The following is a 132,793-nucleotide window of genomic DNA, read 5'->3' on the forward strand; positions in this document are numbered from 1 at the left end:
CCATGCCATCCTTTTCTCCTGAAAACCTGCTTTTGTGCTTCGATCAGGTAGTAGAGTTTCTGGGTTGCTGCTAAATAGAAAGGCTTAGAAATAACTCTCTAGCTGAAGCTGTGGTTTGCACTGGTCCAGTCCTCAGCTGAGCACATTAGACCAATTTAACTGACTAACTTGTAAAACTTCCCTGCCACCACATACACTTTTTTCCTCCCTCAGTTACTTAGGATGACCACCTTAGTATGCACATGGTGTGTATTCCATCCATGTATTATCTACTCACTACAGGTTCTATCATATGCCAACATTTGGGCACTGACCTAGAGGTATCTGAACATAAATGACAGCAAAATACTATTTAGTATCCAGCAAACACAATTCTGAGGTAACGATTAGATACTGGATAGTATAACTTAGTTTTAGCTGTGCTGCTATCAGCAGCTTTAACTGCTGGTTGCTCTCCTGACACACTATGCACGCTTGTCTGTATATGCCATATACTAAACTGAACCAGGGACTTGATTCCAGAAAACAAACAAACAAACAAACCAAACAAATAGCAATGGGGGAAAAAAAAAACCAAACAACAAAGAAAAACCCTTGCTTTTCTACTCCCAAGTCATTTCCATCAGGATCAGTTCTCTGATGTGATTCTTCACTTGCCCACACCAGCTTTCATGCCAACCTAATGCAGGCGCTGCAAGTTGCGAGGCACTGAATTGCATCAGACAAACTGAGGGTGCCTGTGAATGTGCTTCCAGCAGAGCCTCTGATCTCCTTCTGCCCCGCTGTGTCTGAGCAGAGCCAGATAGAGACCTGAGCCAGGTTAGTAAGAATGAGGGTGTGAAAGGGTAATTGGGGTGGGCTGCCCATTTCCCCACAGTCCCCTGGGCCACACAGGGCACTGATCCAGCCATGTCTCCTGCCTTTCAGCTCCTGTCCAGTACTGGGCAGACAGCTCTTCCAAAACCTCCAAAACATGAGAAACCCCCTTGGGCTCCCAAGTGACTCCCACAGCACAGCTGAGATAAGGTCCCAGCAGCTGCAGCTGATATAGGCAGTACTTTTGATCACCTTTGTGCTGCCCAGCTTTTGAGTCCCCCTGGTTCACCCCCAGCTTGCCTCGCTCTTTGCACCAGGGTGTCACCTTTAGTGGTTTAGCCTGAATTCTTGGCAAAGCCATTCTGATGTAAGTTACAGCTTCATGTGGCCCTTCAAACATCTAAGTATCCCCAAAGACATGTTGGGTGTGGGGGCATTTGCAGGATGAGTCTGTGTGCATGTGAGGGGGAGGAGGTGCTGGGAACATGCCTTGAAGGCTTCAAATCTGTTTATCTTCACACTCCTGAGAGGTGATCGCTCTCCCGTGACAGGGCAGCATGCTGGAGGGAGCTGTGCTGGCAGTGAGGAGATAAACCCATAAGACACAGGCCACTGTGGCCAAGTGGCCTCTCCCTGACTAACAATTCCTTATGTCTCTGTAAGATGAAATGGGACAAGAGCAGCAGGAAGTCTCTTCCAATCCTTCTTTTTAATAGTTCCTTAGGATAAACTGTAGATAAGAGGAGAAACCACATTGTTAGCAATCTGAGAACAAAGGGCTGCAATCTTCCACAGCAGCGAGGTATATTCAGCAGTGTGTCCAACTGCTAGTCAGCCTCTTACTCACCTTGTTTTTCATTTAATTCCAGTAATTGTTTTCTGATTGTAAACATATAGAGGAAAAGAGGCAGAAATTATTTGCCTATTTCCTGTTATAACAGCAGAATGAAGGTAACTTACACAGGGATGAAAGGAGACCATATTTCATGCCTGTTGCTAAACAAACAGCGGCAGAACAGTGGGCCATCATGATAAGCAAAAGAGACACTAACAAAAGTCTGAAAGGTTCAGGGGATTCCTCTGTAGATTCAAACATAGAAGAAACCTAGGAGACATTTTCTTTCTGTTCAGCTAATTCGTGGTCTGATACTTATGGTAGTGACTCAGTGTATTAACACTTTGATTTACAGACAATAATATCACAGTATGGTATTGCAGCATTTCCAAGATTATGTTTTGTTTTCTTATTGGGGAAAGGGCTGATAGAGGGGACTGTACTGAGCCAATTATATATAACATGCAGTTCATGGGGTGGCCCTTCTCCACCTGCTGGCCCTTCCTGCTCCTTCCTGTGATTTCACATATGCATAAACCCTTAATTGAGTTATTCCATGTGTTTCAGTGTGGGGATTCCAGCTGTGGCTGCCCATCTGCTGTCACTTTTGTCTCAAGCCAGTCAAGCGATGAGGGCTTACTTCCCAGGGGTGCTGAGCATCCCTGAGATCTGAGGAAGTAAACAGTGCTCAGCAGCTTGTGTGAGAGCCCAGTGAGGCAAGGTAGAGGTGTCCACCCTGGCCTGGCCTGGGAAACATTCATGGTGGTTTGGCTGATCTGAGTCGAGGCAGCTGCTGTCCCATGCTATTGCCATGCCTTCAGCTGCGTGTTGCAACCCTTGGTGTTTCACTGTTCATTTTACACTGTGAAGAAGCAGGTTAGGGGCATAAACCAGAATGAAACAAGCTCTGCTGGAAAAAATGGAAGTGTTTTCTGACAGGTTACATTGTTACTGATTATGGCAAGAAAACTCCCTAAGACCAAGGAGGTGTTCAGAAGCAGGCATTTCTTTATTCCGGTGATGGATACACGGGGGATCGCTCCACCTAAGTGTACCAAAGCCAGTCAAATTCAGAAACTATCTGCTTACATCTCATACATAACCATCATTTTTCTAAGACATGATTAGCATATTCATATTAGCCCAAGGAACTTGTTACATATGTAAATCTCCTGCATGCATGCTCATTATGTACTGTGGGGGTGCCCTAGTGGTCGTTTGGGGCATCCATCCTCTTCCTCCCTCTGGCTTTTAGCTAAACTTTGACCATGCTCTCTAGGATGTCTGATGCGGTTGATGAGTTAGACTGACCACAGAGTCAGTCTAAACCAATTTGCTCCTCTTCTTCTTTCTCAAGCCCACAGTTAAAATTATTTATTGTTTACACAGTTAGTAATTCTTAGTTTACACAATAGGTACATACAGCAAGGATTACATATTTCTAAACATTCCTAAGTTACTACCGTGTCAGCATGTCCAGAGGAGATACTGCAGGCAGAGGAGCATCAGCTGTGGCCTGAGGACCAGAAGAGCTGTGAGTAAACCCAAATGTCACATCAAAAGAGCCCTACGCTGTGTAGAAAGGAAAGAGTGCATCTGGGATTTGGTATGACCTCAGGTCTGTGCTCCCTCTTTCCATAGCTGTAGCCATGTGGTTTGTTAAAAGTATGGAGAGGACCTGATGACTAGTGTCTAGGAAACAGCAGTGACCCACCAAAAATGTTCAAGTATTTTTCATACCTTCCAGCAACAGTGAATAGGCATGGGAGAGCAAGGAAATGCAGTCTGCCATATCCCTGTAAGGTTACTCCTCCAAACTGCCTGTGGTTACCTCCAGCAACAGTGAAGGATGTTGGGGTGTCCTCTTCTGCTGAAATTCATAGTTGTGTCATTTATTCTGCTGTGATGAATCTTCAGGACTGGAGGTAAACAGCTAGAGGCTGCCTCTGGGGCATTGTGAAACGTGGTTGATCTGGGCTACTGGAGCACTTTTGTGGAAAGTGGCTGGCAGGTTCGTGGTTGTTTTTTGTTTGGTTTGTTTAAAGCCAACCAAACACCCAAAAACCAGCAGAAGTGCTAGTGTGGCAAATACTTACAATCCTTCCATTTCTGTGCTTGTTGGTTTATAACCAAATGAGATCTGTGTGAAAATCTCTTTCTCAAGGAGGTGTGCTTTTCCTGTATGGGAAGGCTCCCTGGAGCAAAAGTTCATTAGCATCCCAAAGGCTCAGCCCAAGATGTGCTTGCCCATCTGCTGGTGGAAGGAGCGAACCTCCTTTGAGAAGGCAAGGAGATGGTAACTATACATAGGTTCAAACTAAAGCAAGAATCCAGTAAGTTATCAAATGTGCCAAAAGTAAACATTGGTTTAGGGAGTCTTAATAGAATTAGTTTAACGTTGTAAATCTGTGAATACACATGTCATTGGTTTGGGAGTTTGGCATGAGAAACAAAGTGTCTAACTGTGGCTTTGGTGACAACAGACCAAAACCACTCAGCAAGAACTGAAAGAAAAAAGGGGCTTCCCTGAGAAGAGGGTTAATGATACCCTTTCAGGAGTGCAGTGTGGTGGTACTGGGCTTTGAGGACTCCATGAGCTGAAGGCAGAGCTGAGGGGTGCAAATTGCTGTAATTCCCCTGCAGTTAATGGAGCTCCAGCAATTACTACTGCTTTCAGCCTGCCCAAAAAGCAACCACAGTTCCAATACTGCTGCAGTCATGCTAAGCTTCTCCTGCTAATTGTACCCTGTCCTTGGCCCTCAGTGCCTTGGTCCTCATGATAGCAGTGACACCCAGCAGCTCCTGCAGTCACTTGCCAGCAGAGTCAGAGGATGATGGGCTGGGTGGGACCCGGCACTGGTAGCAGCAAAAGGTTGAGCCTGTGGAGCTGGGAAAAGTAGGGGAACCAGGATTATGATTATGTGTTAGTTTGAAAATAGATTTGGGCTCCAGGACCCTACTACCAACTCATAGGCTGCAGTTAATTAAGGATAGTATTGTGTTTGCATATGTGGCAATGGGGACAAACTCCTGTAAGCAGCTCTCTCCTCACTTCTCCCATTTGCATCCAATGGTGCTCATCTCTATTATGTTCTCTCCCACAGCATTATGGTGCTAGAGCAGAGCTGTGTGAAGCTGAACCAAGGGAATGGATCAGGGGGGCAAAGCCATTTTCCCATCACTGAGCTGGGATGTATCAGCATATTGGGCACACAGCTTGGGCAGTCTGTGACCATGCCAAACACCATCCATACTGCTGCTTTTCCCAGACCACAGGGATGAGGGCTCTAACATGATGCTATTCTGAAGTAGAGGTGAAATGCTCAGCACAAAACTGACCCCAGGCCAAACTGCACTATTTCTGGTTTAAGCTCAAAGAAATGTAAATGGTCTAACACACATAGAAAAAAAAATATTGTTACATGGAAGGAAGCTGCATTCTTCACCCTGGGCTTGTGCCTTGCAGAGATTTCATAAATACAGAGTTCACCTTGGGAAGCTCCAGTTAGAAGTGAATTTTCAGCTTCTTTACTTTTCCTAAGGCTGCTACATTCCACATCAGAAGAGAAGATTTGTGCCTATTAGTTCCTTTTCTAAAGATGTTGGCAGCACTTCAGACAAAGCATATGTGGCATCATGGTCATGAGCCTTCATTCAGCTTCGGAAAGTGTCTCTCTCTTTGCTGCTTCATAAATGGGACCAAAATGACACTGCTGGATGGATCAAAAGCTGCTCTCACACATAGGCAGAAGAGCAGGGGACCAAAACTCTGAGCCAGATCTGATTTTTAAAATAATTATTTTCAGGAAACATTTAACCTGGGCTTGACAGGGCTGAGGCTGAAGATTAAATGCAGTATAAGGTGAATCAGGTTATTTACAATCAGGAACCTGGACAGCATGCTGTTATTCCAGCTATTGGTAGCACTTCAAAGGGAGCTCTTACTACTGACTTGGGTTTTGAGGTGTTGATAAGCTGTCTGCTGAAGTATTACAAGTTATTATTTCCTTGAAAGAAGTGTGTGCTTATTTGCAGATCCCAAAATCTAAGAGAAAGCATAGAAAAGAACCACAAAACGTGGGGAAGATTGCAGTTTCCCAAATATGCAAAAAATACAGATTGAGTGAAACAAAAAAGTCTGTGTTGGTAGCAGAAGAAAAATTGCTGCCCTGCAGGAAAGTCAGCATAGCTTTGTTTATTTTGGCTGGCAAGATCTTGTACTTGTCTTGGACTGCTGGCTTTCTCAAGATAATGCTTCTATGAGATGGTTAGCCAAGTAGATAATTGTGTTTATTGGCTCTGTATTTACTAACATGGTGTATTTGACAAAGTTGTGGCTGGCAGTGCCTATAAACTGTGTAAAATGGGTTCGTTAGCCTGCAGTGAAGTATGAATTTAGGTATGTTATCACAAGTGTGCACTATCTCTAATCCAACTGATGACTGAAAAATGTGCTAAAATAATAACTTCTGAAAAAGTAAAGATGGAGAGTTTATGCTCATCTAGTTGTAGGACTGCTTAATTCTAGGAGGGAATTTCTTATTTGTTTTGCTCCACAGAAATGTGAAAATGGAAATATTGGTGTTCGCAGCTGCCCAGACCCAAGCACAAAGAGAGTTACAGTGGAAGCACTTCTCTTTGTTGAGCTGTTTAAGACAAATATTGCATTTGATCTCAGGAGTCAAAACCTCTTGTTTGTACTATGTAATCCAGGGAGACAGTAAAGCAGTTTCCCTCCTACAGCAGAATACAATAGTGAGTGCAGATGGCACACCTAATGGAAACCAGCCCACAAACAGGACTACAACTTGTTCTCTCTATTAATTTTATTTATTTATTAACCTAGTAGGGCCTAACTCCTGCTTCAAACAGGGCTGGTGAACTGGGCAAAGAGATGTCCCTCCTGGAATGAGTGGCACCAGGCAATACAGCACAGCCACCCCTCGTGCCTGCAGGAAGCAGCATTCTGCTGTGCAGAGTAAAGGGCTGCAGGGAAAACATTACATCTGACCAGAGACAGCTTCAGCCTCTTCACCAGCTGACCAAAGCACATGGAATAGACCATGTTACCAGGTGATACATTTCCTCTTGGCTTCTAGGTGTGCTGAGGCCATCTAAGAAATCTTAAATTCAGGTCTCTCTGATCCACCAGAGATTAGCAGAAGACACTACAGTACCAGCCTGAGCTGCAGATGGAAATGGTGAGTTTAGCACAAGAAGGAAATAACATTTAACCATTAATACTCACAAGCAATGTTTTTAGTATTAAGTGATTTTTTTCATAGCTCACACTTTTGTGACCGGATAAAGTAAAACACTGAGGAAAACTCAAGAATATTGAGTCAGGTGGATCCTGTTACTATATTTGCTCCTATTTGGACACTAAAGTGGTGCATGTGCAGTTCTGCTCTGCAAAGTTACTGTGAAACTGCCTCAATACATTTTGGATAACTAATTTGCATGTAAAGCAAATATTTCCTAATTACTTTTCCTGAAAACCCATGCTAAGATTTGAGCAGGCTGAACTCTTCTTGTGTACTTTTGATAAGTAAGAAAGGTGATGTAGGTCAAACTATGGCTTACCCTATGTTTAGCTAGCTCTGATTTTGTCCCAAAGGCTTTCTGAGGAGTCACTAAGGCTGTAGCCAGTCCTAGTGATGATGCAGCAGAAGGGACCAAGTTTAGCTGCCAGCTCCTGCCTCTGTAAGCTTTGCAGTGCTGTCAGGAACAAAAAGCAGTAAAAACTTGCCTGTCACTGAAGTCAGCAGCTCTCACAACAAATGCAAACAGGGGGCAAATCTGCTGAGCAAGAAGATGCCTTCCTACATGGTAACTTTAGAAACTAGAATTCTGAGCACACAAAAAAAGAGCTTAAAAAATCACTGGCTGCAAGCACAGAGTAAAATCAGGGGTGAAGCTAAAACCCAAAATGATAGTGGCAGAATTTGGTTTAACTTGATATCTCCCATACAGACAGTCTATAGGGTGCTGATAACATGATTTGTGAGCCACGTATTTGCAGTTTAGGTTGCGTTATGGCAAGCTACATAATGGACTTGAGGCAGATGTAAACTTACAGCAGCTTTCTGGTACAGGCAAGCAAAGGGTGGCTCGTCCACGGCAGCAGCACCCTACCTGACATGGCCATCTGGAAGTGCTTTTATCGGTGTTGTGTGAAGGGATCAGTGAGCACTACTGCCAAAATGGCACCCCTTTCTGATCACTTCCCATCCTCGCATTCGAAAATTAGTTTGCGTGGGAAAGTCAGTTTCAACTGGGCACGGGAGTGCTCTGCCCAGCCTGGGTATCACTGCACCTGCACTGCGTGCTCCAGGGTCCAACTACATCGGGCTCGGGCTGAGCACCTCCGCCACTTGGATGCCCCAGATGGGCATCTCTCCTTTCCGCACAGACCTTTGGGAAAGCTACGTCTGGCTAAGTTCACGTTTTGCAGATGCTCGTCGTGCCTGTAAGGAGAGTTCTGTAATGCGTAAAGTACGGGGGAGTCCCGCGTCCCGGGGGAAGGTACGGCCGGCAGCCTCTGCCCCGGCCGGAACGACTCCGCTTCTTGCGAAGCACCGGAGCGGGACTGTCCCGGTGGGTAGCTGCCGTCGGATCCCGGCGCTGTCTGGGGCTGGGAAAGGCTGCGTCAGCAGGGCAGCTGGGACTGGGCCCGCCCCCAGCCGTGCTGGGCCCAGATGGCGCCGGACCCTGTAGCCCCTCGTGCGCGGAGCCGGCGGGTCCTGCCGACCCCCACTCCCCGGGGTATTGTCCACCGCGGCCCGCCCCGTCCAGCGACGTCCCTCCCTCCTCCGCCCCCTGCCCGGCCCTGCCCCTCGCCCCTCTCCCCTCTCCTCTCCAAAGGCCAATGGAGACGAGATGCGGATAGTAGGGTCGGGAAGGGCTCGCCGGGGCCGCTCCATTCGTCCCCTGTCTCCTCCCCTCGCCCGCTGACCGGTGTCTCTGGCGGCGGCCGGTCGGGGCATGCCAGCAGCTTCCCGCTAAATGGCGCCGCTCCATCGCCGGGCGCTGCTGTGGGTGCTGCTGCTCCCGCTGCCAGGTGAGTCCGCCCGCCCCGCAGCCCATTGTGCGCTGCGGCCTCGCTCTGCCGCACGTGGTTTTATTTATCTGGCGTCGGCGGGGACCGGCGGGAACGGCAATCGGCCCCGCACTTTGTTCGCGCCGCGCCGGGACGGGCGGGCTCAGAGGGGCCCGCCCTGCCGGAAGGGGGCGCGCGCGTCTGGTGGCTGCCCCACAGCGGAGGCCGCTAACCGTTACCGGGGGGTGCACTGGCGGGCTGGGGCGGCGGGCGTGGAGGGTCGTCCGGGTCGGTTTGCCTTTCCTCAGTTCGCTGGTGCGGGGGTGTCGCTAACGATTTCTTGTAAAATTAGCCGTTTACGACTCGTCCCGCTCCGGCTCCTTTGGAGGGCTTGTAAAATCGCGGGCGCCCCGGCTCCCTGGGCCCGCTGTCCCGGCAGCGGACACGGTCGCACCTGTGTGGCAGCCCCAAACCGCTCTGGAGGGGTTGGCTACGGCAGTGGGTGCCTTGCCCATGCCCGCCGCCCGGTTGGTCCCGTGGGGGTCACCGGGGCGAGCCGTGACACTCAGCGCCTCCCGTGCTGAGCCGCGTTATGGCTGCGCGGGCGTTTGATGCTCCGGTGCTCCAACTCCTCGACATAACGCGTTTGAAAACTAGAAAGCAAATGTCTGGGTGTTTTACAGCCTGGCGTCTTCACTCCACTGAAGGCAGTATCCCAGTTTTCCCAGAGTTTTCTGCGTTTCGAGGTCTCAGAGACCTCGGGCGCTTGAAGCAGCGGTAGCTGTACCTCGTGCGGTGGGTTCAGCACGGTGACTCCGGCGGGCAAGTGCTCTTGGGAGCTTGCATTCTGCGCTCACAGACAAACTCTTTCTTTTCTCTCTCTTAGGAGTGTGGTGCTTTAGTGAACTGTTTTTTGTGAAGGAGCCTCAGGACGTAACTGTCTCAAGGAAGGATTCGGTGGTGTTAGACTGCCAGGCCCGTGGTGAAGCTCCAATAACTCTTACATGGCTGAAAAATGGAGGCAAAGTGTCTGAAAACGAACGGATCTACACTTTAACCAATGGCTCCTTATATATCAGTGAGGTGGAAGGGAAGAAAGGAGAGCTGTCTGATGAAGGATTTTACCAGTGCTTAGCTCTGAACAAATACGGGGCTATTCTCAGTCAAAAAAGCCATCTCACACTAGCAAGTAAGTTCCAGCTCTTTTTTATTAAAGTGCTCCTGAGTTTGGGACAGCAATTCCCTGAACAGAACACAAGCAGCCATCGTTTTGATTGTGTACCTGGAAAGACCAATTACAAATGCAAAGAAGTCAATTCCGCAGAACTTCTGTTTGTTTTTAAAGATCATGATCAAAGCTTGTGATGGCCCCTTTTTGAGTCCCTGATGTAGCAGGAGTGGAGCAGCCATCTGTGAGACTTCTTGGCCAGTGGTGCCTTGTCTTGGTGGCTCATGTGGGTCAGTGGTCTCCAGAGCAGGTGGTGATGCAGAGCTGTTCTGTCAGCCTTCAACAGAAGTTCTGATCTTGTGTCTTCTGCTGCTCAGGTAGCCTTAAAGGGTTATCTACAAATGAAAAACAAACAAACAAAAAAGTATTATTCTTTATTCAGCTGTGTTGTGCCACCTCAGTGCATGCCAGAATGGTGATAGAGATGGCTGTCTTTGGAAGGGGAAAGAAGGAAGTTGTTTTCTAGGCAACCGTGTGTGTTAAATTACAAAGCCCTGGCTTTTCTGACATGTTATGCGCGTGCTGTTCATTTTGGAACTGCTTCAGGGTCCTCTGGATCCAACTGCAATGGCCTATTCCATGTTTCCATTAGGAAGTGAGAATCATGTTTCTAGGGTGGCTTCTTACTACTGGATGGTGAAGGAAACAGTTGGAAGTGCCTTTATGGCTTTAACAGTCTGACCCTGTCTGTGTGTTGCCCTCTGTTTTCCTAACATACTGAGCAAGAGCTGTGTTAGGAACTGAATGCTGTGCCTTTTTCCATGCCAGCACAGAGCTTTGCCAGGAGGCTGTTGTGGTTTTGGTGTTTTGTTTTTTTTTTTTTTTCTTTCCAAAAGTACGTGGAGTCATTTCAAAGAAAGTATGACACAGACTACAGAGTTTATGTAGTCTTCTCGTGTTCCCTCTATAATAGGACTTAACTGATGAACTTAATCTAATAGGAGAAGGCTTCCTTTGGCCTCTTCAACCCTGTTCATAGTAGCAAGTCACACAAAACTGCGGTGCTGATACCTCTATGGAAAGTTGATGTTACTTGTAAATTGCAAGTTTTACCAAATTCAGTCTGAAACTAGTTAATACTAATGGTTTCTTATCCTACAGTAAAAACGTCTTAATGTTACCATTTCTTAGTTTCTTTCCTGTGTGCTTCTAAATTGTTTATAAAACCTGCCCAAAAGATACTCCAGGAAGGTGTGAAATACCTTACTCAGTGAGCCAGAACGTTGTGCAGTTGAAAACCAGCCTGGAAGCAGGTGGCTCCAAGTAAGTGGTGAGTTTTTCAAGTTCTATGAGAGGCTGATCTGTGAACTCTGGATTTTGAAAATCTGGCTACTTCTTACTTTGTATGATGGCATCTTACTCATGTGCAGGATTAATAGATCAAGAAGTTCTTGGATGCTTCTGATAGAATGTTGTAAAATAAGGTATTAATATTGTTGACATTTAAATCCACATCGTTAGGTTTCAGAATGTCAGCACCAGTCATAGACTGAAAAAATCTTTTCTTCAGAGGATAGGATTTTTTTTTTTTTGCTGTTGTTGATAAATACAAAGCATAGCAGCGTCTTATGTATTCTGTGCATAGGACTGTTGAAAATTCAGGGCCATTCTTACATTCAGTGTATGAATCATCAGCAGGATGAGCTCAAAGAACTTCCAGAACACTCTAATGCACTTGTAGAATCTGAACTCTTCTAAGTGTTTATTTCTCACATGCACCTTGCTTCACCAGAAAGATGGTTTAATGTGGGGTGGGTTTTTTTGGTTTATTTTTGTAATGAAGGATTTTTATCAAGGAAGAGTTGCGAACGAATAGATTGCATGCTGTGGAGTGAGACTCTTGGTTTACAGTCATCTTTCTATCCCCACCTCTCCCCCTCCCCCTAGAAGACTGACAAAAGGTTTCTTTTTCTTCTTTGAATACTTGAAAGGTTTCCTATGGCTGTTGGAGAAAACTGGAAGAGATAGTGGATCCATAATGATCACAGTAGGTGTTGTTGACATAGTGATTAAGTGGTTAATTAGTGGCCAAACATGAAGTTATCATCTCATGTAGTAGTCCCTTCATTTTTAGTCATATTCCAATCTGACCTGTTTCAGAATGTCATCCTTACTCTAAAGTTGTGAAATAAGGCAGTAATTTGTAGCACTAGATTCTGAAGCACGTAAAGCATGTGCAAAATCAGTTTTATATCTTACTTTTACAATATTCTGCCTGCTATTATGAATTGATTGAACTTTGCAGATGTTTTAAGTGAAATAAATTAAAGTCTTATGGAGGATTTTGTGGATTTATAATTTTGTTTAGAAGCAGTTGTTTGCTGCAAAGACAAATTACCTTGTGGTAAGGGTAAAGAAGGACTATACATATTAAACAGGTGGAGAATAGGCATTAAATGGGCATTCTTTCTTTGGAGGAGAAAAAGCTAATGCTCTCTTCAGTCACTGGTAGCAGCAGGGTGTGAGGATGTTCTTTTACTTTGCCTGTTCAGAGCTTTTGCCAGTAAGCTTATCTTTTGCTTCAGAATTGTAATGTTTAGTGTTGCATTTGGAAATCAAAAACTTTAATCTGTCCAAGAGTTTAAGATTTGAACACACAAGGAGATCAAGTCTTGGTTTCTAAAGTTAGGAACTGGAAGCTGAAGGTTGCACTCTTGGCAAGAATTCCATTATTCATGTGCAAATTAAGAATTCACAGGGTTAAAAGGTTAGAAACTGGCCAGGATGAGGTTTACCCTTGTGATAAAGAGCAGATGACCCTCATTCATTGGCCAAAGCTTTCATGTAGCTCCTCTGCAAAGTTAGTGATTGCCATGAATTGTTCTTGAGGAATGCAGAAATTCAAATGTGAGCAGGCCTTTCCTTAAGTGTCACTATGGAGCCTTATCTCCCGAGCACATCAGAGTAGGTCTGCAGGGACAGGGTTCCTCCCCAGAGGCCTCAAGGCTTTGCTTTCCTGTTGTTCATCCATGCACCAAAGAATTTGACTAATTTAGGGCTGTTTTTTTCGGTGAGATCGCCCTACTTTTTTTTAAGGAAACTGTGAGGCTGAGGTATTGCTTAGGTAAAAATAAATACTAGTTTAAGTACATGCTTGTCTTGCTTCCAAAGCAGGCTAATTGACGGGGGGAGGGGGAGAGGGAGGCGGGGAGGACAGAAGGAGGTTCCTGTGTGGTTCTTTGTGAGGCAGGCAACATGTGGGGCTAAAATGCTAATAGTGAAGAGCATGACTTACTGAAAATTCAACTTACTGCTGTTAGGAGAGGTCTCTTTCAATGGAGTATACCGGGAATATAATCTGTGGAGAAAGTCTAACACTTCTGGTACAAATTTGAATCAGCCGAAAATACACAAGCTGAGATTTTGGTATTCTTGCATTTTAAAATGTCGACTATTTAACAACAGTTAACTAAGATTCTGTCTAAAAATAAATGTAGACTTCAGTGAGAAAATATTAAGAAAACATGGGGAAGGTGGGTTGTGTCCTCAAGCTAGAAACATGGACTTTGGGCAGTGATTGGACAGGATACTCATTGTTTATTTCCTTTTCATAAAAAGTGGAAATTGAAGTCTTGAGATGCTTAGACGGGATATATACAGCAGGGTAGGTGCGTTCCTAGATAACTTTCTCCACTGGTAACTTGTCTGAATTGATTTTAATGTTTGTGAATTCCAAGAAATGTAAGCCCAATACTTTGTGTACAGGTTTTGGCATTTCACAAGACTGAAAGTTTATGCAAGCAGAAGCTTTCTGGGAACATGGTCCTGGAGGGAAACTGCACAGCAGTTTGTAAAACCTGGAGCCTTTTGCGTGTAGCAGACTATACTTTGTGGAGAATTTGTAATTTTGCATACCTGCTGTGGCAGTGGTGTGACTTCAAGTCCCACTGTTGTGCCAACAATTGGCAGTATTTATGTTTTTATATCTGAATAACACCTTTTCCTTTGCTTTAGATATTTTCAATTAAGAGTGCATCCAGCTGAGCCTTATTCTCTGCTGTGACAATGATGTTTTCTTAGCAATTCCAGCTGTTTGTTCCCACTTTTGCATTGTGCCCTTCCTTGTGTGGGCACAGCTGCATGTGTGGTTAACTGAAAAGAGAACTGATCTGGGTTAGAATAATAGAATTAAAACAAAAGATGGTGTCTGGCCCAAATGAGTTCCCTGATGTGGTTTGTCATGGAGCCACTCACAGTGATTGCACTGACGTAACTGAGAAGAATAATGTGGAAGTGGGAAGGCTTAGTGGGGACAGAGTAAGGCTAATGAAACTGAAGAGTGTCACAAAACTAAATGTTCATCTCGTGTTCAGCCTTTACGGAACGTGTAGGCAAAAAACTTTGCTTTTCTGATATTAATAAATATTTCTGATATTAATAAAATAAAAGAAATATTTAGTGTCTTTCTTTAAATGAAGGGATGAATAGCTGTGGTCTAACTATTGATTTCATTTTGTGTGGAATCTGTCATTTCAGTTATCTTCCAAATGTATATAGGTCTCAAAAGTATATTTAATTATGTTAATAGTAATGGATAGAGGGACACATTCTGAAATGGAAGGATAGGATTAGGAGACAGAAGTGGGTTTTGACTGAATTGGAAGTAAAATGCAAATGGTGGTTGTAGACATTGTTCTTGTATTACAAGAGATGTAGCAAAGTCTTAATGCTGTAGAACTGGTGAGGTTACAGACAGTTTGAGGAAGCTCTTGTTTTAGGTTTTTACAAGTGCTGCCTTACTGCTATTGCTTTGATTAGGTGATTTGAATGTCCAGAAAGGAGAATCAGTTTCTAAGTGACAGTGCACATGGCTGATCCTTAGTGCATTTAAATTCCACTGTTTAAAGGCAGCAGGAGTATGTTTAATATCGTAGTCAGCAATGTCAGTTGATAATGGTGAAGAGTTGCAAGATTTTTGTCCTTTAATTGAGATACACTGAAGAAACAATAAAACCAACATATGTATTCCTTTTTAACTTTTTCTTAAAGGATTTTCCTCTAGAACTCCTCCAAACATCTTTTGACCTGAGCTCCTACAACATCTTTGCAGAAGAAATTGTCAGCATCCTTTTAAGTGACAACCACTTACTTCGTTGTTGTTTCTTGGTGCTAGAGCATTCTCTACTTCAGCAATGACTGGACTGCACTAGTACAAGGTCTTTGCAGACCAAAACATGGACTTAATTATATTATTGTCATGTCAAAAAAACCCCAAACAAATAAACAAAAAACCCAGACAAAAAATAACACCAAAAAAACCTCACAAACAAACAAACAAAAAACCTACCACAACCCCACAACTGAGGCTTTACTTAGTGCACATGAACAGTGGTTGTTTCCATAGCCACATTACTAGAGAAGTGAGCTTTTATGGGTTTCCTTAACACCTCAGTTTCAGATTTGTGTCAAGCATAATACCAAACTGAGGTATTTCATGCCGTTATATTTATTCCTAGCTAGTAAGGGCAGAGCTGTTATGATTTTTACTAGTGTATATCACAGTAGCTTTATGATGTATAAAATTTTTACCAGCTTCTTTTTTAAAGGAATGTTCAGTCTTATTGGCAGTGTAATATGTAGACAGTAAAAATGGGAAATGTTCAAGTAAAATATTGCCTCGTGGTAGAAGTTGTTCAGAGCTGTGACTATAGGCACTCAGTTCTTACCTGGTGCAAGTTGTATGTGTGATATCCATGCTAAAATCTTATTTCTTTCCTACTTGCAAAGCGATGTATGTCAGCAAAGGATGCTGTTCTGTTCTTGCTGAGTGGTGCTCCCTCCTCCCCCCTCCCAACCCCCTCGGACCCCCTCCCCTCCCCGCTTCCTTTCTTCCCCTTCTCTCTGCATTTCTTGGTGTAGAAATTGTTGAAAGGGCATTCAGTAAGGCCCGCTTTTGTCAGCCAGCTCTGATTATCCTAAAGAAAAGGATCTCACTCTGAGCAGTTGTTTGCCTAGAGACTTGTTGTCACGTCTTCACAATTTAACAGCTGTGGCTATTGATGGTGTGCAGAACAATTTAAGACAATGACAAAAGAGAATCTTAGGGGAAGAATTTAAAAGTTACTAAGCATTTTCCTACAGAAATATGGTAATTTCCATTGTACAAATTTGTGCCTAGTTTTTGTGTTTTCCTCCAGGATTTCATATTTTTCCACATCTTATCTCCAAATTTGCAGACATAATCTTTTATTTAGTTTTGCATTGTTTTTTTTTGTTTCATCAATAGGCCTGGCTGTTAAATTGGGATTGATTACTTCCAGTCTTTATAACTGGTAATCACCACCTAAGTGAAAAAGCAATCAACAATGTCAAGCCTCCACGTTTTGTTGAGCAAGTGTGGGTTGTATGGTGAACATAAGTTACTAGGGTCAACCTCTATGTGGCTTTTAAGCAGTATCTGCGTTTTAAAGTTGATTGTCTCAGCAATTGAATAAGAGGAGAAAAAAAGTCATAGTAAATAATCAGTGCTGGAAGTTAGAAATCTGTCAGGCAGTCTTCCAAAACCTACATCTGTAGACCAAACATTTTCTGCTCATATGGAGGAGATTGTTTGTTGGTTGTTTGTTTTTAATAGATGAAAATAAACAGCAGACATAGGTAGGAGGTGTTTGTGAAAACACTGAAGTGTGGAGGTTTTGTTTATGATTTACTTCATGAAATTATTCTAATCTCCTCTTCTGTGGTGTGTTTTTTTTGTTAAAGGTTTTGGAGGGAGATGGCTTTCCTGTTGTGTTAGAGGAAAATGTAAATGACCAGTTCTAGGCATATTTTATTTACTGCTTTTGCTTTGCTTCATAACTCTTTAACAGTAATTCTGGTTAGTTTTTTGTGTTTTTTTTTTTTTTCTCAATGAAATGGAACTTGATCTCCTTAATTGAGTGGAAACATTTTTGTTTCTGACAGCATGATGCTCATGAAAGCAAAAGAAGCTAAGTGACATGTGGATAATACAGTTACCATCTCAAGACCATGTTCTAAAGTGCTTGTTTCTCAGCTGCTGATCTCTGTTGGGCTTCTAGTAGGAGGTTTCTGACACACAAGTGCAGACCATTGGTTCTGACACACCACCTAGGTATCACTGCCCCTCCATGTACATAGGTCTGCTGTGTTCTTATGAAGTTCAGTTAGACTCTTTTAATGCAGAAATTACAAAATGTGCAATCTTTGTTTTATGGGGTAAAGATTTCAGGGTTGTGGAGTCTATGCCACTGTTACACTAAACAATTTTTAAAACTCCTGCTGTGGTTAGGGTATTGCCCAGTGTTGGCTGACAGGAAAGCTCTTCATTTTTTCAGTAGTTAAGCTCAAGGAAGTTCTGTTTGCCTCTAGCCTGAACACTTTGTTTTAACAATTGTGGTAGCGTTCAGTTGGTAGTACCAACTGCTTTCTCGACAAAAGAGCAATTAGAATGAAATGTGAGAAATCAAATACAGGGAAAGATTTTGTTATAAAAGACATAGAAATGCTGGCAACAAGTTTTATATACAGAGCTATTATCAGAATGTAATCATTAATTTGAGGCAAAAGTTGCAATGTACTAAGATACTACTTCACCATCTCTGGAAATCACACTGGGGACTTAGCTACTGGGGAGGGAGAAAAATCAGCAAGGAATGCCTTAAAATGGAGAGGAAAAAGTATCAAGAAACTTTTCATTTATTTGTTGGTCTGTTCTAATAGTCAAAATTTTTTCATAATTTGTGTGTTTTCTTGTCTTTCCACTCTTTCTCGTGTCAGGTAAAGACTGGTTTTGCTGCTTGTATTAATTTTTTTTCTTTGTTTTTTTTTTTTCCTTTTCTCTTTATAAATTGACGTATATATGCTGTATCATTGTTTTGCATTTGCAGAACTGCTGCTGGTGACCCTTCTTTTCTTAGTCCTGTCTAATGACTGGAAAGAGGTACTGTTTTCCAGTGGAGCTTATTTTCACAGCTGTGGCAGAGGAGAGAAATGTCATAAGATCCTTTGAGGTCAGTTTTGACCCCAAATTTAGATGAGGTAAAAATGATTCAACAGAAGTGTAATATCTTTCTCAAGTGGTGTGGCTGTCACTTCAAAATGAAATAATGGTTACAGTAAGAAGAAGTTGTTCTGGCAGCCATTGCAACGTACAATAAAGCCAGCTTGGTGTTACATGGTATAAGTTGTTTTACAACTTGTTACAACTGGAAGCTATCAAAGAAACCATTATCTTTCCACGAAACTTTAAAATTAATCTTAAGGTCTTTGAACATGCAGAAGAGGAGTTTTTAAGTAACTTTTTTTTGCTTATTCTTACTTGTACAATTTTCAACATCCTAATAATTGTTTAGCTAACTTAACAGCAAATTAACTAGAGTAAGTTGTTAAATTGCCATCTCACTGTTCACATCAAGATCTCTAGTAAACCTCTAATAACAGTAGCATGTGCCTCAGGCAGAGCTGTGCATTATGTATGTTCTTTGTAACGAGAATACATTGACTTTATGAAGCCATTGACAGACATTTATCATTTTGTTCATTAAACTTGTCTGTGACATCCGGCAAATTGATGTTAACTGGAAATATTCTCTGGGAGTTCTGGCACAACTCTGTTTTGCCTGAGGAGGCAGAAACTTTGTACATAGTGTGCCCCAAATTACAAGGGTGAAACTTCCTCCCTCACCTTTTCCCCTTCTCAGAAGCATGAGCATATGACCAGCTCTTTTTTCATCTTGCTTTCAATGCTTATTTATGCAAACCACCCTGTGGCCCATAGTTTGGAAGCAGATTTATCATTGATCTTCAATGGAGGTTAAAAGTAGATCCTGCTTTTATTAGTTCATTCAGTCTGTGCCAGGAAGGCAGCTAAATTTTGTCACAAGCAAACCGCTGTAAAAATGATAACACAAATCCAGAGTGCTCTGTGCACACTGTTCATGGAACAGGTACATATGAGTTTGTATTCAGATGCATTAGCCAATGCTCTTAAGATCAGTATTTTACTTATTTATGGAGACAAAACTGGATGTGGGGATTTTTTTGTTTGGGTTTGGTTTCTTTTGTTTTTTTTGCTTCTCAATAGTAGAATTTTTTTTTTTATTCCAGTTAGTAAATTTTATCTTTTTTTTTTCTCCCCTTTTTTTTTCCTTTTCCCTTTTATGGGTTTGATCTTTATTTCTATCAGTAACTATGTTTTGTAGCATTTGGAATTTTTTACATACTGAACATTAGAAGAGGTAAATATCAATGCAGTATACCAGGAATTAACTATGGAATTCTTGGTAGTATTGATGGGGGTTCTATGACATTCCCAGCAGATGGCATTTGATACATGTTTTGAAAGGTCATCGTCTTTGCCTGCTGTCGCATATAGTTAATTCCCATAAACTATATGGTAGGTGACCAATGTTTTGTTGGAAGCCTTTATAATATATATTGTAAAGCAGTACTTCTTTTGGTCTTTGATGTTTGGAATGATGAACTATATCTCATTCATTCCGCTCTTGATCACCCAATATGGAAAAACCTGTGCACTTTTAACACCTGCCTGTATTTGATTCCTGTGGATAGCCATTTCTACTAACAGTAGAGGTTGTTAATAGATCTGCCCACCTGCTACTTGTGCTACCTGAATCTAACTGCATCAGGGATGTTTCAAACAGGAATGAATGTACGAAGAAATTGTAGCATAACTGGCAAAAATATTTATTATTGGGTCAGATAATGTTTCAATGGTTATATTTTCCAGAAATTGAATATGCAAAAATCCGTCACACAAAATTTTTCTCTTCTGAGAGAAAAAGTAGAGCAGTTGTCTCTTTAAAATATATTGTGTCTCACTACATAATAGTTCACTGGATTAAATGAATTTATTGATTTCTGCTTCTTTACTAACACACATTTATGAGCAGTTTCTTTGGCACCATCGCCACATGTCAAAGGTCATAACTTTCCTTCACTGTGGAAGAATAAAAGCTTTCAGATGGTGAATCCCAGAAATCCACACAGTGCTTTATTCTCCCCTCCCCCCTATAATTACTGTTTTTTCATTATTTAAATAAACAATAATAAAAAAAATATGCACACTAAAAAGCCCTCTATTTTATCTATCACAAAATAACTTTAGGAAACTATTTCTCTGCACAAAAGGCAACATACTTAATCTACTAAAAAGTATCAATACGACGTACATGGTTGTATATTAGGCTCTTTCGTGGTCAGAGATTTTATTAAAAATGGTCAATTTCAAGAATATAATAAATGTTTCTCATCAATAATTTTATTACGCTTCAGCTTGGAAATGATTTCTTTCCTTTTAGAGCTCTGTCAGAAGCATAGCACTTTGTGCACCAAAGGTGATACTGGAAGTAGATCCTACTGAGAGAATGAAGCACATTCAAAAGCTGTGCTTGGTGTTTAGATGAACATCTACAGTGATGACATTTTCTTTAATGCCCTTCATTAGTAGTAGGCGGTGGGGGTTTTTGTGTGTACTGGATAAGAAAGTCCACTGATGACAAAAATGCAGAGATATTAGAAAAGAAATTACAATGGAATATAAATAAGTTCAGTCATTCCACTACTTTGCAAAAATACCCCCGACAAATCATGCTTTAAACATAAAGTGGTTGAAGCTGGTTCTGAAATTTTGGAAATGTTGAAGGGGATGAAGTTAATACCTTGTACAGTCTGTGGTGGTCATCTGGTTGATAACCTGCAAGATATATATATTTTTTTTTAGCTAGATAGTTATCTAACTAGTGCTGTTGTTTGTATTGATGTGAACTGGCTTTCGGTGTTATCTGACATGCACTGTAGCTAGCTGGCTGGAGGTAAGTAGACAAGAGTAGTGGGGACTGGGCAGTGTATGGGAAGACTTTGTTTTCCCTTTTTAGCAGCTACTAACTTGTAGATCAGATGATAGACCATCTCAAGAAACAGCAGTGTGAAGTTGCTCAGGTGTTATTTTTAATTAAAATCATCAAAATAATTGTGCTAGATAAGGTGGAATAGGTTTGAATTTTTAATGAGGCCTGGCTATAGTTCTCCTAGCAGGACTGTTTCTGAAGGGATAGCAGAGCCTTAACATTGTGACAGTGGGAAAAAAAAAAAGAACCATGATTTTCTGAGAGGGTGTAAAAAAATATTGCCATCACCCACCCCAAAAAAAGACATGGGCTGCCAGACTTTATTTTTGTGTAGTAGAGATGAAGCTTTTAATCATGACTCTTGAAAAAAAAGCAGTTGTAGATTTCTGCTCTACTGTTTTGTGCAAATGATGATTGTATTCTAAGGGGGCTGGTGGCACTTTGCTGCTAAATTTACCAAATATTTATATTGCAGGGCTGTAGTTACTAAATTTCTGACATGTTCACCTTCTGGATAGAAGTTTGTTTTGTCAGTTTCCGTGTCTTTGCATTTAATGTATTTATAGATAGATACGCAATATAGTTTTGCAGGATTGTTTGTCCTGTTCACTAGATCAAATCTAAGATGAAACTACTACTTCTGGGGTTTTTTTGTTTGTTTTTTACTAAGGTGGCATGGGAGTGTCTTTTTACAGAATAGAGACGTGAGATTTGTTGAAAAAGTGGTCTTTGTGTCTGCAAGTAGCTTTTGCTGTTGCTGTGATTATATGAATGATGCCGTTTGTGCTGAGCATGTTGCTTGTGAACACTGAGCTGGGATTTCCCTCTAAGCAGTCCTAGGCAGCTGTGGCCTTGCGTTTTTTTCCCTTGTTCTGAATTAATGAGGAGCTGAAGTGTGATCTAACACTGCCTGGAGAAACCAGCTGGCATTGAAAGCTGAAGTAAGTGAAAACAATGGTCTAATTACCTGGAAAGGAAGTTTGGGAGGGGAAGTTAGTGAGGTGGAGGTGTGAGTAGTCTTATGCGTCTGAATGTCAGGAAGGGTAAGAGGAACGTATTGGTGGGAAGTGGCCAACACTAGGGAAAAGGTTGTGGAGTGAAGTCTGGGGTTGTCTTGGTTTGGAGATTGCCATGGGTACAAGCTGGAAGTGGGAGATGACAGAAGGGCTGGCAAAGACTGACTCAAGAGAGCGTGACCATTGGAGCAGTTGATCTTCAGGACATAGAATGTGGGTCCAGTTCTGGACTTCTCTTGGGAATTTCTGAAAGACAATAACCTCCAGTCAGGGGAACTTTGGAGGATTTAAATTGCTTTACTGCTTCAGCCAGAAGCTTCTACAATACGTGACACAAGTCAGCTTGTCTCTACTTTTCATGGGAAGTCTGTGAATACGTGTTTCTTGTGGTCTTGATGTTTGATATGAATTTCTGAAATTTGATCAGTTGGAGCTGCAACAACTTGGGGAAAGCTGTGGTTGCAGCATGTGGAGTGTTGTGGAGGGACAGTAGACACCTAAAGGATTTTGGACACCTAAATGCAGTGATGGGCTACCGTCTATTGTTTGTCCATATCAAACAGTAAAATGAAGATAACAGTAGGAGGTCATCTCAAATTGTTGTGAGAGTAGATGTATTAACATTTATGAAGAACTGTAGTGCAAAGCTTTGCAGAAAAGGCCACAGGGAAGTTAATAACTCTATCTGCAGGGTGGTACTTAATAGAGTGTAATCAATAAGAAGTGAGTCCACACCCTGAACAGAGAAGGGAAAACAAAATATTGGATAGATGCTCATTATGTTGGCAACATTCATTGGTGCTGTGAATAATGGGGGAGTGTGGTCATGCAGTTGGGTTGTTTCCTAGAGCATGTAAGAGTACATCAGTTACTAACTAGTTTAATTTCTTCAGTTTCCAAACTTATGAGCATTTGGATTTGGAAATTTTCATCTCCTGTGTGTATAGACACATGTAAGAGGCACATAAACTGAATGCTGTGTTAGTAGGAAAGTTTAGGGGTTAGCCTCATTTGTGTAATGATATATGTAATGCAGCAAAAATTGAAATAAATATGCTTGAAAGTGTTAGTGGTTTATGTTGGCACGGTATCAGGAAAAAAGGTTGGTAATAGAGGGCCCTATGACAACTTCTGAGACAAGTTACATCAGTTTATGAGAACTTTTGGATTCAACCAAAACATGGACTTGTGTCTAAGCATGTATTTAGCAATAGCTTTAGCTTGATAATTACAATCTTGAGACAATTTTTTTTCTTACCTATAAAGGTTTACTGATCAGTGAAGATACTGTGGAAGTCTGCAGCCACATTTAGAAATTCTGTTGGTAGAATTTTATATCAGAGCATAATCCAATTTAGGAAACCATTTGAGCACCATACTACAAACCCTACATTTGATTTATACTTTTGACTACACTTTAAACTAGTGTGTGGACAGGGATGTTAGGTGTGTGCTCACCTGTGCGCTCTCTCATGTTTCTCAGTGCAGTGTTTGCTCTCTCTGAGAGTAAATTTGGTTTATTATTTGTGTACTGGAGAAGAGCTTTTTTTGTGATGCATAGTATTAGGTAAGTGCTAGGGAGGACTGCAAGCTCCAGTGATGTGGAACAGCTAGCACCCATAGGTTTCACCTCCTCCTTCATCTGGTCTGTCTCTTTTCTCAGGTGTTTATTCCAGTACGTAGCTTAAAGTACCACCTATGTGTTAGGCTGCAGGTCTTATCTTGAGCCATAGGGCAGACTGCTGGAAGTACAGCCCAGCAGTCATGACTAGAGAAAAGCCCTGATTCTTTTTTTTGTGTTCTGTTTCCTGATGCATTTATGTAAAGAGTCTCAAAGCTAGTGAAGTATTCAATACCTTGTGCCTTCAGTGCAAGGTAAGCAGATGGATCCTGTTGGGGATCTGGCCCTTTCTTTGGGTGCCAGGACCTTCCTTCTCTGAGGATTTTTTTTCACAGGCATGTTTAGAAGTTGAAATTAGGAGGAAACATAAAGCATTATTTGTCCTTACTATAATTGTTCCTTTCTTCACTATTTAGTTGCTTCTGTGTTTGGCATTGTTTTACGTTTACCTAAATAATGGTTGTCAGGCCTTACACAAACTTGTGAAGAGGAAAGGTGGTGACCACCTGAAACAATAATATCTGCAGCAGAATAGCCTGAGAACTTTAAATAACCAAAGGGGACCGTTGCCAAGGCAGCTAAGCGACCTTTGGATCCCAGAAGCAAGCTATTCATAGAGGCAAAGCCTTTGTCCTGCTTTGCCCAGTGGTCAGTGAACTTTGGCAGGCCCCTCGGCTCACCATCTTGGCCCTGGTCTAGCAGCTGGTGATTGATTCATTTAACTGTCCAGATTCACATTCTTCTGTGAAGGACTTGTCAAGGAAGAAAAAGGTTCTATGGAGAGCTATTCATTTTACTAAAAGGAAGGCAATGCATTATATGATTGAGTGGATTACTTTTGGGTCAGAAGAGTTCCTGCATTGCTCTGTTTTAATTTGGCCTTCAATCAAAGAGAGATTTAGTTTATCAGCACAGTGTGGTGCTCATGAAGTGGGTTGGATCGTTTCAATTCCATCAGTGCAATAGAGCTGTTTGGTGTCCCTTCCCCCACTTCTATGATGTGTCCACTCCCTCTATTTTTTGCCAACAAATCTCTAGATTTTTGTGATTATTGATACCGCAGTGGGTTAAAAATACTAATTTCTGTTAATCTTACTCTTCGTTTTAATGTGTATGATACATGAATATTAATACACCTATTACCAAGTCCATTAAGGAGAGTCTTTTAAGCAATCCAGAAAAGCCTAGAGTAAGTGAAAGATTGTGTTACTTCTATTCTAGATCTGGAGAAAACTGAGAATAAATCTACAGGATCAAGCAAATTACTTTCCTATAGACAACACAGGCAGCTGTAAAACTGAGGGTAGACCCTAGTTTTTTATATCGGTTGCTGTTTTCATGATAGGAACAAAGGTTTGTTGTACAAACCCAGCATTTTCCAAGACTGCCTATTTGTTTGCTGGTTTACAATCTGTTTTTATAAAACAAGTGGAAGGTATTCCCATGCTTTATGAAACTTGAATCACGTTTTCAATTTTATAAATAATGCATTCAAAAACAACTTTTGAGTTGGACTAGGGAGGGACGTTTCTTCTCCATTGTGCTGTCTTCCCTTCAGCTGGGCTGTGTTCCGTTAGCGTTGCGATTTTTTGGCTGATCCTCGAAGTACTGAGAAAAGAACATTGTTGCTTATCTCCTTCCACTGGAAATGACAGGCATTAGCAGATCCAACCAGTTAACCTTCTGCCTCTGTTTGAATGAACATAATGAGCTCCAGCAGATGAAATATAACCTTCAATTTTCTTTACCCTACTCTCAAAAGCTATGTATTGTTTTGATTTGACTTACTGAATGCATTATGAGGGATTTCTGTTTGGCTTCAGGCCAAGGTGGAAGTGAAAGTGCATAATTTAGAAGAAAATACAGTGGGACTTGGTCTGTTGTATTCTTTTCTCTCGTTTTGAGGGAAAAGGGAGAATTTTGTACTGAGATACATGAGTGGTTCAACTATCTTAAGAGCACAAGACAGGAAGGAAGTCTGAAATGATCTAACCTTGCTTAACTCTTCACTGTTATACCTCTATGTATGTGTCAGAACCTTGGCATAACACCTGTTAAATAGGCCTCCTCCTTTCATGGAGGCCTGGTGGTATTCTTTTCAGGTCTACAGCTGCATTTCCTGACAATCAGCCCCATTCTTAGAACTTGCTTGTTTCGGGTTAGGGCATGGTGTCTGAGATGTGGGTACTGGCTTCTCTGTGCTCCAGATAACGCTTCCCTTGGTGTCTTCCTGATGGTTTTCATTCATGGCCATGGAGCTGGCAATACGAGCTTTTGAGAAACTGTGGGAAAGGAAAATGACTTGTCCTTCTATATTAGAGTATATAAATACTGTAATAATCAGAGATATTACCTACTTAGTAGAATGCAATTATTTGCTTTGACTGGGCTACTGCCTCCTATTGAAGCAGTCAACAGACAAAGCAAAGTGACTTCTCTAAAGACAAAATTCTTTGGTTTCTTCTGTGTGCTTTTCATATGGGGATGTTTATGATGCATTCAGAACAAATTTGAATTTGTTGTTTCGCAGACACGTAAAGGAGTGAGAGAAACGCACTTGAGGAAAAATATGTGGATTTTTATGACAACGAAAGCAATATTATCTTTGTCTGGAAGCCACATCTGTGATTTGTTTTGTGTGAAAATTGCAAGTATTGGAAACACTTCTCTCTCCTTTACCTCCAGAATTTTTCAAATACCTAACTAGAAGATTTAAGTAACTTCAATTAAAAAATGTTACTGTCAATGCCTTTGTTACTTGTTTGGGTTTTTTTGTGTGTGATGTTTGTTTCTGTTTTTCTTCCCACTGCTCTCAAACTTGAAGACATTCAGAATTTTGCTGTTAGTTACTACCCTCTGTAGAAAGATTGCTACTGGGGAGGGATCTCTGGCCTGTGTAATGCAGTAGGGGGGCATTTGGTGACAGGGAAATGAGCTGCAGGCATTTGGCCCTTGAGAGTGGAGGCATCTCTTCTTTCCTTTCCTCATGGGAATGCTGAACTGTTGACATTTGGACAGGGGGCTGGAGGGCTTGAATTCCCATTGTCTCTCCTCAGTGTTTTGCAGTGAAATTGCATCTTTCGTCCTAGGATGCAGGTTCTGAAACACTATAAACAAAAAAATGGAGGCTGCTCAGATATCTCAGGGATAGTGTTTCTGACCATCTGAAGACGTTGCAGCACTGCTGAATCAGATTACGTTCATTCATATGTGGATGGTGTCAGTTTGCTGCTATATGAAATGGAATCTTTTCCTCTGCCTCCCCCCAGATGTGAAGGAAGGCGCAGTGGTGGGTGGCAGGGCAGAGGAATGTGTGGGGCCCTGCTCCTGTCCTGGGATGTGCTCTGCAGTGCTTCCTCTGATTGATGAGCTGGGCAGGGTGAGATGAAGAGCGGGTACTGCATTTTACTTAGGGTCTTGTTTTATTTTAGCTAGGAATAGCATGCATTTATTTTTAAAGATACACGGTTGATAAATAAATGTCTTACTGTTCTGCTGGCATCTGCAGTGAAATCGGGGCAGCTTTAGCACTTACAGTGCTAGAGGCTCTTGTTTTTTCACAGTGCTGATTTTTTTTTCCCTATGTTGCACTGAGTGATTATTACATTTTTGTTGTCTTTTGGGGGTTGTTCTTTAAGGAATAATGAATTCTCTATTTCTGTTTTTTTGTTTTGTTTTGGGGGGTGTTGTTTGGTGTTTGGTTTGGGTTTTTTTGTTTGTTTGTTTAATGCCAAATTAGGATAGCTGTGAGGGGATTCATCTTTCCTTGCACAGTCCAGCTTGTGTTCTGATCCTTGTCTTTGTGTCATAAAGTGCAAAACTGTGCTGGATGTTCCTCATGTAACAGCTGGGCTATTAAGCAGAACTAATTCTTCACAGAATGGCAAAAACTCCAAAGAAAGGCATCTGTAGGATTAAGCATAGATGCTAGACAGCAATCACTTGGCAGACTGCTGAAGGAAAGCAGTCCTTGCAAGGGAGAAAGTGTTGTGTTCTTTCTCCTGAATGCATGCAGCCACACAAGTAGAACAGCTTTGAAGCTGCTTAATGTAGCTTACTGTGTGTGTTTTCTGTACTATTTCCTACGTTTCTTGTCTGCAGAAGAACAGAGGGGAATTCCTTGATAAGTGCATTAGCATTTATTGTGCATTTTTATGGCCACACACTGTTGCCTGGATGACAGATAGATTGAGAAGGGAAAACTCCAGCTGGGATGCCTTCAAAAGTGAAAAGATCAAATCTCTCATGCTTGTTTACGTGACTCAGTATGGTATGTCAGTTACACCATCAATAAACTGTTGATTATACAGAACCACATATTTGAGTCTCAGTCTTTTGTTTCCTTTAAAACAGTGTTAGTGATAACTCCTGAGGTGGTATGTATGCCTAGTTTCCTTGGGAAGGGTGGCAGTGGTATGTTTTTTGCTAATTAAATGATTGAGGTGTAGTAAAGCAGTGTATGTGGTTACAACAGCTTACATACACATAGCTGCAAGAAGTGGGAAACACTGTTGTTGCAATATCATTAGCTGCTTTGATTAAGGTAAAGAGAAAGATTTTGGGTGCATTATCCTGTTCTTCTTTCACAGACGGGAATTTTGATGCATGCCCCCACATTGCAGTTCTGAATCGTCATCTCAGTGGGGCTCTAAGAGCACCTGATGGACCGGAGAACAAACATTAGAATAAGGTGCTTATGGGCTGGTAGTATGTCAGTAAGGATCTTCCTGTTATTTTCTGTAGCACATGGATGCTTCCTAGGATCCCATCTGTTGTCACAGTTATGTTACTATCATGCATAACAAGCTGCGTGTCTGTTCCAATATCCTGAAGAAGCAAGGACAAAACAGTGCATTCTGATAGTCACCTTGTCAGATAGTACTTTTCTGTTTCTTCATGTATGTGTCTGTATTCAAGACAACTTTTTGATGAGTTTTGATGAGGAGCCAGTTTTCTTTAACTGTTAGGATGTTTTTTCTTCAAGTGTCACAGACATGCTAATTATGAACTCTTTCTGTTGTTAAAGATACTGTAGGAAAGAAAGAATAAATGACTACTTTTCCCTGACAACCTAGTCCAGAATAGACTACTTGACTTCCAAGTTTTTAGGAAAAGGAAATACTACACATTAAACTTCAGACTAGTCTTGACTTGGAGAAGCTGGTGGTGAAAACTTTGTCTGTGTGTGTGGCCAGAAATACTTGTCCCAACCCAAATGGTGGAGAGCTTAATGGTCTTCAGTGGACATATTCAGACTTGGTTATTCCTGTACAGACAGAGATTTTGAAAGTGATCATTTGTCAGCCACTGAATTAGGAGCTTTAAAGAAAGGAGCAGGGGGACCTGAAAGTGTTAGAGGAAACAAATGAGATTGCAGCTGACATCTCCAAGGGAACTTTTGTTCAAGGGTGCTCAGGCTGTTGACCTCTTTGCTTCTCCATTTCATTGCCTTTAGATTATAGCATTCATCAGTACCAAAAAAGTAGTGGCTAGTTTCTGTCTGAGCGAATGCTACCTTTTTCTTTTTTTCTTTTTTTTTTTTTGTTTTTTTTCCTATCTGTTGGGGAGGCAATAATGGACATGGCTGTGCAAAGATTTTAATGCAGAAAGAAACAGTTTTGCATTGTAGTTTACAAGTGTGGCTTTTATATATGAAGCTAGTGATTTATTTCCCTTCCTTCTTACAAGAGATTGGAGAGTAATTTCTTGTGATCTGCATTTTAGTTTGGAAATCGTTGGCTGAAAATTACACTTCTTACATATCTGTTAGCAGATTGTTGAGAATGTGGCAGAAGGAAGGAAAAATTAAAACATACTGTTGTCTCTTCTCTTTTCCCATTCTCTGCTGCAGCTCCCTCTCCTCCTTTGGTTTTAGTGGCAAAACTAACTGTATGGTAACCTAGGAATAAATGTTTGTGCAATAAGGTGACTTTAAGTTTTGCCAGAGCAGACGTTCCCAGATGTAACTGGCAGTTTGTTGTAGGCAAAACTGTAGTAGGGTCTGCGAAGGAGCTCACCCTTTAGAAGGCAGTTAGGGTCCTAGAGAAGATTTGTCCAGAGCAGAGGTAATGAATTGAGAGTATCAGAAAGGGCAGATGGTGCAAATCCTCACTCATTACCTCATCTGGGGTCGTCTTGGTATTTATCAGTGAAAGCTTTCTGTAATTACCCCCATATGCAGAGCAGTTTCTGGTCCCTCCAAAACTCAAAATGTGTTTTTAAGATGCCTCAGAAAGATTTGCTCCATACCTACAACCTGCCAATTCTACTCTGGACTGAAACGTAAGAAGCATGTGGCATTTTGTCTATAGGGAATGTCAGATTTCAGGGCCAAATCTGGCTCATTCTGTGTGCTTACTTGTTTTTCACACTGTAGAAATAGAGTTCCTAATCTTGTTAGGTTTTTGCAATATATGGACCTTTTTATATTTATTTTTTTATTGCTTAGGCTAGTGTTTTCAGATGAAGTATTGGCATATTTCTTATTCATCTAATTTTTTTTTTTTTTGGGTAAAGATTTGTAAAACAAACCAGAACAACTCCTTTCCCTTCCAATCTTCCTTATTCCCTCCTTGTAATCCAATCAAAGCAATATTTGCCTGAGTTTTGGAGTAATACATCATCTAGTGGACTGAGGGAACACAGTATTTTCTCAATAAAATGTCTCTTAGCTCTCTAAGGTAAGATCCTGACTCAGATGATATTGAAATCAAGGCTAAGACTTCCACTGATCAGCAAATTGGAAAATGTGTCAGCAGTCTTAAATACCTGGCTTTCAAACTTTGTGAACATCAAAGTGCGTGGATGCCCGTAAGCTGTGTCAGCAGCTCCCAAAACGTCATGCCACGTTGCTAAAATCTGTCTTTGGCTTAGGAAAAAAAATGGTAGGGAGAGAAGAGGAACCCAAGTTGTAGCACTAAACAAATGGGTCCTAAAAATACAGCTCTGTAATTTCCCACTCTGCAGGGTTTTCCAGAGCATCAGAATAATAACAATCTGAGTATGATAGCTTTCTCTATAAACTGTAATTCCAACTGACCTTCTTTGAAACATAGAAGTACCAGCTAGGAGATTGTAAATGGCAAATGGTTAACAAAAATCTTTGGGACAGACAGATTAATAGTCGTGCCCTATCAATTACTGATAATGTCAAATCAATGCAGCAGTTTCAGTCTCATTTAACCTCCCTATTATTTAATTGTAATACTCTAAGGTAATTGCTGAAGACTGGACTCCTTTTTCCATACAATTCTGAATTATCATCTTCAAAACTGCTGCTATGATATTCATACTGTCACAATCTAAGAATTTCTTCATATTTATAAAGTCGCAGAGAAACATTTGTCTTTTTGTTTTCATTCTAGGAAGAGAAAATGGATATATTAGGTTTATTCTGGAAATACATTTAATTCAAGAAATATCTGTGAAAATATATAGTGTAATCTGCCTCACAAATAGCATGGTGATAGGCTGAATTGTCCTGCTTGATGATATTTCTGGTGGGGTTTTTGTTCTCTATGTTCCTGAACAATGCAGAGAGTTTATTAAAAAAGGGAGCCTTGTTTGCACTCCTGTGACTACCTTCAATTTCAGTGTAGACCTGGATAATGTGGTGTAATAATCATGGTGGTGGTAGGTTGATGGTTGGACTTGATGATCTTAGAGGTCTTTTCCAGCCAAAATGGTTCTATGGTTCTGTTATTCTATGATTCATTACCATACCCAGATACGCATTTTGCCTCAAACTAGAATTTTTATGGAAGAAGTTTTGATGAATTTAAACTCAAGCGTTTTACTTGGTTGCTAATAGGAAGGTTTTTCTTCTTAAGATGTAATTTCAGTAAGCCAAAGTAGAAATACTTTTAAAGAAGTTTCACTGCCACTTGGAGTGATTATTAAAGCATCTTTCAAAACTGTTCTTGAGGAAATGATGGGATACTGTTCTTTTATGTATGTAACACTACTGTTTGTTTGATTCCATCTCTCCTTGTTTTCTTGTATTTTATTTATTTATTTGTTCCTTTCTTCCTTGAAATACTTATTTTTCTATTATGTAATATCTGGATTCCTCAGGAAAATATTTTTTTCTTCATGTTGGGAAATTAAATGTCATACTTGCTAATGGCAAACTACCACGTTTCTGTCATGTAATGATAGCTCTGTATCCTGTGTTCTTTCTAGGGCTGGGTTCTTAGTAACCAGCTTCAGAGAACAAAGGGTATACAGAAATTAAAGCTAAAATAGGAAGCTGGAAAGCAAAACTGTAAGGTAAAATGAATGCCCCTTAACAGGCATGACTGTATTTCCAGACAGTTTTATCCAGAGTTTTTTGTTGAGTTCTTAAGATCTTGGTGGTGATGTCAGCACCCTGTATGATTTATTTGTTGATTCTATTTAATTATTTTGTGATGAATGGAGAAACTTAGTTTGTTCCAACTGAGTTTAAATATTTGGCTTTTGGCGTTGTATACGTTTTCACTTATTAATTAAAATTAAATATAATAAACTAAAGTTTTAAGCAATAGTAGTACAAAATGATACCATTTCAGAATTGCTTTGGGTGGGGTTTTTTTTTGTTGTTTGTTTGTTTGTTTTTGCAAATGCAAGGATATAGGAAAAGTGTATTTCAGTTGAGCTTATTTTTCTGATCACTCTGGCAGAAATTAAAAACAACAGCTGGCTTTAGGGAGAAAGCCACACTTCCGCTTTACCAGAAGAGTCAAATCTCCAGGAATTTACACGAGTGCCATTACTAGTATGTTGTTTGAATTAAAATAATTTCTTCTTTATAACAGAATGAACTGACACTTCTCTGTGCCTAAAAGATACACGTGTTCTGCATGATATCACTTCCTGTTACAGATGCAACTCAGTTTGAATGTAGACCTCTCTGGTACACATACCAGTGTAGTTGGACAGCTGTCTTCCATACCTGTTGATCATCTTGTTACTTTTTTCTCTGAAATAAGTTTATTGACTGACTTGGCTTGAAAAATAAAACAGAGATGTGTAAGGATATTGATAAAGCTAATCATATGCATCAGCTGTTGAATGGCAATTGTACAAACCATGGTCCAGATGAGGTTGAATTGTTGCATGCCTCAGCTGTCTATGATGCCTTAGGGGATCATTTGCTGACTGACACTTGTGTTGGGCTGAGGGGGGCTCCTTTCTTAGATATCCCTTTGTTTATGTACTAGCTTCATTATCTTATCTTATCCACAGATTTTAGAGCCTAACCATGTAAAATGTACTACACTGATAAAGCTCTGAAGAGCAAAGATAAATGAAAGAGGGAGAGGGAAGCCAAAGGCTGGAAAACTGGAGTCTCTTCATACAAATCTACTATAAATTGTCTTTTTGCCTGGGGGAAAAGAAAATCAATAAAACATTAATAGATTCGGGGTGTTTCTGAAGGGCAAAATTATTTTCTTTGTGACAGCATCTTGACTTTAGTATTTGGTGTGAGGAAAGTGGCAGGGGCAAAGTTACTGCCCTCAGGTGGGTAGGTAAAAGCCCAGGCAATCCTTTTGCTATCAATTATATTCCCTTCCTTACTTGCCTGCTCCTTGCTAATACATTTCACTTTAGCAAGCTCACCTGAACTTCCCTGCTAGAGCTATAAAGCCTCTTCCTGCTTTTTCTGTTCTGATGAATGAGAGTCATGGCTCCCTGTCCTCTCTAATGTCTCCTTTGTATATTTGTAAGACTGTCACTTCCCTCTTCACCTTCCTTCTCCAGGGCTGATTGGGTCCCAGCTCTTCTAAAATCTTTCCTTACAGGCTGGGTTCTGAGTTATTCTGAAATCTCTTATTTTTATGCCTTACATTTAAAAAATAATTCTAGGTCAAACCACACTTGTTCAAAATTCTAAGGGTGAATGCAAGAAATCACCGTGCTTGTGGTAGCACATACAGAACTCCCTTTCACAGTAATCCCCTTTTACTTACTGAAAAACTTTACCATATTTTTCCATTTGTGTGACAATCATCTCTGAAATCTATGTGCTAAGCAGAATTTGAATTCCACAATACTTTATTTAATTTTTGCTAGCATCTCCTGGGAAACTCATCAAACATCTATCCATGAGATCACTTGACTGCTCCAGCTCTCTGTACTCCAACTGCTTCATCAGAAATGGGGAGAATAGCTGTGTTTGTGGTCTTGCCACATCTCTGGATCTGTCAGTAATCATGTAAGGGTTATTCCCAATCCAGATCCAGACTAAAGCATGCCTTTTGAGTAGCAAATAATTTGAAAATATGTGTCCACAGAGCCAAAAAGCATGGCAGAACTTGCTTTTCTGAGGATTAAGAAATCACGCTAAACTCCAGGAAAATTGGCTTCAGTACTAAAATCTAATAGACATTGTGTCGGTGTGAGCTGAAATTCCCCCCCCACCAACAATAACCAGGCTAGCTCAGTCTGGAAGCAAATGAAAAGCTGTATTTACAAGCAGAGTCTAAAATCTACAGTGAAATGCAATGAATATGTACAAATATACAAAATTCACAACATTCACAAATATATACAATCAACAGAAAAAGCACAATCGATCTCCCTTTGCTTCCCCCCAAGGGGACCCTCCCAAAGGGGCCTCTCTCTCCCAAGAGCTTCCCCCCCAGACCCCCCTGGACAGAGAAGCAGAGTTAGTTAAGCAGAAAGTTGTTAACTTAGCTGCCAAGGTCAGTGTGTTATCTTCAGCCAGAAGAGAAGAAGAAACAGCAGCCAGACAGCCCAGCAACTGCCCCCACTGCGAACGCAGAATGTGCAGAGTGCCTACTTTGTTTTGGGTAATAGTTCTTAAACATTTCTATCTATCCAATGGAAGTGTTTAGAACAATCGTTATTTTGCTTTCTTACACCCAATAGTGACTTATTTACATTCTTTCACTTTCTCTGTTCTGAACTTTGCAAGGAAAAATTAAAAAGACAGTTTCAAACCATCACAGTCCACCCCTTCTAAACAATTCCATTGGCTGCTACTATCATCTATCTAATCTAAAATAATATCTACAACAATAGGTGAATAAAGACCATAGTCCATTCCAGCTATCTCAGATGTAGATGATTCAAAAGAGTCAAATCACAGGAAAAACAGCAAACAGCTTGTTTCCTCGCAGATGGAGCGAAGGAAGGAACAGGGACTCTCAGGTGACTCAGGGCTCTCAGGGTTCGTGCACCGTAGATCTCATGAACTCTCCTCTTGGGCGCAATGCTGTATCTGCGCAACACTCTGAATTTAACCTCTTTCAGCCAAAGTTAGATTTCTTTGTGGAATACACTGAATTTCACCATTTTCTTGCATCACCCAATAGGTGTGACCAGGACCTTCAGCAGAAACCACCCCTCGGACAGGTTTGGCCTCTCCTGAAGGAGACAATACCCAAACAGTTTTGCCTAACAGATTCTTTTCTCTGATAACAGGAACTCTATCACCTTCTTCCTTTCGCAACAAATCTGATTGGGCAGGTCCAGCTCGATTCACTGAATCTCTACTATTCACCAACCAGGTTGCTTGTGCTAAATGTTTCTCCCATTTTTCAAAGATCCACCCCCCATGGCTTTGAGAGTGGTTTTCAGCAAACCGTTGTAGCGTTCGATCTTCCCTGCAGCTGGTGCATAGTAGGGAATGTGGAATATCCACTCGATGCCGTGCTCTTTGGCCCAGTTTTTTACAAGATTGTTCTTGAAATGAGTTCCATTGTCCGACTCAATCCTCTCTGGAGTTCCGTGTCTCCACAGGATTTGCCTTTCCAAACCAAGAATGGTGTTACGTGCAGTTGCATGAGGAACTGGATAAGTTTCCAGCCGTCCAGTGCTTGCCTCTACCATAGTCAGCACATACTGCTTACCAGATGGAGAACGAGGTAGAGTGATGTAGTCAATCTGCCAGGCTTCACCATACTTGTACTTGGACCATCGGTCACCGTACCACAAGGGCTTGATCCGCTTTGCCTGCTTAATAGCAGCACAAATGTCACAGTCATGGATGACTTGTGTGATAGCATCCATGGAAATGTCAATGGATCTGTCACGAGCCCATCGGTAGGTTGCATCTCTGCCTGGATGTCCTGAGGAGTCATGGGCCCACCGAGCTAAGAACAGCTCACCTCGGTGTTTCCAGTCAAGATCAGGATCAGGATCAGAGTTTGTGTCCACCTGGGAAACTCTTGCAGCTAGATCTGCCTGATGGTTGTGTTGTTGTTCTTCAGTAGCTTTGCTCTTAGGAATGTGAGCATCGATGTGTCTCACTTTCACTGGGATTCTCTCAATGTGAGCAGCAATGTCTTGCCACAGATCTGCAGCCCAGATTGGCTTTCCTTTCCTCTGCCAGCCATTCTTCTTCCAGTCTTTCAGCCAACCCCACAAGGCATTGGCAACCATCCACGAGTCGGTGTAGAGATAAAGCTTTGGCCATCTCTCACGTTCAGCTACGTTAAGAGCTAGCTGGACAGCTTTTACCTCTGCAAATTGACTGGATTCTCCTTCTCCATCTCTCGCTTCTGCAACTCTGCGCGTTGGGCTCCACACTGCAGATTTCCATCTCCGCTTGTTCCCAACAAGACGACAGGAACCGTCTGTGAACAAAGCATATCTCTTTTCATCATCAGACAGATCACTGAATGGAGGAGCTTCCTCTGCACGAGTTACTCTCTCCTCTGGAGGTTTAGCACAGCTTGTGCCTTCCGGCCAGTTTGTGATCACCTCCACCAAACCAGGCCTTTCGAGATTTCCCATTCGAGCTCTCTGTGTTATCAGAGCCATCCACTTAGACCAGGTAGCATCTGTTGCATGATGTGGTGAAGAACCTTTGCCTTTGAACATCCAATTCAGAACTGGCAATCTAGGAGCTAGAAGAAGTTGTGACTCAGTTCCAATCACTTCAGAAGCAGCTTTCACTCCTTCATAAGCAGCTAAAATCTCTTTCTCTGTTGGAGTGTAGTTTGCCTCTGAGCCTCTGTAGCCACGACCCCAGAAACCAAGAGGACGTCCTCGTGTCTCCCCTGGAGCTCTTTGCCATAAGCACCAGGTTGGACCATTGTCACTCGCGGCCGTGTACAGAATGTTCTTAATGTCTGGACCAATTCGGACAGGTCCCAGACCCATCGCTTGGACTACCTCTCGCTTGATCTGGTCAAAGGCTGCTTGTTGCTCAGGACCCCATTGGAAACTGTTTCTCTTTCGAGTCACATCATAGAGAGGTTTCACAATCTGACTGTATCCGGGAATGTGCAGTCTCCAAAATCCCACTATGCCTAGGAAGCGCAGAGTTTCTTTCTTGTTGATGGGATTTGCCATGGTGGAGACTCTGTTTATCACATCCATTGGGATGTGACGGCGACCGTCTTGCCACCGCACTCCCAGAAACTGGATTTCTCTGGCAGGTCCTTTCACCTTGTCTCGCTTGATAGCGAAACCAGCTTGCAAGAGAATGTCAAGGATTTTATTACCTTTCTCGAAGACTTCTTCAGCAGTCTCACCCCAGACGATGATGTCATCGATGAACTGAATGTGTTCTGGAGCTCCACCTTTCTTCAAAGCATCATGGATCACTGCATGGCAGATGGTTGAACTGTGAATCCACCCCTGGGGCAAACGATTGAATGTGTACTGAACGCCTCTCCAGGTGAAAGCAAACTGAGGCCTGCATTCCTCTGCTATGGGAATAGAGAAGAAAGCATTAGCAATGTCTGTGGTAGCATACCATTTGGCCTGCTTGGATTCCAGCTCATATTGGAGTTCCATCATGTCTGGCACAGCTGCACTCATGGGTGGAGTTACTTCATTCAAGGCACGGAAATCAACTGTCAGACGCCACTCTCCATTCTGCTTTCTCACAGGCCAGATGGACTGTGAAAGGTGAATGAGTTTTGCTGATGACCTTCTGACTCTCCAACTGACGAATCAAGTTTTGAATGGGCACCAAAGAGTCACGGTTGGTTCTGTATTGTCTGTGATGCACAGTTTGAGAAGCAACCGGCAGCTTTACATCCTCTATCTCATGTTGTCCCACAACTGCAGATTCATCTGAAAGCTCAGGTCTAATAGACAACTTCAATTTTCCTCCATCAATTTCTACAGTTGCTATTCCAAAAGCCCATTTGTAACCCTTAGGGTCTTTAAAACGCCCTTCTCTCAGAAAGTCAATTCCCAAAATACAAGGTGCATTAGGACCTGTTACAATAGTATGTTTCTTCCACTGCTTCCCAGTTAAACTTATATCAACCTCTATCTTAAACAACTCTTGAGATCCACCAGTGACTCCCTGAATAGTTATAGATTCTCCCCCTTGATAATTTGATGGTATTATGGTGCACTGAGCTCCTGTGTCAACCAAGGCCCTGTACTTCTGAAATTTTGAAGTGCCAGGCCACTGGATGTACACATCCCAATAGATTCTGTTATCTCCATTATCCCTTACCTCCCCCTGGCGGAAGGCAGGGCACCCCTAATGGTGGGGATTACCTCCACATGTACAGCTGGCACAATGTCCAGCACCAGAATTAGGATCACTGTTGGAGCTATCAGAGTTGTTCTGGGAAACTGAGGAAGCGACAGCTACCCTCCTGGTATTGCTACCTCGGGATCTGCCCCTCTGCAGCTCCCGTAACCTCTTGAAAAGATCAGAAGTTGGTTGACCATCCCATCTGTTCATGTTCTCACCAAACTGATCACGCAGAGTTATCCAGATACTGCCACATGATTGCCTCTGCTGTCTGTTTTGGTTTGACCTGTTCTGGAATGGCCTTCTTGGAGCACGTCTGTTCCTAACAGCTGAAACTTGTATCCATCTGGAGGAAGAGGAATCAGAATCATCCCCCTTCATCAAGTTGGATATGGAGGTTTTAAATTCCTCCTTCAGCTCTTTCATGCAATTCTTCATTTCTCCAGACAAAGTTTCAATGGCTGAAACCAAAGAAGTACGTGCAAGACTATCCTCCAACTGCCTCATTTGGTCAGTGAAATGGCCAACAGTAGGAGGTGCTCCACCATAATTTCTTGCCACAATCCTGCTTGCCAGAATAGTGGCATAATTAGGAGGAGCAAGCTTAATGAGCTTTTTGGCAAGGCCTGTTCCAACAGGAATTTCATCAGGATTCAGAGTCTTATGATCTCCATACATTACTTCTCTCACAGCAAACTCTCTCAGACGCTTGATTCCCTCAGCTATTGTGGTCCAAGGCTTAGGGTTCCATGGTAAATCATCTCTGCTGGGGTACCTCAGCGAGACTGCCAGTAGGAGGCGTGCCCACAGAGAAACTTTACCAATGCACTTGCCTAGATGCCTGTCTATGCCTGTATCCTTTGAGAGCATCCCCAACTGAGAGGCCGACTTGTCACCTACCACCAATGCTGGGGCTCCCATATCAAAACACCTGGCTAGCCAAGACAGGACTGGCTCATTATCTCCTCTGATGTAGTCCTTCCTCACATGTCTAATTTCCTGTCTGGGTGCATTAGCTGACTGTATGTCATCCTCATCATCACCATCATCATCATCATCCTGAGGTCGCTGTCCCCATAATCCTATTTTAATCCTCCGTTGAATTTCTTTGAGTTCAGAGGCACTACCAGCAGTTGCTAATCTACTAGGGTCTACATCCTGACCTACATCTCCATCATCCATGTGGGGTCTCAAGAGGTCTACCAGAGTTTTAAGGCTAACCCTCTCTTCCTCATCAGAAGGATCTTTCTTAACAGAGGGACCCTGAGTAGAAGGACCCTCATCTCCATCTGCACCATCTCCTGCAGCATCTGCATCTCCTTTACGCTTTCTGGTTACAGTGGCCACCAAATTTACTGGCTTGGTTTTCACATTCACAGCAGAGTTGGAAGAGCAAGTAGCCTTATGTCTTTCTTGACACAGTGCTATCAGTAGCCATATGATTATTCCAAGAAGCAACAAAATTAAGGCAAGCACAAGATATCTAGGGTACCACTGGTTCCAAAGACCCTCTGTAGTTGTAAGAGGAGTAACAAACTCATATGTGTCTGCTAGCAGATCCATAGTTGAGTTACCATAGCTTCTTAGCCCAATAAGACCACAACAGAATTCACCAACATTCAGTAACTTGTTCTTAACCCAAAGAAACGACTTATATGCCACATATCTCACAATCTTGTCTATCATGCAGGAAACAGCCCATCTGTAAACAATCACACCGATAATAGATGAAATAAAATTACTCAAAATCCAAAACAGCTTCATTTTGCTTCCTAATCTGAGCAGAAATAAATCACAAGCAATCGAGCCCCACGTTGGGCGCCAAAAATAAAAAGTGTGTCGGTGTGAGCTGAAATTCCCCCCCCACCAACAATAACCAGGCTAGCTCAGTCTGGAAGCAAATGAAAAGCTGTATTTACAAGCAGAGTCTAAAATCTACAGTGAAATGCAATGAATATGTACAAATATACAAAATTCACAACATTCACAAATATATACAATCAACAGAAAAAGCACAATCGATCTCCCTTTGCTTCCCCCCAAGGGGACCCTCCCAAAGGGGCCTCTCTCTCCCAAGAGCTTCCCCCCCAGACCCCCTGGACAGAGAAGCAGAGTTAGTTAAGCAGAAAGTTGTTAACTTAGCTGCCAAGGTCAGTGTGTTATCTTCAGCTAGAAGAGAAGAAGAAACAGCAGCCAGACAGCCCAGCAACTGCCCCCACTGCCGAACGCAGAATGTGCAGAGTGCCTACTTTGTTTTGGGTAATAGTTCTTAAACATTTCTATCTATCCAATGGAAGTGTTTAGAACAATCGTTATTTTGCTTTCTTACACCCAATAGTGACTTATTTACATTCTTTCACTTTCTCTGTTCTGAACTTTGCAAGGAAAAATTAAAAAGACAGTTTCAAACCATCACAGACATGTCTATTTGTTGCATTTTTAAACACTGTTTCAGAGAGAGAGAGCTTTACAAAAACTACCAGATTTGTCATTTAGCCATTTATATGAGAGAAGGCATAGCTTTTCTTTAACATGCAAGTTTATTTTTCTTAAGTGAAACCTCTTCACCTGAGAAAAGGAAAACACTCGTGGCCTTACTCGAAGGGTTAGGGCTCTTGTGTAATTCTGAATAGCATTAAAAAAGTAAGTTCTACAAATGGCATTATGCACTTTTGTTCTTTCCACCTGAGCAGTTCATATGAGTGGCCATTATCTCTTGAGAAACACTGAAGTGGTTGGTATCATGTGCTGGAGAGTTTCTCAATATTTTCTGCATTCTGATCAGATGAAACCTAATTATGTGCCAGTGTTTCAGTTCAGGGAGGAATTTCAGTTCAGGGGTTTTATCTTCCTTTCTTTCTGTTTCTTTAGTATACAGTTGCAGCCCAGTCTTGGGCTAGTGTCAGCTGTGAGGAGACCAGCAATCTTTAACAATAATAAACATGGACATTGTTGGGATTTCTTTTTCCTCTAAGAAAGCTCATTGAGAAATCAGTGTTACAAAGTGTGTGCATAGGAAGTGCAGCACGTAAGGGAGCAAGACACCTGGGCTTGTGTTTAAAGGAGCTTCAGGACTTCATTTCAGGAGTGAATGAAATGGGAGTGTTGTATTTCTTTCTTGTTTGTTTGTTTTTCTCTAATTTAAAGCGAGTGAAGGACTGCTGCTGTGTTTAAACAAATAAAGAGGTGAGGTTTCAGGTTTTTGTACCATATTAGTTAAATTGATGTAAACCTGGTTTAGTACGTAAAATCTTTCTGCAGAACAATATATTCATCTTGCACCATTCATTAATATGGAGCAGGAGACACCATCAGCATTTCTCTAATATTTAATAAATGTGTGACCGTAGGTAGTAATTTGGGGTTTGAATAGGTAATCATTTAAGAGAACTCATGCCAGAGCTGAACTATGATGACTCTCTGCATAGATGAGTATTGGACAGAACTTTGTGGTTTGTGTCATCAAAAATATACTGAAAAGTAACTATAGATATATGTTCCCATCACATAAATTGCAGGAATTTATAAAAGTAAATAGATACTAGCTTCTGCTTCTGTAAGCAGTGTTTGGTATCTTCTAAGTTAAAAAGGGTAGGAGCATAACTTCTTGGAGTAACATTAATTGTTTTCTTTTGGCTATAAATCTGGGAACAAAATGATTAAATAGACCAAAGAAGAGGGAGAGAACTCAAATAAAAAGGCACTTACATTTATTGCATTTTGCAGGGTTGTTTTCAGGAACAACCTATGTCTCTTGAGACTTTGTTTCTTATCCATTTTATAGAGCTCTGGCCTCTTAACAGCACAGCTTTAATGACTTGTTCTTGGGGTTCTGAGTTGGTATCGGCACTTGCCATGAAAACAAGCCTGTTACAAAGAGGTCAGGTTTCACAAGACACCAATAGACTTGTAAAAACAAATTTTACTGGAACAAATAAAGTCAGAATTAGGAAGAAATCAGAGATTTGCGTAAAGTAACAAGATACAGAAGGACCAAGTATTGAGCTGAACTGATAATGTATAAATTTACTTCTGTAAGCAGGGATTTTTTTTGTTTGTAAGACCATGTTTAGTGACATTAAGGAGTTTTTCTGAAGATTTTGTTCAGTTTGCTGTCTCTAAAGACTAATTTTCAAAGGAGAAGAGTTGTTTCTGCTGAGGTGGAAAATTTTTCTTTAAATATCAGCTTCAATTAACAACTTGATTTGCTTTCAATTGCAGCTGAATCTGTTCTTGCTTACTATCATGATGACATTTTGTGTTCTGTGAAATACTTACTTTCCTCAGGCTTTTTTGTGATTCTTGAGAGTCTCACTTCTGTATTTAATCTTCAGTTATAATGTACTGGATGCATCGAAATAAATAATTCTTTTTATATACAAAAGCAACCCCCAAATAATCGTGTTTCTGTTGTCTCACTCTGTCCCTTTAAATAATCATACTAATATAAGAAGATTCTGGGTGCGATTATGTAATTCCTATGGAGATTAAACTTTAAAAGGTGTGTAATAGCTTTGCTTTGGTAAGGATGGTATAATTACCCTTCTGCCTTGTTAAAATGGTCCTTTCTTATGCCAGTGGCTGGGTGGTGCAGCTGTGCTACATTAGAGCTCTGAAATTCATGTTACATTGATTTCTGTTCTTATTATTTATGCCTTTATTACTTCCTAGAGATTTAATTTTGAAAGCTAAGCAGGCTTGCTGAGTTTGTTGCATCACACTTTCAGTAAATAAATGAAGAATGTAAAGCAGTATGTTTTCTATTAGAAAATCTGTTAATGGCCATACTAGGAATATACTGCTTTGACTCAGGTGATCTCACCTTGTCTGTGTAGTGAGGAAGTAAGACGAGCTTGGATGCTTGCTTTTTCTTGCCCCTCTGTACTTCCTCTCACTGACCACTTGGACTTTTGGGATCATAGTGTTCTTACATGATCACACTTATTTTGACATTTTTTTGTTTGTTTATTTCTTTTTCATGTCAAACGTGAACGTGTACAACAGCAAGGGGTTTTGCTGAAGTGAATATTATTAAAGGACTAAAATAAGACTGTCAGAAACTAAATGTTGTTTTGGAAATTTTCTAGGGCAATAAAATAATTTTCTTTTTCCAAATGTAGTGGGGCTACTCCCAAAGCAGTTGAATTGAATGAACTTCATTAGCTTAATAACTGGTATGCTTTGCAGTTGCATACCAGTCAATTTATGTGCTTAATTTTATTAAAGAGTGTCATTTTCATTGAAACTTTTTTTACTGAATTAGGTTAAAGCAAAGTTAAATAAACCTTCAACTAATGAAACCATGCTGTTGAGCAAAGATGACCCATCCTTTTTTGCATATAGAGAAGAGGGTTATTTGAAGCATTTCTGAGTATTTTTGGAAGTTGATCAGTGATCTGGAGTCTAGTTTAGGCAGGATTTTTCCCTTGCTTTAGATCTTTAAATTTCATGTTCTCTTATTTTTAGCCATTTCTGCATTTGAAATCCAGCCACTTTCTACTGAAGTCCAAGAAGGTGGAGTAGCTCGATTTGCCTGTAAAATAACAGCAAACCCTCCTGCCATTGTGACATGGGAAGTGAATCGAACAACTTTACCTTTAGTCACAGACAGGTAGGTAGACTTACGTTTTAGAATGTAATTTCTTTTCAGAGATAATTTTCAGCCTGCTGCAAGAAGAAAGTCTCAATAATTGAATGCCATTACATAAAAAAGTAATGTACCTATGTTACTCATATGCTGTTAGGTACTTCAGAAGTGTCTAGTACAGCACCTACTAACATAGATAGCAATGATTATGTTGTTAACGAAGTTTAAACAAGTGTTATGAGTGCAGACCGGAATCACCTGCTACATAGAATGTGAGTTGCTGTGGGGTACAGCGTAGGTGGACTTCAGCTGTGAAGGTGGTTTGAACTAGCCAGGATGCTTTCAGAGAAAATTGATACTGAACCTGTTTGTCTTTAGAGGACCAATAAAGAATTATATGTAAAGAAAATTGAATCAAAACACTTGATGCTAGGGAAATTCTGCATTGGAGGCTTCTCATGAGTTAACTTGAAGCGCAGATCCTACTACCTGCTATATTCTTTTCCTGGCAAGACTGTATTTGTTGAACCTACTCCCATCCTTCTGGACATGTAACTTTCGTTGAATGTATTTAATATACTTAGGATGCAAAGGAAGGCAGAAAGAGAAACATAAAAGTCAAAAGCATAGATGAGTTTTCTTGAAACTGTATACCAGTTATGCCAGTATACCTGAAACTGCTGCCAAAAATCAGCCAGCCTGAACAGTAATGAAGTACCTGGATAAAAAAGTTGGGATGATTGCTCTGAGGGTGAGAAAGATCTGCTTTTTGAAAATAAGCTCTTCTGCTTTCATCATGATCCTGGAAAGAATCTCACCTATAGTTCAGAAATGCAGGGAGATGAGTCATGTATAGGAAATGGTTTTGAGTCTCCAGCCTGCTGTTCCCAGGTCAGTGTAGCAATGGCTGTATGTGAATCAAGTCATTAATTCAATGATAGTGTTCACTGGGTGAACATTTATCTACATTTCTTTTTTTTGTTTCTGTGACAGGATAACTGCTTTGCCTACAGGTGTTCTTCAGATCTATGGAGTTGAACAGAAGGATGCTGGGAATTATCGATGTGTTGCCACAACAGTAGCCAGTAGACGTAAAAGCACTGAGGCAGTGCTGAGTGTAATTCCAGGTATTCACCACATGAGATTTTTTTTCAATGGCATTACATTCCTTTTTACATTATAGCAAAAACACTTACATGTCTTAAAGATCTGTAACTGTCCTCTGAACCACCTGGCCAAATTAAATTTTGCTTGCTTGTATCTTGTGGCTAAAATACTATTCAGTGTAAATTTCTACAGTTACTGAAAGAAGGCTTTGGTGTAAATTTAAATTTAGGCATCATTAAAATGCTATTTTTTATTTGGTATTTAATTGAGTTTTTGTTTAATTGCTCTAATTTTATTTTATTTTCTTTAATTGTGTTTTTTTTTTTTTTTCCTTCCAAAGCCTCAGACTCGAAGCCTTTTCACAAGCCATCTATAATAGCTGGTCCTCAAAACATTACGGCATCTCTTCATCAAACTGTCATACTGGAGTGTGTAGCTACAGGGAATCCAAAGCCAATCATCTCATGGAGCCGGTTAGGTAGGTCTTAAAATTACAACATGCAGCCTTCAGCCTGTGGAGAGGAAATCAAACTGGAAGGAAAGGATTTCAGCAATTAAGTTACTGTTCTGAGACTTCATGTAGTCGGTATTGATGAGTAGGTTAGGGTGGGATAGGTGACACACTTTTAGCTGTATAATTCCCTAGTGCTGTTGAGTATCCTGTGGTTTTTGGAGGCTCTTGACTCCCTGTTTCTGCCTGTCAGTCTTGTGCTGCCCCCAGTGTATGCAAACTGCTGGGTAGAGTCGTGACCTCTAGGGATCTGTGACTCAGAGCATGATCAACAGTGAGTTAGGGCAGGTTGGAGTGGTTGCATCCCATGAAAAAAATCTTGTAAATGTTCTTCCTCTCTTCTTCTTAGAAGCACTATGTGAATTTGGACCCTGTGTTAATGGGCCATTTGGACTATGAATACATGTAGTCAAACCTTGAGCAGTCTCCCTGGAAGGCAAGAAGAAAAATGCAATGACAATAATGGCATTCATCAGTGCATCAATTTTTTCCAAGAAAACTACCTCTGGTTTTATTCTGATGTGTACTTGAAGGGAAAGTCAGGATTGTACCTTTAGGAGCAAGTCATGAAAAGTTTTCCTACATTTTTATTTCTAAAAGTTGGAAAAGTAAACGTATCTTTCCTGGTTGATTCAGTGGCTCTTACAGACAAATGAGTAAGAAAACATTCATAGAACATGACTGTGCAAATGGAAGGAGATGCATGGTAATCAAATATACTCATGTTATCTCCAGCATACTTCAGAAGGAGATCGATGATCCCTGTTTGTAAAGATGATGAGGATGTTGGTAGTGATGAACTGAGTCATAGTGCAAAGCACCTGGCGAGGTGAACTGGAAAATTATGGTTTTAGCTGTGATGGTGAATTTCAGATGTAAACTACCTACCATGTGGTGAGACCCAGCCATCTGAATGGTCAGATAACTAGAGTGAGGAACAAAGCAAATGTGAAATAGAAACTTCTGAAAACTCATCTGTGATTTCCATTTGTGTTCTTTGTAATGCATAGATTAGAGTTTAAAAGTCAGTCTAGGCAACCCTCTTCAGTGAAGTTATTTGGATACATTGAACAGCGTTCTAACCACACTTCTCCCACTCTCTCAAACAGACCATAGGTCCATTGATGTCTTCAATACTCGTGTCCTTGGAAATGGGAACCTCATGATCTCTGATGTAAAGGTGCAGCATGCAGGCGTGTATGCCTGTCGAGCCACAATTCCAGGCACACGAAACTTTACGGTAGCAATTGCAACTCTCACTGTGCTGGGTGAGCCTGCATTGACTTCCACAGCATTTTAACAGCTTGTGTCTCTCTTTAGCTTTGCTGTCTACTGGGCTGAGTTTTTATATCAAACATAGCAAGGGCTGTAAGGAGACTGCAAAGATGAAACATCACAAAACTGTGGCTGACCTCTTCTGTCTGTTGACTTAGATGAAAAGTGTCAGATACTCAGTGTTTGAGTTGGAAACTATCAGTTTATTTGCAGTTGGAGATACCTAGGTGCAATGTTTGCTCTGGGAAGACAGTCTTTCAGCATAGAAGAAAATCCCATAACAAAGAAGAAATATGTAAAATATAGGTATAGATATATATGCTTTGTGAGCAGTTTATCATAGGCTGGAGTTTGATTTGTTCATATTCATAAATGCATGAACTAAAATATGTAGAAATGTTGCTCTCTGTGAAGGTAGTATGTGTCTTTAACCAGCATGCATAATGGAACAGTGCTTTCTGCATGGATGTACCTGTATTTGAGTGATCTGAGAAGTTTGCATGTGGAAAACTGGAAAATTCATTATTAATCTGACTGTCTTTGCATTTGTGGGGACTTGAGTTTATTACATTTTTTCCCTTGTTACTTATCTGTAGCTCCACCTTCATTTGTGGAATCACCGGAAAGTTTAACGAGGCCTAGAGCTGGTACTGCTCGTTTTGCTTGTCAGGCAGAAGGAAATCCTGCCCCCAAAATTTCATGGTTAAAAAATGGAAGGAGAATACACTCCAATGGTAGAATAAAAATGTACAACAGGTAAGATTACACATGTTGTATGAGAGCTGTGCTGGTGATGTGCTACCAAAGGATGAAATTCCATTAACTAAATATAGCCAAGCAAGATATCTCAGGTAAACATGAAATTGGACAATAAACGTAGCACTGGACATTTCCTTGGCAGAAGGAATGCAGATTAGTCAATACCTAAAGTCTTCAGCAAAGATTTCGTAATTACTGCCTTATGTGGGGTGGGGGAAACTGAAGAGTTTCACCACAGAGTTGTTCTAGATCTACAGTAGTTTAGGAGAGACCAGAATCTTGCTAGTTGAGACTCCTCACTAGTACTGCAAGTGAGTATCTCATATTAAAGAGTTGGTTAAGAAATGACAGCCCTAAGGTTCTGCTGTTTTGCAGGCAGGAAATAGATTTATAGGTTCGCTTTCACTGTTCTGGGCTTTGAAGGCATAAACATGAGAGATTTTAAGTAACATTTCAAGTTGCTAAATTTCACAGCTGCATGTTCATTTCTAATAGAAGAATTTGTGTCACTTAAGTCAATTTTACTAATTTCATGAAGCAGAGGCAAATGTAACTGTTGTTGCATTATGTAGAGCTATGTGTATCCATGATGTGAGAGTTTTTCCACTTTTTTATTTCAGTAAATTGGTGATCAACCAGATAATTCCTGAAGATGATGCCATTTATCAGTGCATGGCTGAGAATAGCCAGGGTTCTATTCTCTCCAGGGCCAGGCTTACTGTAGTAATGTCAGAAGACAGACCTAGTGCACCTTACAATGTCCATGCTGAAACTATGTCAAGCTCAGCAATCCTGCTGGCATGGGAGAGGCCACTGTATAATTCAGACAAAGTCATTGCATACTCTGTACATTACATGAAAGCGGAAGGTAAGCAGTTTGATTTAAACACTGTTTAATTTGATTTAAATACTGCTTGTATGTGGTAAGACCCTGAATGTTCCTTGCAAAGACTGTTAAATTTGAATGGTTCATTGTCAGGACTCCATCAGAGCATATCAGCATATAAATGTATTGTAATAAATGTAACAGGCATGCTTGGGGAAAAATGCTTTTGCCATATCATCTCATTTATGGGACTGAGCGTTCTCCCAACTCACCCTTGTCTGATCATGCCAGTTAGCAGGTTTTGAAATAAAGATGGACTTTAAAACCTGTGGCCTCTATACTGCTCTTTTGAGTTTCCTTCTGTCCCCAGCAAGAGCTTTTGCTTACTCCCTTCTCTCTGTGTGCTTAACAGGGAAGGACAGAGTATACAACAGAATCTTGGAGGCTTAGAGTTGAGCTTTTCACCAGAGACAGTTTTTTTTTGTCTAGATCCTCAGATTCTTGTGACTTTACTGGGTTTTATATATTTTGGAGTAGAGCAATTGATACTTACCTGTGTTCTCTTGGAATGAATATTGGCTGAATGGTAAAATCCACTCTACTTTCACCCCTTGGGCTCCTGTAATGCTAAAAGTATACTCAAACTCTAAAATATGTTGAAACAGCCATGAATGGTTTATGCTAGTCTCTGAAATTATATATAAATTCCTGTATAAGAGGGAATGGACAGTTAAAATAAAAACGAGTAGCTAGACGTTTAAAAATCTTTTAGTATTGTGTAATTCAGGTAGAAGAAAGAAGGCATTTTTCATAAGTAGAAGTAATTGCCAAATGACTTTGAAAATTTGTCATGTGCGTGGCTTAAAGTAAGTTTCCTTGCAGCTCTGTTTTCTATGAATGATTTCTTCTTCCATTTCAACTCAGTAAGTAGTTTATTCAATGACAGGACTGCAGATGCTCAGCTCTGTGTGGAATACCAGTCTGCCATCTGCTAAGCAGAGGACAGGAAGGACAGCTTAATTACTCTAATACTGATGCAGGAATAGCTGCCTTTGCTTTTGCAAGTGGGATATTTCAGGACACAAGAGAATTTTGTTTGAAGGAAGGAAGGAAGGAAGGAAAGAGTTTTAAAAGATAATGAAGACAAGACGTTTGGGAAATTACCATCTACACTTGTAGTCACTGAGGTATTATGCTCACAGCCCCCTAGTAAAGCTAATATGAATAAAGTCACACTGAATAAGTCATCAGGGTAATTGTTATGTCCAGTGGCAGTGTAGGAAGCAGAGATCAGGTAAATTCAAAGAAAACTTCAAAACTGTCTTTAGGGAAGTGAGTATTTGAGCAGGAAATACTCCTGCACAGCAGTGAAAGGAGGTATCTTCTGAAATGTGTTTTTGCAAACCTTGCTTTATTTGCTTACCTGTTCAACGGTTATATCTTGTGAAATGAAATTGTGGCTTGTCTTGTTTTAAAAAAACAAAGTAAACTCCAAAGAAGAGCAAGCAAGCAAGCAAACTCCTCTGATTTATTTGAACTTGCTTTCTCAAATACCAAATTTTTCCCTTTCCAGACTATCTTGCGATATTTTATTTAGTATAACACTGTTGTGCATCCTTTTGCATTAGTAAAGAAATCCTCACAGGGAGAGTGGGGGAGGGCTATGTTAAGAGCAGTAAGGACAGTGGTGGGAACCATCATGTAAGTGATGCACATGCATTTGTAGTTCACTAACGTGGCTGGGTAGTACCTTGGAGCTTCAAAGGTTAGTAGATTGCAATTCTGTAAGATTTGCTTCTTAAGTGATAGTCTGTAAACTTTTTTGAGGATGTTACTCATTTATGTTCTTAGATGGCTCTCTTATTTTAGTTAGGAACCACATTTGTCAGTGTGAGTGAAGAACATTTTATTGCAGTAGAAAAACAGTGCTTGCTGAGTGTCTTAAGTTGTACTGATGCTTATAATTCCATAAATTTTAATGGAAAAGAAAACTGGATAATACACTACTTACGCACTTTTTTCTGTAGACCTTGCAATGTGGTAGGTGCTTGAATACAAGAGATACCATCACTCATTGTTTAATTTCACAAATCAAGTATTCTATTGTTTCACTGTAAAAACAGGTTCAGGTCCTTTTCTCTATTTAAAATAAAAAGTAAATGAGTGTTTTAATCAAGTCAGTTAAGAAACTAACAGGTGGGGGTTTTGTATTTTTGGTTTTTTGTTTCTTTAAGCAGAATATTTTGCATTCAAATCGGGGTCATAATAGCAAGGGTCTGATGAGTGTGCATGTTGGAGTGTGTTAATTCCTTCTTAGTGATTTAGAAAAGGCACAAAGGGAACACTGATTGTGGTGGAAGGCAAGCCTTGTTCTCTATTATGGCTGTTTCATTAGGGCCTCTGCATGAGGCCTAGCAATCCATTCAATGAGAGAACGAGTCCTTTTAATTTGAGCTCAAGGATCTTGTTTAGCAGGTCAGAAATCGTGTCTTGCAATTCCTAATTAACACGCCATTAACTAGTCTGTTGTGAGATGCTCGTAATCTTGTCTAATTAAAATGCTATCAAGTTAATTCATAAATGTGGGAAAACTTAATGGTGGAATTTTGCCTTTGGTTTTGTTTATAAATTCAGTTGTGAAGAGGAGGAGCTGGCTCTTACAGAGTTTTGATTAAGTTGACATGCACTTGGTGTGAATTGTTCTTTAACACAGCAGCTTTCACCACACCTATTCCACTTTACAGCTTTCCTGTATAGGAATAAAGCCCAACAAAGACAAGGGCTGCTGCATGCATTGCTATGCATGCTTTAATGGGAATTGCTAAGAATTTTTTTTTAACCAATTCACTAAGGAGACAAACATTTTTGAAGTTCATTCTGGTCTGTTCTTATTGGCTTTTCTCCAAATTAAAGAAAAAACCGTGTCAATCAAATGTAATAGAATTTGCAGGGCTAAAATGAGGTCCTTTTGCTGAATAAATTCTTTCTGTTTGTTTCTTTTTTTCTGGGGGGGTGGGGTGGTGTTTGTTTTGTTTCTAATGGAGTGGAGCCCTGGCATTCCTCGAAGTCTGCTATAGAAAGGCTCTGTAAATAGGTTTTGGAAAAAACCTCCCTGACTCTAAACAAATAGATTTAGAAGCTCAGTATGAATGATAAGGCTATTAGAGCTTGTCTGTTGTGTTACTGTACATTGGGCACAGTTTGTTGTGATTAATTCTAAATGGGGTTTAGAATTGCATTCAGCATCCCTTATTCAGGAAAATCGTGAATCACCATAACCTTCACCATAGCTAGATACAGTTACTCCTGTGCATAAAAGAGCTTTCACTTAGTAGGGTTGAAAAAACAGAGGTAGGCTGTGGAAGAACATGAAATAACTTCGTAAGACCTTAAAGCCAAGGTACTGTGATGTTTAGGGACTGGCAGGCATTTTTATTTGTCTAACCCTTGTTTTATGCCAGGTTTAAATAATGAGGAGTACCAAGTAGTGATTGGAAATGATACAACCCATTACATTATTGATGACTTGGAACCAGCCAGCAATTACACCTTCTATATTGTTGCTTATATGCCTCTGGGAGCCAGTCAGATGTCAGATCACGTGACTCAGCACACCCTTGAAGATGGTAAGATGTACCACTGATTTCATTAAACTTTTTTATTTGCACTGGATGTGCTAGCATTTCTCAAGCATCCCAGATTTCCACTGACATCAGTGAGATTTCTGGGTAGGTAGAGTGTGAGACTGAGCCAGCTAAAAAAAAGGAATGAAAATAAAATAATACTCTTACTGAGTAACTCTGTATGTAACACAGTGTCTTTTTCTATGCTGAAAGATGTTTCATTAAAGCAGGTGAATAACTGTTCCAGATCTTTAAAAACTCCATCAGTTTTGAGAACTTGATAATAGAGTAGGGTTTAGACCCTATGACTCTCTCATGGGCACCTGGCACCTGACACATGAATCAAATTGCATTCACTGTGTCTTTTGCAAATTTTGAAGGAAAATTTAGAATAAAAAATTGCTACACCAAAAAAACCCAAACTTTTTTTGTTTGCTTCTTTGTGTTTTTTTTCCATGTGCTTTATAGTTGAATCAGAATTTCATAAAAGACCCTACTGACTTCTGTGCAGTGATTTAACTAATCTGTACATCATAGCAACAATAAACTGTTTAGTATAGTTCATTAGAACTGATTAATAAATTCTGACAGGGTTAAGCTTTGGCAGCATGGAACATTGCCAGTTCCAGTTGTCTGCCTGTCTCCTTGCCAGGAGTTACTACTCATTACATGACTGGTGAAAGAAAACATGCACTTGGTCTTCAACAGAGCAGATTGTTGTCTAGGCTCTCTGTTTAAGCTGCTGCATCTAACCCTGACAGTCATTTTGTTAGAGTAGTAAGGTGCTGATTGCCTTTGATTACTGCTGGAAGCAGTAACAGAAGAAAATGTTTGGTGTTTTAAAGAAAGGAGCTTGCTAAGGCTATACTGCATGCAGAAGGTGAGAAATATGAACAGTGTCAAGTTAACCTTAAAATAATCAAGAATCTACAGAACATTTTGGATTATTTACTCTTACATTACTGGCACCTCATCATGAGCTTTTGTGTCAGACAAGAATTTCCCATCTCTTCACCTTGCTCAAAAGATTTGTCTTTTCCTTTTTAGTTCCTTTAAGAGCCCCTGAAATTAGTTTGACAAGCAGGAGTCCTACAGATATTCTCATCTCTTGGCTGCCAATTCCTGCAAAATACAGGAGAGGTCAGGTGGTCCTGTACCGTCTGTCTTTCCGCCTCAGCACAGAGACCAAAATCCAAGTCTTAGAGCTTCCAGGTACTTCAGATGAGTATCTCCTTGAGGGCCTGAGGCCTGACAGTGTGTACTTGGTTCGTATCACTGCTGCAACAAGGATTGGCTGGGGAGAGGCATCTTTGTGGACTTCCCATCGGACTCCCAAAGCTACAAGTGTGAAAGGTAATTCTTAATGTTACTAGCAACCTAGATCAGCTAGGCTGCATCTGAAGGCTACAATTTTCTTTTTTGACAGGTAGTGCACCAATGTGAAATAGGGTTTCTCATTACATGTTCTTGTTCCTGATGATCTAGAAAATAGTGTTCTGACCATGAATCTGTGCACAATCTGCAAAACCTTCCAATTCCTTTAATAAATTAAATGTAGTTAGTACATAATCTCAGGATCAAAAGTTGGAGAGGAACTAATAACTAAGTTATTAGAACATAGTTCTAATAAGAACTAAGGTCTTATGAAAGGCCTTTTATGTCACAGGAGGAGGAAAACCTGATATATTATTTTGGTGTCAGTCTTTGATTCTTTCCACGTGTTGATGTTTACATAGTTGATATGGTAGCAGGGAACTCTAATTAGTGTTTGTGAGCTGCTCAAATGTTTCAGCTTCTAGACTCCGTTTCAATGGTAGCACAGCTTTCTCCTATTAAACACCACTGTTGTTCAGTGTAAAATACCTTTCTGCAGATTGGGGCATTGCACATTATCAGTGTGTACAGGCACTTAAGGATATGAGTTGATGTATGTATGTCTGTATTACAAATAAAATGCACATATGTTTTGAATATGCAAATTGACTGGATATTTAAAGTCTAATTTAAGTTGTTATAATTTTGCTTTGGATTACATTGTTAGTAATGTCATGCAAAACAGCATTCAGTTTTGCATGAGTAGTTTGGAAAAGATACAGATTTGAATTTGTAACTTTATTTCTTAGCTGTAGTCCATATCCATCCACTCTGGGTTTCACTGAGTTTTCACTAGTCTAGCAAATTAGTAGCAGTTGATGCAGTGTAGTGTTACTGTTAATCACGTTTGCTCTGGCTCGCTTTAGAAGAGGAGATAATTTTATGACTGTCTTTGGAGTTTTATATTCTGATTTATCCCAAAATAAGTTGTTTGATTAGATAGGGAGTCAGGCATCTTAATATAGAAATAATTATATGAGTACGCACATGAGCTAGATTCAAAGTCTTGAGTGAACTTTGGGCTGATGGACACCCAGATTTTTGTGTGCAAATGAGAATAAAGCAAATTATATCTATTTCTCTAAAACCAGCACCAAAGTCTCCTGAGCTGCATTTGGAGCCAATGAACTGTACAACCATTACGGTGCAATGGCAGCAGGACTCCGAAGACACTGCAGCCATTCAAGGGTACAAGTTGTATTACAAGGAGGAAGGCCAGCAGGAGAATGGACCAATTCTGTTGGATGCCAGTGACCTTGAGTACACTGTCAGTGGTTTAGGTGAGTATAAAAAACATTTCTTAACTGTTTTGGAAGACAGCAAAGTCAGAGAGTGTCTTGGAGAGCTTAAATCATTAGACTTGTAAGGCAAGAACACTAGGTTTTGTCGTCTGCTTTCCCCCCCGTAATCTTCGCAAGCTTGAGTTAGGCTGCTGCTGAAATAATCCTCTCCCAAACCATACCAGATCTTTTAAATCCTTGTGTAAGTTGAAAGAAGGACACTCAGTTCCTTATCACAAGATACAGAACTTAGTAAATACTGCTAGTAAATGACATGTCTTCTTAAAATTCAGTTTAATATGCATTTTTTCAGATTCTCTCTCTATTTATGCCTACTGTTGTAACGGCGAAAGATTAATACAAAACATGAATAATTTTTCTCTAGTATTTCTAGCCTATTTCTCTTTGTAGCCCTGTCTAAGCTATACTGTACAACAAGCACTTCTTGCTCACTGTAGCAGCAAGTTGCCCTTGTGTGTGCTATTATCCTGGAATATTTTTAAGGAGTGCTGGTAAGTGTATGCTGGACAAAGATTAGGAAACAAAGCTTGCTGAGTCTTTCCATTGATCACCTGACTCTTTCCTCCTGTAGTTCTTGCAATATGCATTAGTAGAGGTGTGTTGGTATCTTCCCAAGGTAGAAGGTACTTGTGTTTAAATATAGAACAGAGAACTTCTTTCATAAAAAGAAGTGATCTACAATGTAATCAGCAAAAGTAATTTTAGGACCTGACACTTAGTGCTTGATAGTTAAAGGTAGTGTGGAGAATGAATGTTGACTAAATTATCAAAATTGACTTGCAGTTTTAACTAGGTCAAATGGCCTGTTGACCATGCTTAGACAGTCTCATCTGCTGCATACAGCAGAGATACTATTTTAAGGGAGATTTGAGGAAAGCATTATGGTCTGTTAAGTGGACAACTGACCATCTGTGACCATTTCTAGCCAGAGCATCTGGCAGCAGCTGACTGTTTAACAGAGTTGTGAGACAAAAGAGCAGTGGGTTAAAAGGATGCAGTGAATATGTGTTTTAGGACATAAATGCAATTTTTTTGTTTTCTCATTATGCAGTTACAAAGCAGTGATTTCAACCACATGCAAACTTATTGTGTGATCCACATCATATCACTCATTCTCCTCAGATTAAAATATTATTTTATATAATTATGTTAGAATGTATATTATCTGTGCGGGTTTTTAATTGTCTTTTCTTTCCAGTAAGCATGTAGGCAGAGGAGAAAACAAAAGCAAAGTGTGGTTGGGAATTACAACTTTCACACAGTCACATTGTTAACTGTGAATTAGAAGAAGTGAGGGCACGGAGGAATTCCTGTGTTTGAGTGAAACATTCAGTCATGGGGCATGTGATGTGTTGAGTGTTTATCCCTTAATATGATTCTCAGTATCAAAATAGGATGGAAACATGATGCATTCATACAATCTGATTGCCATTGCAGCTAACTTACCCAAACTCCTTATAAGAAACATGGCGCAGCTAACTTACCCAAACCCCCTAGAAGAAACACAGCGCAGCTAACTTACCCAAACCTCCTATAAGAAACACAGCGCAGCTAACTTACCCAAACCCCCTAGAAGAAACACAGCGCAGCTAACTTACCCAAACCCCCTAGAAGAAACACAGCGCAGCTAACTTACCCAAACCCCCTAGAAGAAACACAGTGCAGCTAACTTACCCAAACCCCCTAGAAGAAACACAGCGCAGCTAACTTAACCAAACCCCCTAGAAGAAACACAGCGCAGCTAACTTACCAAACCCCTGTAAGAAACACAGCGCAGCTAACTTACCCAAACCCCTAGAAGAAAACAGCACAGCTAACTTACCCAAACCCCTAGAAGAAACACAGTGCAGCTAACTTACCCAAACCCCCTGTAAGAAACACAGCGCAGCTAACTTACCCAAACCCCTAGAAGAAACACAGTGCAGCTAACTTACCCAAACCCCTAGAAGAAACACAGCGCAGCTAACTTACCCAAACCCCTAGAAGAAACACAGCGCAGCTAACTTACCCAAACCCCCTAGAAGAAACACAGCGCAGCTAACTTACCCAAACCCCCTAGAAGAAACACGGCACAGCTAACTTACCCAAACCCCCTAGAAGAAACACAGTGCAGCTAACTTACCCAAACCCCCTAGAAGAAACACAGCGCAGCTAACTTAACCAAACCCCCTAGAAGAAACACAGTGCAGCTAACTTAACCAAACCCCCTGTAAGAAACACAGCGCAGCTAACTTACCCAAACCCCCTAGAAGAAACACAGCACAGCTAACTTACCTAAACCCCCTAGAAGAAACACAGTGCAGCTAACTTACCCAAACCCCCTGTAAGAAACACAGCGCAGCTAACTTACCCAAACCCCCTGTAAGAAACACAGCGCAGCTAACTTACCCAAACCCCCTAGAAGAAACACAGTGCAGCTAACTTACCCAAACCCCCTAGAAGAAACACAGCGCAGCTAACTTACCCAAACCCCCTAGAAGAAACACAGCGCAGCTAACTTAACCAAACCCCCTAGAAGAAACACAGCGCAGCTAACTTACCCAAACCCCCTAGAAGAAACACAGCACAGCTAACTTACCCAAACCCCTGAAGAAACACAGCGCAGCTAACTTACCCAAACCCCCTAGAAGAAACACAGCGCAGCTAACTTACCCAAACCCCCTAGAAGAAACACAGCGCAGCTAACTTACCCAAACCCCCTAGAAGAAACACAGTGCAGCTAACTTACCCAAACCCCCTGTAAGAAACACAGCACAGCTAACTTACCCAAACCCCCTAGAAGAAACATGGCGGTACTGAAACCGTGAAACGGTGGAGATGACCGTCCCCCATCCAGACAGACGTCCCTGTGAGACCAGATCTTGTCTTGTTGGATCAGAGAAGCAGCAGAACCCTGCCAGTAGCGATCTTCTGTTTTTTTAAGGGTCCTGCGTTCTGTGATGTCTGGCCAGGACATCACAGGAGGCTGGGTCTTGGAGCCAAAGCCACCCCTGTATTTTGCAATCGTGTTATGTAACTTCTCACCCTACTGCTCATGTGCCCAGCCTACTCAGGGGGTCGCATGCCCCTGCCCAGCAATAGCCTTCCTCATCTTCTTCTTCCTCAGGTCCATTAGCAGTCAAATGAGAGCTTGAAGGTCTTTTTCGGTCAGCTCAGGACGTCAACAGAGTGAATACATTCCTCTCCCATGCTCAGTTCCATAAACAAAGGTGCCTACAGATACATGTTATCCATTATTCTTATCATGCCCCTGGGAGCTTCTGATCAAACACCAAGCGTTCCTAGACACCCCTGTGCACCTGGGCACAAACACCAATTATCCCCAGGCAGGCCTTGGCCGCTGGGTACTTCTAATCAAATTCCAATTAACTCTCCCCTGCTACAATGATGCCGTCGGTTAGGTCTACTGAAGAGTGCTTATTTCTAATAACTCTAGTAGAAGTCATCTTTTTTTTACTAAATTGGATGTATTGAGTTATTTGAAACGTGTATCACATATGAGAAGTTTTTCTGTGTAGGTTTCTTTGCCAGTTTTTTATTTTTGTTTGCTTTGTAGCAATTGCAGAAAAAGCCACTCATTGCTACAGCTTGGCATGGGAAAGTTGATTAGGTCCTGGATTTCCACTACTAAGATAATTACATATGTTAAGGCTTGGAAAGTTGAAGCTTGGGGGTTGGAACTAGATTATCTTTGAGGTCCCTTCCAACCCTAACAATTCCATGATTTTCTGATTCTAAGTTCAGGCAGGTTTCTCATAGTGACCGTACCTTTCTAACTGCTGTATTTGTCCATTGAGAAGCTGCCTGTTTGAAATAATTCTGCATGCTAAATGATTTCTTAGGAAGCAGCACACCAACTGCCCTTCTCTGCCTGTGGTGCCTGCACATGTGGAGAATATAGCATGTAAAATTATCTGCAGTATGTAAACCCACAAAGATTGTAGCAATATCCATGCAGTACGTTGGGACTGGTTTGATTTTCTTTTTATTGCTTGTGAATAATATAAATCATTTGGGCATAATTACTTTATTTGTGAATGTCAGGTTTAAAACACTGCTTATAAGAAAGTGGTCCTACTTAGTAGAATTTGATATAAAACAAGGGAAGCCACTGATCTGGCTTTTGTGTAAACTTGATCTTCATGAACTGAACAGTTCTGTCATCCATTTGCATCTTCTGAGGACACTATACTAGTGATTTATTGACAGCCTCCTTAAAATAAATGTCTTTATTATGAGCTACAGGAATTAGTTCAATACTGCAAATTGAAACCTGAGGGTGAAAGGTGTGTTTAAAGATTTTTGGTTTCATACATGATGGATAACATGGTCAACAAAAAAATTTAGTCCTAATTTGGAAGAACATGCTAATAATATTAGGTACTTCCCAGTGGCACAGATGGATTCGTTTCTCGTGCATTATCTGTTGCCACTGAGGTTGTGTGGCTTCCAACCGCTCCCTCTTCACGTCTTAGTTTGTCATGACCTAAGGCTGCTCTATCATTCCCGGTTCTCCTGCATAGTTAATAAACTGCAGGTAGACTTCTAATGACATTTGAAGCATGTCTTTGTGTGGAACCTTCTGCAGATGTTGGTACAACTGCCAGCTGTGCAAAATCTGTGTATTTAAATAAGACGGTTCACTTCATGGCAATTGAAGCGCATCACAAAATCATAATTCATAATATTCTGCAAGCAAAGAAAACATTATCATTGATACTATGAGCAGTGTTGATAGGGTTGACATAACTACTGTGAACGAGTTGCAAATGTCTTCAAGACGGTTGATGGAGGGACAAGTGTGATTGGTAAAGCAGAATCAGCAACAGTAGTATAAAACAGGTTACAATGATTGAACACAAAATCTAGCAATATTAATATATATGGTGTTTGTTTTAATGTCTTGTTGATTCCTACCATGTTTTTTGAGAAGTGACCTCTCCTGCTCCAGTGTAGGTCTACCCCGTTACTTCTGTATATTTTAAAACTGGAGTATTTAGCGTGATAGTCACCATGTAAATAAAATTAAATGATTTTATCACTCAGGGCTGCCATTGTCAAAATAAATATCCACAGTTTCACATACACATTTGTTTGTGTTGAAGGTCTTGACATTTATTTTTCAATAGCAGACCATTTCATTATTACATGAATTTGCCACAGGAGCAGACCCTTGGGTGCATACCATGCATTTTTTCCTCTATTTTTAATTTGTCCTTTGCTTCCTCCTGTTGTAGAAAGTTTTCTCTAACAGAAAGTCTTTCATTATGAGACTTGATGAGTCTGCTGGTACAGGTTCAGTTTCTGTAATGTTTCAGAATCTGTGTTCAGAAGCTGAAATGAGTTTTGTTCGTGGAAGATTGTTTGGGAACTTTTTCATTGTGCAGCAGAAGAGGGATTGGCAAAGCTTGAAAGCTGAAACGAGGAGTGTCCAAAGAAGCTCACCCACCTAGTTTAAATGTCTTCAAGTTATTTTCTTCAAAGTATTTTAAGCATGGGTGTATGTGTCTCTGCCCTCAATGTTGTTAGTACTCACTACCATGCTAGGTGGACTGCTTGCCTGTCACAACTCACTCGTTTCAGCTTTATGACTGGTGGAAAGGCAGAGCCTTTAAAAGAAAGGCAGTAACCTAGAAGAAGCTATTTTAAGCTTCTGTGGTTTGTTGGAGCTAGGAGCTCTTCATAACTAGGTAGTAATGCTGATACAAGTCTCATTCTGGAACCTGCATCTAGGGAGAATAAAATCAAATTCAACTTTTTTTGTTAATGAACTCAAAGAATGATCAGTTCTGATGCTGCAACAAAGAACACTAGTGGTTCTCCAAGCTGCCTGGAAGTTTCCTTCTCTGAACTTTTTTTAATTTTTCCATTCTTATTATGCTAATAATTAAATTAAATGAATGCCACTGGTGATGGGGAAATGCAACTTGTTCTTGTCCCACTAATGCCTTTTGTGCTTGGAGGGAGGGAGGAAAGCAAGTATTCACTCTGCTAACTTTTCTGCAGTCACTGTCTGGGATCTGTACCACCTTGAGTGATGTTAGTTACAGCGAGGATTTTGGAAAGTTGCACTTCAGTGATAAGGCTAACCTAGGGTCTCTCTAAATGCACATGAAACCCTGAGGCAAGCAGGTTGTGGGAGAGATGTGCTCACCTTAGATGCTCTTTTCTTTCTGCTGCATACAAGATGATATTGCAGTAAATAACTTTTCAGGTAGACACCTTAGGGGATGGAAAAACTGGTCTGTTAGCTTTGGCAAGCTTTAGGAGCCCACATACCTTGGCCTTTCCCTGGTGAAGGCCCCTCCCTGTGGAGTGGGGTGTCTTGTGTTGGGAGATGCAACCCTGAGGAGCACTGTGGGGCTCTCTAGGTCTTGGAGCACTTGTAGGCTGCAGGTGGCAGGGCAGAATCTGCCAAGTGATTTGGTGGCCATGAAGTAGGGTGTATCTGCTGCTTTGTTTAAAAAAAAAAAAAAGGAAAAGAAAAAGGTCTGGCAATTCCTCTGAGGCTCGTAAAGACAGCAAACTCTCTCTGGGAAAGCTTCACAGAATAGCGTTTCAGAACATTAGGGGTCGGAGGGGATCTAGTCCAACCCCCTTTCCAGGGCAGGATCACCTAGAGTAGGTCACAGAGGAATGCATCCAGGTGTGTTTTGAATATCTCCAGAGAAGGAGACTCCACAACCTCTCTGGGCAGCCCATTCCAGTGCTTTGTCATCCTCACAGTGAAGAAGTTTTTCCTTATGTTCACTTGGAACCTTCTGTGCTCCAGCTTGCACTTGTTGGTGTCAAAATGTAGTCTTGAATACACAATTTTTGGATATACCAGAATTTTCAGATACAAGTATGTGGGAATTCATATTGCTTTTGGTTATAAGTTAATTTGGAAATGTAACTGGGGATTCCCATACAAATTCAAGGAATGAGGCATTCCTAGGGTTTCATGAAATGATGTGAAAGAAACATAGATCTTCTCCCTCAACACTCGTTTTTTTCTTTATTTCATAGTAAACTGTTCCCAATAAAATATAAAGTAGTATTACAGATATACTTTATTTCTGCTTGGGGTATTTTACATCAGATCATACATTCACAGTTAATGACATATTGATTTGAACAAGCTGCCGCTCTGTTTATATAAAATAAAAGATCAGAATTACTTTAGGTCTCAAGAAAGATCAACTAAAAGCTCAGTTTTCTTGCTTGGAAAGCCAGATGATAGCACTGTATGCTATATGTACTGTAGCCATTTTATTTACATTATCACATATGAAAAGTGTCTAATAACTCAGTAGGTGACCAGGACAAATATTATCATTTATTTCCACTGTTTGCAGCAGGGTTGGTCTAGTGTTTACTCATGCTGATTACATCCTTTAACTAAACCTCTTATCTGTCAATTCTCCTGATTGTGTGTAACAAGCTTGCTACTACTACTTATCAGCTAAAACATAAGGGATTTGCTGAGAGAGGGGAGGAGGAATTGGTCATATTGCACAGTAATAAACCCAAAAGCCCTAAATGCAGACTGGGCATGTTTAAAAGCCATCTCTTTCTCAGCTGGCTGTGACCTCTTTCTCTTTCACAGACATGGCAGTTTATCTTTGTTTGTACTTAACAAACCTGAGCTCTTGCCTGGTCCTGGTATGACAGTGTGCTTCTACTGCACGTTGATAAACAAGAGACATGTTCCTTCCTTCATAGCCATGAAGGGCAAAGCTGTCACTACTTGGAAACAGCCTGTCTCCCAAATGCAGGCATGATATATCTGCATTTTTTCTTTCCTTTTTTTTTTCTTTTTCTTTTCTTTGAGAGTTTAAAAGGGGAGAGAGAGAAACCCTGAGAGACTGAGAGAAGGGGGGGGGGGGCTTTATTACACTGTAACTATTTTTGCCTGCAAAATATCAAAGCAAATGCTGCTTTGATAAGCTTTTACGTCTTTTATACAAGGAACCATATTGTGTTTTACAGGCTGCAAAGTGTAAACAGAGATCAAACTCACTTTTGTGTTGGTTTGTTTTGTTGTTGAAATTTACAAACTCGCATCATGTTCAGTTTCAAATGTTTTCTTTCAAATGTATGTCGGTGCTAGTAATTTCTCTGTTCATTGTAGAGAGCTTCTTTTAGATCCACATTTACTGTGCTTGCTCGTGCAGGAACTAGGTTGGGTGTCAGAGGCAAGAAATGAATCAAACCGTCTGCCTTGTGCAGTGTTGCATAAGGACTTGTTGGTCCATGTGCAGCTTGGTGTGTACTAGGACACGCAAGCAGGGATTATCAGGAGGTTGCACAGTGCAAATATACTAACACAAGATGACCAAACACACTGATACACAGACTCAGTGACTTGGTTCATGCCTCTGTTCTGGAAAGAAAATACTGGACTGCTCTGTTCAGATGAAAAATTGGTTCACTCAGGTTGTAAATTGAATTCTTACTGAGCAAAGCTGGAGCTCGTGTTTAACTGTGGCCCTTTGTTGTGCTTCTTGGCATGGCATCCCATTACAGCAACTGTATCTTTGGCTCAGCTTTATGTAAGTACTCTTACGACTGAGTGGGAATCTTAGATAAATATCAGCTTGTTCTGAGCAGATTTGCTGAGGAAAGGCCAGTTAACTATCAGCTGCTAATGCTGCATACTTACTATGCAGTTCAAGTGCCACATCTGTAAAAACGTAATGCCTTCCTTCCTGTGCAGATCTGCCATCATTTCTCTTGCTATGTGCAGTATTGCAGATTTGGAACATAATTACATATTTTCACTTTAATTTTTTATTTTGTCGTGTACTTTTTCTGACAGCATTTAAATTTACCTCTCTTAAACAAGTTCTGATTTTAATTTTTAAAAATTATATCAGCTACTTCACCCATGGTTTTGTTTGTTCAAAGTAAATGTTATTTTCATACAGTTTGTTTGTAATGGAAAGCTTTGTTAAATATTTGTCAAGTTTAAATTACATTGTCAAACCTCTCAACAGGTCACAGTTTTAGCCAATAACCAACTTCAGTATGCTCTGGAACACTGAAATCTGACAGCTGCATTACCAGCATAGCTGGTTTGGGTTTTGATAAAAATGTTACATATGACAGACACCTACTAAGAGTGATCTCTGGGATTGCTTTGAATTAACTGCAGTCATGAAATAGCTCTAAAGCTCATGGAAAATGTTTGTTTGTTTGTTTTCTACATGTTAAGAACTTAATCTTGGGTCAGAAATATGCATTCAGTTAAGACCTTTCAGAAACAGGCAGATTGTGTGTCAGAAGTATTGCCTAGTATATTTTTATGCAACCTTCTTGAACATGCCCTCTGAACTGTTCCAGTTCTGAGGAAAATAGTCCTGATGTCCTCATTTAAACATACTTTGACTCTGCAGTAATTCATTCTAACTTGCCAAGCTGGTGGCTCTGTAAGGGGGAAGGACACATTGAAGAGATACTTAAGAGAAGAAGGATGATTGAATGTACTGTACTTCAAAAACCAAAATAGATTGCTAAAACCAGTAGCTTGACTCTTTAAAGAGATGTTGGACCTATTGGGATGAGGGAAATAATGTTATTTCATGGGAAATGCCTTGTAGCAATCTTAAAAGTAAAAATGTAAAGATACAGGCTTTACTAAGGCAACAAAAGATTGTGTTTCATAGGCCCACAGATTTTCTGTCTCTTTATCAACTGTCCCTGTAACTTAATCCGGACACTGTTGCTTTTTCTCAGGACATCAGACTAGTTGTGTCATAACTCAAAAAAAATGGAATCAAGGGTGCTGCAAAGCCTTGGAAAATAGGAGGAGATTTTTTTGCACTCTGGTAAGATAGCTTTCCAGCCCAGTTATCTTCAAAATATTTAAAGGTAAAATTTTCAGTCGTGGGAAAAGGATTAGAATCTTACAGGAAATGCTCTCTGCCACACTCTGTTCTCAGGGTAGAAATTCCACCATTTAAAGCTAAACTTGTGTGGGAATTCAGCTGGGAAATTGTGTCACGTTAAGATTGAGTAACAGTTATGATGTATGCAAATAGTGTTTCATTGTTCATTTGCTGGAGCTGAAGGTTAAAATTTGCTTCATAAAAAGGACATATCGATCACTTCTTTCTTGATGTAAGTTGTAAATTATTTTACATAAAACCCCCTCAAAATGCTTTTGAAATGTTTCTAAGTATTACAGTGAATGTTTAATAGCATACATGGTAATAGCTCTAATGTAAAAAGGAGCAGTAAATACAGACTGTTTTCTGGGATGTGGAAATTAAATGCTAACGCCTGTTTGAAGAGTAAAAAGGACAAGGCGTTAACAGTGGCAGGAATGACCAGATAATTATTCTGGCTGCTTAAACAAAACAACAAAAAAACCCAAACCAAACAGCCCCCAACATCAACTATGTACCTTCCTGCTAGAGAAGCTTTTTGAAATTGAAGCAGTTTTCTGGTTTTGTGGGGGTTCATTTGTGGCTTTTCTTGTAGTTTTTGTTTTCTTTTTTGTTGGTTGGTTGGTTTTTGTTTTTTTCCTGAAATGAGAGGATTTGTCTCTGGGAGACAGCATTATTTAATTTGCTATTTATTGGACTTCATTAGTAAAATACTTAAGCTTTGGATTGCAAAGAAACTGCTCCTTGGAGAAAGCTTAGAGAAAACTCCTGTTATAGGAAATTAAATCAACATTGTTCATTAATCATACTGCATGTCAACCCCCAGACCTTTCTTGATTGTTCTTGGTGAATGTGAGGAACCATTAGATGTGTGAGGTCCTTAAAGGTCTGAGTAAGTCAAAGGGGAAGAGTTTAAAAAAATGCCACCATCAGCACATGAAAGAGACTTCAGAGTGGACAGAAGAAAACATTTGCTGTACAGGGCTAGTTAGATTTCTTCCTTTCCCCCTTCTTCCCTCTCCCCCTCCTTCCCCCCCCCTTTTTTTTTAACTTTAAATAATTTTCTTCCTTTGTTTAACAACTATCCAGACATTGTAATAAAATTTTAACTTAATTTCGCCTGATTTTTTTTAATTAACTTTTGAAGAAAGTCATCTTACCATGTTGTGATGGTTGTATGTGAAAGGTGATAGGAGGGGCCTCAGCAAATTGTCTGTTAGTGATAAATAAGTGCATTTCTAAAGCTAGGCTAGTATGTTCTCTGGAAGCTTTCCTACTTTGAGTAACACCTTGGTTATATATTTGCATAAAGGCTTTATTGCTAACAGAAGCATATTTTTATTTTGGGAAAGTATACAATTGTGGAAAAACCAATGTTCCTTTTTTTCCCAGACTGCCTTGACTTACACTTTTGTGGCAAATGAAGGGAAGCTATGTGAGAACTGGGGAAAAAAAACAGTTTTGTGTTGGAATGAAATGAAATGGCCTCAAGTTGCACCAGGGGAGGTTTAGCTTGGGTATTAAGAAAAAATTCTTTACTGAAAGAGTGGTCAGGTGTGTGAACAGGCTGCCCAGGGAGGTGGTAGAGTCATCATCCCTGGAGTTGTTAAAAAACGTGTGGATATGGCACTTTGGGACATGGCTTAATTGCCATTGTGGTGTTAGGTCAATGGTTGGACTCTATGATCTTAGAGGTCTTTTCCAACTATATCAATTCTATGGTTGCATGAATGAACAGCTCTTCCTGTGAAATTTCTCTTCCAAACCTGTGATTTTTTTTTTGCATCTTGGGGCAAAAAAAAAAGGAGACATAAAATATAGTATGCAAATGTATCTAGAAATTGTGGTCTGTGTACCAGACCCCAGGGCTTTCTTTGAAGCAGTGGAGCTGGCGATGTTTAGAAGCAAAGAGTAGGATGGTATATATAGAGGAAGAGGCAGATTAGTAGGTGTTGCATTACTACACCTTGTAGTAGTCCATCTACTCATCAACTGCCCACTTTCTCCTTTGTATATTTTAAGACACAAGGAGGCATGTGCTCATAGCCTGTTGCCTAGCTCTGTATCTGTGTATATAGAAACTCTTGGGAGAAAAATAGGCTATCTTCTGGCTTCCTGATCCTCTTTGTCTTAGTCTAGTTGAGCACTTCTCCGTTAGAAGCATACTTCTTACTATGATAATTAATTTTTGTTTTCATGATAATTTTTAATGTTGGCATAACCTAGCCTTTCTTCTCCACTAATGTCTTTTGGTCACCTTCTTACTGCTTCTCACCTGCCTTTAAATAAATTCTTAGTTTCCTGTCAGTCTTTGTTGCCTTGGTGACAACCACTTGCCTTGGAAACCCCATAGCTGTAGCACTCCCTGCCAGTTATTTACGCTGGAAAACTTTGCTTGGGGGTGGCTTGAATGTATTAAGTCTTTTGCATGTTATCCAAGCAGGGTAAACAGATATGCATGGGCTGTGATTGGAACAGCTCTGTCATATATGCAGTGATAATCATCCCTTTCCTTCAGAAATGACAGCTAGGTCATGTTTCAAGTCAATCCAGTAAAATACCTCAAGCAAAGCACCAAAACACAGTCAGGCTGTAGGACAGAAAAGTGAATTGCTTAGCACGTGTGCAGGCATAAATCTAGGATGCTCTGGCTGGGCAGCAGTGCCTGTACTTCCCTCTCTTGAGCCTCCCTGTTGGAAGATCTGCCTCTGAAGGGTCATCTTCTCTTTGTTACAGCCAGGAGGAGTCTCCCCCATGGACCTGTATTGTTCCTTATGCTCCTGAGCAAGGCAGCTGAAGCATGCTGCCTGGAGAGACATGACAAAAATCCACTTTAGGCAGTTATTTGTATTTCCACTCATATTTGTTATTTCTGCTAAGAGCACATGCAGTGTTCTTCCAGCACTTTGTAGCTATTCCAGGGAGTTTCACTGTCCCATCTTACGACCTGGGTACCTGAAACACGAGGAAGAGAGTGGCCATTTTCATGAAGTTGCTTGGGTACCTATGATTTAAACTGAGTGTGATACCACAGCCCTGAAATCGGTGCCACAAGTGGGCTGTCAGTTTCCAGCTTACAGCTTTGCAGTCTGTGAGATAACAGCTCCCCCTTGAGGGAAGCTTTGTTTATTAATAAACAAACTCCTAACACAGCTACCCTAGCATTGGAGTTTTGGTGTGGGTAGGTTTTAGATTCACGAATTCACCAGGCAGCATAGGATGAAACAGCCTCATGGTGGTTGTGCTGGGTCCTAACCAACTGGCCACAGCTGGGAACCACGAGGTGGTTCTGCCCATGGCTCACTCTGTTGCCTTGGGATGTCAGTTCCAAGTTCATCAAAGTAGAACTCAGAGGACAATAAAGTGGCAGAAGCTGGCAGTTTTGGAAGAAAACCCCACATCCCTTTTGCACCTGACTGTGCTAATTTGAGCTGCTTTTGTCAGTGCTTGCATGAGCACTTGTGTGGTTGCACAGGGACGGGATGGGAAGTTGACTTGAATGAGAACTCTGTAAAGCAAGGTTGTGGCAGGAGTTGAGTGGCTGAAAGGTGAGGGGAAGAAGGCTGGCTTCTTCCAGCAACGGTGCTGACCAGTGCTGGTTTAAAATAGTCATCAAACTGAGGGCTTAACCTAGCACTTGTAGAACTGAATTAATGATGGGAAACCCTTTTAATTGTACAAAGGAAGATAACTAGCTAAGAGTTAAGTAGCTGTAGGTTTATTTTACTTAAGTAATCAGTCAGAGTGCTTTCCATTTTCCAGGTGTTGTATAACTTCATATGCAGAAGAATTACATCAGGATAAAGTTGTTTTCCCTTTTCCAATCAAGACAGTAACATAGCTAGGGTTTAAGTCTTGAATGTGTTAGGAAAGATAACAAAAATAACCTTGATTATGAGCAGTCTCCTTGTGTTTGTACCTCTAAGTTTCTTTAATACAATGTTTTACATGCATTCAGTGCTTGTTCTTCACAAAACTAACTATTTAAAAAAAAACAGAGCTGATATGGTGAAAGATTTGAATTACAACTGGTGTGTGGCCAAATACTTTGATACAGCAACACTGCTTCCTGTCAGAAGGGATTTTGATTATTAATTAAAAAAAAAAAAAGTTGAAGGAAAAATTTAAGCCAGACCAAATTCCCATGTATATAATTATGGAAGATACACAGATAAAAAGCATTCTTGGAAAAAAGGACACAATCTGTGAAATTCTGTTCCAGGTTCTGCAAAGTTGTAGTTTATCTTTTTGTGGTGTTATTGCTATTCTGTGCATCCTTTAAAGTACAGTACTTATCTGTAGTAATTAGTACTTACATTGAACATGTTGAACATTTCCAAGTGGGAGAAAAAATATACTTTTCTCTTTACTAAAGCACACAAAGCGCAAAGGAAACAGTAAGTTCTGTCTTGCCAGCCAGAAAAACGAAAGATATCCAGAAGTGTTGGGAAGCCTGAAACCTTTCAAGCTCCTCCTCTTGTTGAGGTGCTTCTTTGCATGGGTGTTAAACAACACCTTTGGGGTGGTTATTACTACTCAGAACACACTCTGAGTAAAAGATGTGAGCTCCTGAGCATATTAGGTCCAAATTCAGATTGCACATGTTGACCCCTTTTACACAACTTGCAACATCCATCTATGGTGCTTTCAAGGATACTGTTCCAGAAATTTGATCTTAATTAAATAGTCTTCAAATAAACCATTAATGTCTATTTAACTAAAAGCAGTAACAACATTAACTTGCACAGCTGCTGCCACTAATATGGGCTGAGGGATACTTCTGCTGGATTATTTTAGAAGAGCAGAGTCCTGGCTGGAAAGAGATGAATACAATATGACTTTGAAATACAGCTTTAGGTGGAATCACTCTGCAGATTGAAAGTAGTGTAATTGTTACAGAAAAGCAAATTCTCCTGGTCTTCTAGATGGGCATTTGTATTAAATTTAAGATCACTGAAAGCATTCAAGAGGGAATATAAGGATGTAAGATTTCAGGTGCCAAACTGTCATTTACTGTGTTCTTTCAATAAACTTCTCTGTTCAAATTGCTTTCCCAAAACTCCTTGTGACTGGCCCATGCCAATGTGCCATTGAATATAACAGTGGTGCATATTAGAGCCAAGGACCTCGTGGGATCCTGGATACTATCATTACAAATGGAAATTTTCTTCAGTACATGTTTTAGCAGTCTGGGACGTGCTGTATAAAAATGTAAAGGCTGAAAATAACACTGTTCCACCAAACCACTGGGGAGGTAGCCTAACCTAAATGTAATTAAAATTAGTATCTTTGCTAAATGTCAGAGATGCAACCAGTCAAAAAGGCTGTAGAGAATGAGGCATCTAAGAAGATACCGAGGGAGAAGTAACAGATATGTTTATGTATGGAGATACTGCAATACCTTTGATGGCTGAGGAAGGAGAGACCTGTGTCCTCATTCTACCACACTTCAGGTGAAATCACCTGATGAGCTAAGGCTTTCAGGTTGAACTCTTCACAAGCCCTATTGGCTGTCTTCCCTGCTTCCCGGCTCAATAACCTGTGTAACTGGAAAATGTTTAGCATTATATGCTGAGTTTTCAATGAGTACTTTGCATTAAAAGTAGTGTACAAAGGAAGCTTGGTGCCAGCCTTTTATTTTAAGCTTTTTTAATGCATCTGGATTTAATTCAGCAAATGAAGTATGAGAGTTGTCATATTAGAAGCAGGAAATGTGTATCAGGCTAACTGGCAGCCTGTGACAAACGTGTTGGTTTAGCAAATGCACTATAAAACTTGTCAGCCTTCTAAGTTTACTTGCCCCTCCACCCTGCAGTCGACAAATGAGTGCCAAATTCTGAACTTCATTAAGCTGTTGTTTTATTTCCATCTGCAAAGTGACTATAATAATAGTTCAGGGTTCACACAACCATGCATGCCAGCAAGCCAGCAGTAACAGAGAGTGCAGATGAGGTATCTGTCTGCCTGGTAGATGCAACCGCTGACAAATAAAAGGGAGTGCTCTGTGAGCAGGAGCACACGTGGCCCTTGACACCCGCAATAACAGAATTCCCTCTGAAGTTTGGGCCCTAATTATAGATGCATCTGGATATAGGCCATGCAGCCAATACTTGCCTTAAGGAAAAATATAGTGGTGGTTTCTACTTATGTCTGTTTTGTTTTCCTATCGTGACTGTTTCACGTGTAGCAATTTCAATGTGTTTTGAATGTGCAGTCTTTCTTGCCCTCTCAAGGAGGAGAGAGCCAGACTGACTGACTGTTCATTGCCCTACCTGAAACTTTTGCATCTTGTAGTCATGCTTGCAACAGCACAACTTCTAAAGCATGAGATCTGAGAAGAGTCAAGAGACCACAGATGTTTTTGCAATGAAATTGTGCACCTCCTAGAAAGCCACTGCGGTGCAAATAATGATAGATAGTGTTTTCATTTTGTTGCACCAAAGGGTCAAAATGGCAGTCCATGACAGACCAGCAAAAAATGTTGGTTCTGAAAGAAAATTTATTTTGTAGCTTCAGGGGAAAGTTTAGGTGCTACGAACAGATTGTTTTGTCATTGTGTAAAATGTGCTGTTTGTAAGGTGATGCAAGATGTCAGTGTGTGTGGAGGATACAGCTTGGTACCTAAACAAATGTTAAACAAAACTTGGCAGAGTGCTTTCTTCACTGCATTTAGATGCCTTTTCTGGAAACTTTTCCTCTCAGCATGAAGGTCAGCAAAATTGTAATTTGCTTCCTCTCTGCAGTTCTGAAATGTTGGTCTTCACTGGGGATATAATCTTTCCAGTTTCTCCCATCTTACGGAATAGAACCTTTTATAGCACACTCCTGTTTTGAGGCATGCTTGGAGCAACATTTGTGTGTGGGTTTGGGGTTTTTTGGGGGTGTGTTGAGGGTTTGTTTGGTTGTTCTTTTGTTTGTTTGTCTTTTTATTTTTTACTTTCTTTTTCCTGGCCCTCTACTGTAATGTTTGAGTCACTAATTGTGGGGATTGAACCTTAATATGCCACAACTAATGGTCTTCTGTGACCCGTGTATGGGTCAGTTGCTGTATGTAAGGAAACCTGTTGTGTAGGGTGGTATGTCCTATTTGGACTACTGTATGAATTCTCAGTGGACATCTTTCTGCTAGTAACTGGGGGTAATTAAGGCTCTGCTGGCTCCTTGGACAATCTTTCCCTCCCCCCTCGCCTTCCCTTTCTTCTTCCAGAGATGGCCTCTCTACATAATTCCATTAAAGTGATTGTGCTCTGAGGGGTGGACTGAGGGGCACTGCTCTCATCTTTCAAAGCAGGACCAATGAGCTATGTGCTATCCACTGGGCAGCAACAAAAGAAAAGGTCTCTCAGAAGAAAAGACGAGTACAAAAGATCAAAATTAGGTGTTTGTCCGGGCCTCTAGTATTGCTTTCAAGTTAGTTTTTGAGGGCTCACTTTGCAAACGGTGAGCCAAGCTAGTTAACAGAAGGGTGTCTGCTTTTTTGCTTGTGCAATTTAAGTGTTCTCTGAAGCACAAGAGAAACACAGGGACTGACTGAAAATGTTGCAGGCATCCTGGTGATGAAATTGAGCAAACTTAAAATCCTTGAGATGGGCTTCACTTCTTTTAAAAAGACTGGAGACATTTAGATAGGTTTCTTGTTTCTGTAGTCTCCAAAAGACCCAAATGCTGCGTTTTGAGAATTCATCCTATCTCGCTGGCCCTCCCCCTTCCCTCCCACCTTTTTTTTTTTTTTTTTTTTTTGTATGAAACTGCTATTGCTGATGGTGGGCAGTAGGAGAGGTGATGTTTTTACTGCAAGGGGGTGTGAGATGTTGTTTGTCCTGGGGCCCTCTAAGGGGATAACTCAAAGCTACAAAAGGGATACAGACCCCTTTCAGATTTAGACAAATAAGCGAGAGCCATCCAAAGCCGTGGAAAGCCAGACCGTTTAGCTGGATCAACTCACGTATGTCGTATGTTATAGTTTCTACCAAAATAAACTTTTACAGTGTCGTACAATGAACAAGTTACTTAGTTTCTAGTTCAGTTATTTGGTTTGCAAAGGAAAACATAAGTATCACAGGCAGTCTTTGTTCCATCTAACTGTTTAAAGTTACCTTTAAATTGGAAAAGAAACCATGAGTTGTAAAATGTTGGGGAGCTGTAACCGTCCAGGTGATTTTAGTCTGATATTCAAAAGTTGTTTTTTAAAATGTGTGATCAGTTGAAATTCCAACTGCTTTAAAAGCAGAAGTAATTAAATATCATCTGAAGCTAGTAATAACGCTTAGAAATTATGTACTCAGAGCCTCCACAAGATTTAAAAAAACTAATAGAACAGGGTGACTAAACTGCATTTATTTGCTTAATGTTATGTACTTGAACAAGGTAAAAGGGCAATTTTTAGAGAGGAGAAATAAAATCTAGTGCTGAAATTTTGAAGGGAATACTTGCTTTTGAGGGGAACAGGCCTGAATCTGTATCATCCTTCTACTTCCTAGCTTTATGTTACTGTTTGGCTTGATGCACTTCTCTGTCCCTTTCCTCTGGATTATTTGAAGTGTATTTGCTTATTTTCCTAATAAGTTTCTGCTGTATTTACATTACTTAGCTTCAAAAGTACATTTTTAAGGATAGTATTTCTCAGTGCTCTTCCTTTCCCACCCTTCCCCCTTAATAATTCCCCTGGACCTCTGTTGCTTGGAGCAGACTTTGGCTAGCCCGAGATTTGATGTCAAAGGCCATGACCCGATGTCAGAGCAGCCCATGCTGCTGGCCTGTTCTTTGAATAATTATCTGGAGTTTATTGTGTTGAAGGGATGGGCTTGAGGGCAGTGCAGTCACCCTGGCAAACCACACCAATGAGCTATCCAGACAGACCACTACCCAACAATGGACCTGTAGGTTACACAAAAAATCCAGCAGCACAAAAGATTAAATTAAAAATGGACATTTGGCTCAGAAGTTTTGTCCTTAAAACAACCATTTTTTCAACTTTTGAGTGTAGTGTTGTTTTGATAACTTCAAGTGAAAAAAGTATTATTTAAATTTATGATGTAAGCTAGAATAAAACTGAACTATTTTTCTTATCCCCTTCCCCAGATGTTAAAGTCTCTGTATTGGATGTAGCTTGAGAAGTTATTTCTAGGTTTCTATTTGCTGAACTCCACTCAGAACATCAAGCCACTGAACTTTTTTGGGGGATTGTGTGTGTGTGTGTGTGTTTTTTGTTGTTGTTGGGTTTTGTTGGTTTTTTTTTCCTCTAGAAACTCTACACAATCCCAATTCTTTTAGAAATGTGAAGGAAGTCCCCAATGCTTTTATTTCTATCAATTCTTCTCTTTTAAAGTGCTAAGAATGGGGATGTTCAAAACAGGTATGAAAATATGTTCAGTATCCAGACTTCATGAGTCAACAGTAAATGATAATAAAGTGTCCCATTTTCTTTGGGCTTCCTTATCTTTTCCTTTCCCCAAAGAAGACTTAAAAAAATCTGAAATCCAGACTGTTGGGTGCTGTCTCCTCTTATCAGGACTGAATGGAATATTGCTGGAGGTGGACTTACTGTTCTGGAGGGGTGTAGGCAGGGGAAAAAGGTTCTTTCTTTGTCTGACCTCGGATTCTTTCTTAATTTTATGTATCTCTGACATGCTGGCTCTGCTCTGCCTCCTTTCAAGGCTTTCAGAGCTTCACAAACATGCAGCAGGTGAAGGAAACAAGGACAGGGCTGTTAGGGGTTGCAATATTACACTCTCTTGTAACCTTGGCTAAGTAGCCTGTAAACAAATGCTTTCCTTACAGCATTTGCCAGAAAGCCAGAATTTTGGTTATGTGGATATCAGTAAACATAGTTGTGTAACATTTGATTTAGGACTCCTCACTTCATATTCAATATAGGCTTCATCTGAATGAATAGTTACCCACAGAGTGTCTTGGATACAGTGTGGTCTTGTAAACTGCTGTCATAGGTTTTATACTTGAATTTAATGCTTTAAATTTACCTGGAATAGAAAAATTGTATGAAGGCAAGTCATTGTAATCTGACTAGCATAAATGCAGTTTAGTCTTTTGCAGAAAACTGATCTGAAGATAAAATATAGTTAAGGCATTTGCATTTCTGTGTGTTCTTTTGAGAAGGGAGAATGGAATTATATATGGATTAGGACTTTTCATTGGCTGTGTTTTCAATGTCATGCTGCTTTAAGCTTAGGGGGTTTTAATTATGTAATATAAGTATTGAGAATAAAATTTTTGTTCCATTGTGAATATGGAAGTGACTTTATTGTTCTTAGTAAATTTTTCTGAAAGTGCAGTCTGTGCAATCTGAGAATGAGATAGTTGCATTAAAAAGTACTTCCCCAGCTGCAAAGTGATTAGAAGCACATTTTTTGTTTCAGTTGTTCAACTGCTAATACAGGCATTTAATCTTTGATGTCTCTAGTTTTTCCAGCGGTGTTCACTGGAGGTGCATGAGGACACCATCTGGCCATAATGAGGTATAACTCTACCAGATGGACCAAACCCACGTGGGTAGGAGAGAGATGATCCTTCCTCTCCTCGTGTCACCTTTTAGGGAAATATTTTCAAAACAGAGGAACATTTTTTCCTCCCAGTAGTGGTAGCTGCTGCAGCAGACATCCCAGCAAAATCTGGGGTTTCAGTGGATACGTTTTAAAGGCCAGTAAGGATCAACAGAAGCACCATTTATTCTGTTATTAAACGATGCCGGAGTGGTTTATATGTTTTTGTGTATTTGTCTAAATGTCTCAGAAGAACTGAAGTGCTCAGTTTGTGATAGTAACTCAGCAGAACTCCATGGAAATACAGTAATATACACTAAAACTAGTTTCTGGCACAAGAAGATTCCAACTCTGGAGTTGGTTTTGCCTTCCATTGTATGTGTATTTTCTAGATAATTTGTATTTTATATCTTTGAAAGCTGGGCTTGATATGTTGAATCCATGTTTAACAAATAAATGTGCTATTTGAACATATTAAAATCTTAAGTTTTGGAAAAGAAAATGGAAACATCTGAACATCAGTATTTCTGACTGACAGCTGCTTTGTATTAGCAACTTCTCCCCTTATTGAAAGAGAATTGGAAAATGTATACAGAAGCGGGTCTGATGGCAGTACTAAGGAATAATGAATAACTTTGAGCAGGTGTAATGAAGTGTCCATGTTCCAATGAACTGTAAAGTGACAGAACTGCTCATAAATCTCAAGTCTCAATTCTTCATTATGTTTTTGAACTTGCACTCAGTTTCTTGTGTCCAGACAGATAAACAGCTGTCATTCTCCCTCCATGCTGGCAAAATAAATTGTTGTCACAAACCCAGGGTTGGAACATCTGAGAGTAATGTAGTATTTTTCTTGAACAATCTGTTTTTACAGCAGTAACACCACTAACTGCTGTGAACTGCCTATCTGCTTTCTGAGAAGCTGAACATAATCTCTAAGATTATATGTCAAAGATGTAGTGAGACAGTAAAATACACAAATCATTGTCATCCTGACTCTTACCAAGCTTCAGCTACTGCAATATTTAATTTTTTTTCAAGTAACAATCAAGTTACAATGTTTTAAATGATAGTTCATCTTAGTGTTTTTTTCTCATGCTTGTAGTGTTTAGCTTTCTCATCTCTTTACAATAAAGTGTAGAACTTATTCATAGACTTGCAAACCAGGAGAAGGCTCCCCCGTGTGCCTTGCTGCTGAAAGACCTAGTAGGGTTGGCTGCAGTTGGTTATGGGAGAGTGAATGACAGGATATGGAATTCCAGAGGAGTATCATCAGGGAGCAATGACCTACCTACACAAATTGCCACAGGAAAATGAGGCTGATCCTACATAAATTGTAAACTAGTGATTTTTTGGAAAGTATCTATTTCGATAATTTGGAATTAATCAGTGTTAGCTTTTTCATACTCTTTATTTTACAGAAGTCTTATTACCAGGGGCAAAATTTCTACCTTGGTTTTAAATGCTGACAGGTTGTGGTTATATAAAAGGTGTGTGAGGCAGATTGACTGTACTGCGTAAAGCTGTGCCAGCTTGTCACATCCAGCCTGTAACATCTTTTAAGACAGTCTCTGTACTCCAGGGGCACTCTGGTAATAAAATCTATGAATTGTCATGTTTATGTCAACATCAGTGCTGGCCTCTTGATTTCTACAAACTCTAGTTTTTGCATCCTTTCCACCAACTAATGTAAGTAATAGTAATAAAAAAGCCTATTAACAAGCTGTAGGTGTTATGACACTTAATTTTGCAATAACCTAATGTCAGCAGCACTAAAAGAACCAAACCAAAACATAGTCAGCAGAAACAAATTCAATCAGCTGATAAATAGGCTACAAAATTGTTCCTGTTCAACTTAGATCTGGGAGGGACTTTCAAGCACTACCCAAATGCTGGCAATTGCGAAAGAATTAACCGGAGTGACTTGATGTTACTTTCAGAGAACTGTTCAGAGAACTTTTTCAAATGCAGATTTGTAATCAGGATGTGATTTTTTTTTGTTTGTTTTTACTTAACCTGGATTTGCATTGAAGGAGTTGAGCAAATTAATGCACCTAATTTGTTTCTGAATAGCAGTCATCTTCGGAGAGATGTGTTACTTCTGAGTCTGTTCTGAGGGTGACTTATGGCCTCAGTAACTCCCCTGTTTACTGAGCCTCTCAAGCCTCCTGTTGCTGTGTAGGTACATGGATGGTGTACACTAAATGTAAGACTGCCATCACCCCAGGTTGCCATCCCTAGTCTCTTGTGAATGATTTATGTGTAAACTATAAAGGATACCTGTGCTGGGAAAGATAAGAAAGCTCCTGAAGTTTGTTTTCTCTCTAAGGATATGTCTGGCTTTGAATGTTTGATCCAGCTGATGAACTGCTAGATGAAAGTGTTTATGCCAAGTTTGTACTGAGATTGCCACTAAGGAACAAATCAGATCATAGGCCCTGTAAACAATACAAACAGTTCTTAAAAATATTCTAAACAGAGGCTACTTCAGATTAAAAAAGAATTCTAGCACTTCATAAAACAGTGTGCAAGTATCTGTTGGGACTGGAGGCAGGTCTTTGGTTATTGGTTGTCTTGTTTGGCATCTGGTGAAGCTGTGGTCAGCATGGATGAGCATTTCAGCAGGTTCTTTTCTTTGAATTTTCTTCACTAATGTTAGGCGTGTTATCTGTGAAGCAAGTTTCACATCGATTTATTTTGCTGCTCAGTATGCTGTCTTTAAAAATGTTTTATATTCTCCCTCTTAGATTACTTTTAAGTTTTTCTAGGCTAGTACATAATGTAGTCCTCCTCAGTTGCTGCTTCAATTAAAGATACCAGCAGATGGGTTTTCAAGCATAGAAGCAGTAATGTGCGACGGCTTCAAAATTCTGACATCATTTTCAGATTGAACTAGTTTTGCTACTAACTGAACCATGATGTCCTGAGCTGGAACTAAACTTGGGGTTTTTTTAGATGATAGAGACTAGTTGAGAGACTATTTTTAAACAGGTTCTTCTATATAAAGATAATTCTTTGCATTATACAAGAGTAAGATGAATGTTATTCAACATTGTGCTTTCTCTAAACATAGAGTGTTAAAGACACTTGAGATTTAATAAAATGTCTTTTTCTCAGAGACATTTGATTTAATTTTTTTTTGTGGGGGAGTTACACTTTCGCCTTTCTTCCACATCCCGGTATTCTTTCTTTCCCCTGTAGTGTAGTGTTAATGAAGAATTTGGGTTTAAAAAAAAAAAAAGGAAAAGAGAAAAAGCAGCGGGGATAAACAGACTTCACAGGCTCCTCATTCAGCTCAGCAGGGCATTAGACCTTAGCTGTTCTTCATTTCACAGTGAAGGTGATCAGTTCTGGGTGACCACTTTCAAAGGGCACAGAGTTTTTGAAGGTGCTCGGCAGGATGATAAATTGTCATGTCTGTCATCCTATGTCCTGCGGAAATGCAGCAGGGGTCTCTTCTGCAGGAACTGGTAAAGAAAAAGATTGACTGTGACACTTGGCGGGCTGGATGCTGCCTGTTTGTGTGGAACTTGTTCAAGAGTCTAAATAGTACCCAAACTCCCTTTTTTTTTTTCCTAAGAATGGGTGAAAGAATCAATAGCAACCTCCACAGCATAAACCTAATGACATCTTAAAGACATCTTGATGGTCTGTTCTTAAATTTTGGCTTTCTTTTCAGTTAAACACTAAATGGATGTAAATTCCTGTATACGTATGGATGTATTCCTATGCATGTATGCCTGTGAAGAAGCCTGGAAAGCTCTATTGCTCTGCTTTGCTGAGATATGTGCTGTGATTCGCCTCAGCCACCATAACATGACTTTGATGTATTCTAATCACTTGGTACTTTTGAAGTTATGTTATTGGTCGAGCTCAGTGTTTTTTCACCTCACTGTTTTTTCATGTGTCCTTTGTTTGTTACAAAGTTTAAAGAGATTGCCGTGCTTTACATATAATATCTTAGTACCTTTCTGAGTTTTCACCAAATTTTCCTTTATCACGTGCTTAAGATCATTCTGTGTGTTTATATCCATCACCTCCTTTCCTGTGATTGCAATTTGTTGTCAAGGAATAACTGATGTCACTTGTTGTTAAAGTGATACTGTAAAGTGAGAAAAACCTCCAAAGCAAAGAATTTAGCTTTAAAACCCCCAATTTTTGACATTTTGACATTTACATTGTCTACTTGTGATGTTGAAGTCTATCTGAAAAATGGGAATGGGGTTCTCTTCCTTATTGTACCATTAGTGTTAAACACATCAAAGAAATACTTTGATCCAAATTTAAGAGCCTCTTTTCTCTCACACCTTAATTTAGATTTTGGTAAAATAGTCTTTTAAAGATGAACATATATAGAGGTGTAAACTTTACCTAGCAACGTCTCATTGAAAACTGAAGTTGGTAGCTACAGCACAAAATGATTCTCTATTTCAAAATAAATATGAAAAGATATTACCAAATGCATTACTATGACATTACTCTGCCATTTTTATGGAAACAGTAAAAATTGTTAAGATTGTTTTGCTGGTGCAGAGACTGCAGAGGGAGCTAATGATCTGATATAAACTAAAGTCCTGTTTGTGGTGTCTGTCATCTATGTCCCTGTTTATTTTGTGAGAAAAGCCATGTTAAATCTCAGCGAAAATGAGTAAGAGGATAGGGATAATATGATATTTTAGGGCAGGGAATAAAAGAAACAAATAAGACCAGCACAGTCATATAATATCTGAACCTCTGCAAATCTTAATAGAAAGAAATAGGTTCATAACAACAGGAGAATGTCCTAATACCTACATCAGTACTGAGGTTAAGTTTAGCTGAACCCAGAAGAGCTTGTGTGTACTAGTAGCAAATGCCACCACCCTACAAATCATTGTGTGAAAGGGATCTGTTGCAAATACCGTCACAAGGGAGTAGACTGTAGGGAAGCAGTTCAGCCATCCTGGTAGTTTGCACTCCTAGCCACCTGTGGGTGCCCCATGCCATCTCCACCTACAGAAAACCCCTTTCTAACGCAATTTTCTGGAGTAAATTTTCACTTAGATCAAGGCCAGGTATCATTAGGAGAATGAGAGAAGCAGCAAACTGCAATATGGGTACCCAAAAACATGGTCAGAGAAAAGGAAATATGGGGACCCTCCAAGCTAGAAATTGTGACCAGAGGGTCATAGAAAACAATGCCAGAAACATCACTGTTGTTTCACAGTGTATCTCCTCTGGGAACCTGGAACCAAAACATTTCCTATTTCTGTGCTGCCTCCTCTCTTCCTGCCTTTGCTTTGATTGCCCTGTTTCATTACAGCCTGCTTTATCCAGAAATAAATGTTTTTTCTGGACCTCATGCTGTTTAACAAATTGTTATTATAGACTGAAAGCACTTCCATTACACGGAATCATACTATTAAAACTAGCTCTGTAGCTGTGAAGGTGTCATTTTGTTACAGACAGAAATGTGATAATTACTCTACTCCCACTGATTTCTTTTTGGGGGCATCAGAAGCAAGCCTGAGATACCAGACTGTGGTGGACAGGTTTTGAACCAGGTTTGCAGGAGAATCAATTACCTCACTAGCTGCAAAAGTCTGAAAATCCATATTTTTAAATTTGAGTCTAATTATTCCTTTCTCTTGGTGCAGATCCTAGAAGAAAGTATCATGTAAGGCTGCTGGCATATAACAGTATGGAAGAAGGTTATCAGGCTGACCAAACAGTCAGCACTCCAGGATGTGTCTGTAAGTGTTGTAGGTGCATGAAAGAATTTATTGAGAGCTGAGCTGTTTCAAGATCCCAGTAGCTCTGTGGTTTTAACCTATAAATAATCATTTTGGTGTAAACCAAAGAATCAGAAAGAGCCATATCTGTGATAAACACTGTCCTAGGCATCTGCTATGAGGCCGTCTCCTGTGTTCATGTCCTGCAGCCGAGGAAACAAGATAGCTACCAAGCACATTTTCCTCCTGTATTGGATTGTCTACATCATCTATCTAGTGATGTACTATGTATCTTAGGAGAGTTTTATCTCTCTTCCTCATCTCTGTTTGTAGTTTCGACTTTGTTTTTGATAAGTGGAACTACAGAAGTAATATGTGACATGTAAGGATGAGGAGGGATATTTAACAGCTTGAACCAGGTTCCTGGTAGTGCTGGGTAGGGGCAGATTTGATTCTAAAACTGTGGGCTCAGACCTGTGTCTTAATCTTAGTAATATCTGTATGGAGTTCACTAAATAATTCACATCTCTTTGTTGTTTTAAACAGCTGTCCGTGATCGCATGGTGCCACCACCACCACCTCCTCACCACCTCTATGCCAAAGCTAACACTTCATCTTCTATCTACCTTCACTGGGGAAAGCCTGCCTTCACATCTGCACAAGTGATTAACTACACAATCCGCTGCAACCCAGTGGGGCTGCAGAATGCTTCTCTGGTTCTTTACCTTCAAACGTAAGTGCAGAGCTACTAATGAGCCTTAGTTTCCCGTTCCCAGTTCCATCCCACTCAGTTTTTACTCTTCCTGTCCTCTCTTAGTAGCCTTTTTCTACACCTTCCATCTCCCTTTAGGGGATTGTGTGATTTGCCCGGTGGCTGCTTAGTTTGTTTCTTGGGTTACTTAAAATGTGTTCCTAGAACAGCTGAATACTCTAGCAGTGATCCTTGTGATGGCTTTTTAGCTGTCTAAGATGAATTTAATTTTAAGGTCATCTTCAACAAAGCAAAATTGAATACCTTTGTCTGGGAAAAGATGGGGCTTAGTCCCATCCCAGGGTTTAAAACTGGAAGCAATTTTGAGGGTTTTAGCATGTTACTGTGGCAATGTCATAGTCCTGAGTGTGTGGTACCCCTTTCAGGAGGAAGCCGACTATAAACAACAGCTTGCTTTCAGAGAAGAAATTCCTGAGCTACAGAATGGCAGAAGAGAGAAGAAATTCTGCCTAGGCTTAGTGTTCCCTGCCCAGGTGGCATGGGAGCAGAAGACTGCTCCATTGTGACTGTCTATGCTGCAGGCTATGGTGCTGTTGAGGGAACCAGTATATATGCAGCTCCTTCGATGCTTGGATTTACTCAGACTTTCTAAATAAGAAATATGCTGTCTTAAAGGATAGTTTCCATTCTAATATTGATGGTTTTCTCTTCAAAGAACACATCCCCTGCTGTATAACTTCTGACTTCATGATTAGACACAGTAAATCACCATGTAAAATTCTTAGCATGCAATGTGGAGCATAGCAGTGAATGCTGCTTTTTGTGATAGTATGAGACTGTTGCAAATATTGGTGACTGCCTTTGCAGTAAGAACGATGAAAATACTTAGGGAGATTAATAAAGCAATATCTGCAGAGGAACACCATTTTAAATTGAGGCTAATCTTGACTTCGGTATTATTAGCCAAAATTAACCCAGGCATATATGAAAGATTTTCCCCCACTCAGAGAGTCAAAATAAAGCAGAATGTCTACAACTGACTTTGTGATCAAATAGTAAACTGCAATGTTATAATTAATATAATGAATTTTACAATTAATAAATGACAAAATACCACTACAAGGTGAGCATAGCATATTCGTGTTCTACAGACATCCCCTAGAGGCCATAAGTGGAAGTTTCCTGCATAGCCTGTGTCTGTACTGTGAACAGAAAGGCAGGTACAGGAATAGCTGATGGAGCCAAAAGCAGGTGCCTTCCCAGGTGTGATGTTGGTTGTAGTTTAAGTTTTACTGCAACCTGAAGCATAGTGTCCAATGGCGAAAATTGGAAAGAGCTGAGCTGGGGATACACACTGGTGATCTAGGCAATAATATCCTTGGACTTGCTTGTGCATTAGATGTCCTAAGAGCCTTTATAAAAACTTGAGCTCAAGTCAACTGACAGCAGAGAGATCCAGGGTTTGCCCAACTACATCTTCAGGTAGACAGTGCAGATGGACCACGTGTCTGGACTTGAAATGGTTTGTCTTGAACAGAGAGAATCTACTCACAGTGCCTAAGAGATGTCATTTGAGTTTGGGATCTTGCAAGTCAACTGCTGCTGCTAAATTTATTTTATTCCTTCATCTACACAGGTCAGAGACTCACATGTTAGTTCAAGGTCTTGAGCCAAAAACCATGTATGAATTTGCAGTTCGGCTGCATGTAGACCAGCTCTCTAGTCCCTGGAGTCCAGTAGTCTACCATACCACCCTTCCAGAAGGTAAGGCACTAGGAGAGGACCACATGGCCCTAGAAAGAAAGCACTGTAAACCAAAAAGCCTGAAAAATTGCTTATTAATTTTAAGCTGTTTGTACAAGAGAAAAATACTTTCCTATGCTTTCTCAGAGAGAGATAGACAAATGCTGTCAGGAAAGTCCTTGTTTTGGAACTGTGAAATTATTTTTCAAAATCCACCAAAAATCAGCAATGTATAAGGTACTTAGACCATTAGCAACCACTGAATGAAAATAACTTGAATGAAAACTTAAAATATGTATTTGAAGAAGCATGGCTGATTCATAGGCATTGCAAAAACATATTTTAAACCCAAGAAGTTTTAGAAACTGAAAGAACATTACACATCTACTGCCCTTGATGCTGGTTTGCTTTTCTGCCATCTTGGTCAGTGAAAATCAAAAACTTCAGTTTTGTATTATCAGCACTGCAATATCTGGGACGTACCTGCTCACAGGGTAATGATGTGGGGGATTGTCAGTAACTGTTTCTTTCTGAAGTTGAAGGAAATCTACAAAATTTGGTTTTGCAAAATCTAAACTACTGACCAGATCAGAGTTAACAGGAGAGTCTCTCTTAAGGAGCAGTATGTGTTTGTTTACCTGTGATGTAGCAGTAGCCATTAGGTCTGCACAAGTTTCTGAGCAACTTAATTGTCTGTAAATCAGGTTAGTCTAATAGCATTGTCTTACCATTCTTGCAGCACCATCTGGCCCTCCAGTAGGAGTGAAGGTGACTTTGATAGAGGATGATACTGCTTTGGTTTCCTGGAAGCCACCTGATGGTCCTGAAACAGTTGTTACACGATATACTATCCTGTATGCATCCAGGAAGTCTTGGATTGCTGGGGAATGGCAAGTGCTGCACAGAGAAGGTAAACTAAAAACATGAACTGGACAATGATGCTACTTATAAGATGCTTTGTTACTTTCAGCTCCCTTGGACTAGAGTAAGCAAAATTCATATAAAGATTCACATAAAAGTCATAATTAGTTTAGAATTACTCCCATGGTTGTGACGATAATGTGTTAATATCCAAGTAATACTCAGATGTTGAGGGGAGAGGGGCTGCCGTTGTTGCTTTGGAGCTCAGTGTGTGCTTGTGAAGTGAAATATCTCATAAATCCAATTACGTACATTTTAGTTCTGTTGTAACCATGATTGTGATGGTTTATTTTGTAAATGTACTCTCTCAAATATGAAGTCTCTGAGATGCCTTGCTCTCCAGAAATAAATTTATAAATGTGGTGTTGTACAAACGTTTCTCTTCATCATTGCAAATCCAGTTAGCTCAGTTTGCTTAATGAACTTTACCTTACTCCAAATAAATTGCTCTGCAAACTTAATTTAACTCTCTGGATCTATTCTGCTGCTGAGCCCCAGCTAGCTAATCTACCAGGAGCTCAGGTATGGTGATATGATTTTCAGTCACATCTGCAATTAAATTAGATACAGATATGGTCTCAGTTTTTATAGGCACTTTACAGAATGGTCCTACAATTTGAAGAGCTGCAGCAAGAACAGAAAAAAGGAAAAGGTATTTACTGTGCAGTTGGTGTTCTAAACAGACAGAGGCAGTTCAGAATAGATAATGTTCTAATAACTATTAAATCAAAGAGGGAAGCTCAGTGTTACAGAGTAAAGCCATATGCTGGAGTAGCTTATTTAAGAGGATTGCCCAGGAAGAGTTGCTATCTTGTTATTCTGTGTTGTTTCATGGCTGAAAGCTTAGTTGGCAGCAGAGTGAGGCTTCCAATTTTCTGTGGAGAAAATTCATCAGACTTAATGAATGAGGATGCACTCAGAGGTGACAATTTGTTTTGCCATCAGTGAGAGTGAACTGTTCTAGTTCAAAGCTTGTGGCTGACCTTTGTGCTGCTTCTGAAGACAGGACGAGGGACTAGTAGCCCGTTGGAAAGGTGGTAGTGCTGCTTTGGCCTTGCTGGAGCAGAATGGTATTTGTTGGGCAGGCCTTAAATAGAATGGTCAGTTGTGAAGAGTAACACTAAAATGACTATGAATCTTAAGAAAAATTTGTGAAAAATAACTACTCTCTGAAATACCAGTGAGGTCTAACTATTGGGAGAAGATTGATCCTGTGATTTGTCACTATTAAATTTGTTCAAAGAAACAGTGATACAGTTACCCCATTAAGTTGTTGAAAGAAACAGAGATGTAAAGTTGCCATATTAAAGGACCAATTTAACGTTAATCTTTACTCAGTGAAAAAAACAGCAGATCTAAATTCACAGAGACCTGATATCTGAAGAATAAATCTTGTCATTCTGGTGATGATTACACTGTATTTGTTCTACACAGCAAAGTGGCTGAATTGCTTTCAGGGATGTACTTCAGCTCAGCCAGGCTGTGAAACTGAAAAGCATCTCAAAAAGTATTTTACCTTAGATACTTCGTAGAAGAGTATGGCAATAGCAGTAAACAGAATTACAGAATACATCCAGTGGGAAGAGACCATGAAGATCATCCAGTCCAACCCTCGACCCAGCACTGAAGGGTCAACACTAAACTGTGTTTCCATACTGAAAGTGCTGGAGAGAATGAGCAAATGGAGAGGTGTAAATCTCAGTGTATTATTTTGTCAGTCAATGTTGGAATCACTGATTTTGTATTTCGACAGATACGTTAGAATTTGACGCATGGTATGGAATTTAGGCAACCTGACGCATTAGGCCAATCTGCAATGCTCTTTGTCAAAGTACTGATCAAAAAGTCCATGAAAGAAAATTAGTATGTAGAAGTAAAATTGGGCAAACACTGCCATAGTCCCATGACAGTCCTTCCGTAGGTAATTGGAGGTGGAAGCAGAATTTGGTTTTCTTCATTCATTCTGGTCAGCTAGCCCCATGCAATGAATAGCATTTTTGTTGTCTTGACACTAAACTTGTTTTGCAGAAAATGTGTGAAACCTTTATCCCATTCTTTTTCCATACCTCCAAAGACACCCTCCCAAATAAAAAAAAAAAATAGTAATCCCACCAAACCAAATAAAAAACCACAAACAAGCCCTACCACCTATAAAAGTCCTAGCATAGGCTTTAGTTTATGTATGAACATTTTCACCAATCCACCAGCTCAAAACCCTCTGATTGAACTGAACTTGTAAGGCATGGCAGACTTAGAAACTAACTGCAGTTTGCAGCTGATTTGTGATGCAAGTTATCTTCCTGCTGCCTCTCCCCTTTTCCCTAGTTCTCTTCAAATGGATCAGAAGTTACAGCCTTTACACACTTGGAGTGCAGTAAATCAGGATATAGTCCTTGCTTGCTTTAGCAGTGCAGCAGATTTGAAAGGAGCTGGTGGGAAAGAGCCTGTAATACTGAAACGTGACCTTTCGCCCTTGCTGGTGCTAAATATTACAGCTCCTTTGGTTACAGATACCTTACATTTTACTTCAAATGCTTTCAGCTAATGGGTGCTTTTTATGGAAGAGCTGAAATAGCTTTTGAAGTAGCTTCCCTTTTGCCAAATGTATAATCTTTTCTGTTAACAAAACAACTTTGCATTTTATGCTCTTGTGATACTATAAATTCTGGCTTCTGAAACAGGTTTGAAAGGTTGAAATTTAGAGTTAAGTCTGAGAAAGTGAAAGAGAAAAAGGGATAGATTTCATCTTGTAACTGCTACTATTTAGGAAAAGAAAACAATGTATTTCTATGGGAGGAAGAAACATAGGCATTTTAGAAAGGAATTGCAATTTTTAGCAACAGTCTGCAGTCCCTGGATAGGCAAAGCTCTCTCTGGCTTTGACAGGAGTTTTGCCTGTCTAAGGACAATGCAAGTGAATCCTGTTTATGTTCATAATCTGTTTTTCCTGCCTTCAGGGAATTTAGGAAATGAATCCTTAGAGTATGTGAGAAAGACATTTTCTGTAATATTTTTAGTAGCACAGCTTAGATGCACAGTAATCAAGGAAGCCTACACAGGTCTGAATAGGGTTTAATTTTATTTTAAAAGTGTGGTAGAATGTACTCTTCCAAATCTGTCCTGTTCGTTTTATCAAGTAGACCTGAAATTTGGTAAACTGAACCTGAATCACATGAGAGAGATCTAATATCCTACTTTCTCTGCCTGAAAGTCTGTTTAATGCCTGGAGCTTCTCCTTACAGATATGATCACAACATAAATGCTATCACACTGAAATGCAGCTAGCACTAGGTTTATGATCGGTATGCTGTGTATCGTAGCCAGTACTTTACTCTTGGTTTTGAGCCATATTGATGCTTCACAGTGTGCTGTGTTCAAGCAGTTTGAGAAAGGACAGAAGGGACGAGCAGGTAACCACAATGTTCATTCTGTAACCTGCATGAAACGTACAAAAGTGATCAGTGATGTTGGAAAGAAAATGCACCTCCCAATGTCTGTTCCCACAGATTTTGTCTAAATGAAACTGTTTATCAAATCTGTTTATCTCAAGCTGCGCCAGGGGAGGTTTAGGCTGGAGGTGAGGAGAAAGTTCTTCACAGAGAGAGTGGTTGGCCATTGGAATGTGCTGCCCAGGGAGGTGGTGGAGTCACCATCCCTGGAGGTGTTCAAGAGGGGATTGGACGTGGCACTTGGTGCCATGGTTTAGATAGGCATGAGGTGTAGGGTGACAGGTTGGACTCGATGATCCTTGAGGTCTCTTCCAACCTTCTTGATTCTTGATTCTTGATTCTTTTCCTAGGAGCAATGACCATGGCTTTACTGGAAAACCTTGTAGCAGGAAATGTCTACTTGGTCAAAATAGCAGCCTCCAATGAAGTGGGAGAGGGACCTTTTTCAAATGCGGTAGAACTTGCTGTCTTGCCAAAGGAGACATCAGAGTCTAATCAGAGACCTAAACGCTTGGATTCAGGAGATTCCACAGGTCAGTAGCAATGTTTAGATTACTGCTGTCACAAGATCTCTGTTTGTTTTACCTTGTAAATGCTTTCTGAGTAGACCATTCTGTTACACAAGGCAGTCCCAACAGCATAGTGTTTTCTTATATATCTGTTCTGAAATCTGCTGGTTCATGGTATTCCAGCAACCCAAATCAACCTGTCAGTCAGTGATATACCAGCATACATTTTCACCAAAGAACGCCCACCTACAGTAGTTTGGGGAAACTATGTGTTACCTTGTGGAAATTAAGGTAACATCAGTACTTTCTTCACATAAGAATTGAAGAACACGTCATATTTAATGACTTGCTACAGATTTTAAAGCTATTTGAAAAGACAAGAGCCAGCAATTATTCAGGTACATGAACCTTGTAACTTTTCCTTGTTGCTACACATTGAATTGAGATTAAAACACAGGGATTTTTCTCACTCATATTTTCTCCCTTTCTGGAATGCAGTTATATTTTAGGCCTGAATAAGCACATCAAGTCATAGCCTCAGAATTAGGTTAATAGGCATATTGATGTCAAAGCATAAACCTAAGTGAACTGTCTTAGGTGACAATGGCTCGCTCAAGCCTTTTCCCTTTTTTGTCTAGTAGCACCCTTTAAGGAAGGGGTTGGAGAAAGATCCTTTACTCTGTGTTACAGGTAACCAAAGATGCTGTGGTGTGGGGCAGTCCCTTCTTCCCCTCCCACCCCAGGGCTGCACGCACTCCTTTGTTTGACGTACCAGTATTTGCAAAAGTGTCAAAATGTATGACAGAGGTCTGGAAATCTCATTGAAAGGAAGTATTTTTCTCTGTGGTTGGCACTCTAACCCTGTTACTTTCCTGACAGAGAGCAGGGGGTATGTCTTCTTATTTACCGAGCCTTTCTGTGTTCTTCTTTGCTGTAGCTTATGCTGACTATTACCATCTGGACCAGAAATCAATGACTGGCATTGTTGTTGGAGTTTGCATAGCCTTGACTTGCATCCTCATCTGTGTCCTGATCTTAATTTATCGCAGCAAAGCCAGGTATGTTTTTGTTCTCAAAGACTGAGCTTTCTCTGTGTGCCCTGACTCTTGGGACATGCTGCCTTCTCCAAAAGTGCTAAGTTCTCTGAAGTACTATCTTCTTCACCTATTCCTACCAGCAGTGGAGAAAAAGAACTTTGTTTTCTCTCCCTACTCTACCTGAGCCCCTTCTCCAATGAAAAGAAGGAAGAAGCCACAGAGTGAGTCAGTGGTGCTTTGGCAACCAAGTATGAGGCATGTTTTCAAATAAAACCCCCTTTTAGTCAGATAAGCATGCCGCTTTACATCATCTGCTCTTCCTGCTTAACCCTCCAGCCTGCACAGACCTAGTTTGCAAGGCTTTATCTCTCAGCAACTTGAGAATTACAAGAGTAACTCTGACATAAAGCAGTTCCATGATGCAGTTTCTTTGCAGCGGTGCAAGACTCCATCTGTCTTGTTATTATCTGCTATGGGGCATAAACTGGCCCAGTGACTCTGCCTGAAACTTTCAAATCAGAACAAATATAAGTTACTTAATAAATTAAAAACCTATCTGAAAGTATATTTTAGTAACAAGGGTTTTTCAGCATACATGAAGGAACAAATATGGATTGGGAAACAGTCTCTTTGTAGCATGGTATAAAGGTCTTAATATCATTACTTCCTCCAAGAAATATTACTAATCATGACAATTCCTATCTTCACATAAGCTTGTAGCCTACTGCATATAGTAAACTGGAAGCAGCTGTTATTTTTATCACAAGCAATAACATTTAAATTCTATGGTAGTTAGGAGTATCATGTAACAAAATGTAAATGCCAAGAACATGTCGATACTACTTGTTTAATAATAGCTTTGAAGTTTATCCTTGATTTTTTGTATTTCTTCTTGTGGGTCAATTTTCTTCCTGCTTAACACTGTGTAGGAAAGCATCTGCTCCTAAAACTGTTCAGCAAAGCACTGACCAGCTGTCACGGAACAGCATCTCATTACCCAGTGCTGATGAGGTGGAGAAGAGTATTGAAGGAATTGCAGAGAATGAAGAATCCTTATTGCCAATGATAATGGGAAACAGCTTCATCGATGCTAAGGTACTGTGAGTTTTAGTCACTCCCAAAACAGAAATCCTTTTTTTAGAATTCATTGCTGTAACATCAGAGTCTCTATCAACAGTAAAATAAGTACATTATGAATTCACAGGAGGTTTTTTTAATGAGTTGAGCACAAGTTTGGCAATCCAGGATCAAATTTTCGAAACTTATCTTAAAGTTCAGCTAAAGATCTGATTCAATGCGCTTATCTTACACTGGCTCTGCACGCTGCAGTCTGGCTCTGGCACAGCATCAAAGGATAAAGGTTCCATAGACTTAAGGTTGCTAAGTGGCCTCTGCTAGTCCAACGAGATAGGTGTGAATCCTTGTCAGCACCTAGTTCTGTAAGTGCCTGTTCATGATCTAGTCAAGAATGACACTAAGCAGGTATTAAAGAAATTACTATTTTTCTTTCTATTTACTGGTAAGACAATGTTACATTTTACAAACTTGTATTTGGTCAAATTGTAAATGAATCCAGATGGCAGGATGTGTCAGTGAATGTGTAGAACCTTACAGTCCAGGAGTCTAGAGTGACAGTGACACTGGCCTCACTTTCACATGCAGACATACTGAGTTAAGGCTTGTTCTGTGCACACTGCAAACATGAATGGAGCTGCTCCCTGAGGATGTACAGCAAGAGCTGGGGGATGGAAACAGACCCCAGTACAGGCACAGACACGATGTCTATGAATGGTCACATTGAAAGTAGTAAAGCAAATGCAGTGGCTGGAAAATTTTGCTGTGTATTTGCAGTATTATAGCTGTTGGTTCTCACCTGTCTGCTTGCCAGATTTAATGGATCTGGTCTTGACTTGTCTTGAGCAGTAGATGAATACCAGACCACAAAAATGTGACTGAGCACTAAGACTTCATTTGTCTTCCTTTTCAGTATGGAGCCAATAGGTAGGAGTAAAAAAATATTTTCAAATATCTTGGAGATGTAATTTGTTAAAATAAATGTCTGTGTTTCTCCCTCTGTTGTAGGGAGGATCTGATCTGATCATTAACAGCTATGGGCCTGTCACAAAAGCTAACTGCAAGAAAAGGTGGCTATTCTTCCAGGATACTAACAAGTTGAAGACTGAGGAGGTAATTGGTGTAATGGGCAGAGATGTGCAATCTTTACTGTGAGATGCAGTTTTCTATTTATAGAAAAGCATAGTGGTCTAAGTTTTAAGTGGATAGTTTCAGTTGTGTTAAGGTTGATGGTGTTCTACCTAGTAGTCAAGTCTTATGGAAGTTTCATTTCCTGTCCCAAGTTGTCAGATACTGCAATTCTTTACAGTTAACTGATGGCTTTCGTGCTTGGGCCCTTTTATTTGTGAGCAGGATTTCCATCTACTGGGTCTGTGCAATACCATCTGTAGTGCTACATCTGCAGAGACTTTGTATAACTATAAATACAAATTAAATTTACATTTATAAATAAAAATGTTAAAAATACAGAGAACCCCCTCCTACTCTGACAGCTAAAACTTTGTTTGCTAAAGAGAAACCCAAAAAGGGAAATTCATTTACCCACAGTAGTGAAGAAATTGAGAATCTGAGTAGAGTTGTCTGGCTTCTGAAATTGTTGCACTGGACACATTTGCTATTTAGATGAGAACAGTAAGAGTTTAAAACGGAAGTTTTAAACCAAATCCTGAACATTATCATATATATGCACACTTATGGGGCACCTCACTAATGTTTATTGGATTGTAACTTGTATTGTGCTCTTGTATGTTTGAGAAATAGGAAGTCTTGATATCTATGTTGTAAATTCATATTCCAAAATATTTCCAGGAGCAGCTGCATATTTTTGATGCTTCTAAGAAAAATAATTGATGCCATCCAAGGAGAAATGCTTAAAAGAGTGATGGGATAGAGCTCTACTGAGTATGTTTTTAAAATGCTATTCAGGTCTCTCCAGTGAAATCATTCTTGATTAGCCATGCTTAGCTAGAAGGGATTATTTCATCTATTGTGGAAAAGTATGAGCAAGACTTGAGATTGATTCTTTTTAACCTCCTGTAGGAAAGCTCAGATTGTTCCAAGCCAATGCTGTTAGAGTCACTCTGGCAGAATAGGAGATAGCAAATGCAGTAAAAATTCAAATTATGGCTCAGCTTTCTTGAGGCTGAACAACCTTTTTCTCTTTGCTTTTCATGTAGCCTCAGAGAAGATTTGTCCAGGCAGTGTGTCTGTATCAGCCAGGCACTACTGTACTGATGAGAAAGGATGACTCCCCCAGCTCTCCTGGGCAGCAGTCTAATTTCCAGGTGCCATTCAGTATTGTTGCTGATACAGAGTATTCGGCCAACAGTGAAGGAAGCCACGAGACTGGGGACTCTGGAAGATTTTCTCACGAGTCTAATGATGAGATACACCTTTCCTCTGTGACAAGTGCCACCCGTCCTGCTACCGGTCCTTTTGTGAGCAGTGGCTTGGGTACGAACACGATGAACCCTGCCATAAGTAACAGCACAGAGTCTCCTCTGCCGTTTGCTACTGACCAGACTCCTACCTCACCTCTTCAGATACACTCAGCAGTGCAAAACTGACATCCCTAGGGCCACGCCTGATGTTCTTGCAGTCTATGTCTGTTCGAAGGACAATGAACAGGGAGCCAAAGTTTTATTGTGGAAAACCTGACTAACCTAGGAGGTGATCCCGTATTTCTGTTGAATGTTTGGGGGTTTTTGTTTGGTTGGTTGGTTGGTTTTAAAAACTCACTCATTTTGAATGTTCAGTGGTCAACAAATGTGAAATGACAGTGAAAATTTCTGATTAAAGGAAAGTTCAAAATATGTCACTGGAGCAAAGGGAAGGCCGTTGGCCCTTTTGCTGACTATCTACCTCAGTTTGCCGAGAGGTGAACTCTGAATGACGACTGCTTTACCTCATTTGTGTTCTAGTTGGTCTCAGCTATGGAACTGAAACTTCCTAGTAGTTTTGGGCTTTTTTTTTTTCTTTTCCACTTATGTGTAGAATGTGTGTACATGTGTGTGCTCAGTGATCAGGGAGTTGTATAGGTAGGCGAACAAGATTGTTTGACTGAAGCTCTGTCTTTAAAAACAAGGAAACCTCAGAGTATAAAATGTGTTGATTTAATGTGGTTCACATAGAGGATGCTAAAACCTGGGAAAGCTGGAGTTGATGCTTCCCTGTATACAGCCACGATTTTTTTTTTAGCTCTTGATTCTCATAACCCCAGTAAACCTAGGACAGTGCCTTTTCCCCAGAAAACTGCTGACAGGATGTCTATAGCTATCCTTAGGGCTCTGGGACACACTGGGTTCTTCACAGTGACAAATGTTGCCCCTTTGTTGACAGTCAGTGCTAAAAAGCATGGCAAAAGGAAAAATAATTCAACTCTTCCAGTCTGGCTCTGTCTGAGTGTCATGGAATAGGTAATAATGCTGAGCATTCCAGTATCACAGTTACTTCTTAGCAATGGTGCCTTGCATTATATATTATGAAATTACTGGTTTGCCTTATGCCTTTTTGGTATTCATAAATTTGCTTTGGAGTACAAAAAGATGCCTTAAATGTCTCTGAGATGTTTTAAGTAAACTGTATCATGAGTTTATAGTTCATTTGTACCCAGCTTTGAGTGCTGATAAGCACTGCTATCATCATAGTATCATCAGAGCTGTTGTTAGGATGCAACCCTGCTCCTTGCCTTTGCCTAGTGTGCTGTTAGCCAGGAAGCTCAGTGAGTGACTCTACCCACATGCCAATTTAAAACTCTGGTTAGGCTGCCATGAGAAATAAAAAAGCCAGAGCTTTAGTTGAAGAGTCTGTTGAAAGAGATGAGTACTGTTACTGCCTTGAACTCATGCAATTCCTGTTTTATACTACCTCCTTTAAAAGTTATTCTAGTGTTTTTAGGGATTTGTTGTTATTGTTTCTTCCTGTACTCAGGGAACAGTTTTGAGCTGCCTCATGGAAACGTGGAGCAAACTGACAGGGTATGGTGTTTTGTTTTTTAATAGGAGAGAGGAAGAGAGGGGGAAGAGGTTGGAATCATCCAATGTTATAAACTTGCCTGTATCTATATCCAGTCCTCTTCTCCACTCCTCTTTCCCTATTTTACTTTAAAAAAATAATAAAAAAATCAGACATATGTTTTTACTTAAAAAAAAAAAAAAGTTTAAAACTTAATATTGTGAGAAAGCAACCACAGGAACTCCTGGCTCTATCTCAGTCTCTCAGACTCCCACTTTACTGGGGCCAAGATGTCACCCTTAAGGTAGGCCAGGCTGATTTTTGTATTGTTCCTCATTTATCAAAAGGTGGTCAGAAGTTGTCAATAAGCCCTACTGTTCTGTCTGGTTTGTGTTGATGAATTGGCCTGTAGTTGCTGTAGTTCTTGACCTTGTAACTGTTTGCTAGTTCTGAACCAGGCAGTACGCATTCACTATTTCATAATGGTGTTGATTCAAATGCTTTAAAAATAATCTTGTACCAAAGACTTTTCTGTAGAACACCACACATTGTCCAAAAATAATTGAAATAGTTAAAAGCTATAGGTTTGAAGAGCTGAATAAATTTTATTGTATGAATAGTTACTAATAAAAACCAATAGGGCTTCTTGATTGTAGTAGCTGATTGCATAGATGAGTTGCATGCTTCTACAATTTTAACTACCTTATTGTTACAAGAGCCTTTAAACAAAGTTATAATTACCAGCAGATATCTCCAAAGACTTCCAAGTGTAATTTTTTTCTCCAGCATGTAGCTGATCAACAATACAGTATTAAAAAAAATATTTTTGAACAGTTTTTTAATCTACTTGCTGAAGAAAAAGAAAACCTTTTCACCAAAGATTTATTTTTGGTCTGTCAGGCAGAATGTTTAGTGTACAGAAGAGTACTGTTTCTAGTTAGGTAAAGTGTGAATTAATCAAACCTAGATTAAGAATGTGTAACTGTAGTGTCAAGTTTCACATTTCATCTTTCAGAGTAGCCTCTTTTGTTAGTTTCATTCAGAAAGAGCTGCTATGCAGATGGTAACTGTTTGCTTCTCCAAAGACTTTTTTGCTGTAAGTACTGATAATCAGATATAATTTTATGACCTTCATTATAGGTAAATATTTTAAATCCTTAACTTTTTCTCAGGAGACCCACTCTGTAGTTTAACCCATGGATAATTTGAGAGAAACAGACTTAATCTAAAATTTCTCCATCTAATATAGATGCTTTAACTTCAATAGCCAAAGAGATGAAAATATTCTGTTAGAGAGCAGTGCACCCAGAACACTATTTATCATTTAGTGTTTTTATAAGGTACTTGTTATCAGCAAATAAAGAAAACCAAAGATATTTAAGGTTACCTCAGCATAAAGGCAAGCTTAGTTAGACATGAATTATTCTGTCATCTTTATTTTTATGTTAACCAAATCTAATACGTATCTCCAGAACCCAGTCTACATTCATATGCTTCCTTTTACTTTGTCACAGTCATGATTACTACAGAACAAAAAATGTGTGCTCAGAATTCATGTTTTGTTATCACAAGATTTTGCAAGAGAAAATTTGTCTTATGATTGAAAACTCCACCCGTGCAAACAAGGGAATCTCCAGAAAAATTGTGTAGAAAATACTTTCTCTATTGAACTCAACAGCTGAATCAATCCTTCACGATCTAACAGTGCAAAATTGGGCTCAAAGTTTAAATGATTCATATCCTTGAAGCCAACACATGTAATTATAGATATCATATTACAGATATTAATTTTCTTTAAAGTTTATACCTGTGGCTGTCCAAGGAAATCAGTTTTTCATATGTTAACTTTGTTTATTCTGTTTGTCTAGAAAGGGACGGCAGAACACAGCAGGCAGAATGGTTTCAGGTTTTCCAGTATTTTTTTCTTGGTTATGTCTGTGGAAAATGGGTCCTGGAGAGAAAAAAAAAAACAAACATTTTTTTAATTATGAATTTTACTAAGTATGTTCTGGAAGACAAAGATAAATGTGGAGTTAGTGTTACACTATGTGAATTGATTCTGTTTAAATGTACTAAGGACTAGGGAGCCATGGCTGGTGCAATGAGTGTATATACAACCCTGGTAGTTTAAAAAGAAAGCAAAAATGTTACAGTTGATATGACTTGAAAAGCATCAAAGTTTACAGAGGAAATCTTGAAACTGGCTTGCCATGCCAGTTGTGTTTCCAAGTGAGGACTCTGCCCTTCGACTGCAGCAGCAATGTTCTGCAGGAACTGGATCTAAACCAGAACGCTCAATTTCCCCACAGTTACACTTGTGTACTTTTTTCATATGTAACAAATTTGTATTCTTGTTTTTCAGGAGTTATCTAGGACTATCAGGAATGTGCATGCTGTGTAGGACAGGACCTATCAGTTGGGGGGGTTTTGTGTTTTTTTTTTTTAATCTGCTTTTGTAAGAAAAACTTGAAAAATAATTTCCTGTATTAGCTGAGCATTTATGCATTCCTGGACTAATTAATTTTTAATTTAGTTTGCATGGTCTGGACAGACAAAATCAGCTTGTTTGTTTGGTTTTTAAATCTTCACATTATTATTATTATTATTTTTAAAAGACAGAATCCTCATACAATTAAAACTCCCATTGAAAATGGATTTTTGTAAGATAACAAGTTACCATGGAGGACCTCTCAGAGCCTCCATGCATCCAGTCTGAGCCTCTAGTAAATGATAAGAATTTCAAGTCAGTTTACCTCATTGTCATTGCAAACTAAGTCAACTTGAATGACTTAGCATTTGCTGCAACCTGAGTGTACAGAGGCATAGTTACCATAGTTACTCTGAGAAAACTTGTAAGCCCTAAGCCCGGGAGCTCTTGCTCACTTTATTCATTACAGAATGAAGTTAACGCAGGGAAGTATCTATCTCCTAACACAGGGAATGTTGGCAGGTTTTGTAGGACAAAAATCTCATTCACACCATCTAAATTGAGAGCTGCACAGGTGTAACTGGTGGTATTTCATAGAAATCAATTTACTGAAGTTCTGGTAAAGTTGAAAGCAGAATTACACCTAGTAATCGCTAAAAAAGGTGAGTCTGAGCTTGAACAATTGTTACTAGTTGCTGCAACTGCAGCTCTGCTAATAACAAGCAATTTCTAAAGTGGAGGAATTTGACCATCTTGCAGGAAATATCGAGTGACTTTCTATAATAACATAAGTTTAAAATATACTATTTACATAACTGTATATTTTGGAACCTATGTTTCAGAAAATACTATTCTTCAATGCAAGTTCAAAACCAAATGGCTTTCTGTTAACAGAGGCCTGTATGAAAAGAAGACAAATTCACTTTGGTTCAGATGTGCATAACCTTATTTCTTTGGAATTTCTCTAGATTTAAATTGATATTGATCCTAATTGACTTAAAAGGGATGTAAAAACATGCTTAAGGTTTTGCTGTATTGGGTCTTCTGGTTCCACTGTGAGCTGTGCTCCTGGAAGTTCTGAGCTTTTCATGGTTGCATATACCCACATTGCATCTGCCTGGTGTGTTTTCAGTAAAGACTGACTGTATGTGAAAAACTGACTTATACAAGTGTTGCTTTTTGATTCTTTGGCTTTTGGTTTTTTTTAAAGTTGTGAAAAAATTGCCAGTGTAGGAGCCAGGTATGTATCTCATATTGTGGTGTTCTGGATCCTTTCACTCCGTGTGCCATTTTCTTCCAAGGGCAGCAATGGCTGACTGGCTAATGGAGGATGGAGCTGAATTGTATTAATTTTGTATTTGTCTCAGGGGATCAGCTCTGTGAATTCCATTGCATGAGGGAAGCTAATGTTTGCCCTGATTTGAATGTAACTTTTTTTATGTCTTTTAAAACTATTTTGTTTAATAATGTTGATTTGTTTTCCTAGCATTCTAGTAAATGTTATCTAGTGTGTTGGTTCATTTTTTCCCCTCCGGGGTTGTTTATATACTACCCCAAGGTCATGCCAAAAAGTAATAGAAGTTTAAATGCCAAATGTTTATGAAACTGCTGTCTAAATACTGATTGATTGCACAGTTGAAATAAAAGTTTTCCTTAGTAAAAGTGCGACTTTTTAAATATTTTATTTCCACTGTCTCTGAGAGGCTCAGAACAAGATATAAATACAGTGCCTCATTTTAGGCTGAGCAGCTAAGAAGGTGTTAGCAATTAAGTCGTAAAAAGAGGTAGAGAGTGAACTGCATGTACCCTTATCACTGAAATACATAGAACTTCACCAAACATACCATTTACATACCTGGAATTATTTCCCACCTAAGCCTGTTGTCTGTGTCCCACTACTGTCAAACACCCATGATGCACAATCTGGTTTTCATTTCCACTAGGTGTGGAAAATGTGGTTCTCAGCACCATTGTTTTTTAAGTCTGCAAAGCTGATGACAAAGCTGCACTACTGAATTTTCCCTAGCGTTTTTACACCTGCTAACTGTTGACCCTGGCATTTCTGTGTATGACAACTCTGTGAAAATGCAGCTGCTGTTGGTCAAAAGGCCAACTGCTATTTTTACATACTGTGACATTCTAGACGAAAGTCAGTGAAGTTAAATTAGCAAAGAAATTGTGTTCTCTATGGATTAAAAGGTTTCTATTGCAAGCAGGTTGATCACCAATTGTCACTTAAAAGTAACTGAAAAATTGGCCAGGTGGTTTAGAGAGTTAGGTACAGAGCTGGATTTAGAGTACTGGTGCCCATGTTAATCTTACACTTTGCACAGTAATTTACTGCTGTTATTTACTGACTCTCTGGGGGGAATAAAAACAAAACAATGGAGTCTGAACTCTTGAGATACTTCAGTGGGTTTGACTTTTGTTTTTCATCTGTATTGTTCCTTAAATGACTGGAGTTCTTCACTAGCAAAAAAAAAAGTTATTTTACTGCTATTTCAAAACTTTGACACCACAACACTGGGAATTGAACAAAAGTTCACTATGTTTTTTCTGTGTCAAGGAAATGATTGCTTCTGGAAACATTTATTTTTACTTCTTATTTTAACCCTAAGAGTTATGTGCCCGGTCTCTTACACATACCCCTAAGAGAGAGTGGTGCTGTGTGCACCCCTAAGGGACAGAGCCTTTCTGCTCTGGCAGTGTCTCACACTGATGAGTTGGGCCACCTGGATTCAACACCAGAACCATGATGTCTTTCTTCCTTTTGAATTTTCAGAAGACAATGGAAATCAAAATGCCTCATCATGAGTCTTTTTGAATCACAGCTCTTCTTACCTGCAGAGTCTGCTAGTTCTGCCTAGTTAGGTAGCTTATATGACATTTAATCCTGGGAGTATTAGAGCACCACCTGTGGTGACAAACTCTAATCCAAAATTCTTTATTCCTTAGGTTCAAGTACAGGAACACTGAAATACTGTTATTCAAGCATAACCAAGAAAATTAGACTAGTGCTGGAAAAATAAAGTATTTTAAGACTATTTCATAAACAAAAATAAACCAAACAACCAAACCAAAAAAGTTTGCGATGATGTTCTTCTTTTGTAATTCAGCTGGGACAAAACTTAAAGCCTGGCACTGCAGTTGCAGATAACCAGATGACAGGATTCCCATAGGAACAGATGGAGAGCACCCTGAAATGTTGGTCTGTAAATTTCAGATTTTGAATCATACCCTCTAGGTATAATACATGTCAAGAAATTTAATCCCATTTGGTGTTTGGGGCAGATAGTGCATATATTTTAAATAATTAGTTCCACATTCTTTTCTTGAAATCCTGGATTTCATGTGAATTTTAGCCTGGGGATTAGGGAAGCTGCTCTCAGATGTAATGGGTGAGCACAACATCTATGTAACTAGGTCACAGTGTACTTAGATGTATTTATTTATCTCTTCCTATTTGCTTCACTACTTTTGTTGCACAATTAACAAAAGAGGTAACTAAGTCAGATTTGTTATCTCCTTAAAGGATGGCAGAATTCTTATGTTTCATAGTGGTACTTTTTTACTGCATTTTCCAGGTAGGTTTGTGATTTCTTTCATTTTGATTTTTTGGTTTTGATGCTTTGACTGCATTTTCCTTTCATAGTCTTCAAACCCCCAAAATCGGACACTAGTTGGTTCCCTCTTCCCAGCAGATCTCCTATTACTCAGATGCAGTTACTTGTTCGAAATACAGGCTTTGTTACTGCATTCCAGTAAATATTTTCCTTAGAAATTAAGACTAAGCTATAGTTGCCAAAAAAAACAACAACCAACCAACTAAAAAACCGATATAGCACATACTGTCATGTACTGCAGCAGTCCCTTGATTGTCTACTTACTACACGTCCTTGTTGGTTGCTAATTGTAGAAATGCTTGGTAATTACCTCAAATACAGGAGGTCTTACTGTAAAGTCTGTAACATTACAGTGAGTTAACCTTGGCTGGCTGCCAGATGCTCACCAAGCTACTCTCTCATTTGCCTTTCTCAAGAAAATGAGAAAATAAAACTAAAAATCTCATGGGTCAGGATAAAGAGAGGGAGATCACTTAACCAATTACCATCATAGGCTAAACAGACTTGACTTGGGAAAGATTAAATTACTGCTCCAGGTCTACATTCACAGAGACCACCCCTGCCACCCCCCTGCTACCAAAGCCACACCACCTACACTCAATATAAACATTAATGATATTTTTGTACTAAGGTTTTGGTCTCATTTGCTGTTTAATACAGAGCTGGCTTCTGAGCATCCTGCTGTTAATTTCAAATAAAAATTGTAGTTGAAAAACTCAGCTACTGATCTGGATGGAGAAAAAAGGCAAGTGATATAATTTGACTGAGGTGGCTGTAAAATTAATTGCTCCTCTTGACAAACATATTCTTGTTAAAATCTATTCCCATTCTTGACTATCCATGTCCTTCCTAGAGACATCAGAGGTACCCCCTAAGCCCAAATATAGAGTCCTCTAAGAGAAACTAGTACAGCAACATCAAAAACAGCTGGCACTAAATCTGACCTGGAGTTTTGTAACTATGAGTTGAGCATCGGTATTTTGTCTCCCTACTAATATACATTAGTTTTAATTGAAGACAGTGAATCACAAATGCATGGATTTAATCTATTTGTGGGGTCTTTAACTATAGTAATACGCTGTTATTTACCCAACTGTAGCTAGGGTTAGAGCAACTGTGATGGGGATAGAAGTTGCATGTACTGACATCCCCATATGTACTTAACTTTGACTGGTCAAGCAGACCTAGTGCTTGAAATCTGAGGATTGCCATCAATGTTCAATAGCTCAACAACTAGTGCAAGCAGACAGACATGCTTCAAGTCAGGAATCTCTTGCCTGTCCATGGCTCTTACTGAGGCACAGGGCTGAGCTGAGAGAACACCCACACCATTGTGCTAAGCCTGGAGAGCTTTTTCAGCAAGAGGCTCTGCTACCTCTAGAGTTAGCATTACCACTCCTTTAGTTTTATGTCAAAGATTTAACTTTGGCAATTCTGCAATGCAAATTCCAGAAAAGCCTTTGCCTAGATGTAATTATTTCCTTACATATGCATAGGACAGCCTGGGACAAGGCTTCCCCAGGTATTTACAGCAAGAAACTTTATAACTTTGAATCTCAAAGTCATCAACAAGAGTCTGGATTCAAGAGCAGATTCATGACCAATTATTCCCAAGATCACTGTGGCCTTTGCGGTAAACTAGAAAGGGCTCTTGAGAAAACTAAGTGCAGGAATTAAACACTTGCCTCTCTTTTCATCAAATTGTGATACACAGGAAGATGTAAAGGATTAAAACAAATAATCCAGAAAGTGCAAGAAATTGGATTTCTGGCATTTCTCCACAGAGTGTCCCCATTTCACTACTCATTGCTCAACAGGTGACACCAGCACCACCACCCTTCTTTGAGTAGGTCATAGTCCATTTTGCAAACAACCCACAAAGACTTCTTAAACATGTATTTGTCCCATAAAAAAAAAAATATATATTGATAATTGTCCTAGTTGTTCAATTGCTCCAAAAGGGGCAGAAGAATGACACTCACAAATGGATTGGATAGTAATGGAAAGTTTAAATGGAAAAGCAATTCATATACTACAAAATACTAGAAAGCATAGTTGTGAGCATAGCAAAGCATATAAAGTTCAAAGAAGCCCCCAGCCTAATCTTAACACACAACCCAACACTTCACTTCTCCCCATGTGGGGTTCACCAAAAACCAAACCCCAGGGCTCGCTCTTCTTTCCCCCCACTCCCACCAGCCCCGTTGCTAGGCTGGTTTCAGGCTGGCCAGGCCCGAACTGCCACCTGTTTTTTACCCTGGCATTAGGCCGAAACAGGCTAAGATTGCGCAGGGGAAAAAAAAAAAAATTACTCAGGCCAAAGAGGCCTGGGATACTCCCCCATTGTTAACCAGATAAGAGAGCATCTCTCTCCCACGGGAGCAGAGAGGGAAGAAAGACAAAGACAACAACGTTGCAGCCAGATTTATAAGGGTGCAGGATTTACGGGGGAAAATACACTATTTCCTGTGTCCACCCACTGGGCTGGACACTCTGGACACTGGAGGTCTCAAATCTGTGGCTTCTTTTTTGGAGGCACCAAGCCTAAACCGTCACAATAATGTTAACATGGCAAACTGAAAGTTTCCTTTTACCTATCCCAGAGGTAAATGGGAGAGAAATCTTATGTTTCTTGGTGACTTGAAGATCAAATGAGGGTTTTTTTAATGCATACATATACATACACACACAGTGGATTTACTGTCAAACCTTTCTAGTTTGATGTATAAATAAATACAATAATAAAACTTAAGTTCCTAGATAATCAATGTCTTTCTTCATATTTTAAATGCTTAGGTATTATACCTATTAATTCTTATATAAAAGCTATAAAATTTTATAGTTTAAAACAGCTGGTGAACTGTAAGCTTTACAAGTCATATGTGTCGTTGGCAGGAGTTATCTGAGTGTATCCAAAGGGGATTTTTTGCTGTAATACTTGAGCATGGCTATATTTTAACTGTAAGTTGAAAGGTGCACTCATAAATAAGAAATCAGTCACTAAGTTTCATCACTAAGAACTTGCTCTGAACTTTCAAAATGTTGTTCCAGTATGGATATGATACTGTCGTATCCTTTGTACATATTTCTGAGGCATTTTTTGATCAGTCCACTAGTAACTTGTCTTGCAGAGCTTAGAAAAATTTGTTTCATCAGCCAATGATTTGCTATGTGATTACACAAAGGCATGATCATTCTCAGGCTTTTTACTTGATTTAAAGTAATGCATCATATGGAAGAAAATAAACACAAGGAACTACAGAAAAAAATCTCGCATTTTTTCATGGACAAACTCATAAAGCAATTTGTATTAATTTCAGATTGAAGTTGAAACATGAACAAACAATTAATTAGATTTTCGGGTTTATTCTACATTATATGGATGAATGGTGAATACAGAAATTTAGACAGTCTTATTTTTTGTTAATTAAAAGCAGAAATTAAACAGACGTGGGCTTGTGAGACCTGTTTTATATCACCATAACAGACATAGCATTCACCAGTATGAAAGCAATTTTCACTAGAACAGCTTCAGTGACTTGTGATAACACTGTTTTGGTTACAGTTAGTTCTACAGTTTCTTTAATTTCTTGTGCTAATGCTCGCTTAGCCTCAAAACAATTCTTTCCCTGCTCATATCCAGATAGATCCTCATTTCAAATTATGGTCACTGAATTCTCATTTTTCTGTTATGCACTTCAGTAAAGAGTCTGCTTCTCTCAGTAACTTCGATTTGGAAACTTGCTACTAGGTATCCCTAAGCTTTCTTAATTAATGCCAAGCTTTGAGAGGAAGAAATGTTGAAGTAATTTTAAGGCCATCAGTAAGGCTATCAGGTGGTGGTGAATGGTGTGCGGTAATGAGAAACTTCATAGACTTTTGGGGGCATATTTGAGATGCTAGTGTAAACACCTGAGCGGGTGAATTAATTCCCCTCATACACTGCATGATTCTTTCCCAACATAGATTTAAAACTGCAGATGGTCTAATAAGAGTCTCACAAACCACTTATTAAACACCCAACTACAAGTTAAAGCTGAATTTGGATGAACAGCAAGACATAATTTTTTGCAATTAGAGCACTGGGTTAAATATGAATTCCCTGCTCACATTTGTGATCCAGACAATTTCCCCCTAGGAACCTTTATAGACTCAGTGGCATCAATCTGTGCATCCATAATTACAGTCTACATGCTATTACAAGACAGCCCTGCATAAAAGTTCATGCAGTCCTGAGAGAATCGTCTAGGCCTACAGTGAGCTCCATCACAGAAAATGCAAATCTCTTCACAGATAAGACACATCTTTCTCCAAACAGAGACTAGCTCACACCCACCTTGCTGATAACAGGGTATATATCCCTTCATCAAGATTATATAAAATTAACCAGCAGAATCCATGAGAATACTGGCAATACGCTATACGTTGAGGTCTATGTAATTCTGGGATTACTGCGGAGTAGGAGAGTGTGGACAGATAAAAAGAATGTCTAGTTAAGGGCAGAAATTGACATTAAAAACTTAATTGCTTTCTCTCTTTTATTTAGTTACATATGCAAAATGTAAAAACAATATACTAATACTGATACCTTAACCTTTATACAAACATTGGTTGTTTGGGGTTTTTTCTCTCAGAAAATGTGCTCCAAATACTGGAAAAATACCAACTATTCATCTAACAAGAAGGTATGTAAACCACTAGCACTGCTGGGCTTTGTTAAAGCAGGTATGTGAGCAAAAGCCATACTGTACAGCTGGGCATTTTCATCCGAGTTAATGGAGGGTAAATCCTTATTTGAAAGACAATTATTTTTAATACAGCTGATTAACAGTTTTGATGAAAGATGAGGACTCCATATGTAACACCTCTGAAACACAACCCTTCCAGAAGATGGGAAACTGTGGCGGAATGTACATTTCCACAAAATTGCAATGACAGTGATTTACCTATGATCTTGTGGTTTTCAAGGGTTCAGAAAGATTTACTGTCACTGTGAGGGTCACCAGTTGGGCACAGTGGGTTATGCCTCCTCTTTACTACCCTCAGGCCACAGTCCAGAACCATGAGTGGTATCTACATGGAGGGAACCCCTCCCTTGAATCATAGAATGCTTTGGGTTGGAAGGGACCTTTAAAGATCATCTAGTCCAACCCCTTGCTGTGAGCTGAGACAACTTCAACTAGACCAGGTTGCTCAGAGCCCAGTCCAACCTGACCTGGAATGTTTCCAGGGATGGAGCATCTACCACCTTTCTGGGCAACCTGTGCCGGTGTTTCACCACTCTCATTATATCTAGACTAAATCTCCTCTCCTTTCGTTTAAAACCATCATGCCTTGTTCTGTCACAACAGGCCTTGTGAAAAAGTCAGGCCCCATCTTTCTTATAGGCCCCCTTTAAGTACTGAAGGGGCTGCAATAAAGTCTCCTTGGAGCCTTCTCCAGGCTGAACAACCCCAGCTCTCTCAGTATGTCCTTGCAGCAGAGCGGTTCCAGCCCTCACATAATTCTTGTGGCTTCCTCTGGACCCGCTCCAACACAACAAGGGTCCTCTAGCCAGTGTGGACGTACCTGCTAGTGATCCACTGGAGCAAGGTGCTTCAGACTCAGATCAACAACACCTGTGTGGAGTAGGAGGCACTAGAACTGCAGCCTGGAGATGAGAAGAATGCATAAGCACATGTTAAAGTGGTGAAGCTATTAAAGCCCCAACAGCACAGCCGCAGCTGAGGCCACAGAAACAATCACCCATAGGGTAGTTTCCTACAGCATCCTCCTGGAGAAACTGTCTGCTCACAGCAAGGATTGGTGCACACTTTGTGGGGTGAAAAAAGATCACTGAATGGCTGGGCCCAAAGAGTTGTGGTGGATGGAGTTAAATCCAGTTGGCAGCCAGTTACAAGTGGTATTTCCGAAGGCTCAGTACTGGGACCAGTTCGGTTTAATGTTTTCATCAATGATTTGGATGAGAGGAACAAGTGCACTCTCAGTAAATTTGCAGATGACACCAAGTTGGGTGGGTGTGTCAATCTGTTGGAAGGCAGGAAGGCTCTGCAGAGAGATCAGGACAGGCTGCATAGATGGGCTGAGGCCAATGGTATGAGATTCAACAAGGTCAAATGTTTGAGTGCTGCGCTTAGGCCACAACAGTCCCATGTAACATTACAGGCTTGGGGAAGAGTAGCTTGAGAACTGCTTGGTTGAAAAGTACCCGAGGATGCTGATCGATGGCTGGTTGAACACAAGCCAGTAGAGTGCTCAGGTGGCAAAAAAGGCCAATGGCATCCTGATACAATTATCAGGAACAGTGTAGCCTGCAGTTCTAGGGATGTGATTGTCCCCCTCTGCTCAGCACTGGTGAAGCCACACGTCAAATACTGTGTTCTGTTTTGGGCCCCTTGCTGCAAGAAGGATGTTGAGGTCCTGGACCATGTTCAAAGAAGAGCAGCTAAGCTACTGAAGGGCCTTGGACACAAGCTTTGTGAGGAACAGCTGAGAGAACAGGGATTGTTCAGCCAGGAGGAGGCTGAGGGGAGACCTCATTGCCCTCTACAGCTACCTCAAAGGAATTTGGAATAAGGTTGGGGTTGGTCTCTTTTCACATGCAAGAAGTGCCAGAACAAGAGGAAATGGGCTTAATGTCTTCCAGGGAAGTTCAGGCTGGATACTAGGAAAAATTTCTTCACAGAAAGGGTTATCAAGCATTGGAAAAAGCTGCCCAGAGAAGTAGTGGAGTTACCAGTCCAGAGGTATTTGAAAGACACGTGGTTTAGGGGTAGTTGCTTAACAGTAGTAGTGGGAATGCGAGCTCTAGGCAAGCTGCTGGGCTTATTTCAAAGGTCTATTCCAACCTCAACAGTTCTATGGTTCTTGCGTGGGGGGAGTGCCTACGGCCAGGGACCAAAGGCGCGGGCCGGCCCCAGCGCTGGCTCCTGCCTGTGCCCCTCACGCAGGGTTGCGATGTCTCGCTCTCCGGCTCCTGCCCTCACGTGCACTAACGGTCTTCGCGTTCGCGCGCTGAGCGCCGGCCCCACTCTCCCTCAGTAGCCGCGCGCGACCAGTTCCTCGCCCGGCGCCTGCCGGCGGCCCAGCGCAACCCGCTCCAGCGCGGACTCTTTGTTCTGAGCGGAGGCGCGGTGCTGGGGAAAGGGGGAGCGGCTGAGGGCCGGCAGCTCCCGAGGGAAGGGCCGCGCCCCGCCGCGCTCATGGCGAAAGAGCGGGGAGTGCCGCGAAGCGCCCTGCCACCGGAGCTACTGCCGCTGCTGTTGCCACTGGGGACCCAGGAGCCGATTGGCAACAGCGGCCGGGGCACGGTGCGGTAAGCGGCGCTGGTGGCCGACGGGGGCGCTGTGCGGGGCCGCGGGGCCTGGCAGCCCCGGCGGCGGGCGCCGAGCGAGGCGGGTTCCCGCAGCCCGCGGGGGCTCTGCCCAGCGAGGCTCGGCGCCCCGCGGAGCCCTGCGCAGCTCCCGGGTAGCTGGCCTCCGCTCGCCGCGGCCCGTCTCGACCGGCCTCTACCGCGGGTCGCCGTAGAGCCCTCCCGCGCCCAAACTTTGCAAAGTCTGACGGCTCCGCTGCTGGGGCGGCGGCGGCGTCTACGGCAGCAGCGGGAGGGGGCGGTGGCGGAGGCGGGGGCGGAGGGGGCGGGGTGCGGGCCGGCGGCGGCAGCAGCAGCAGCATCATCATCATCATCAAAGAGATCCGATTCCTGCCGCACTGGGAGCCATGCGTTGCTGTCTGTAATGTCAGCGGAACAGGAGAAGGACCCTATCGCGCTGAAGAGATCTCGAGGTACGAGGAGAGCTGGGCCGGGCTAGGGGCTGGCCGCTGCCGGGGCCTAACTCCCATGAGGAAAGCAGGCTGTGTCGCGGGAAGCGCTCACCGGCCGGTCCCGACCGCCGCTGCCCTCCGGGCTCCGAGCCCGGGTCGGGTCGCCAGCGCCCCCGCCGCAGTTCCTGCCGGGGGCTGGCGACAACGGCGGCGGGGCCGGGCGGCAAGGGAGCCGCGCTAAGTTTGCACGGTGGGGCCCGGCCGGGCCCCGCGGGCTCTCGCAGCCTCTGGGCCTTGATATGCAAAAGTGGGGGCTCGCTCTGCGCGCGGACGTGACCCGTGAGTGGAAGCGTGTGCATGGTCATGTCTCTCGTGTTTTTCTGGATGTGCTGTCCATTAGTATGCAGCGTGCATCCTGCTGGTGCAAGGGAATACGGCGGCGGTGCCACATGTCCGACTTACTGTTGATGCAGAGCCCATAAATTACACTTGAGTGTTCTCTTGTGCTCGGCTATAGTTGGGGTTTTGTTTTTTCTGTTTTCGGGAAATGAACAATTTATCGAAATATTATAATATTATGTGTGGTTCTAGTGAGGTTTGAAATGTGTAAGGAGAAGGATAGAAATAGGTGTCTCTTCCAACTTCGGCGGTACAACTGACTTTAATGGCAGTAGCACATTGTCTGCGTAGCGGTAGTTATGACCTTATAGTCCTTAAAACAGAAATGCATTTCTGAATAAAATAATGAAAGACCGAGTTTGGTCAAAGTCATGGGAAAATGGTAAGATCTGCAATTCATTGCTTCTCTTTTCTTCATCTCGTGTTTTACTTCTGGACTTCTTGATGTCTAAAGCTTTTTAATGATAGGGTAAGTGAGGTAAGGTGTGGATTACGCTATGCGTATTGTAATTGATGTACAGTTTGCTTTTCTAAAACTGTTCCAGCAACAACCGGATTGCAGCCTTGAGAATTGAGAGAATGAAAAGAGGCAGCAGTGTTACAAAGGAGACTGGGATTTGTTAGATTTCTTCACTCTCAAGCCCTGATTCTGCAAATATTTAATCACATAGTTTCGTGTGCCTAAGTTACTCATTGAGTTCCATGTGAATGCTGCTTAATAGCAAAACCGGCAGAGTGTCTGGTTGAAATTAGACTCTTTTTAGTTTTCTGTCTGTAATGAAAGATTTGTCTATTTGTGTTTCTTGGAAAAATGTTCTTACTGAGATAAAGCACTGTTTAAAAAAGACTCTGGCATCCATCCTGTGAAAATGTAGACAGAGATTTGTCAGTGAGTATGAAAATACTCCATGGTCTATCTGGAGTATGACAAATATGGCATAAATTACACACAAAGTCATAATATGTAAACAAAACTACAACTTGCAGTTCTGACACTGAAAATGTCTATCCTGTGTACATATGAAGTGAAAATACAGGACTTACCCCTTCTCCTTTTCCTAAATGTCAGTGGCTGAGATGCCTTATTAAATAAGGGATAAAATGTAATAGTGATCACATATGTGTTTATATCTAGATCCATCACATATATGATGTCCCAGTCAAAAGAACTGCAGATCCTGGAAAATTAATCTCAGACAATGAAATGATTCTTTGCAGTCTTAGTGCAACATTCCAAAATGCTCAATGCACCTTTTGATTAAAGTCTGTGTGGTAGGTACCAGGAGTGACTTTCTGGAAAGTTTATATTGGCTGCATGAAAACGACCTTTATTCACTTTTTTCTTCTTCTTTTTTTTTTTTTTTGTTTTTTTTTTTTGTTTTTAGATATGCTTTGTTTCATTTCATGTGTAAATTAAATCCTTATAAAATCCATAGGGAAAGTATAAATTCCTAAGACTAAATTAAATCATTAGTCTCCCATGGGGAGAACTGAAAATATAAAAGCTTTGAACCTTCTCAGGCGTAGGACACTGTTCTGTAAACCTAGGCATGTGAGCAGCTGCACCTGTGTAAGTAATTCATGTAGAAATCAGTGGAGCATGTTACTGGAATTCTAATATTCATATGTTTATGATTTTGAAGAATGATATCCCAGAGGGGAAATTTATCTACAACTTTGTACAAAGTTTTGACTTATGCTACTGGAAACCAACACTTGATCATGAGATCGTCAGTATTCTACTTGATCACAGGTTTGTTAATCTCTATGCTGCTAGTTGTTGTATTTATTAGAAGGAATCTGGACATTTGTAATATTTTGCTATTGTTTAACTATGTTTATGTATTAAGAGTACAGGACCATAAACAGGGGTGTGTTTTGTGCCAGTTGTGAGGAATGGCGTTCACAGTACAATCTTCCACTGGATTTCTAACAAATGAGTAGGAGTGCTGGAGAAGAAGCTAATGGAAAATGCAGGGACAGTTTTGAGCAAATACTTTATCAAGAAGATAACTCATACTGTTGGAATCTAAGAGATGTGTCATTCTTTATGTAAAACTTCACGCAGTGATTATTTAGTATTTCCAGTTAATGCAGTGGCGGTGCTTCATAATGAAGCTAACTATGTGTGACTACCATGACTTCATACCCTAGCCTTTGAAATTCAGACTTAAAATTTGATGGGTGTTGATTTGGACTGTCCATATATTGTCCTTATGTAAAATGAAAACAAAAATTCAACAGTGACAGCCAAAGCCAAAAGGAACTTATTAAATCAGAGAAAGAACTGAACTGGCTTTTTACTTTAGGTAGGACTGGAAACTTTCCTGAAACCTCAAAAAAGGAGGAGGGTAGGAAGTAAATGCTAGTTGTGAAATTGTCAGTCCTTCCTTGATCAGGAGTGTTTGAAATAACTATTGGATAGTTCATCAGTATACAGTAGTTTGCTTCTTCCCTGTAAAAAGAGATTTTGTATTACTTTACTGAATAGTCCTAAAGCTGGTTTAGCTGTCTTCTGGGAATACTTGTCTAATGCAGAGCAGTGTAATGTCATACAGTACGCTTCTTTGCATAATACTATTGATAATTTACAGTTATCTTCAGATTGCTTTTGGCAATAAAGACAAACCCATGTATTCAGCTGTATGCTTGCATCTTAATAAAGTTTGACTTGCATTCTGAATATAAATTTTAATTACCAGTAAATTTTTTTGGGTTTTTTGAGGTAGGCTTTTACCTCTGGATGTTTGCTTGTTACAGGCTCTCCATGTAAGTAACCAGTGTTTGCAAGTTCAGTATTTTTAACAAGTATCTGTTGCTATGATGGCAGGAAACTTAGAATACAGCTTGTAAAAAAACTAATGCAGTATTGCACTGATTGAAATTTCGTAGGTGGTGATAGTGGATTGGATGGGTTAGGAGGACCAGGAGTACAACTTGGAAGCCCTGATAAGAAAAAGCGCAAAGCAAATACACAGGTAAATTCCTTTTGGTTCTTTTGATTTCTTAATAAATAGTGCACTCAGATGTTGTTTGATGCTATGACTATTTCACATTGCTCTGAATGTCAGTCTATTCTCACAAGCAGCAGTTACATAGAAAATATTTCAGTTATACTGTGCAGTTGAATTCATTACAATACTAGTTTTCTCACTGAAGCTGTATTAATCTCCATAGGTTGCCAAAGACCTATAAAGAAAAGAGCACAGTGAGACTGCAACAACTTGTATTTTACCATATGGGTTTGATTCTGAGACAGACTTTCTTTTAATGACTTCATAGCTGTTGTACACTGTACAGCACTGTACAGCATGAGTAGTTGCCATGAGACTATTTTTCTGCTTACTTTTATTTGTATATGTTTAGGTTTGTGGTCTGATGGATCAGTACAGTTTGTTTATGTGTTGACCAAACTCTTGGCACATTTCCCAAGTGATTTTCAAGCAAAAGCTGTGAGGCAGGCTCGGCTCTTTTCCAGTGAATTTCTGCATTTTGGCATTTCTATACAGTTTCTGTTTCCAGAAAAGGAAGCCTAAATACAAAACATCTAAACCAATTAGATATCTGTAAAGCAGAATTTTCCTTTGTGTGCTTATTCAGCTTGGAGTGAGATTATCTGTTAATTTGGTATCGCCCAGTGAGAGCAGTTTTATTTATGTAGGTCAAATAATCACTTTCCGTTAAGCCTATCCAGATTCCACTGAGATGTGGATGTGTTTTCTTAAGTTTTATTTTGTTTTAAAGTAGTCATGGTGAAACCTGCTCTGAGAAACATCACGTTAATTAAAGTATTTCAGATCTTTGTCTTGGTGGAGCTTTCCTTCTGTTCTGGAATGGTAATAACTGCAGAGGGCATGCAGATGAGCTTCCTCTCTTTTCTTACCAGGCTCAAAATTTGCAGCATAGCAGAATTTTTTTTGAGGGGAAAAAAAGTTCAGTCTTAGTTTATTAGTATTTAGGAGGAAATGCATTCTGTGGGCACAGTTAGTGTGAGGGTGAACCAGCTAAATATTCCCCACAGGCTAGTCTAGAATAAAATTCAATTGTATAGCCACTCTGATGACATTTAGACAGCCTCTGGGCTCCATTAGACACTTGATTATGCTCTGTAACCAGAAATTATATTTTATACCTACTGACCATGGTTTGCAGACTGTCCACAATCACTGAATCTGAATACTCATAAGCGACACTTCTGTTGGGTACACAGAGTACTTCTGTATGAAGATTCCTATATTCTATATACTTTTTTCAGGTTACAGTAACATAGGTTTGTGTATCCTCATAGAAGTGAGATATCTTAAGAGATGTATATTAGTAAGAAGGATCCAAAAGGAAACTAAGGAAATGCTTCAGATCAGCTCATTTGGAAATAATTTTTGGATGTGTTTAAGTGACACATGGTTTTGTGTATTGTTGCTTTTCTTGTGTAAAAGATTAATAGAAGTCACATATGAAATAGTATTTTTCAGAAGCATTGTTGTGCAACGGCACATTTTGTAGAACACTGAGATTAGTATAAATCACCATGTTGTCTGGAGCCCAAACTCCTCTTGCCGCTTTACTGAAATTTCAGACAGCCTGGCCAGGTACAGTGGGTGAGCTTTACACAACAGCTGAACAGTTCCTTTATCAGTAGTTCTGCTAATCCAGGAAGGACCTTTATGGTTGGACTGTCTTGCAGGGAAATACTAAAACTAATTTAAATGTATTTAAAATATTTTTAGGGATCATCATTTCCTCCTCCATCTGAATATGCTCCACCGCCGAATCCAAGCTCTGACCACCTTGTAGCTGCAAATCCATTTGATGACAACTATAATACTGTGTCTTATAAACCACTTCCTTCAGGAAATCCATATTTTAGTAATCCTGGGTATCCTGGCTTTGGAGGCTATAACACTTTCAGAATGCCACCTCACATGCTGCCCAGAGTGTCCGCGCCGTATGGTGGCTCTTACTCCCTCAGAAACCAACCACATCCCCTTCCTCAAAACCCAGTGGGAATGGGTTTTAGTCGACCCCACTCTTTCAGCTTTGGTCCACATGATAACCCAGGTTTTGGGAATCAACCGCCTTATAGTAGTGGTCAGATAAATCAAAATGTCAATATACCTGGTCAGCATTTCAGACCAAATCTTGGTGAGAACTTTGCCCATTCTGGTCAGATACCTCACCCTGATGTGCCATCTAACTTTGGTCCTGGAAACAATCCAAATTTCCCAAGTTCACAGCTAGAGTCAAACCATTCTTTTATTCTTCCACCAAACACATACAACCAGACAAAATCATCAGCACAAAAGCAAGACTTTAGTCAAGGTGCAAGCAAAGCATCCAGCCAGAACACTGCTGCTCATCAGCATCATCACAGAACAGAGGACATTGTGAGCCAAGGTAACAGTGACCTAAAAAATGTTACACGAAACAATGTGGTAAATCAGGATAATAGCCATTCTAATAGTGCTGATAACACTAATGCTGGCCATTCCAATGGGACTCAGAATAAGTCCCGCCAGCCTCGAGGTACTGCTGAAGGATGCAACTCTGAAAAGAGCAGCAAAACACCCCTTCATCCCAGTCGCCATGGTCACTCGTCCTCTGAACCCGTCTATCCATGTGGAATTTGTACACATGAAGTTAATGATGACCAGGATGCCATCCTGTGTGAAGCCTCTTGTCAAAAATGGTTTCATCGGATCTGTACAGGCATGACTGAGTCAGCTTATGGCCTTCTTACAGCAGAAGCGTCAGCAGTATGGGGTTGTGATACTTGCATGGCTGATAAAGATGTCCAGTTAATGCGTACAAGAGAGGCTGCAGGACCACCTGCTTTGAATACGGATGGCTAACAACATGAACTGGGGGTAGTAGTTGAAATATTTCATATGAAGATTTGGTTACAAATTGGGTACTTCACTTTCTGCAGACAATCAGCTGTGGTTTTCATCTGATTGCTGTTTTCATTCATCAGCTTCCATCTCAGCTTTTGTACTTCTCAGTTTTATGTGTGCCAGTGTTTTACAGGATGGGATACTTTCTGATAACACTGTAAAACATAATTGATGACTGATAGGAAGTAGGATGTGCATTGACAATTTTATGGAAGGCAAAAATGTGCCTCTATGAATAGCCCCTAATTTGCTAGTGTTAATGGTAGCTAACACTAGCATTTAGTACTCGTTTTTAATGGTACTCTTATTTGCAAATACTCATTACATTTTTTGAATTGAATGTCTGCTACTCGTATTACTGCTTATCATTTCCTTGAGTGTAGTGGAGATGACATGGAGGAATGTGCAGTACTAATAGTTTTTAACATAGAGTAAATAAAAGAGAATTTTGTATCTGCTTTTTTCTGGGTTTGAAGTAAAGCATTGACACTATTCAGAAATCAATGGCTTCATGTTTAATAGCACAATGAACCCACTAACTCTTAGATATTTTTATTTCCTTGAAAAGCAATTATCTCTTTTGACTTCTCAGCAAATACTTGCTGAAGACTTGCAGTATTTGGAAATAGTCACAAAATTTGATCGGAAGAACAACACATCAAGTTTATGAAGTCCATGCTTTAAATCTAGAGAATACCAAAACTAGGACTGCATAGATAACCTTAATTCATTTATTTTATGCACATACATTAGGATGCAGTCTCCCAGACTGCCATGGTTGTGCAGTCATGCACTTCTCTCATCCTGGTCATTGATGCTTCTAGTTTCCTGCCTCAGTGCTCTCTGAAAATTGTGAATGAACTAGTGCGGGGAAAGTCCTGCCCAGCTTCTAGGGCTTTCAACTAGAGCCTGCTCAGTTACTCTGAGCTATAGAGTCCACTTGTCATTGCTCAAGGCAAAGGAGTGTCCTCAGCACAGGCTCTGAATTGCAAGATAAAATGTTAAAACTGAATTCCCACCAGTTCCTTATCCAGTTTTGCACTGAGGAAGTCTAGGGTGGAGAAAAATACAGAAATACAGCTTTCACGTCAGCTGACTTTAGCTCACATCTGGAGCAAGTAATCACAGGTTTAATTTCTTTGCTAGACGATATCCTTCTGACAAGTGTGAATGGTACTAGAGCTTCATTTGTGATGCTTTGAATTTTTTTTTAATATGGGTAATTTGATCTTACTCTAGATCTCAAAAATAACCTCCCCTGTTTTTGTTTTACTGTGGGGAAGCATCTAGCCTTGAAGAGTTCAGCCTTAGCAGTGTGATAAGTTGCATATGCAACTGAAAATTAATGTTTCTGTAGAGAGAAATACTGCTTTAACATCATAAGAGATGTCACTGTAGTAACAAACTTGGCTCGTAATACTTGCCACTGTGCTGGAAACTTTTAGGGTTTGAAAAATTAGCAATTGTTACACATCGAGTATAACAGGTACTAGTCATGTTCCTTAATGTGATAAATTGTTCATGTCTGTGATGATGAGTGACGTAGGAGCCTATATAGATCAGAGTAATCTATATAAAAGAGAGAGTTTCTATGCTAAGCTACGCTAATGAGTGAAAAGCAAGTTCACCATTGTGTTTGACTTTAAGTGGGCTTTACTGTGGCATTTTCCTTGAAAATGCTGTGTAGATCTATATAACTATCCTTGTATTTTAAAAGTGAAGAGTTTTATATACTTTTTTTACTGAAAAGGTGCAGTATTGCCCTTCTTTTTTGTCTTGCCTCTCATCAGATAAAAGGAAATAGCATCTGAAGTGCAAATGACACAATTCATATCTTGAGGATTTCCTGTATGGAGACATTTAAAAAAAAAAAAAAAAGGCAGATATTCTTCAGTAGTTTTCCTAATGACTGACTGACTGTTAGAATTTGCTTTTGGTATCTATAAGTAGGAATTAAACCAAAACTCATTTAGATACATTTGTTCCTCTGGGAATCAATTTAATCTTTGCAACAATTTGCACTGGTAGTGGAGCTGGTTCAGAACTACAGCAATGCAAATGACATAAAAAATTTTGCTCAGCGAAAGTTCCAGTGATGATACTGTTATCCAAGTTTGCTGTTCACAATACCTATACCCCTTGTCTGTTGTGAGAAGATGTTTGGGGCATTTGTTCTCAGAAGTCCAATTACTGTTTTAACATTTCGGAGCCAACATTGTATTTAAAATAGCTATGTATTTCTTAATCTCTTCTTCAACCCTACATGAAGTTAGGCAAAATCTGTATTAACTAGCAAGATATTAGAATTTACAAACTTAAAATCCACTGTATCATTTTATAAAGTAGTATCATTTCATGAGGCCTTCAATTGTGCATTTGTAAAATTTATTCTAACAATTTCAGTTTTTCTAAACTGGTGCTATGTTGTGTTTGTAACCCAGTAAATTTTCTGCATTTATTAACCTACATATTGAAGGCATTAGCAAATGCCAATTATATAAAATAATAATAAAGAAAAAACAACAAAACAAAACTTGTTATCACACTGATCATGGAGATATGACTGATCATGATCTCCAGAAGTCATCCAGCCAATACACTTGCCCTGCCAATATGCTCTTGGCATAAGTGGACTGTTTGTCTAGAGATAGAGGTATACTTTGTTTTTCTCTGCATGTATTGACTAGTAGTAGTTCAAGTATGCACAGGAAAAACAATCATGTTTTGTTAGTGGGGTTCTAGGAAAATGTCAGCTGGTTAGAATTAGAAATTAGTTATAGAAGGGTGGGTGGGAGGGAGGGCTGATTACAATAGGTGAGGTTTTTTTGTAGTACTCTACATGAAACAGTTGGTATTGAACTATCATGTGCTTCTTTCATTACTTGTGATTTAGACTGTACTGGTGCTGCACACCAAAAATACTGCAAAGATATTGTAAATCTTACAAACCTTAACATTTCTGTAGGAAATATGTGTCCTTTTAAAATAGCTCCTTGTGATCAGAAATGCAGGCTATATTGCTCAAAATGTTCCTTTTTGTTTGGTGGGTTTTTTTTTTTGCTCTTGTTTTTTTTTTCTTTCTCCATTTTCCTTTTCTTTCTCTTAGGCTGAAATAAATAGGCATAAACTGGATTGAACGGTCCTTAATACTTAGTGGGGTTTTTTTGTGTGTTTTCAGTTGGTTGGGGTTTTTTGTTTGTTTGTTGGTTTCTATTTATGTGGGTTGGTTGGTTGGGGGTTTTGGGGGTGGGAGTGTTTTTTGGTTTGTTTTCTTTTTCTTCCAGAGACTAGTTTTAAATAAATACGCAATTTGGTCTTTGACTGATCCCTTCTATAACTTGAGACAAGCTGATTAACTGTTCAGGCCTCTATCTCTTCTTTCAGAAGGTCAAGCTAACACTTCCTGAGAGTGTTTAGAGACTTAGTTATTATTTGAGATCTTCAGATGAAAGAGATTAGAGAATAGTAATAAAGTTTGTTCTATTTAAAACAAACAAAAAAATTTAGTGACTGCTCAAAGAAGAATCTACTTTGACCTCTCAAGTTTTTAATCTAAGAACCAGTTTTGTCACATTTTTCAGGCTTAACCTCAAGCATGTGAGAATTAACAAAATCAGTGGAACTGCATGCACACACTCAATGCTTCAAAGTGTTTGCAGTTCAGGGCCTGTGATATTTGCAATTGAAATGCTTTTTAAGGTTTGTGATTTTTACAAAATCAGTGGTATTCCAATATAGCACCTTTTTAACATTTGTCTTGATTCCAACTTAATACAATAACACATTTGTTTTAAATAGGTCCCTTTCATTTTATAAGTAAACATTGCCCAGCAGTAAAAGTATTGGTGTAACATATTTTAAAAAGGAAGTAATGCTTCTTATCATGTTGTATGTGACTTAAATGACTGTTTCATATTAAAACTAATCTTTCCTTATGTACTGCTTAAATATACCTGTTTTGGGATATCAGTTCAGTACTTTTTATACAATCTTGAATGTGTTCCACATTGGTGACATGTATTTTTGCAACAACTTTTGTTTCAATTTTAAATTAGAGCATGTCTGAAGTAATACATGCATTAGTGCTGTGGTGTGTGGCAAAGTTAATGTATGTAATTCAAATTGGAAAAAAGTTTCCAGACTTTGTCCAACATTAACCCTGTGGCCAGGGATTAAATTACTATGTAATACAAATTATTTCATATCATGATGTGTTTTAAGCTACTCTATGACGTATGTGAAACATTGTTTATGGATTGGTAGCTGGCATGGTATCTTGCATAGAATGAGGTATGATAGATGGTAGCATTTCATGGTAACTAAAACTGACTACCTTTCAGAATGTGCAGCACTTAGGTGCATTGTCATATTTTTTCCATAACTGTTAGTATGAATTTCTTAATACTATCCACTGACAAATGGGTGAACATTTGGTAATAAGCTCATGGGTGTGAAAATTCTATTCCAGCACTTGGTTTCTAAAACATGTAATTTTTCTAATCTATTGGATGTGATTAGATCTATTCAGAAGGATGTAGAACTGATGTATTTTGAAGTTGTTCTGCAATTGCTAAGTTTTGTCTGAAGCTTTCTATATTAGAATAGACTCTTCCTTAAAATTGGAAAATTAAGTGTACTTAGTAGAACTTTTAAGGCAATATAACTCCTACATCTTGAGTTATGCACATTCGCGTCTTTGTATTGTCTTCCCCTGACTTCTTGTTGGCTTATGCTTTATATGGAAATAAAGGGTCCCTTTGGTGCCCTAGTGTTGTGTGTCATCAGTTCTGAGGTAATTAATTCTGGATGGTGTTCAGCCCCTTAGAGAAGCTGCCTATAGCTGAAAGTTTTCAATGTCACCCTTAATTTCCTGATTCCAAAATGGTTTATTGCACTGTCATAGGGAATACTTATTTTTGTATTGTTTGCCGTACATGTTTAGTTTTCCTTTTCACGTTCAAAGTATCTCAAAATAATTTTTGATCCAACTCCACCTTTCTACTTTGAGATTTGTGCACTGTAATTCAGGAGTTGCTGTACCAGAGACAACTCAGGACTGGGCTCACAAGAGATGTTGTGTCTATTCCCAGGTACTCGTGTTCTAAAAGGATGGTCTAAATTTGAACTTCTGTATCATTTAAGAAGGGCAGGCTTTTAATAGGTTTCTTTTTTTTTTATTTTTTTTTTTAATTTCTTGATACTTTTTTTCTGAAATGTGAAATACTATGGACATGTTGAGGATTTTTTTACTTAAAAGACAGTCTGTCCTCCAAGCTTTCATACATGGCCTTTACAGCAGATGCTAACTGTTCTTTAGGGTCTTTTTATATTTTTTTGTCCACATTCTTCTTTCAGTGATAAAGATGAATCAAAAAAGGCAAGTTACCAATTTGCTGCCATCCAAACAGTGCAAAATATAAGCTGATTAAGATTGTTGACATTTTTTTTGTTAACAATGATGTGATGTTTTACCTTATAGAAGAACATAAATCAGAATTTGATTCAAGCGTTATTGGAAAATGTATATGGTATATTTTGTCCAGCCCTGTACGTAACTATTGCTTTCTGTTATCTGGTTTCAGTCTCTTAAAATAAAGGTAATTTTTGTGTGGAAGTTGCTCGTTGATTTTATGAAGATGCCTAAATTAACTCTTTGAATGTTTTGCTTGCGATAATGCATTTTTGATTAGGCATAATCATATGAGAAGCAGCGTGAAGTTGTGTTGATCAGAAAAGTAGCTTCTGCCTCTCAGAGAGGTCCATTGTTCTGTAAAGGCAGTAATCTGAAGTGACTTCAAGGAAGATGAGAAGAAGTCTTGCACCATAGGACCCATTTCTTTCTTACAGGATAGAAGGGAAGGCTCGGGCACCATTTGGCTGAATAGATATTTTAGAGCTGTCTGTACTTTGGAAAAGATTATGCAAAGATTGATTTATTCTAATTTATAAAATTATTACTAAGGTATTTGTGTTTGTTGAAATGTCAGAACTAACACATATCAAATCAGTACCTTAACAGTAATCTTTAAAAGCAACTGATACAAGTGGTCTCAAACTGTGCACGCAAAACAGTTTGTTAGAATAAATAACATTTCATAAAATGTTCCTACTCTTCTTGTAAATTTTAGAGGTGTGAACATTTAAGAAGGATGGGAGGGAAAAAAAGGTTATTTATTAAAGAAAAGAAAATTATACTATATAAAGGATTTATTTTTGTTTTCCCCATACAGTAAAGCCTCTGAAGCCATTACAAGTGAAATGGCCCCTGGAAGAGATGTATGTATTGGAAGCTGAATGGTCCAGACTATTAGTAGTATTATTAAAATTGTCTGGAATATAAATCTCCATCCTTCATAGCATGGGAGATAAGAATTTAAGAATAAAGTTTTCCAGGGAATTTTTTTTTTTAAATCTCCTTTCACTACAAAGTTTCTTGAACTTTTGATTGGCAAGTAATTTTTTATCCAGGTGAGCTAGCAATAAGGGGATGTATATGACAATAGGTGGTGTTTCTGCAGACATCAATACAAGACTTTTAAGTACTTGCTCAGTCCTTTTTGTGTCCTTTAGCAGCTAAATCTGCTACATTGATGTAGAAGTGTGTTAGTGACCTTTGCTGTGTTGTCTGCAAGTGAAATAGATAGCTCTGCAATGGAGATCAAACTTCTACATAAATAAGCTTTTCTGTTAACATATCGGAGCTGTTTTTGTGTAACTTGAGAACACCAAACACAGGTAACCATAACTATGTCCTGTCTTGTAAAGTGTGTATATGTAATGTTCTTTCTGGCAGGAATAAATAAAAAGCTGCTTCATTTCAGTATATTCTCTGTGCTTAAACTAAAAGTGACACCTGGATGACCAAGACAGAAGACCAGTACTCAACAGATCTAAGACTTCTGTTATCTGTGAATGAACACTCCAAAACTGAAGGATGCATTCTGGATGACTACAGCTGCAATCTGGAGTGGTAGGAGATTTTGAGTTACTATTGCATTATAATCGTTGTCAATGCTGCTACTGGAACATCCTGCTTTAAAACAAAACACTATTGCCTCAAATATCCATTACTTCACCTAGGAAGCAGACAAGTAGGATTTTGACTCTTGCGTGCAGTTCTGGCCTCTCAGCTTTCAGTATAATAGAACTAAGAAAGCTTCCAGAGGTCAGCAAGGAAAATAAAGCAACGTAAAAGAAATGTAAGCTAAGAGTCTTTCTAGGAATAAAAGAACATCTCTTAGAGTAGAGAAAGGTCTATAAAAAAACCTCAACAGCACAGAAGGGATGTTTAGGACTTCCTTATTTCTTCCTTGTCTGTACTTGCCTGAAGTTTGTCTTACCATATAGTCAGGTACTAAATAAAGGTAACACAAAGCAGATTTAAAAGAAACAGGAAGATTTTTTTTGTTCTCACAGGGAGAATTTTTCCTCAGGTTTTATTTACTTACTTATTTTCTCTTACAGCTTCCTAGACTGTTAGCAGTTGATTTATGAAGACGTCACGGTTTTAAGTCTAGGTTCAGAACTATAAACCACAGAAGCTCATCTTCTGCTGCAGCTGACAGCAAAGCTCCTTATGCCACGGTGCAGATCCTACCGTAAGTCTGAAAACATACATCATGAAAGGTTGAAAAAAAATAAAAGAAAAAAAAAAAGTCACATGTGCCCAAAACACGTGAAGCATTTTGACTCTTACATGAATCTCTTTCCTCTTACACATTTGAATTAATGAGGAATTTAATTCAATTGTCAGATTCTAGTCCATGCAATCATTCATTCAGATGATACTAATGTGGGTGAGTGTGGACAATAACCCAGAAATCGTATCAGTTGCAATGGATTTCTTGCTCTAAAAAAAATTTAACCCTCTGTGCTACCTAATTTGATATATATATATATACACACATATATATATATGTGCGTGTGTGTGTATTTAAAAGGTGCCACTACCATTTGAACGTCGCTTTGGAATGTAGATAGTAGCATGTAATTAAATCTTTAGTGATACACAGCAGAAATCTTAGCTAATATGTGTAAATGCTAAACTCAGATTTTCTTGGTCATATTTTAAAAGAAATAAAAGGGGGAAAACTAGACTTTCTTTGTTCTGTTTTTTTTTTTCCAAATAGTCCTATTTTTGTACATTTTTGAAGAACTTAAATATACCTGAATGTTTATAAAAAGATGCTGAGCTTGCTTTTCATCCCATAATCCCCAGAAGCAGTTGCTTTTTATATGGTAGACTTTATTTTGGCAGATAGTGTAACTGTTTGTTTGAGGAAAGTTGAATAACAATCTGCAAAGCACCTGAGTTTTTGGCTAAACCCACAAAATAGGCAGTATTGTGAGGCAATAGCATGGGGCTACCAGTATGACCTAGTAATTTTCAGAGGACAACTGGAAGTTTCAGTACATTTCTAAATCAGTCCTCAGCTCCTAATAATTTTTACCAGAAACTCTCAAAATAACAGTGGTTTCTTTATGGAAATGTATTTGGGTAATAAGAGCTGCACTCCTTCCTACTCTTCTTAGGTGTGAGTGATGAAAACCAGAGCAGTGCCTTACATGTTCACTGTATCTTAGCAAGTCAGTGGGGCAGCATCTGCAGTAGGAGTTCTCTCAACTAATCTCCTGAAGTTTTAGGAAGTCAAAAGGCACTGTATGTTTTCTCTCTACAACTACCCAAAAGGAGGTTGTAGTGAGGTGAGGGTCAGTCTTCTGTTCTCCCAAGCGACTGACAGGACAAAAGGAGATAGCCTCAAATTATGCCCGAGTAGGTTTAAGTTGGGTATTATGAAAATTTTCTCCACCGAAAGGGTTGTCAAGCCCTGGAACAGGCTGTCTGGGGACTTGATGTAGTTCCCCATCCCTGGAGGTATTGAAAAGCTGTGTACACGTGGTGCTGAGGGGCATGGTTTAGTGGTGACCTGGCAGTACTGGGTTAACGGTTGTTTCGATGATCTTACATGTCTCTTCCAACCAAAACAATTATGTGAGTCTGTGCTTAACTTCCTGCGCTGTTAACTGTGAGCTCCAGGAACAGCTGTTATAGCCTTCCCGGGTCCTGCACCGCCCCGCCGTTAGCTGGGGTTTCGCACTCCACCCTTCTCGCCCGCCACGGGTGGCACGGCGGGCTGCGGAGCCCTGGGCGCGCGTTCGACTCCGTTGCGCCTGGGGCCGGCGGCAGGCTCCGTAGGACTGCGGCTGCCTGTTGTCAGCAGATGGACCGGATGAGGCAGGGCCGGTTCCTGTTGCCGGGGCACTCGAGGCACTGCCGCACTGTCCCTATTCCGCCTCCCCTTGCGCGTTGTGGATCGCGCCGCTGCCGCCGCGTTACTCGGCGGGGAAGGGGAATGGGCCGGTCCAGCAACCCCACTCAGGCAGCACCATTGCCGGGCAATAGGCGAGGAGCAGCGTCCTGCCTTACTCCTCGGGGTCGGCCCCGCCCTGCACAGACGCCATTGACCAAGGCCGGGGGTGGGATCTGCAGCGCCTTCCGGGGCCGGAAGTGCTGACACCGGAAGCTGCTGCTCCTGGCAACGGCAGTGGAGCGCCCGTAGCAACCGGCGCAGCTATGCCGGTGTGGCTGCGGGAGTACAGCTGGCGGCAGACTGGCTCCGTCGTCTATCTCTCGCTGCCGTTGCGCGGCCTTCGGGTCAGCCCCGCCAACATCTTCTGCACTGATCAGTACCTGAAGGTGGGGCGGCACGAACTTTCTGTGGTGCGGTGGCAGTGCCGCCTTGAGTTGTGTTGTGCCCATGGGCCTGTGCCTTGGCGGTACTTTATAGCTCTGTGAAAATGCACACGCTTGATACACCATGGCAAGGCTGTCGAGTTCTAGTACTTAATCTATAGTCTCCCTCTGTATGCTACCAGCTCTTAGATACCTGTAACACTAGAGATTATGGCTTTCCTATTGTTCTCCATACTAATACTCTTGCTACTCAAGAGGTGCCAGCTGCTTTTTCTTTCATAAGTGGCTTGAATTATACACATTTGCTTATATTATGAATAATTCTAAATTTGAAGTCTGTGGTTTCTTGTGCATGCTGAAGAACCAATTTTTTTCAATCTCATTTATGTAGTCTAATAAAATGTATAATCTCTATACTGCATACTCGGCAAATTTGTTTTGTCAATAGCGTATGTTTCTTGTACTGTATTCATGTACTGACTATTTTGAATATGTGAGATTTAATTAAAAATTGTAAAATCAGAAATTATGTTTTTATAGGTAAGCGTCCCTCCTTTCTTATTTGAAGCTTTTTTATATGCTTCTGTTGATGACACAAATAGCACTGCAAAGATTGGAAATGGAATCATTTTCTTCACTTTGTATAAAAAAGAAGTGGCCATGTGGGATTCCCTAACTCTAGCAAATGGTAAGTTCTCTGCTGTTAAAGTAGATTGCAGGTAAGAAACCAAAACTGTGCCAGAACTTTTATTGCTATTGTAAACAATGTGAAACTTCTGCTGCTAGATATCTGCTAAGTTGGACTTTATTGATCGTAAAAAATGGAAAGTACATGAAAATGGACAAAATCTACTGGCTCTAGTGTGCGAAAGACCAATGTTTCATGTAATACTTGCATTTCTTTTGTGTGTAAGCAACTCTTAAAGAATCCAGTTTTACAAACATGGTACTTATAACACTAGAACTTCAAGCCTAAGTTGCTAAATTAATTTTTGGTGGTTATTTATTGTTTGTTTGTGGTTGGTTTTTTTTTAAGCAAGCAAGGAGAAACTGCAATATCTAAGACAGAATGCTGTTCTAAAAGCCCAGAAAAAGGCAAAAGAGGAGACAGAAGCAAAAAAAGTTACAAAACAGGAACACAAAAAATATGCTTTGGAGGCCACAATGAAGGTAAGCGTAGAAGGAACTCTACAATATGTATATGTGTAAGCAATTACAGCTTCTTGGTTAAATGTAACTGAAAAAGTATGAGAACTATAACATTTTTATTACAGTGGTGGAGAACTTTGGTATTTCTTTGTACTGAAAGCATACCTATTCACTAATATGGAAAAAATACTTAGAAGTTGCCATTTTCCATTAGTAACACTAATGAAAATATTTGGTGAGAAGATCAGAATTTTGTCATTTAAGAAGATTACATTAATGTGGCAAAACTAATCTTTTGTGGCCTTTGCATCAGAGCAAGTGTTTAGTCATTTAGCACTGTCAAAAACACTGATTAAAAAAGACCACTAAACTTGTTTATTCATTGCTTTCTTTTGTATCACGCTTGCTGTTCATTGCCTTTTGCGTGTGTCTATCTTTGTGGCTTTTGTGTACTTTAAGAAATGTTATTTTCCTCAGAATTTTTATGTAAATGAAAACTCCGGTCACTTTGTGATAAGAAGGATTTTTTTTTAAGTCTATAATGAAATTTTAAGATTGGATATGCAATTTGGACCAAAATGAACTGCAATTACATGTCTTAGTAGCAATATTATACCTGTTCTACCTATGTATTAATCTCAGAGACACTACTCATGGGATATGAAATTGTGAAAATAAGGGTAACTTTTGCTTAGTTGTTTTACTATTTTCAGATGTTACGTATCTCATAGATTTGTCTTTCAAACAGCTAGAAGAAGCAGAAAGAAAAAGAATTGAAGATCTGAAAGAAAAGGAGAGGCAGAAGGTCACTAAGGAGTTGGAGTTGTGGAAAAAACAGCAAAAAGAAGCTGAGAAGCAGAATAGAGTCCAAAAAGAAGGGAAACTACATCAAGAAGTACAACAGTTTAATGAGAAGAAAAATGGCAAAACGAACACATCCAGGATTCCTAATGAGGGAACTTCTAACACCAGACTCAAACCTACTAAAGGTTGTATTATTGAAGTACATGTTATAATTATTTTAAAGTGTGGCTTAAACTTTATTCCTAGATATTTCTGATTCATCATTTATATGTCTTAACCATACAGAGCTAATTCTTTTAGTTTACAGTCATTTGAGTGTCTTTATTTTCAGACAGTTTATGTGAGTTTTTAGCTCTTGTTTAAGTTTGAATATACAAAGGCAGGTTTTGTTCTAAGCTTTATAAAACTAAAACAGAAAGCCTTTCTTGACAGTGTAATGCGGACTTTATGAGGGTGGAGTTCCTGTTACCGTGTTCCTAACTGCTGGGTTTGACAGGAGGATGCAATCTCCTTTCATTCTCTCTGTCCCATGTCTTGGCCCTACAGAGAGCCAATTCAGGGAACTAAACCAACAGAAAATATTTAAATTTTTATTGTAGTTTTTATTGTTCTTTTGGTTTTTGTTTACTTGTTTGTTTTTTGTTTCAGTAAGGTTATTTTCATCTCTCACAGTTGCCCTGTCAGAGAATGATAAAGGATGTTGACGGAGATAGTGGTCTTAGCAAAGTTGTTAATTTGTGACAGATAACATAGCCAGTAAATAGATAGCATGATACATCAAGAACAAACATTTTTCGAATGCTTCCTTCAGAATAACAAGTCTAAACCTTTCTCAGGATGTTAGAAGTTTACTTCTAAGGTGTACTATTTCTTAATTAGTTGTACTTTGGTAGAAAAATAGAAAAATCTCTTTTGCTTCGTTTTTAATTTTCAGTACTCCCAATTTTTTCATAGGTCATGGTTCCTATAGTATGTTTTCAGAAAATTTAAAGGATGAACAATTACCAGCTCCTCGATCTGCTGCTACAATTAAAACCAACTTTACATCACGAGTTTTTCCTACACCTCTGCGAGAATCTCGCATTGCAGAAGAGGAGGAAGTAAGGATTGCTCTCTGGTTTAGTATAATGCTTTTGTTGTCTTCCAAGGTGGTGAATTATTTACTGTGTATTCAGTAAGAATATTACCTGTGCAATATTCTTATCTTCCAAAGAAGACAGTCTGATTTAAATTAAGATTTAAAAAAAAAAAAAGTTCTATATAAAAATTATTTTCACCAAGCATGTGATTATGGAAAATAATAAACAGCACGTTCCTTTTATTTTGGGAAGGGTAAAGAAAAAAAGGCAGCAATATTTACTTAATCCCTTGAAATACAAAATTTGAAATGTCTTTTCTGTTATATTTCAGATTCTTTAACTTCTGTCTTCTTAAAAAGAAGCTCACAGTTAATTCTTCTGAGCTGTATTGAATGAGCATGGAGTCATTTAGGAGGTTCCAAAGCAAACAAGCAAAAAAAAATATTAGTGATGCAAGACCCTTAGTTCTCATATAGTAAGAATATATCTTGGGAAACATACCTGATATTTCTCTCTATCCAACATATGTGGCAAAAAACATTCTTTTGATAGGAGTAAGTGAAGAGATGAAAGCAAAGTCTCAGTCCAATCTGTGATTGGATTCAGATTTTCCTTCAGAAATCATACTTGCATGCGTATGTTTACAGTGGCTACATAAACAAGCAGAAGCTCGAAGAACAGTAAATGCTGATTTGTCTGAGCTGGAAGACTTAAAAGAAGAGGAGAAGAATCCAGACTGGTTAAAAGACAAAGGAAAGTAAGTTAGGTTCCATTTGAACATGTACTTAAAATTAAGCATGAGCTATATAGTGTGTGTCCTTTGCTTAGTTTTGATGTTTTCTATTTGTCAGAGGCACAGATGGTGAATGTGTACATAGTAGAGAATTTATTGACAGCTTATGGGGTTTGAATCTGATAAAGTCATGAGATGCCATTGCTGAAACACATGATGGACAAAATCATTGTGAACCCATAACACTTATTCTTCTGTGAGGACAATTAAGTCAGTGCAATATTACACCTATTTGGATTTCCTTTAATTTGTATTTTTTAATTGAGAGGTGCAACATCAGTCTAAAACAAACTTTAGGAATTTGATAAAAACATTGGTATGTTTATATAGCTGTGTTAGACAGAAAGTTTTGATACATAGCTTCCAAAATTAGTCCTGTGCGTACACAGATGTGTCCACCTCTTGCTGCTCTTCATTGCTTTTAAGCAGTGACTATTTTTGTTGTGTCTTGTGCTATATTCCCAACATCAAGTTGGACTGAACTTTAGCTATGCTATTCTCAGAAAAGGCTATAAATGGCCATTTTCAAGGAAAGGTTGCTAAAACTTCAATTTTTGAAAAAGGAATTGTTAGCAATACGTAGCTGTTTATTTTGTGATTTATCGCCTTGTTTAAAGAACATATTTCACTTTTTGTTTTATACTTAGCAAAATGTTTGCAACAGGAAACTACCTTGCAGCTGTAAACGCATATAACCTCGCAATACGGCTGAACAATAAGCTTCCCCTACTGTATCTGAATCGTGCTGCTTGCCATCTTAAACTGAGAAATTTACATAAAGCTATTGAAGATTCCTCTAAGGTATAAGTATATAGGTTCTCAGATTGTCATTTTATACATAACTGTGATTTATTACTTGACGCTTCTGTCAAGCAGATCTGTAAAATACTTCAAAGTGCAATTCAAACTTTTAAAATTAAAAATTGATTTATTGAAGCCATGGTGAAATATTAAAATTAGATAGTGATTGATTAAAGAGCTTTCAGAAATTTTAAACAAAATAACAAAATATACCCCAAACCATTCTTCCACATATTTGGGGTGAATGGTCATAAGTTGACTGAGTATACATTTCTTTATAGATAAAATATTGCAGCAATATGTACACTTAAAAAAAAAAAAGAAAAAAGAAGAAAGGCAACTTAGAAAAAAGGAAATACCTACAGATACCTTTTGCATTAATTTGGTGGGAATTAAAAAATAAATGTGGTGGTAATGACACTGGTACATTACAAATCTCCCAACAAACCATCATTTTTAAAGGAGGGATGTATCATTTTGACGATTTAGCTTCCATTATTTCTGCAGTGAGAGAGGAATGATCTCAAACGGAACCTGAATAATTTGGAGAAAGTTTTCCCAGAATTACTGTTTTTTGAACTAATAAGTACTTGAGGCTCGAAACTTTTTTTTTTCCCCAGTAACTACTGCTACAACATATGCTTTTTCTAGGGCTACTTTTTGGTTTTTTTTGTAACATGGGATGTAATATCATATATGAAAATAGGATATGTTATTTGACTGTAATAAACACTTAATACAGTATTTGCCAGTTTTTAGCTATGGCAATGGATCTATATTTAGCGAACAGTGGGGTAACAGATAAAAATTTTAATTACTAGATTTGCAAGCTGTAGAGTTAAATTTGAATAGCTATTCTCTACTTCCATTTGAAGTAATTATTATATTACTGTATAATAATAGTAATTAGGTGAGAGAAGTGTGTAAATGAGTTAAAAAAAAACAATTATGGAAAACCTACCTCTAAATATTTTGGATATTTTCACTTGTAAAGGCACTAGAACTGCTGACACCGCCTGTTTCTGATAACAAGAGTGCTCGAGTAAAAGCGTATGTGAGACGGGGAACAGCATTTTGTCAGCTGGAATTATATACTGAAGGTGAGACCTTGATGTTTTTGAAAATGTGCACATGGATTTATAACATCATGCAAGTAATTCTCTGTAGCAAAATGAGACTGCTCACACCTTTATTTTAAAAGAACATTAAAGGAGGCTTCTACAATCTGTTGCTCTTCGACTGTGATCTTTTACTTAATTTTAAATTGTATTTATTTATTTATTTATTGACTAATTGCAATTCCACTCGAAAAATCTTTACAAGTTTTAAGAAAATTGATTTAAGGAGTGCAAATCAGTTTTTCCACTGAGGAAAAGGCTTTAGGGAGTTTTGTCTTTCATGTTTTGTCTCCTGGGTCATTCTTTCTGTTCATAATGGCCAGTTACTGGGCATAGCAGCCTGGTGGCCATGGAAGGTATTAGTGAGGAACGAATGAGAGGTCAGAGACGAGGTATTTGCAGGAGGAAGCATTCCAGTGTAGGATGCAAACTGATATGAAACTAGATTGCATACTGGTTTTACTGTTCATGATGCCATGTTTTATTTTGAGATTTTTTTACAGTATTTCCAACTATAGAACAAATTAACTTAAAATAACCTGAAATTTTTGTAAAATATTTGCTTGTGAAGGTCCCAGTAGCTTATCTTTGTAAAATAACATATGAAACCCATATTGATGAACAAAATGTTTCATCAGGTTTGTGTGATTTGTGTGAAAGTATCTGAATTAGCAGTGCCCCTACTGAGTTCTTTAAGAATCAGTTTAGTTTTTTAAGGCAAATGTACAAGTAAAAGTCCATACGAGAAAGCTAAGAATAATCAAAACGTTGATGCTGAAATACACTAAGCTTTTCACATTGGTTTCATTTTCCTGCTTATGAATCCCTTCATCATTTTCTTACATCTCATTTCCACATGGAAACCTTATTAAAAAAAGTTAAGCAAGATGTTATTTTACTTTCTGTATTCATGGTTTGCTTTTCCCCTGCCAAGCTCTAGTATTCATGGCTCATGGCTTTTTTTTTTGTGGTTTTGTTTGTTTGGTTTTTTGTTTTGTTTGTTAGTGGGTTTTTGTTTGTTTTTTTGGGTTTGGGATTTTTTTTGTGTTTTCATGCAGTTTCATTCTGTCACTCAGTTTTTCTCTCATCTGTGGAACACTTTTGAACACTCTTCTCAGGCAGACACAAGTGTGTGTAAATGAAAATGTTTATATAGTGGAGTATCTCCGCTAATGTTTCGTAAAATAATGGAAACAAAATACAAATGTATTTACTGACAAAAGTTAAACCTAATGTCATTTTGATTCCATCTTTTTCAATAGCAAAACTCAAGATCATAAAGTTATGCGTATGACTAGGGAACAGTTATTTCCAGTTAGTTGCTTGACATTCTTATTAATATATCTGTATTAGGTCTCCAGGATTATGAAGCAGCTCTCAAGATTGATCCTAAAAATGAAGCAATAGGAAAAGATGCTGAGAAGATTCGATGCCTAATTCAAGGAACAACACAAGATTCTTAATAGAAAAAAGAAAGAGAAACTTTTTGAGAGGGATGCCTCTTGAGGTCATCAGAAGGAGTTTTAGCTCTGTTCGATATATTGTTAACTAGACATGTTTGTTTCACTCAGAACACCTAAAAATTGGTGAAAGATTGCATATATGATATTAGATATAGTTTTGATACAAAGCTTTCATATTTTTCTTTCTGTGAAATATTGGTGATTTAAAGTTACTAAATGAAAACAATATTTGTCTGGAAATATTTACTGAATCTAGACAACGGGTGTTCAGTTGTCTGAAACTGTACTGAACAGTTTCAGTAACTCTATGTAGTCAACACTTGTTAACTTCCTATCTTTCTGTTCTCCACCAAAGCTGAAAGTTATGTTATATAGGTGGTTTGTTTTCCTCTGTCCTTATTGTTCATAGTGTTTGGCATCTCTGAAACTAAAAGAGTGAATTTAGATACTCTAATTCAGGCATCCAGTCTGGAAAACCTCGTCTTGGAAGCACAGAGGTAGATTTTACATTGTGTGTAACATTTTTTTTAACATTAAGGTACACTGAACGTTTTCAGACTATTTTGAAAATTTGTTTGGGCTGAACAGACAAGGTAATTGGAAGAATTATAAACCTGTATATGGTATTATAGTGTAGTAGTAAATTAATCCTGTGATAAGTTGTCCTGTTAGTGAATATGACTTACTTCCTCCATCCTGCTACAATTAGTTACCTTATGGTGTGGCTGTAAAGCATCTTCTAATTCGAAACATTGTTATTTATAGGAGAATATGTATTTTTATTGAGCTGGTATTTTCATTTGTACTCTGTTGCCATGGACCAGTATCTCAGGCATAGTGGTGTGATTAAAGCTTCTTAAAAAAGGGAGCATCCTGGTGAGGCTCTAAATGTTGCAAAATGCTGTGAAGCATAACACTGTGCTTTGAAGTCCTGCACCTGTTGGTTTGGATTGTGGAAGAATGTAATACAGAATTGTATTATTTTTATATAACTGGCTGGAGGGCCAGGCCCAGAGAGTGGTGGTGAACGGTGCCACAGCCAGTTGGCGGCCAGTCACTAGTGGTGTCCCTCAGGGATCAGTGCTGGGCCCCATCCTGTTCAATATCTTTATTGATGATCTGGACGAGGGAATTGAGTCCGTCATCAGTAAGTTTGCAGATGACACCAAGTTAGGAGCAGGTGTTGATCTGTTAGAAGGTAGAAGGGCTCTGCAGAGGGACCTTGACAGGCTGGATGGGTGGGCAGAGGCCAATGGGATGAGATTTAACCAGGCTAAGTGCAGGGTTCCTACACTTTTGCCACAACCACCCCATGCAGTGCTACAGGCTGGGGACAGAGTGGCTGGAGAGCAGTCAGACAGAAAGGGACCTGGGGGTGCTGGTTGATAGGCTGAACATGAGCCAGCAGTGTGTCCAGGTGTCCAGGAGAGACAATGGTATCCTGGCCTGTATCAGGAATAGTGTAGCCAGCAAGACAAGGGAGGTTATTCTTCCCCTGTACTCAGCACTGGTCAGGTCACACCTTGAGTGCTGTGTCCAGTTCTGGGCTCCTCAGTTCAAGAGAGATGTTGAGGTACTGGAACATGTCCAGAGAAGGGCAACAAAGCTGGTGAAGGGCCTTGAGCACAAGCCCTATGAGGAGAGGCTGAAGGAGTTGGGGTTGTTTAGCCTGGAGAAGAAGAGGCTCAGGGGTGACCTCATTGCTGTCTACAACTACCTGAAGGGAGGTTGTAGCCAGGTGGGGGTCAGTCTCTTCTCCCAGGCAACCAGCAGCAGAACAAGGGGACACAGTCTCAAGTTGTGCCAGGGGAGATACAGGCTGGATATTAGGAGGAAGTTCTTCACAGAGAGAGTGATTGCCTATTGGAATGGGCTGCCCAGGGAGGTGGTGGAAAGAAAAGATTGGATGAGGCGCTTAGTGCCATGGTCTAGTTCATTGGATGGGGCTAGGTGATAGATTGGACTGGATGATCTTGAAGGTCTCTTCCAACCTGGTTGATTCTGTGATTCTATATATGTGTTAGCATTTGTAATACCATATGTCCTGGTTTAGCCCCAATGAGATGGGGAGAGAAGGGTAAAAGTGAGGAAACTCTGGTGTTGAGATAGAGAA

At 39.8% G+C, this 132,793-nt stretch overlaps 3 protein-coding genes across 3 annotated transcripts; all 3 read left to right on the forward strand.

The window, feature by feature from the left end:
* The first annotated feature begins 8,635 nt into the window (after positions 1-8,635).
* PRTG (protogenin) lies at positions 8,636-92,287 on the forward strand. Its single transcript, XM_054388191.1, is given in 20 exon segments — positions 8,636-8,711; positions 9,577-9,879; positions 43,300-43,444; positions 44,414-44,547; positions 44,868-45,005; positions 46,148-46,306; positions 46,910-47,069; positions 47,693-47,940; positions 51,360-51,524; positions 52,569-52,874; positions 53,987-54,175; positions 80,201-80,296; positions 80,822-81,008; positions 82,624-82,751; positions 83,470-83,640; positions 87,451-87,633; positions 88,547-88,667; positions 89,576-89,741; positions 90,729-90,833; positions 91,898-92,287. Coding segments are annotated over 20 exon segments (3,570 nt in total).
* Positions 92,288-107,461: 15,174 nt separating this feature from the next.
* On the forward strand, positions 107,462-113,737 carry PYGO1 (pygopus family PHD finger 1). The gene is made up of 3 exons (XM_054388227.1): positions 107,462-107,510; positions 110,781-110,866; positions 112,616-113,737. Exons 1-3 carry the CDS (start codon positions 107,462-107,464, stop codon positions 113,735-113,737), a joined length of 1,257 nt encoding a protein of 418 aa, XP_054244202.1.
* A 9,616-nt stretch (positions 113,738-123,353) lies between these two features.
* On the forward strand, positions 123,354-130,680 carry DNAAF4 (dynein axonemal assembly factor 4). Its single transcript, XM_054388166.1, has 9 exons — positions 123,354-123,476; positions 124,014-124,161; positions 124,510-124,643; positions 125,371-125,611; positions 126,381-126,526; positions 127,153-127,262; positions 127,946-128,099; positions 129,094-129,199; positions 130,571-130,680. The coding sequence occupies exons 1-9, from the start codon at positions 123,354-123,356 to the stop codon at positions 130,678-130,680; spliced, it is 1,272 nt and encodes a 423-aa protein (XP_054244141.1).
* The last annotated feature ends 2,113 nt before the right edge of the window (positions 130,681-132,793 follow it).

The sequence above is a fragment of the Indicator indicator genome, chromosome 16, assembly GCF_027791375.1.
Source record: "Indicator indicator isolate 239-I01 chromosome 16, UM_Iind_1.1, whole genome shotgun sequence".
Taxonomy (NCBI): Eukaryota; Metazoa; Chordata; class Aves; order Piciformes; family Indicatoridae; genus Indicator; species Indicator indicator.

What these genes read in the sequence shown, in the direction of transcription:
- PYGO1 (XM_054388227.1), top strand. Translation starts at nt 107,462, where the DNA reads ATGTCAGCGGAACAGGAGAAGGACCCTATCGCGCTGAAGAGATCTCGA. An exon ending in CGCGCTGAAGAGATCTCGAG is followed by an intron (nt 107,511 to 110,780) that starts GTACGAGGAGAG and finishes GAAATTTCGTAG; the next exon opens with GTGGTGATAGTGGATTGGAT. An exon ending in AGCGCAAAGCAAATACACAG is followed by an intron (nt 110,867 to 112,615) that starts GTAAATTCCTTT and finishes AAATATTTTTAG; the next exon opens with GGATCATCATTTCCTCCTCC.
- DNAAF4 (XM_054388166.1), top strand. Translation starts at nt 123,354, where the DNA reads ATGCCGGTGTGGCTGCGGGAGTACAGCTGGCGGCAGACTGGCTCCGTC. An exon ending in TTCCCTAACTCTAGCAAATG is followed by an intron (nt 124,162 to 124,509) that starts GTAAGTTCTCTG and finishes TTTTTTTTTAAG; the next exon opens with CAAGCAAGGAGAAACTGCAA. An exon ending in TGGTTAAAAGACAAAGGAAA is followed by an intron (nt 127,263 to 127,945) that starts GTAAGTTAGGTT and finishes TTTTATACTTAG; the next exon opens with CAAAATGTTTGCAACAGGAA.